A 144,179-nucleotide genomic window follows, 5' to 3' on the forward strand; every position below is an offset into this window, starting at 1 on the left:
TAATTAGCTATCATTCCATCTTCCCCTGAGCCTCATTTCTCCTAAACCTATTCTTTATCCTCAAGAGAACCTCTAGCCTCTCTACCCCTCCCTGTTCTCCCAGGCTCCATTCTGGCTTTGCTTTCCTCCTTTCCAAATATTGATTCTACAGATAACCAATTCAAATCCCTATTGTCCCTTCCTGTCAATTCCCTGCCCTCTTATCTATTGCACTCATACCTAAGCAAACTATAACCTCAGATTACCCTTACCATCCACGTCCACTCCTACTCAAGGACCATTGAAGGATATTGGTGGAAGTCAAGAAACCACATTGTTTGAATTTGTTACAACTTTACATAATTTAATCTCAACTGGGATTTCACTATATCAATATTATTCCTTTACACATCCTTAATAGCTTCTCCCACCCACCTCAGTGGTTGTTTCAGATTTTCTCTTCTCACCTCAAAGCTCCCACAACACTCTTTCCCCTTTCCTCTTAGCATAGTACTTTCCCTTATATTTTATTGAGAAAATATCTTAATAAAAGCTTATTGAATTGAAGTAAGAGGAGTGCATTGCGGAGGTTCACCAAAGATGATAAGGAACCATTATACTCATCAGAAGACATGAAAACTGTTTTATTTTTGCTCTGATTAGTCACATGTCTTTCTCCCACTATGGCTGAAAATTCTTTGCTTCTGTTCTACCATTTCATCTTTGGGATTTAAGATTTATGTATATATTTAGTGGCTTGGGATTTAAGACGTATGTATTAATTTTAGGATTGAAGGATACTAAACATTCTCTTGTGGGCATTATTTACTTCTAGCTAGTATTAATATATTAGTGTATGTAAAATGTAGATACACAAAATAGATCAGTTCTGTAATCAGTTGCTTCATCCAAGAATTTCTTGCAATTAAATCCATTGAGTGCCTGCATAGACCTTGGCCTAAAGGGCCCAAGGTCTCCCACTGCATCCTGGGTCATCTCTAGTCATTCTGATGAATATCTGGTCACTGGATTTGGGTGGTTCTGGAGGAGAAGTGAGGATGGTGCCCTGCACAGCCCTTCCTCACTCAAAACAAAATCAAGTGCAAGTCATGTCATCATTTCTCTGATGGCATGGTCTTCTTTGGCAACGAAGGACAAACACAACAATCGAGAAAACAGAAGCCATTCACTCAAAACTCACTCTTCTCCCCTACTTTCCATCTCCAAATGCTTTGACATTATCCTGTTTTTCTTATTTTATTCTAGACTCTAATGAATAGGGGACCTTTCCCCTCACCAAAGCCAACCCCTCAACCCTGGATTTCACCCTTTCTAGGCTTTTCTTTCTGAAAAAATCACTTCCACAATCAATCCACTTCTCTCTAAATTCAAATACCTTCCAATCTACCAGCTTCTTCCGTTACTTATAGATCTGCTCAGTTCTAATCCTTCCTTAAAAATACATGAGTTGACCTTACCATCCCTTCAAACCAACATCCTGTATCTCCCATCTCCCATACAAACTTCTAGAAAAAAATGTCTGTTTTTATTGTCTCCATTTCCTTTCATACACTCCTCAGACCCTTGCAATTTGACCTGATTTCTTTGCTCAGCTGAAACTGTGCTCTCCAAAGATCTTATATTTACAAAATCCAGTGATCTTTTCTCAGTCCTAATCATCTCTTCAACATTTAACATTATTGATGACTCCTTCTTCCTGGGAATCATTTTCTGGGTTTTCATAAGAAAACCTCATTCTTTTCCTCCTTTCTCTTGATCTCCATTGCTATATTTCCATCCATGTCCTGACTCCCTAACTGTGGGTGGGCTTCAACCTATATTCCCAGACTTATTACACATTATTCATATTCAAATTCCAGTCAAGATGGTCAACTTGCAATGCTTCACAGATGACATTTCATTTTTCATCCCTATACCTCTTTATAGATAGTCCAGCATTCCTGTAATTTATTCCCTTCCCACCTTCCCTTCATACACCTCCTACATCAGACTTCCTCTGATCATCCAAGATTATCTCAGGGTGCCATGCAACCATACAATTATCTGTCTTTCTTGCTTATGTAACTTTCTGGATCTAAAATTTTGGATTTGAAGATTATAGATCCAGAGCCAAAAAGGATTCCAGAAGCCATATCATCTAAATCTTTCACATTTTAAATGTGGAAACCGAGGCTCAGAAAGCTTAAATGATTTGCTTCAGAGTTAACAAAAGTTATAAGAAGTTATATAATATGTTATAACATAAGTTATGTTATACATATAATAGAAGTATATAACAGAGCTAAATCTTGGTCCTCTGACTCCAGAGACAATGTTCTTTCTACTTACTCTCTGTGTGATCTTGGGAAAAATTCCTTAATTTCTCTGAGCCTTAGTTCCCTCATCTATAAAATGAGGGGGTTGGACTAGATGGTTTCTGAGGTTCCTTCCAGCTCTCGAGCTATGATCCTATGATTCATTTTGTGATATTACATCATAGTAATGGATTGGATTTGTTCTGGGGGAAGGGTCCCTAGCCCCCTGGCCCCTCAGCCTCCACCCAAATCATTCCATATTTTCTTTGTACATATCCCATATCCTTTCTCCCAGTAGAGTGTTTGCTCCTTGAGGTCAAGAGCTCTTTCACTTTGTCACTGACTATTTAATGTTGACCACAATGCCTATATATAACACACTACAATCAGCCAGTATTCATTAAAAGCAATGTTATATAATATATATTATAATTATAATATATCATATATATCAGTACTATGTATTTAATGTATATAATGTAAATTATTTCATTTAGGCATTGAAACAACTTTGTGTGCCATACACTACAAGTATTCCTTTCCTCATTTTACAGAAGAGGAGCTAGAGGGTCAGAGAGCCATTTGGCTGTTTTTTCATCCACACAGATCATAAGTAACTGAGGTAGAATCCAGTTTTTTCTCAATTCTAAGTCAAATATTCCATCAGCCTCTCCACACTGGCCCATCTTTACATGCATTATCTCGCTCATTTCTCACAGTAACATTGATATGGATGGTTCAAGTATTCCACAAAGAAACAGACTCCAAGAAGTCTTGTCAAGGTTACATGACTAATAAGTACAGGTCTTCTGTCTCCAAACCAGCACACTTTCTCCTCTCCCATAGGACTTCACTTAAATGATGTGTGCTTTTGATTTAAAGGGGAAATTCCAAACACTTAATCATTCTGTGATTTCCTTCATTCTTTTTTTTAAAAAAAAATTAAACATTTTTACTTAAAGTTTTAAATTCCAAATTCTATCCCTCTCTCTCTCCTTCCACCCCCCAGATAGTGAACAATCAGATGTAAGTTATGCATGTGCAGTTATGTAAAACATTTCCATATTAGCCATTTTGTGTGTGTCCTTGGTTGCTGAAGAAGACCACACCATCAGAGAAATGATGACATGACTTGCACTTGACTTTGTTTTGAGTGAGGGAGGGCTGTACAGGTCAGAAGCCTCACTTCTCCTCCAGAGCCATCTGAATCCAGTGACCAGATATTCATCAGGATGACTGGAGATGACCCAGGATGAGGCAATTGGGGTTAAGTGACTTGCCCAAGGTCACATAGCTAGTGAGTGTCAAGTGTCTGAGGTGAGATTTGACTCCTGCACTGGTGCTCTATCCACTGCACCACCTAGCTGCTCCTCAAGCCATTTTGTACAAGAAGACTAGAATAAAAAGAAGGAAAGAAAGTGAAAAAATAGCATGCTTCATTCTGTATTCAATCCACATCAGTTCTCTCTCGGTGAATAGTATGCTTCTCCATTAGTCCTTTGGGATTGTCTTGGATCACTGTATTGCTGAGAGTAGTTAAGTCATTCACTGTTCTTTATTGGACAATATTTCTGTCACTGCATACAATGTATTTCTGGTTCTGTTCATTTCACTACGCATCAGTTCATGTAACCCTTTCTAAGTTTTCCTGAAATTATCCTGCTCGTTATTTCTAACAGCACAATAATATTCTGTTACAATCACATAGCACAGTTTGTTTGGCCATTCCCCAATTGATGAGCATCCCTTTGGTTTCCTTTTCTTAACCACCACCGAACGTTGCTGTAAATATTTTTGGGTGGATGGGTCATTTACCCTTTCCTGGATATCTTTGATTTCCTTCATTCTTAGGAGGATCTAGTCTAAAAACTGTCTGAGCCTCACCATCATTGTGGTTGCTGTTGGTAATAACAGGATTGTTTTATGTTATTATTCTAGGACCATAAAGATTAGTGTACCTGATCCTACTCAAAGGAGAGGAATAGAAAAATTGGGCAAGAAAATAAGGACACAAACTACATGCTGTCCAAAATCTTCTCATTGGTCAGATACATATCTAGAAAGGAAGATGGTATTTGCTTTTTTACATGTTTTATATTTACACTTTTCATTACTACTATTGTAGAAGCCACCTTTAAGAAACTGTGACTTTCCAGAGATTAAATTAACTCCTTGACTTTGGGTCCAAGGAGTCCATGCTTAGATTTCAGAGAGTCTATGAACTTTTTTTTCATATTTTGATAACTGTATTTCAATTTAATTGGGTTTCTTTTTAAACCTGTGTGTTTTCTTTTATGTATTCAAAAAACATTATCCTGAGAAAGGGTCCATAAGTTTCACCAGATTGACCCAGGGAACCACGACAGAAAAAAGGGTTAAGAACTACTGCCATACACATTTGTCTTTTTTGAATTTAGGGACCTCACAGACTGTGGTCATTCTCATTAAAGCTGGGCTGTGATTAATCATTTGTTTCTAGACCTAGTGATTCAATCCTCGCTCACAAAGAAGGTATTATCCAAAGAATCTGTCTCATTTTTGGTGTCTTGGTATGTTGCTGAGGAACAGCTTGTTCTAAGATGGGTAAACATAATTTATATTCTACTTCATTCTGTCTACAAAGGGCATTAAAAACATGATTAAAAAGTGAGTGTGTAAGAGGTAGAAAGAGACAGAGTCAAGAGACAGAAAAAGACTATGGAGAGGGGGGAGAAGATCCTACACTCTCTTGGCTAAAAGACTGGCTCATATGGAATATGATTTCTCTTTTAAAAAAGACAAAAATGTAAACTGTGGACTCCTTACTGCTTACATCGGAGGTATACGTGTGTGTGTTCTATCTAAACTAACCATTCATTTGCTAATGTTTGTAAGAGTTTTGTGAACTTTGGGATATATACTCAAGCAATGGTGCCCTTGGAGGTATGATCAAAAAGGGAAGGAATTTAGGGTAAGAGATAATAATTTAGAATCACGTCCATGAAATGTGAGGAAATTATCAAGATTTAAACTGAGTCACATTCTTTTTGATATAGATGATTATGTATGCACAAAGTTCAGAAAGTTCATCTATACCATATAATTTGGATCCAAACATTTTCCCCAGTCTCCATATATTCTACAGCACTTGTCTGTACATCAGAGAAGGAAACAAAATCGAGAATATTTTCAACAAAAGTATTGTTATTCTTAGGGAAAGAATTCTAGGTGATCAGAAGGGCATCTCCTGAAAAAAACAGCTTCCAAGTTTCCTATGTTGTTATTGTTTAGTAGTTTTTCCAGTCATGTTCCTATTTGGGGTTTTCTTGGCAAAGATGCTGGAATGATTTCCCATTTCCTTTTCTAGTTTGTATTACAGATGAAGAAACTGAGACAGAGTTAAGTGACTTGCTCAGGGTCACACAGCTAGTAAGTGTCTGAGGCCAGATTTGAATTCAGGAAGATGTCTTCCCGCCTCCAAGCCTGGTACTTTATCCACTGCACCACCTAACTACCTCAGATTTCTTATAGATCCTCTCAAAGGCACTCCTTCATGCTACTGGAATGAAGGACCCTGGAAAGGGACTCTTCCCTTAGACCATATCCCATCCATTATTACAATGTAATATCACAGAATGGATCATTGGATAACAGCTCTGAAGCTGGAAGGAACTTCAGAGACCATCTAGTTAAACCTCTTCCTTTTACAAATGAGAAAATTGAGGCTCAGAGAAGTTAAGGGAGTTTTCCCAAGTTCATAAAGATGATAAACAGAAAGAACACTGGCTCTGAAGTCAGAGGACCAAGGTTCAACTCCTGATTTTTACATTAACTATACTACAACTTGGAGCAAGTCATTTAACCTCCATGGCCTCAGTTTCCTCATTGGTTTGGACTATATGGCTGCTTGGGTCATTTGACTCTGGATCTATAATATTCAGATCCAGAAAGTGACAGAAACAAGAAAGACAGATTGTATAATAACATGGCACCCCTGATAATCTTTTCTAATTTTGTTTTTTTAACTCACCTAATTTTCTCCAAACTTACCTTTCTCTCAGATATCCTATTGGCTAATAAATGTAAACAAGCACCCAGAAGCACTTCTCACTTGCCACAGCTAGCTGGTGTTGTGAAGAGAGCACTAAGCCTAGTCAGGAAGACCTGAGTTCAAATATGGCCTGAGACAGCTAATTAGTTGTATGATCCTAAGTCACTTAACCCTTCTTTGAGTTGGTTTCCTCATCTGTAAAAGGAGATAATAACACCTAACTCCCAAGTTGTTGTGAGGATCAAACTAGATAATATTTGTAAAGATCTTGGCACGATACCTGGCGCATATTAGGTGATGCTATATAACTGCTCGCTATTATTATTCTCATTAATTATGTGCATATAGACTAGATCTTTTGCCTACTCCCTGAAGACTCCTCTACCAAAACTGCCCATCAGATTTTTCCAGGGTCTTGTCGTTAGTGTCTAAAATACTGATATTGCTCTGTTGAAAGGCATTGGAACCCAGAGCTACCACAAATCCAGTGCTTGAAACATGAGTAAAATATATAATCTTCCATCACCCCTAATATTTACTCTTCCCATTCTCCCACAAATCCAGGCACAGCACCCCTACCATATTACCTCAGAGACTGCCAGGTTCCAACACCAATCACTACTGTCAAGAGAACATCTGTTAAACTCGGAGACAGGAGTGTCAATGAATGGTTGCAGACAGCTGCACTGTCTTCTTTGCACAGCTGTCTGCATTGCCTATCATTTTCAACCCTAACCAGTCACCAGATAGGTGTTTGTGGGTTAATTAGTATTAAGGAGTATTTTAGCAAATATAACCATCACAGAATTAGGCTCTAAGTTCCCCCTGATACAGACTAAATTCTGGCAGGTGGGGGGAATACTTTGGAGTGACGAGACATTTTAATCAAAGCTTAATTTTTTAATAATATTCAAGTAGTTTTAAATAGAGACATTCTGCTATTTTCACCAAACCATTATGTAAAGAAAGAGATATATATGTCTTCTTCATATGTACAAGTTATGGACAGGTACTTTGATGTGCAGCACCTCTTAAACTTCTTAAATTTAAATATGGGGTCATGAAAAAATTGACAACATTAAAAGTTTTCTGAATGCACAAAGACCAAAAATTAATTAAAAATCAGACATGAATCTGAGGTGCTTCTGTCGGTGCTTGCCTGTCTTGCATTGGGTAACTTTACCGTAGCCTCAGGCCACTCAATGCCAAGGAGTACTGCCTAAATGCGAAAAGGGGTCCAGTAGAGAAAGCTTAAGAAGCCCTGTTATAGAGAACAAATATTACAATTTGCATGGATGAAGGTAATTTCCACACAGGAAATCATGAACTCATGATACATTGTTTTATATATGTGTGTGTGTGTGTGTGTGTGTGTGTGTGTAATGTTTCTAATACATTTTTACTAAAATGTTATGTGTTCTTTTCCTAAGTTTTTCTTCTTTATAGCTCTCAGATGTGACTAGAAGGTACAATAGCTTAAGAACCAGATTTTGGGATCAGGAAGACCTGAGTGCAAATCCTGCCTCAGTCACAGTTTACTAAACCTTAAGTCAATTGACCCTTCTTAGACTCAGTTCCCTCACATGTAAAATAGACATAATAAGACACTTTTATGAAGTTTAAAGCATCGTATAAATATTGACGGTTATTTCCATCTTTGAGTATTTTATAGGTCCTTGTCTTGAATTTTGTTAGATTAACATTTTAACTACAGAAAGCTTTTTATTGTATCAGTTGTATTAAAAAACCAAAGAAAATTTTATCTACTCATGGAATCCTAAAATTTTAGGGTATCATCTAGATGTATTTTCACAAGATTTTTCAAGGAAAAGTACTGAGAAGCAGACTGGAAAGAAACACAAAGACTTTAATCCCAGATTTGCCTCAAGCATTTACTGAGTATATGCTAATAAATATGGAATTAAGGTCATGTCAACACTATTTCAACACAACCAATCAAAATCATGAAGATCTTACCAGTTACTCATAGGGGTTGTTTAAGGGCATCAGGAAGTAGACTGGAGATGGCATGTTTGGAGACTGGCTTGTGAGTGACAGAGGAAGAAACACAGATGGAGAACTAACATTGGTGTGAAGGACTTTATTGACCAAGAAAGGGGTTCATTAACCTATATGAAAAGGAAAAGATGAACTATAATATGGGCTTATATGGAATCAAAGACTGATTCTAGGAGACTCAGTCTGTTTGCAGGAGCTTGGGGAAAGTGAACGATGAGGGAGATTCAGAGTATTTCTACCAGAAAAACAAATAAAGGGAAGAAGTTAAGAAAAGTCGATAAGACAAGTGGAAGTTGTACAGTCCTGAAGTGAGTACATGAGGAGCCTGGGTCCTCACGTAGGTGCGTATGTATGCATGTGTATATATGTATATATATATATATGCATATATATGTACACACATATTTTGGGATGTGCTGTAAATAATAATATGATAATACTATTTATAATTCTACAATAATATTTATTAATAGCCAACATTTATATACCATCTAGCATATGCCAAACACTTTACTATTATTATCTCATCTGATCTTCCCTAAAACCCTGGAAGGTAGGTGTTATTAGCATCCTTACTTTACAAATTGGGAAACTGAGGCAAACCGAGATGAAATAACTTACCCAGAGTCACATAGCTAATAGGTGTCTGAGGCCAAATTTGAACTCAAGTCTCCCTGACTTTAGATCTGGTACTCTATCCCCTGTTCCACTAGCTGCCCCTATGTTAGCATAGAGATCAACGATAAGAGAGTGTTAATCAGATTTATCTCAGATCTCTTATCTAAATAGACTACTTCCTGAACTTTCCTAGTCGGTTTCAGAAAGATGTTGTCCACATAGTATTGGAGGACCTTGAGCATAAGATATCTATATCTATAAGTAGCAAGTTTATGACATGTCACCAAAGGTCAACTCATCATCTCCCCTCTAAAAGTCCCCCTTTCCCTGACTTCCCCATTTCCACTGATGGCTTCCTCATCCCCCTGACTTGAAAGCTTAGAATCATCTTTGACTCTTCTTCCTCCCCTTACTCAATCAATCATTTATTAAGTGTTCATTATATGCCAAACACCGTGCTAAAAGCTGGAGCTACAGGTACAAAGAATAAAACAATCCCTTCTCACAATAGGCTTATATTTTAATGGAGGAGATAATAAGCATGCCCTAAAATATAAACATTAAGTTCAACACAAATAGATACAAATATAAATGAATACAAATATATACAAAATTGTTAAATATAAAGTAGCTTGGAAGAGAAAACACTGGTTGTGGGGAGGGGGGGCGAGTAGAGAAACGATTTATTCAGAAGATAATACCTGGTCTGTATTTTAAAGGAAGGCACTCTGTGAGATGGAGGCCAGAAGGGAGTGCATCTCAAGCATGGGAGACCACTAGAACAATGACAGCAAAGGGGAGATGAAATATCATATGTGAAGAACAGAAAGAAGACCAGTTGGGCATGAATAAAGAGTGGAGGGAGGTGGGGAGTAATGGCCAATAAGGTTAGAAAAATAGGCTACCAAACAGCTGTCAACTCTAGGACACACCTATGCAATTTAGATGTTTTTCTCCACTCATACAATTACCACCCCTCACCCACCTCCTTTCTTAGACTATTGTAATATATAATCTTTTAACTGGTTTCCCTGCCTCCAATCTCTCCCCTCCAACCCAGCCAAACAAAGCTGCCAAAATAATTTTCCTTATGTATAATATCTGAACATACCACTCTCCTGCTCAAGAAATTGAAGTGGCTCCCTATTACCTGTTAAAAAAATTTTCTCCATCCATCAATTATTTGCTGTGAGAACTAGAGCAAGAGCTAAAACCTGAGATTGAGCCTAAGAGAAATGAAAATGGAGCACTCTGAAGAAGAAAAAAGAATGGAGGGAGGGAGTAAAAATAAATTAATTTTGTTTTCAATTAAGTTTTATGAATACTTTTAAAAATATCATATGATCATAGATTTAGAACTTGGAAGGAACTTCAGAAGCCATCTACTGCAAACCCCTCAATTTAGAGATGAGGAAAATGAAGCCTGGAGAGCCTAAAGAACTTGCCCAAGGCCACATTGTCATTTCTGGGTATGCCCCCTACACACACACACGCATGCACGCACATGCACACGCACACACACACACACACACACACACACACGAATTGAACCTTCCTTTGTAATAAAAACAAGAAAAACAGTTAAGCAAAGACAACTGAGTGACCACATTTTACAATATAGAGGACATTCTTCCCTTGTAGTTCCCTAGAACTATGCCTAGAACTGTCATTATCTGTTCCCCGGAATCATGATCATCCTCTCCATCCAATCCTTTTTCCAAGGGACAAATCAGTTTTGAATATTATTCTGTCAATAACAGAAAGCTGCCTGCTTAATCCAACGTGACTTTTTGGGACTCACTATGGTTCTGGCCAGAGCTAAGGTGCGAATAAGGAGAATTCTTCTCTCCACCCTTCTTCCCATTCCAAAGAGCTAGAAGGAATGTCACTTGTAATTATGATATGGCCAAGATGGCTAAGCAGGTCAACTGGATAAAATAACAAGCTCTTTAATTTAGCATATAAGGAACTTTACAATCTGGCTCCAACCTGCCTTTCCAATCTTATTTCATATCATTTCCCTTCATACTTAAGTTCCCTGATTTTATTCAGCTGTTTCCTACCCCATGCATTCACACTGGCCATCCCCTAGGCCTACAAAACATTCCTTCCTCTTCCTAAAGAAATGTTTCTCTTCCTTCCAAGGACCAGCTCACTTTCTGCCTTCTCCATGAAGTCTACTTTCATACCTTGAGCTGAAATGAGCCCTTTGTCTGTGCCTCTATCACACTCTACCACTCTAATGCTTATTTGTCTTCATGTTTATTATGTATATCCTTAGTAGACTATAAGATTTTTGGGAATATGGATTGTTTAGTTTATCATTGATGTATTCCCAGTGCCTAATAAAATGCTTTTGAGCATAGAAGTTGTTTAGTATTTGAAATACATCAAAGCAAGGGCAGGATTATAAAGTAAGGACACTAATTTGGACAGTGAAAGATATATGTAAAGTCTTTGCCAAATGATTGCCATTTTAAATTTCTGTTCTTTCTATTTTATCAAGCCACCCGTAGCCTCAACTGGATAATATGCCAATGTGAGAAATGAATATTCCTCTCATATTTAGTAACTATTTTATTAGATACAAGGTGTCCCTCTTTCCTACTTCCTTATCCAGAAATCAACCGATGTGGGAAATCTCTCATAGAGATTTATCCAAGCTGAGATCTAACCAAACAGTAAAAGAAATTCTAAGTTTGGGCTAATGGGTGTATTCCTGTTTATTGTGTTGGCTCAGACAGGCCTGGGAAAAATGCTGATTCTCCCCATCATAAAGAGATATAATATGGAAATTAATGTCTCTCTGACCAACATTTGAGTGACCTAAGTCATGTACTGCAAGATAGCCCACCTCCAATTGTGTTAACCAATCAGAGTTGATTGCCATCCCTTGGAAACATCTACTTTTCAAAGGGCATATAAAATGTGACTCCACTGCTAGTAGGGGTCTTTGGTCTAAGAGAGGTGACTAAATGAACATCCTTTTATTAATAATCTACTGGCTTCATTAATAAAATGATTAAATTATTCAGAAACTATGTCTCAAACCTTTTTAATCATCACACTAGGATGTAAATAAAAGTTATGGTTGTTAATGGGGGCTCCAATCATTGTCACTAATTTTCTTTTTTTTTAAATTTTTTTAATTGATGAAATAAAGCATTTCCATCACATAGTATGGTTTTTAAAAGATGATTGTACAGGAAATTGCAAATCAATTATGTACAACTTGCTATTCTTTTAAAATATATAATAAAGTTATAATGTTTCTTTCTTTTCTTCTCCCCACCCTAGAGATGACTACCACTAAACACAAATATGTGTATGTGTGTGTGCACATGCATAAAATAATTCTATACATACTTCTATTAATCATTTCTTTCTCTGGATGCAGATAGCATCTTCCTTCATACATCCTTTGCTGTCAATTTGGGTGTTTATAACAGTCAAAATGACTTAGCCACTCAAAGTTGTTGTTAAAACACTATTGCTGTTACTGTATATGTTTTCTTGCTTTTACTTATTTGATCCTTCATTATTTCATGCAAGTCTATCCATGTATTTCTAAGATCATTGGTCTCATCATTCCTGATAGCACAGTAGTATTTTATCAAAATCATATACCACAACTTGTTCGACTGTCATTATTTTTCAAAATATCTCATTGCAAGCTTTATTTCCCTACATCTGTCACAACCTGGTTTCTGCTCCTTAAAAGGAAGCTACTTGTTTGTGACCAAGATATAAGTTGGAACACAAAGCTTTGGCCATGTTATGAAATTAGGCTTCTAAAGGGGCTCTGTTAGAGGCAGCTAGGTCAAGTTCTGCCAACCCTGGAATGAGGAAGACTCATCTTCATGAGTTCAAATCCAGCCTCAGATACTTACTAGCAATGTGACCCTGGGCAAGTCACTTCACCCTGTTTTCCTCAGTTTCCTCATCTGTCAAATGAGCTGGAAAAGGAAATGGCAAACCACTCTACTATCTTTCCCAAAAAAATCCCAAATGGGATCACAAAGAATCTGAAATGAATGAAAATGACTGAAAAATAAAAAGGGGCTTTTTCATTGGGTAATTGAAAAATACTAGACTGAAAGAATACGAATCCTGAGTCTGCTATTTGGATAACTCTAGGACCTTGAGTAAATCATTCCTCCTAGCCTAGATGATCTCAAAGATTCCTACCAGGTCCAGCTCAAGAAATGATGATTTTAAAGTGTCATTTCAAACATTCTATTTCGCTTCTGAAGTAGCATTGTAATAAAACACTGAACTCAAAAACCTGGATTCAAAATTGCCTCATATACTTACTAGCTACACAACCCTGAGCAAGTCATTTAAACTCCCTATGTCTCATTGGACTTGATGGTCTCTAATATCCCTTTCAGCACTGAACCTATGATCCTATGGCCCTATTAAAGAGTTTCATAATAAAATATTTCCTGCTAAATCATACAACTATATTTAAGTGTTTAAGGTGATCATCAAATGATCATAGAAGTTTAGAACTGGGAGGAAATGTAAGATCATCTGATCCAAATCCCTTATTTTGAAGAGGAGGAAACTAAAACTTAGATGGTTTAAGTGTGTTGTCCAAAAATGTACAATTGCTGGGTGATAGCATTAAAGACAGATCCCAGGTCTCCTTATTCCTATTTTATGGGTACAGTTTGTTTTTCCTTTCCTTCTACCATGAAATAATGATCTTCTGTGGAAATAGTTTTTTCTGGGAACTCCTGACTGTATAATTAAGTTCTTTCCATGAAATTAAACATGGACCAATATTCCTAAAGTCTAAAAGAAATTATATGTGTATGGATGCACACTTGCACTGACTGGGAAGAAATGTGATAACCAGCACTCAAGGAGAGGGTATCTCTTGGATGTCTTGGCCACAGACACCTTCATTAGGTGGAGGTGATGATCTCCAAAAGAAACATCAAGGTTCTCTAATGAAAATATGGTAATAGGTTCAATGAGGAAGTTATAAGATACGTCTAGTTCTATATTCCCTCTTTGTCTGACTTTCTGAGAAACCTCCATGTAATTGTTGAAGGGCGTTGCTTGAATTCTCTTAGCCTAATACTAAAAATAATTCCTTATATTTGTTCAACACATTAAGTTTCTGGAGGAATTTCACATACCTGAACATTACCTTCATAAAGAAAAGTTGAGATGGCCAAGAGAAGAAGGGATAACAAGGGAATGTGTAGGGTTTGAAGCCCTAATGCCTTTTGAAAACACTTTTTGGAGAAGACAAAGTCACTCTCTAGGAACATAAGAGTACTATGACTTTTGCATGCATATATGTACATGTACACACACAGACATTTGTTTAAGAATGAAAATTAGTGGATCAACTTAATCTATCATGAAGGAACACTGTGTAAAAGCAGTGTTATTTTGGTTGTTGTGGCTTCTGTGTGAGTGGTTCCCAACCACAGGAGTATCTGGTAGCCATCTGAGAGAAGTTGGATTGGTTAAGAAGATGGGACTGGTTGTGGCAAATGCAGGTAGAGCTAGTACATATTGTTCAGACCTGGAAAAAAAATTTTCCAACCTAATAATTTTCAAAAAGTATTTATTGGCAGAACAAGGTTAGCCTACTGTTAAAAATATGCATAGAGATGCTGAACCCGAGTTTTTATCCCACCCTTTTCCTCTCTCCCACCCTTTTTGCCTGTCCTTGCTTCTCATGTTACACCTCCACATTCCACCCCTACTAACTTTGCCTTGTACATCAATGTTTATATACAGACCTTCCCAAACACATATAAATGTGTAAATACACACAGACACAAACATATATTTCCATCATAAACTGATATTGGTGGAACATTGTTACTGTAGTGTTTTGAGACTTTTAAGATGAGAGGTTTGTTTTCCAATGAAAATGGTGCTTTCATATGATTTTGGAAACATTATTATTGTTGATAGCACCACCATCCTTCCAGTCACCCAGAAGCATGGTCATGGCTGAGGGAAATCACCATGCCATATGCTCCGATTTCCTTTCAGAGTCCATCACTATGGTAAGCTCTGGGCATTTAATATATATTTCTTCCTAATATATTTCCTTCAAAAATTATATAATTTCCATTTATGGGAAATCAGAAAGACATGATCAGATAGACAATTCTTTTATCTTTAAATTGCCAAGTGTCTTTTTTTGTTTCATCCTGTCAAAATCACATATTTTGACTAGTTTTAAACTGAGCATATAGCAGACCAGCTTCTCCTTGATCTTTTCCTTTCAGATAAAATCTTGAATTGTCATTAGACTCTTTCTGCAATGCTTTTTCTCCCCAAGCACAACATGCCAGGATTTAGTTTCTCCTTTCCCTAGGCTGTATCAACATCATAAAAGATTTGAAGTTTCACCTTTCAGGTGAATCTTTTCATCTCTTTCTCTTCTTCCAAGCATCACAAAGGAGATAAAGCAATTGTCCTCGAGTTGAAAATCTGTTATTAAAAATAATGATGGAAAAAATGTAAGTTCATTTAGTGGGAAGACTTTGTACCTTTATTCCTCTCTGGGCTCTACTCCTGACTTTTTGAACTTGTTTCTGTACCCTTCCCTAGCATTCTTCTCACCCTGGAAGATTCCTTCACCACTGTGGCCACTTCCTTTGATGGATCATTTTCTCCTGGAACCTCCATCTTCAGGATATTTCCCAAGCCAACCATATTCACTCTTTCATTCCTCAGTCAGCTCTCCACTTTTGACTCTCCAAACTTCTTACTCTACTATGCACCACCCCCACACATTTCATGGATACCTTTCCCTTCCTATCATCTTTCAGCTTTCTTTTATGTATTATCTTTTCCCCCATTAGAATATAAGCTCCTTGAGGGCAAGAACTATCTTTCTATTTGCTAATATGTGTATTCCTAACACTTAGCACCAAGTTTGGCAGATGATCAGCATTTAATAAATGCTTACTGGCTTGACTTTGTAAGTTGCTTTAGTTTAATTGGGGACAGTGTGCTATAGGCATCTACCTTGAATGAGGATGAAAGTAATCAGGCTTCCTAAGGGGAAAATATCAGTTATACTTTAAAACTGTCACAAAATGTATCTCCTTCACCCCCTACCAAAAAATACTTGCCGTATGATTCAAGTGAAAAAGATCAAACTGTAAAGGAAAGCACCAATCATATTTCAGGTTGGAGAGTAACAAATCTATGATTCTGTGCCAAGTGGAGCCAAGCACAGTAACCAATAAGGTATTAGTTTCTAACAGTGTTGTCAATTGAACATTATCTGTTTGTAAAAATAGAAAAAACTTGGCACCAGAATTTCCATACCTCCTTCCTGTTGTCTGCAATTCTCACCTTCCCACTCTCCACCTCCCTACCACCACACCATAAAAAAGTTGCAATATGGTTTGAGTTGGGAATCTTCTGGAAGCATCTTTGGTGCATATAATCCTCAAAACAATGAAAGAATAAATTGGGAGAAGATTGTGTCAGGTAATGTTTATGATTTGCAAAATGTCAGAAGCATTTCTCCAGTTTATTTGTGGCTCTCTCACAGGTCTCCAGTGAATTTAGATACATCACCACTCAGTTCCTTGGCCATTTTATTGAGAATGACTCCCTCTGCTATGTAAAAACCTCTTCAAAGATCTTCTGAGATTATGTGATTGACTATTTGTGAAGTCATTTTAGTTTCCTGGGTGATCTGTGTTATCTAAGTATGATTATATGGCTATTCATGTCAGAGAATCCAAACTGGTCTCATCTAAGTAAAAAACTCCCCAGTGTTATCTCAACACATTTAAAGAGGATTCTAAAATATTAATGTCCCATTGAAAAGCCAGAGACATTCTTAAAGACGAAAAAAAAACCCCAAAGTGCAAAAAGTTGCTCTCCTAAACTTGAGGAAAAAGCCCAGTAATGATGGCTTGTCTTTGCATTTTCTTTTCTCTGAGCCATAACTAAATGGGGCAGCTGGGGTTTGTCTCAGGGTCCTAAAATCTAGAGCAGAAGTTCTTAACATTTTTGTGTCATGGATCCCTTTGGCAGTCTGGTGAAATCTATGGACAGAAAAAATATTTGTTGCCTACCTTTATAATTAAAGGAAATGAGAAATTTCAGTTAGAGGTTAGTGAAAAACAAAGATGTAATTTTTTTTCCCACCTAAGTTAATAAACCTCCTGAAATCCATGGACTTCATGTTAAGAACCCCTGATCTAGGAGATTCTATCAGCACTGTCAAAGGCTGTGCTTTTTCTTTTCATTTTCCATGGCTATACACCCCAGGTGAGCTCTCCCTAATCACCTGATCTGCCCACTTTGCTCAATGTGCAGAATTCCTAGTTATGGCTCTGCTCCTTTCTCAGAGGAGTGCAAAGTACTTCATAGATATCTAGTGACAAATGGTAGCATTCACCTCATTTTACAACTGGGGCAGAAATCAGTTAGGGAGATACCTATAGCTATTTAGTAAATAAATGTAGAAAGTGACTGAATGATGAGTTCCCTTGATTTGACCAAACGTGTTGTTCCCTGAGTCAAACAAATGTGCAGTGAAATCATCCCACTTGCCAAGTCAATATCTGTCTTTTTTTTGATGCTCCTCAGTTTCTAGATTTGTTTTAGCTCCTCTGCCAGAGCTGCAAACCTTATTTATTTATTTTTTCTGTGTAAATGTTTGTGGTTTTTGCTAAATGGACCAGTTATATCAACACGTCCTACCACATTATTAGTTTTATCAAATAACAGAATGTACAGCCTGCCAGCCAGAATGTGTTTGGTGTATGTCTATCCAGTACATCTTGTAACAACCCTTTTCTAATATAGTTTAGATTTTTTCCTGTAAGTTAACACATTTATCAGCCCATATTTCAAGGCAAATTTTCTAGTGCATAATTTCTGCAGGAGAATTTTCCCTGTTAATGGGATCCATAGACACTAAAATGCTTCATTCCCTATTTCTGTGTGCATGGAAATTGCCGACTGTTGAAAAACAAAATGTTGACTGGATGGAAGAAAGGAAGGAAAAAAAAGGGAGGGAGGGAGGGATGAAGAGTAGGAGGGATAGAGAAAGGAAGCCGGGGGGTGGGGAGAAGGAAGGAAATAAGTTTTGTTTTTCTGGGTTTTTTATTAAGCACTTATTATGTGCCAGGCACTGGGCTAAACATTTTATAAATATTATCCCATTTGAGCCTTGTAACAACCCAAGTAGGTGCTACAATAATCTCTATTTTACAAATGAGAAAACTAGAGGCAGACAGAGGTTAAGTGATTTGCCCAGGGTCATACTTGTAATACACGTCTGAGGTCGGATTTGAATTCAGGTCTTCCTGACAACCAGGCCCAGTAGTGCTTCCTCCTAGTTATTGTATGCCTTGTGCCTCTACATTTATCAGCCTAGTTTTTCTCCATTAATTCCTTGTGATCCTTTCTGGTGGCCATCACTCTGTCTGGGGGCTGTGGAGTTCTCAAACATTTGGGTTTGGCTGGAAGAGCAAATATGCTGCATCCAACACATTTTCTTTTAATTGCTAAGCCCATGTGTATTTTAGGAGGAAATTTGATCCATATGTTTCTGATTCATCTACATTTAAGTCACCAAAATGTTTTGTAAGAGAGACTGAAAGGCCAAAAGGCTTGATGAGTCTTTTCTTTCCCTTAGAGACAGGAAGTCGAGGTTGTGAGGAGGAAGTTACCCCCAAACCCATCCTGACCTAGGGTTCATTGGTTAAAAAAAAGAAAAAGCCAAACTTTATGAGATTTGCATGGGACTTCGCTGGTTCCAAAGCATTTTCCTAGCCCATTCCCATTATAACCCAAGTTACCAAGGTCCAAGCTATCTTTTGTGTCTATGGAGCACATGAGAGCAAATCTCTTATTTTCAGATTGAAGATTCTCTGTAGGAAATGACTGGATTTTGCCTCATGGTTTGTGTAGGGGTAGAGAAAGGTATGTACTGACCACTTTGCCATGGAACAACTCTGGTATCCTGGTATTTCCCTTATAATTGGTGACTCTCCGATGTCATTAGTCCACAGAGAATACAACACGAGAGAACGGTCTTCTAGGGATTGAGACTCTTGCCAAAGAATGTTTTGTGGGCTTTCTTGACAAGCTTCCTCCACCCACTGTCATTTGCCAATTAGGCCTAGGATTTGAAGCAACTTTAAAGTCAACCAGTGTGTTTATCCATGTGGATCTCAAGGTCCAACAGTTTCATTAGCAGAGAAAAACAATTGGTGAGAGAGAGAATGTCTGTGAGCCTAGAGAAATAATGATGTTTGGGTGCTTTGATTTCTTCAGAGACTTCCCCACCACATTGAATCACTCCCCTTTATCTTTCTAAACCATCTCACCACCCTTCCCTTGTGACCCACCTCTGCATGCTAATGTCCTAAACCAAAAGCAAACTCATCATTCGCTGGCCAGACAAGGTTTTCCAAGGTCTCTCTGCTCTAATTACTGAGCTGTTGCCGCCACAGCCTTGAAAACAGTTTAAGATGTGTAATGCTTCCTTCCCGTGTGCAAAACACATGGCTACCAGATATTCTGGTGGTCAGGAGTACAGAGTCACTCAAAAGCCACTGATATAACCATGATGATGGTGCTGCCTTATGCACTCGTGGTCCTCGTGGTGAGAAATTGGGATGCTGCCCTAGCATGTCGATTCATCCCTTGAACAAACAGGGAGACATGTGTAGAGTTGGCTTCAGGGTGATTATCCCAAGACTCAGAATTCAGAGAATGCTCTCCTGCTAGCTATTGGGTAGTTCCCTGTGAGGGGAAAGGAATGTGGTTCTGATAGCTTGTTCTAAAAGAGACCTGACATTTTCTGGAACATTGAACACATATGAATACACCCAAAGAGTGAGTTAACCCTGTCTAGCAAAAAGGTTTTAGTACTCAAAGCTCATAGAAATTCTGCACAGCCTATGGAATTCAGAATCAGTTTTCCTTAAACTATTTCTCTCACTTCTTTAGGCATGCAAAGGTTCTTGGAGGTTGTTTGAGTTTTCACCCCATGTGGAATCCTCTGTACAAAACTTCTGACAAGTAGCTGAATATCCAGTCTATGCTGAACACTTCTGGTGGCAGCAAACTTACTGCCTCATGTACTTTATGTTGATTTCTATTTATTCTCTTTCTATTTATTCTGTAGATGACTACATAGGGACCTCTTGCCTCCCCTTTCCATGAGGGAGATCCATGAGGATAGGGATTGATTTACTATTTGCATTTGTATCATCACTGCTGATTTAGTATGTTATCTCTTGAAAGACTTTTCAGGAGGTTAGCATTTAAAAGAACAGAAAAAGTTCTTTTACATAAAGAACAAAATGAGTTCAATCAATTGTTAAATGATATAAGATATTGCTGCATTTTGATAGCTAAAAGGAAAAGAACTCTGGTTTAATAAAAACTGCTAAAATATATGCATGATGAAGCACAGCTTTCAAATGGGATTTGAGCAGCCTGGGACATAAAATGAAAGTAGGATAAACAAAGACGCAAAAAGCCTTTGTAAAAAGATGTATGATGATGAGTCATCCCAAAATTGCCTTGTATTTATTTTATATACTTTAATGTATACACCCCAAAAGAAAGTAACTTCCCAGAGGACATGGGCTGATTCATTGTGTTCCCCAAGCCTAGCACAGTGCCTGGCACAAAATAGTCTTTAATAAATGCTTGTTGACTGAGTATTTTTGATTTCTTGCTTATCTAGTCTGTTCCATTGATCTACTTTTCCATTTTGTTGTTCAGCCATTTCAGAGTCTTTGCAACCCTATCTGGGGTTTTCTTGGGAAAGATACTGGAGTGGTTTGTCATTTCCTTCTCCAGCTCATTTTACAGATGAGGAAACTGAGGCAAAGAGGATTAAGGGATTTGCCCAGGGTTACACAGCCAGTACTTGTCAGGTCAGATTTGAACTCATGAAGATGAGCTTTCCTGACTCCGGTCCTAGAATTCTATCCACTGAGTCACCTAGATGCTCTCTGTACCACCTACCTGCCTCTAATAAAAAAATTACATTTTTTAACCAGCTCCAAATGATTTTGGTAATTATAGTTTTATACAATAGTTTGCGATCATGAAGTGCTATTCCCCCACCTTCCCCCCCTTTATTTCCCTTTAGGTCCCAGACATTTTGTTCTTCCAAATTTTAACCTGATTTTGTCTCATTCTATAGAGTGACCCCTTGGTAATTTGATTGAAATAGCATTATGTCTGTAAATTCCTGTAGATAATATCTCTTTAAATTATATTGTCATGGTCTAATTATAAGCAATACATAGCCTTATAGTTACTTAAGATTTTATTTCTAAAAAGAGTATTTTGCAACTTATTCATATAAGTCTTGAGTGAGGTAGACTGACCACCAGATACTACATACATTTTGTAGTTATTTTGTATATGGTTTCTTTTTCTATCTTTTATCTATCATTTTTTAAATTTTTTATAGGGATGCTGATAAATTTTGTGTATCTATTTTGCATCTCATGGTTTAATTTTTAAAAAACTACTGTTTGCTGATTCTATAAAGTTTTCAAAGGAAACCTTCATGCCATCTGCAAAAATGATAATTTTGTTTCTTCTTTACCAATTATTGAGGTTTTAGTATTATTCTCTTGTGATATTTCTATTGCTGCCATTTTTAGAACTACAGCAAATAACAATGGAAAAGAGTGGCATTGAAATATTTCTTTTAAATACACAAAAGGGAACAGAGGGAGTCATAGATTAGTGCGACATCTTTGAAAATGACATGTTGAATTTATTATATACTTAAAAAGAAAAGCAAATTGTACATAAAAGAGATTTTCAGTGTTGTATACAAAATCTAGCACAGTGCCTGGCATAAAATGGCTGTATAATAAATGCTTGTTGACTGATTGTTTATGATTCTTCTGTTTTCTGTTCTAATATGGATATAGAAGTATTTATTTTATTTAGCGTTTCCTAAATAGAGAATAAAATAAAATTCAAAGGAAGGAGAAGAAATATCAAGTCTCTCCAATCCATCCCACACAAGGCTGTCTGACCATATCATGCTCTTGCTCAATTGGCTCTCTCTACTAGTTCCCTATCAACTTTAGGGTCAAATACAAACTCCTCTTTTTGATATTTCAAGTCTTTCATGATCCAACCTAATTTTCTTATATTATTACGTTACTTTCCTGCACATACTCTTCAGTCTAGTCAAATTGGCCTTGTTGTTGTACCTATGTGATTTTAAATACTCCAACGTCATGTCTTTGAACAAGCTCTCCCCATGCCTGCAAAGTCCTCTTCCTGACTTCTACCTCTTAGAATTCCTAGTTTACTTCAGCACTCAACTCAAATGTCACTTTTGTAAGGTATCATGTTGCATTTTTATTTCAATGATGTAAAATGATTTTTATGAAGCTTGACCTTGATTTTTCAGGATTTCTATTTTTGTACTTAATTGGGGATTTTAAATTTGTTCTTTTTCTAGTTTTTCTTTTTACTGCATGCCCAATTCACTGATCTGTTCTCTCTCTCTCTCTCTCTCTCTCTCTCTCTCTCTCTCTCTCTCTCTCTCTCTCTCTCTCTCTCTCTCTTGATTTAAGCATTTAAAGATATAAATTTTCTCCTAAGTATTGCTTTAGTGGCATCTCACACATTTTGGTATGTTGACTCATTGTTGTCATTACATGTAATAAAATTATTGATTGTTTCTATGATTTGCTTTTTTACCCACTCATTCTTTAGTTTGTTTTAGATTGCTTAGTTCCCAACTAATTTTTAATATTTGCTTCCAAGACCCTTTATTGGATGTAATTTTGATTGCATTATGGTCTGCAAATGGATGCATTTAATATTCTTTTCTGCCTTTGATTCTGAGGTTTTTATGCCCAAATACATGGTTCATTTTTTGTGAAGATGCCATGTACAGCTGACAAAAAATATTCTCCTTTGTATTCTATTTATTTTTCTCCAGAGGTGTATCATATCTAACTTTTCTATTCATCTTTTAACTTCTTTCTTATTTATTTTATGGTTGGATTTACCTAGTTCTGAGAGGGTACAATTGAGGTCCCCCCAATATAGTTTTGCTATCTATTTTCTCCTGTAACTCATTTAACTTTTCCTTTAAGAATTTGGATGCTCTGACATTTGGTGCATATAAATTTAGTATTTCGATCCGTTGTCTATGGTACCTTTTAGTAAAATATAGTTTCCCTGGTTATCTCTTTTAATTGGGTCTATTTTTAATTTTGCTTTTTCTGAGATGATAATTGCTACCTCTGCCTTTTTTTTTAACTTCGGCTAAAGAATGACAGAATCTGGTCCAGCCCCTTATTTTAACCCTATGAGTGTCTTTCTGTTTCAAGTATGTAACTTGTAAACAGCATATTGTTGGATCCTGGTTTCTAATCCATTCTACTATACTCTTTTATGGGTGAGTTTATCCTATTCACCTTCAGAATTCTGATTAATAGCTGCACATTTCCATCTGTCCTATTTTTTTCTGTTTATTCTTTTCTCTCTCTCTCTTATTACCTCTTTTCACCCTTTATACCCTTCTCAAAAGTAGATTTTGCTTCTGACCACTACCTCCTTTCATCTATTCTCCCTTTTATTATCTTCCCTTTTCTCTTATCCCCTTTCCCTCCTATTTTCCTGACAAATAGGATACATTTCTATATTCAGTTAAGAATGTTTATATATTCTTCCCTCTTTGAACTAATTCTGAGAATAAGGTTCAAGTGTTGCCCACTCTCCTCACTTTCCCTTCCACTGTAAAAATTTTCAAGTGTGCCTCTTTTATGTGAGCTAATTTTCCCCATTCTACCTCTCCCTTTCCCCTTCTCCCAAATGCATCCCTCTTTTTCATCCCTTCATTATTCTGAGATCATCTCAGTATAATTGATTCATGTTCATGTCATCTGTTTTTGCAGTCTCCTAATTGCCATAATAATAAAGTTCTTAGAAGTTACATGTGTCATCTTCCCATACTGGAATGTAAACAGTTTAACCTTATTAAGTCCCTTTCATCTCTTTCATGTTTACTTTTTTATGCTTCCTTAAGTCTTGTGTTAGATATCAAATTTTCTACTCAGCTTTAGTTTTTTCTTTGGAAATGCTTGAAAGTCATCTATTTCATTAAATGACCATTTTCTTCCTAAATGATTGTACTCAGTTTCACTGGGAAGGGGATTCTTGGTTGCAGTCCTAGATCAGGGGTAGGGAACCTGCAGCCTCAAGGCCACATGTGGCCCTCTAGGTCCTCAAATGTGGCCCTTTGACTGAATCTAAACTTCACAGAACAAGTACTCTTAATAAAAGGATTTGTTCTGTAAAACTTGGACTCAATCAAAAAAGGCCACACCCAAGGACCTAGAAGGTCACATGTGGCCTCAAGGCTACAGATTCCCCATCCCTGTTCTAGATCCTTTGACTTCCAGAATATCATATTCCAAGCTCTCCAGTTCTTTAACTTGAAAGCAGATAAATCTTGTGTGATCCTGACTGTGGCTCTTCAATGACCACTTGTAATATTGTCTCCTTGATCTGGGAGCTCTAGAATCTGTCTGCAATATTTCTGGGAATTTTCATTGTGGGACCTCTTCCAAAAGGTAATTGGTGGATCTTTTTATTTTATTTTACCCCTGATTCTAAAATATTGAGGCAGTTTTCCTTTATAATTTCTTGAAATTTGATGTCTAGCTCTTTTTTTTTTAATCATGGCTTTCATGTAGTCCAATAATTCTTAAACTATCTCTCCTCACTCTATTTTCTAGGTCAGTTGATTTCCCAATGAGATAATTTCCCCCATTCTCCCTCTCCCTTATTTCTCTCCTTTGGGTTATTATGTATCAAGAATGTGCTGGTAATAGAAATGTTGTTTGTGCTTTATTTTCAAACACCAATGAATTCATTGGGCAATGTTTTGACTAATACGTGAACTGGATTTAAGTGAGGCACAGTTGCACAAAGTAATCAGGCTCATTCTTTCAGAGTCATTGAAGTCACAACTACTGGTAATGGCTCTGGATGCAGTGAATGACCTTAGTTTCTTCATTGTCTGACCAACCTCTCAGCAAGTCATAGTGCCTGCTTCAACCACTTTCATAGCCATTGGAATGAATTGTTCTCATCTACCCGTTCCACTAGGGAAATCCTTCACATGCTTGGGGCGGCCACTTCCCTAACTCAACGATGGATTTGAGGTCCATGGGTTACCCTCAACCTGGTTTAACCCATCTGCAGAGGTATTATCCTGGGGTGTAGCCACTGCACGTTGTATAGCTTCTTGCAGTCACAGATAAGAGTTAAGTACCAGGTAGACACCAAAGATGGATGAACAGCCCTGAAAAGTGCTTGGCAAGCCCTCACACCACAGTGCTAGTCCTCCTTGAATATCTCATATGCTCCAGGAGAACATAATTCCAATAAGAGAAGATAAACATAAAAGGAAGCTGAAGGGAAGATGGGAAGAGATAAAGATATCAAATATCTGGAGATCAGATCTGGAATTCATTCTGGAGATTAATGAGTTATTGCTGTACCCGCTGCCTTTTTAAAATGGAACTTTTGGGAGAAGCAATCTGAACATAGGGAGAGATCACAGGGACAGAGAGGCTCTTTGTGTTAATTTCAGACTGAGTCTCCCAGATGAAAATCTAGAGTATGGGAGAGGAGGTTTAGAGTGTAGCTTCTCCTCTTATCTTCTGTTGCTCCCTATTTACTGGCTTGTTCTCTGACACTTTCAAATATTTATATATCTCTTCTGTCCCCAAAAACTCCTTGGGTTATGATTCTATATTTTTCTTGATTTTCACAGCCAAACTCTAAGGAAAAAGCCATCTATACTTAAGGCCTCCACTGACTTTTAAAGCCTTTACAATATGGCATCCAACCCCACCATACTATTGAAATACCACCAAATCCAACAACCCCTTTTCACTCCTCCTTGATTTCTCTTTATCTTTTGACACTGACCATGACTACCTCGTTGTGAGTACTCTCTTCTCCTTTCATTTTCATGATACTTTTCCTGGTTTTTCTCCTCTTTTTGTGACTTCTGCTCTTGGTCTTTTTTTGCTGTATTGTCAAACAACTCTTGCCCTTATCTGTGAATGTTGCCCAAAAATACATCCCTGGTCCTCCTCTACCTCAATAATCCTATCAGCTTCCTTGAGTTTAATTATCATGTCTATATGACTCCTCAATGTTTTTATTCAACTTTAATCTCTCTCCTTCAGTCCAGTTCCACATTTACCAACTGCCTATTAGGCATTTCCATCAGACTATCACATTGGAATCTCAACCTTAACATATCCAAAACAAAATTCATTCTCCTTCCTCCTAAACTCACCCTGCTTCCAAACTTCTTGATTTTTTGTTGAGAGAATCACTATTGTCCAGTAAATCCAAATTTGTAACCTCCCAGCCAACATTAATTTTTCCCTTTCCTTCCTCCCAAATAACCAATCCATTGTGAAATCTTGTTCATTTCACATGATATAGTATCTTGATTTCATTCCCTCTTTTTTATTTGTATGACTACTGCCTTATTTCAGGCCCACATCAACTCTCATAGTGCTTAAAACACAATACAAATTTAATAAATGTTTGCTTACTTGATCCACTCCCACCTGAGCTATTGTAATAGTGTGCCTTTTCAGTTTATCCCTACCTAAACCATTTTTCTCCCAGCTGATAAAATAATCTTGCTAGAGTATAGATCAGACCATGTTTCTTGAACTGAAATTAATTGAAATGTGGACCCATTGGTGACATTAAGAGAGGAATTATTCAGTAAGAGTCATGAGAAGAGACCAGTAGTGATGGTTGGCAACACTGCTAAGCAGTTCCAAGGCATTTATTTATCAACCTGACATTAACAATGGGGAGGTCTGCTGACTTCCCGGAGAATGTATCTAAACTATGACAGAGAGCCTCCCAAGATTTGTTAAACCTGACATATCCAAACACTTCTGGTAATTCATGTGTGGGATCGAACTGTGTTGCTGGAATAAACGTAGACAGCATTGCTGGGGATTACAAAGTCCAGGAGAGGTCTCTGGGGGGGGGGGGGGGGGGGGAATGTTTGCCTCTCTACTGCCATTTGGAGGCGAGGCTAATATGAAAAAGGCCAATTTGGAAAATGATTAATAAGATGACACCTGTGAACAGAATTTAGATTTCTGGACCACAAATTAAAACATGAATGACGGACATATGGCCAGGGATGAAGTGCAGATGTTGATGACTGACAAAATTATATTTTCCTAGAGTCTTACAAGTCTGATAAAAAATGATTTAAATTTAAAAAGAGAATAAAAGGAAGAAAAATGTCTAAGTCTATCAAGTTAGAGACTGCAAAGTAATAATTATAACACAGGAAAAAATAGTCATTAATTTAAGGAGCAAAATTTTTTAAAAAGAGTCAACAGTATAATCCCTACTTTCAGCTTTCTGTGTGCTGATATACAGAGTATTAGTACTAAATAAAATCAAGTAGAAATTTAAATTTGCAAGGAAGTAAATTTAATCTTATATGTCTCTGTAGTTTGGTGAGATACAACTCATGACTAGATTATGACTCTGGAAAAGTGTTTTTTTCCAAGAAGAATAAGGAAATACAACATAGTAGCTTTGTATATTAAGACATACTCATGATCTAGGTATAAAGATTGATAATATAAACAAATTAGGGGAGCAAGAAATAGTGTATTTCTCAGATTTGTGGAGAATGGAGAAATTTTTGACCAAACAAGAGATAAAGAACATTATGAAGTGCAAAATGCATAATTTTGATTACATTAAATTGAAAAATTTTTGAACAAACAGACCCATTGCAACCAAGATTAGGAGGGAAGCAGAAAACTGGGAAAGAATTTTTGCAACGATGGCTATTAGCAGTGTTGTGGCTCAGCTCTTGTGCAGTGGCTGTGGCAGTGACAGCTTCGGAGCTCGATACAGTATTACAAGGCATGACTTGTTGAGTCATCAACGGAGAGGGTGATTTACATTTGGAGATGAAGTCTCATACCATTTTGTTGGTACAACCTACCAAGAGGCCAAAAGGCCAAACTTATGCTGATTATGAATCAGTGAATGAATGCATGGAAGGAGTTTGTAAGATGTATGAAGAATATCTAAAGAGAATGAATCCCAACAGTCCTTCTGTCGCATATGACATCAGTCAGTTGTTTGATTTCATTGATGATCTGGCAGATCTTAGCTGCCTTGTGTACTGAGCAGACGCTCAGATGTACCAGCCCTACAACAAAGATTGGATCAAAGAGAAGATCTATGTGCTTCTCCATCAGCAGACCCAACAAGCTGGCAAATAATCCAAGTGGCAGCCTTGGAGGGATGTGGGGAGGGCTTGGAAAACAGGTGTGTACAGAATGCTGTAGTGGGAGAGTTGTTATTATAGAAGTCTTGTTTCCATTTTGTTACAATCTAGTCAAGGTCAAATGCATTAGGAGTATTAGAAGATTTTTGTCTTGTTCAATCTGAAGCCCCTGTCCCTCCCCATTTTCTTTTTCTTTTTTAAGAAGTAGCTGAAAATTTCTCTTTGGTCAGTTGGCACTTGATTACAGTTCTTCAAGCTGTTATGTCTACTTATAACATTCACTGTATTTATCCTTCTGTGTAAGGGTTTTCCAGAATTTAGTTATGTCCTCAAAACTCTAAGGCTTAGTAGAGAATACAATAAATGCTCTTTAGTTAATAAAAATAAGAATTTTTGCAACTAGTGTCTGTGATAAAGGCCACATTTCTAAAATATATAGAGAATTAAGTCAAATGTACAAGAATACAAGTCATTCCCCAATTGATAAGTGGTCAAAGGATATGAACAGGCAGTTTTCAAGGAAGAAATTAAAGCTATCTATAGCCCTATGAAAAAATGCTCTAAATCACTATTGATTAGAGAAATGCAAATCAAAACAACTCTGAGGTACCACATCATACCTATCAGATTGGCTAACATGACAAAACGGGAAGATGACAAATGTTGGAGAAGATGTGGGAGAGTTGGAACACTAATTCATTGCTGGTGGAGCTGTGAGCTGATCCAAAAATTCTGGAGAGCAATTTGGAACTATACCCAAAGGGATACAAAAATGTGCATACCCTTTGACCCAGCAACAATGCTTCTAGGACTATATCCCCAAGAGACCATAAAAATAGGAAAGGGTCCCACATGTACAAAAATATTTATAGCAGCACTCTTTGTGGTGGCCAAAAACTGGAAATCAAGGGGGTGCCCATCAATTGGGGAATGGCTGAACAAGTTGTGGTATATGAATGTAATGGAATACTATTGTGCTATAAGAAATGATGAACAGGAAGACTTCAGAGAGGCCTGGAAGGACTTATATGAACTGATGCTGAGTGAAAGGAGCAGAACCAGGAGAACTTTGTACATAGCAGCAACCACAGTATGCGAGGAATTTTTCTGGTAGACTTAGTCCTTCACAGCAATGAAAGGACCTAAAAAATTCCCAATGGACTCTTGAGACAAAACGCCTTCAACATCTAGAGAAAGAAGTATGGAATTGGATCGCAGAATGAAGCAAACCATTTTCTCTTGTATTATGTTATGTTTTGGTTTGGTTTGGTTTGTTTTGGTTTTTCTTGTGATTTCTCCCACTCATTTTAATTCTTTTATGCAACATGACTAAGGTGAAAATGCATTGAATAAGAATGTATGTCTAGAATCTATATAAGACTGCACACTTTCTCAGAGAGAAAGAGGGAGGGAAGGAGAGGGGAAGGAGGAAAAAAAAAATCTATGATATATAGAAGTGATTGTAGAACCCTGAAAACAAATAAAATAATTTTTTAAAAAAAGACATACGTGAGGAAATTCAGGAAAAGAAAGGAAAAGCAGAGTGGAGAACTTTTGAGTAAAGATAAATGGAGGCAAAAATAAAAATTAGATTGTCATATTAGTAGAGCTTACTTGGACAGAGAAGGAAATTAATTAGAAATTTGAGGAAATGATCTGCAGCCAGGCATGAAGACATGTTTTAGTACTGATAGAAAATTTTGGTCAAGATCAAATGAAATAAGATGTGTAAAATATTTCGTAAACCTTAAAGTACTTTATAAATGGTAACCATTATGCATATTCTATCTGGTCATCTGCTGGAATTCTGCCAAAATAGAGTAGGAATAATTTGTATGATAACAACTATATTATAGAGAAAAAAACACAATAAAATACTTTAGAATCTGATCATTGCAATGTTATGAGAGGATCAAAGATAAAACATGCCACCCACATCCTACCAGCAAGATGATGAGCAGGCATAAAATGTAGAATGAGACATACATATTTGATTAATGAAAAGTATTAAAAAAGGTTGTTGGAGCTTTTATTAAAGTTATTGAAAGAAAAGCGGAGGATCAGTAGCAAACACAAGTAGGACAGCTTTGAAAATAATGTGTTGAGTTTTTTGCATAATTGGAGAAAGAAACAAGCTACTCATGGTGCATATTCATGGTTCCATGGGTAAACATCATTTTCTGTTCCGCTTTAGATATGGAAATGCTCATTTTATTTATTGTTTGTTAAGTTCAAAAGAAGAAAATTAATTCATGTACAAGAAGCAAAAAAGGGAACTGTATCCCAGACTTGATTCTGAACAGGGAGAAACTGGTTTTTGACTATAAAAATGATGATAACCTTGAGTAAGATTTTTGTCTTTTGTTTAATATACCCTGACTAGTGTATAGCAGGAGTTTAATAAATGCTCGTTGACTGCCCTTATGGAATGTTTTGCATTGTTCCTATCCTTGATTCTCCTCTCTGTACGCATTCTAGTTTTCCAGGGGCTTTTCTGAAGTGGAATAAAAAAAGTCACAACTGAAGTCAGCACTACATATGTTGTCTGATCAGGGCTGAGTTGAGCAAAATTGTTTCCTTGATCATTTGAAGGTGAGATGAGGTGCCATAGATATTAACATTTTCTCAATAATGTTAATATAATTTATCTTGTCATTAAAACTTCATTGAAGCATTAATGAAGTCTTACTGTGCTCTAAACCCTTTATGTTGACTCTAGTTCTTCAAAATCATAAACTAAAATGAAAATATAATAAGGGAAAGGATAACTTGGTGGCTAAAATGCTCAACTAATGTAAAAAAGACCTGCCATTACGTAGAAAAGGTACATCCAGCATAATTTTAATGTTATAAAATCTCATTGGCAGGAATGTCAGAGGTTACCTGCTTCAATTCTGAACTAGAATCACACACACACACACACACACACACACACACACACACACACAAACAAACACCATTCTCACAAAGTGGTTATCCAGACTCTGTTTAAAAGTACAATGATAAACTCATGATGAAGCATGCTATCCACTTCAGAGAAAGAACTCAGACTGTCTGACAACAGACTGAAGGATGCTATTTTTCACTTTCTTTCATTCTTTTTAAAAATTTTAATCTGCTTATACAAAATGACTAATATGGAAATGTTTTACATGATTGCACATGTATAAACCATATGGTATTGCTCCCCGTCTCATGGAAGGGGAAGGCAAGGGAGGAAGGGAAGGACAGAATTTGGAACTCAAAACTTTAAAAAATGTTAAAAAACTGTTTTAACATGTAATTATGGGAAATAAAAGATGGCATTGGACATGGAAAGAACCACAAAAACAAACAAACAAACATAGTGATAGAGAACCCAATACTTTTTGAGGCAACTGGGCCACTTTTGGATAATTTTCACTCTTACGGAGTTCTTTCTTATGTTAAGAAGATGTGTCTTATGTCAAAAGTTTCAAGACAGGATAGTCAACGATGTTGAATGTTGCATGGAGGTCAATGAGAATGAAGTCTAAGAAAAAGCTGTTGGCTTTAGTTATTAGGTCACTGGTGACCTTTTCAGAAAATGTGGGATAGAGAGCAGTGTACTATTATCTAGATGTATTCAGTTGACTTCCTAACGAAGCGGATTCAGAATTGAGAATCTCAGAATCTGAGAAATTAATGGATCAATGTCAACTGGAACAGAAGAATCTAATGCAAGTCCCCAGGGATCTGTCCTTGGTCCTGAGTTGTTCAACTGTTTCTTCAGTGACTTGTATGAAGACAGAGTTGGAATGCTTATGAAATTTTCAGGTGATATGAATCTGGGAAGGATAAGTAATATGTTGGAGGACAATAAAAATTTTAAATTATCTCAATGGTTTAGAATAGTGGGCTAAATCCAGTGAAATTAAAAATTGTGAGGTCTTCATTTAGGTTTTTAAAAAATCAACTGTATATATACAGAATGAGGAAATGTAGCTGCAAAACAGTACAGGTTTTTTTTTAAAAAAAAAAAGGATCTGGAAGGCTGGGCTGGGCTCTGTGGGCTGTGCTTTGTTCGGTGCCTTGTGTGATAGCCCTTTCCTGTCAGCCTTCTAGGCTGCTTTGAACTGGAAATCTCTTTCATTCTGTCGTTTTGTGGCTTCCGCTGCTCTAGAATTTGTTTAGAGTCACTTTTTACAGATATTTTATGAGTTTTGGGGGGAGATTTTTTTACAGGTCCATCCCTCTATTCCACCATCTTGGTTCCACCCCTCAACAAGTATTTGTTAAGCACTTATAAATGCCATTCTTACCTCATGGCACCGGGAACTGAACAAAATACTCCAGATACAATTTGATGGGGTCTTTGCAGAGAAGGACTACTGCCTCCCTCATTTTCATAATGTTTGTATCAATATATCCTAGGAGTGTATTAGTCTTTGGGGCTGCTTTTTCAGCCTGTTAACTCACACTAAACTCCTTGTGCACTTAAAAACAAATAACTAGATCTATTTTACATGAATTATCCAACCATGGCTTTCCTGTCCTCTACCAGTGAAGAGTGTAGTATCATATGATCATAGAATTTAATGCTGAAGGGAACCTTAAAAGTAATTGTCTAATCCCTCATTTGATGAAACAGATGCAGACAGTTTATTTGCCCCAGTTTATAAAAATATTAGTTGACAAAAATGGAATTGGAACTCAGGTGTTCTCATACCAATATTTTTAGTCCAAGTATAGGATTTTTTATTGATCCCTCTTCGACTTAAATATATTAGATTTGTACTTTTCATTGAGACCTTTTGGGACTCTATTTGGATCCAATTGATACTTTTGTATTCCATCATCGCAGATATTAGCTGAATCCAATAAGCATGCCGCATATGCCTTCATCCAAGTCTCATAAAAATGGTGACCTACACAGGATCAAGTGTAGGTCACTAGACCTACAGCGTTCTACTAGAAACTTCCCTCCAAGTTAACATTGACCCATTAATTCCCATTTTTTCCAGTCTTATCATTTACCCACTTTCAAATCTACCTGAGTATAAAGCCCATATCACTATCTATTCCCCCAAAAAAATCATGATAAATTACATCAAAAGCCTTAATTCCAAATATTTTTTGCCTATGACATTGGTTTCCTAGCATATTAATCATGTCAAAAAATGGAATACGGTGAATCTGACATCACTTGCTCTTGATAAACCAATATTGGTTCTTGGTGATCACTTCTCTTTCTTTTCTATGTTCTCATAAATATTCCTTTTCTAGTGTGTGCAATAATTTTCCTGGAAATCAAACCCAAGAATTTCATTATTGAAAAAATTATCTCTCTCTTGCATATACTTCCACTGGAGAATTTTAAATCATTTAAATCATTCACTCTGTGTATCCTTTTTTTCTGAACTCTTTGTATTCAGCTCTCATAAAATAGAGTATAACTCATACTGCATTGCATTTTCTCTTATCTTTTCTACCATGAACTTTCAAGCTGAAGGGTTTTACTTTATCATCAGTCTTCCTATTTGGTCAAAATTGATGAGAAGGCCAACTCCCATTTTATAGATGATGAATCAGGGAACAGGTCTACCTTGAATGAAATACATGCAGAAGTGTTGCCATAAGTTCACCAAGTTACTTTCATCTCTAATGTGTTTGTGCAAATCAGTTTGTAAACTTCTGATGTTTAAACTGAAGGCAAGTTGCACATCTCTTCAGCCATCTGGGCAAGGGGAAACCTTGCAGCTTGGCATATGAAGTCAATGAATAGCCAAGATAGAGATCAAGTGAGTCTACTTACCAAGTGTATTTTTAAAGATCCTTATAAACATGGTCATCTCTAGACCTACTTATAAAGACAGAGCCAAGTGGAAAGCATCAGCTACTCATCATGAGTAAAATAATATTTATTGGGGTATAACAATGCCCAAGGGCTTGGTGAACTAAACAATCAAAATCACAGTAATAGGTATCAAACTAGAGCCCCAAATACCATTGAAACTACAATGAAAGAGTAAATTTTATGGTCTTGCTTTTTATGACTGAAGACGTATACACTAGCTATCAAAATCACTTTAATTTTCAAGCTCACTCCAGGCCTGAAACAAAATAACCCAAAAGCTCCTATTACCGTAATTTAACAGAAAGCAGAGCCATCTTTTCTTTATCTATGACAACACGATGTCATAAATACAGCTGCTTTTCATCCATAATTACATAAACAATAAACATGCTGCCATTCACTAGGGTTTTAATAGTCAATACACGTAAGCAATATTGTGATCTAATGGGCTGCATCTGTTTTCTTTAACCTTCTTCACTTTACTCATCATCCTTGTCCTCATCAGAAAAATGAGGCACAGACTTCTTTGCCACCACGTTGTCCAGTCTCTGCCCTTGCAGATAAGGGTTCACATTCTGAAAAATACATAGTTTAGTGATGTAAAAAAGGATCAGTTATGCATAACACAGGAAAACACATGGAAGCAATGTATTATAATATGCCCTATAAACTGGACCACTTTGTGATGGGCATTACTGAAGGGTTCTATTGAGTGAAATATTATTTCAGGGTGCTAACTAGAATTTATGCTTCTAACTTAAACTTGTAGGATAGCTAACAACCAACCTCCCTCCCTCCCTCGCCATAATCTGGCATGTTTTAATCTGTGCAAATATGAGTGCTTGGGTGAATAAGCTTTCCAATAACCTAGCTATTGATCCTTATATATAGGAAAATTCTCGTGCTATGTTCCTGTGGGTGGTTTTAATTTTTTTTTGGTTTATCAAATACTTTACTAGAAAAAAAATAGCTCTGTGAGGCTATTAAATGAATGTTCTTCTGAATCTAACTCCAGGTATGGATAGCAAGAAAAGTGGTCTGAGCCTCCAATCCATGATGCCAGTAAGCCTGTGAGATGCTGGTATGAACTGAAAAAGGTGATCTCACGGGAATGGTGGGAGAGCGGCTGTTCAGCCTGGGCTGAGGTAGAATTCTCCTGACTCAATTTCCCCACTGACACCTGGCTGACTTTAAGCCTGACTGAATGCAAATTGACAATCCACTCCTACCTGGAACTGACATGAAGTTGGGGAGACATTGGTTCCCTGAAATGTTCCTACTCTTAGTGGCAATTTCCTAGAGTCAAAAGGTTTGTGAGTTTAATACCAGATCTATTAAATTATAGATTGTTGATAGGAAAACATCCGAGGTTAAGTCTAAAATTAAGCTATTAGGCTTAGGACTTTAGACCAACAACAATAAGTTAGGGTCCTTTAATTCTTAGTAATACTGTGGAGACAATTAGGTCAAGAGCTTATGAAGTTAGCAACTTAAATATTATTTGTGTCTCGGTTAATGTTTTAAAAAAATTCTTTTGTGATCTATATTGTAAATGCTTTAAAAAGAAGCATCACCTCACCAAAAGTTGGAATTGTTTTATGTGATATGAACTGTTAAAAATGAAAAATAAAATAAAATTTAAAAAATAGCTCTGAAGATTTATAAGCACACCAGAAGTGAAACTGAAATTCAAAAGCTATTGAAAAGACTTTTTTCATTGCATAAGTGATTTTTTTTCTATTCAAGTACTAAACAGTAGTGAAGTAGAGAGGCATTGTGGGAGTCTCTAGTACTCACACATATCCAGTTGGTCAAATTAAAAAGCTATACACTTTGGGAAAAACCTGTATATCCAGTGCTGGCCTCTACAGTGTGTAACACTCTTCCCTCTGGTGGCATGTTGAATGAGTCAAAAGTTTGTCCATTGCTGCTCCAACTCACATCTATTTTGTAGCATTTGGAGTTGGAGCAAGCAATTGGAGCCTTGCAGTATAGTCTTTAGCAGGAAGTAAAATTGTTGCAAAAGCTTTTGAAGATATTTGTTTATTGAAGAGTCTTTCCAATGACCCAACAAAAATAAGAAAGGGACTTCGGGATTTTATGATTCCAGAATGATTAGTAATTCAGTTACATGTGAAACAGACTCACTGAGGCAACATTTTGCAGGGGCTTTGTGTCCAGATGGGGCTCCTTGTGGGTCAAAAAACCACATTTCCATTCTCAAAGCTTCATCTGGAGGTGCGATGCTCCCTTAGAGCACTTAACTAAGCATACTCCCCTGAATACTAGATTGGGGGATCAGTTTTTGCATCTGACAGCTAAATGACTCAATCATGGGAAGGTTTTCAAGCTCTCCTGCTAACACTGTATCCTTTCTTATTGGGGCTCTACTTCAAAGCAAGTTAAGAAACAGGCTAAGAAGTGAAACCAACCAACCTGGTTGAAATTTGTGGAAATTCCTGTGTGAAGGGTGATACGGGTTTTTTTTTTTTTTAAGTCATTTTCTGGGAAATCTTCTTCCTAGGTGAATTTAAATACTTTTTAGACTAAATAAAGGGGAGTTCTCCAATATTAATTGAATATGTGTAAAGACTGAACAGTGAGTAAGACATTTAAGGGTTGACTGAAAAGTGTTTTACAAGTGAAAAATCTGAATGTTTGGTTGGCTTTGGATGATCACATAAAGTCTCATCTAAACCATATGCAGCACTTTGGACTAAGATGGAAGTTTAGGGAGATTACCACTGGCAATGGGTTTTTATGTGACATTTTAATGTTTCACCATCTACCCAGACCCAGGAAGTGCCATATTGAGGGGTAAGGGAGGGAAAGGTGGTGAAGGCTGGAAACAGGAAAAATAACAGGAAGGGAAAGAAAAAGAAAAGGGAATTTATTTGAATGTTTTTTAAACCACCCAAATAGTTCCACTGCAATTCAGTGCCTCCATTTGTGAGAATTTTTCAGTTCCCTATTAAAACTAGCTTTTATGACCCAGCAAATAGACTAGCAGACATAGGCTGGGAAAGCAGTATCACACTGTAAGAGACAGCATACCACAACGGGTAGTAGCACACAGTGGATTCGAAATAGGGAAGAGCAGGATTCACCAGCTATGTGACCACAAGCAAGTGACTTAATCTCTCACTTTCCTCATCTATATAATGGGGATAATAATAACATCTCCTTCACAGGTCTGCTATGAGGCTCACATAAGATAATGTAGGGAAAGCACTTGGTAAAACCTAGGAGTGCTCTATAAATGTCAACTTTTTTATTATTTTTATGATGTGTGAGCACTGCCACTCTCTCAGATATGCCTCTGTAATAGCTGCTCAATCTCCCTGGGATTCAACTTTTTTACCTGTAAAATGAGAATAATAGCTTGTTTCCCTCCAAGACTCACAGGGTTAGCATGAAAGAAGAGATGTGAAAAAAAAATACTAAAAGTAACTAGCATTTATGTAGCACTTTGAGGTTGCAAAGTGCTGTATATCTTATCTCATTTCAATCTCACAAGAACCCTGTGAGGTAGGAACTATTTGCTATCCCTATTTTACAAGCAAGTAAACTGAGGTGAGGCAACATGCATTTATCAAGCACCTATTATGTGCCGAGAACTTTGGCTGACACTGATTAAGTGACTTTCCCAGGGTCCCATAGCTACTAAGTACCTGAGGCAGGGTTTAAATTTGCCTCACTCTTACTCTCTGGAAACCGTAATTTGTCACTATAATTCTTTGAAAACACAAAAGCACTGAAATTCAAAAATATAAATTTTAAATTTGGGGATAGACAGGCAATTGATGGATAATCCTTAATATTCTGTTCTAACTCGGAAGAACAATCAGTCCATAATTCTGTTTATTATCTAGCACCTTTCTTCTAAAGAAATAAAGGCACTTTCATATCATATTGTCACTGAGCCAAGAACTAAGGTGGGACAAGAATTTAACCCAATTCACAATTAAAAGGATTGAGACACAGGGAAGTTTGATTCAGCCTAGATCATGCGGTTTATATAGTTAATGGAGCCAGATCTAGCACTCAGGTCTTCATTTTCTTTTCTTTTTCTTTCTTTTGTCTGGAACAAAAATAAGAATTGGATCTCTGCTCTTGATTTTTTTTTTTTGTCTGGAAAGCCACAACCTATGCTAAGCTTCTTTGGGAGAAGTGTTGCTTTTAAACTAGTCCAGAATTTCTTCTTTCTGAATCATGAACTTAATGAGATGGTTAAGGTCTCTCAATCAAACTGTGAAGTCCATCTGAATACTGATTATAGGGAAGGCAACTTCTGTTACTCAAGAGGATTGAGACCCAATACTTCTGGCTTGAGGACATGATCTTTGTATGCTCCAGGAGAACAGACAGTACTTGATACCACTGGGTCACATTGACATTCCTGGACATAAATTCTAGGCCTTTTCCATGTGAAGGAAGTTGAGGCTAAAATATAAACCCTGGCCAAAGTTCCAAAATTTTGGTATCTAGGTTCCCTAAGGATAACACCTAAGCAGTTACCCACTGACATTCCCTAAGGAAGGACAGAGGGATGGTGGAATAGGGAGTGGACAAAAACTAAGGCTCTTTGCTGAATTTACTGCAGATGTTATTTATGCACCTTGAAGAATAGAGGAAATGGAAATCATGGGCTACTTCTTGGTCAATCTCCATATAATGGCCATTTACTAGCATACTTATAAGGATGTAGGGACCTAGAACTCTGCATGTTCCTCCACGGTCACTACTCCCTCAGGCCCTTTTCCTCCTCCAACTATAAGATTGCAAATGGCAATTCTCAAGTGGCAAAGACTCCTAAACCAGGTAATTTAACTCTGCCAAATAAGGTATTTTTCTATCCTTTCGATACCTTATGAGTCTCTCTTATAAATCCTGCTTTGGGTATATCTGTTCTTTCTCAGACTGAGGCAGAAGCTTGGAGCTTTGTGACATGGAGCTATAGGGATAAATGATGTTTCTGGACAGCCTATATAACTCTAAGGCCAGAAAAAGGAAAACTCATCAGCAGTAAGGAAATAGATTGGAGAATATTATTCAGAACAATTTGCAACTATTATCGTCTAATTCCCTAATCTCTGATAGGGCCAAACTATTTGTTTTTGTTTTTTCTCTGTTAACAGTCTTCATGTGAAAAGCTTGTGCTGTTGTCCTTGGTTTGTTTTTTTTAAAATTCAACACAAAATAGGTGTTGACTTGGTAACAGCCATATTTTCATCAGAGTGGAAGGAGTAAGAGATAAAACTGTAAACTCTAAGGGTGGAGTGTTGGTGGGATAGCAAGGCTTCATATGTTCAACTTGTGAGCGTCAGTGCTTAAAAACAATTCATTAAAAGCTCAAGTCCATTCAGTTCCCTTCAAGAAAATGTCATAATAGTCAAAGAACACCGTAAACAGTTGAGTCCGTGTTGGATGACTAGGGTGAGGAAATAGTGTTGAAATCTTCAAACAGATACATGTGACATGTGGCAAACGAACATAGCTAAATTAGAAAATTTGGCATAATCTGGCCAGGAAAAGGACAAGAATATGTCTAGGCAAACTGTATGAGGAAATGGCTGAATTTAGCTTCTCTAACAAAATGCTTGTATAAATTATTGTTTGAACCATGGAATTTAGCCCTTGACTTTATTGTATCACTTAGTAAGTGTTTCATATATGTAAGCTGTCTCCTCAACCAGGCTTCATGCAAGCTTAGTACATGGAGACATACAGAAAAACAAATAGTTGGGCCCTATCAAAGGTTTGTGGGCAGAGCTCATTTCAGTGGCTTCTCTGGGATCTCCCACAGTACCTAGCACAAAATTAGGAACAGAGTAAGCACTTAATGAGTTTTCAAAGAATTGAAACTATAGTAGCTATGAGTTTTTAATACTGTAGTCCAAAGTCTCAGCAGCCAATCAGAGAGCTGGGGATGTAGTTTCAAAGCAAGGTCCCTCTTTATGCTGGACTACTCTCCTAATTTTTCATAAATGCTTATGATGAGACTCTAAAGTTGCTTCAGAACAACCTGAGGTCTCAGCATTTGTCAACAACCCTCTTCAGATAACATAACATAGAAAAATAGTCAAGACTGTAAGTTACCCTCCTTCTCCGTCTCTGTCCACCTTTCATCTTTTCGAAAAGAAGCTTCTTGTTCTAGAGAGGGGGAAGGGAGGAGAGAAGAAACAAATGTAGAAGTATGGATCAAATTTGGTGAATGTCTATTTTAAAAGCAATACTCTGTGTTTCCTGTGGACATTTGCATACACATATTTTGGAAACAGAACTAGATGAAAAGAATGTCGTGTCAGAAAGATAAACCACAAGAAAAAAGTTAGTGGTTTTTCAGCTTTTAATAAAGTCCTTTGGAGTGCCCAGGGGCCCACTAGTGTCATCAACAATCATATAAAGAGGAAAATACATTTTAAAATACAAGCACTAGAAACCAATCTAGCACAGATCTAGTACCACCCCATGAAATGGCTATGGTAGAAACCAGCCATCGAGGGGGCAAGGAGGGGGAGAGGAGGAGAATGGTATCTCACTCCCTTTTAACAAACTGCATAAACTAAATGCTCCAGGGGTGTAGTGTTTGATTATTTGTAACAATTCTCCAAGTAAATAAATTCAACATCATGGCTTCTACAACCAATCCATCTGTAGTTTTAAGTTAGTGCCCCCAGTAAAGATGCTAAGAAAACCATTTGGTCCATAACATTTTTAATAGAGTGAACCTTTTAAAAACTGCCAAAAAAAAACTTCTTGGCAGAAAGGAAAGTTATGTTGAGGGGAAAAAAGCTCTGTTACCACAGTTTGTATAAGTGTTTCCACATACTGCTATATTTCAAACACACAGTGGAGTCAACTAAGCTCAAGAATATAGGACACATGCTCAACAGATTTTTCTCTCGATTATGATTATAGAAGACAGAAAACTTAACCTGTGAGTGGGACAGGAGAAGGAGAATGGGGGTGTTTGTGCTGGTTGTTGTTTGGGTTAGTTTGGTTTTTTAATGAAGGGAAAATCAAGTATAAATGAGGTGATTGATCTTACTCTAAATAAGCTTCCTTAACTGTGATAAAGGAAGTGCAGCATAAAGTTTTGATGAAGTACCAACTTATTCCTTTTGAGTTGTTTGAGTACAACAATTTTTTTTTAGAAAATCATAGATGTGGAGACAAAAATGACAAGTGCCAAGAATGAGCTTTGTATTTTTCATGTTCATTAAAATCTCCCTGATTCACAATCCATATCTCTTGCCCAACCTCAACTATGCATGAAGGCTGTGCCAGGGAAGGAAAGGCAAAGAGCCCCTCCATCTGCCAAAGAGGGACGTTTCTGGCTGCAATCACACTTGTCGGCTTTCTTGGGGAACAGCTCAATTTAATACTTGAAGAGAGAAAAGGCAGACATGTAGGTTGTTCCATCTAGGAAAAAGTCTATCACACTCTGGGTCTTTACTTTTGCTGCCTGAAGGTTATCTTTTCCATGGATGTATGTTATTCCCAATTCCCAGAGTGGCACTAGTGTTAACACCACCAGGCAGAATGCCACCTCAACATGAGCATTTTTATTCCTCATTACTCAAAGCAGAGTGGGACTTGTTTGGTCTGTGGCACAATATTAAATTCATTGATCATGAGTGGGTGTGGAACCAACTTGATAGCTGATACGGCAAGATGGGGTACCAATCAAATTTGCTGAATAAATGGAATGGGATGGAAGGAATGGAATGAAATGAAATGAAGCAGGAAAAGATTTATTAGAACAGAAAGGGATTGGATGGAGTGGAATAGGGCTTAACTAAACTCTAATATCATAGAATATGATAAAGTAAAACATTTTTTGGTTTTTCTCTTCAGCAGCATTTCCTGAAACTACCTTGTTCCATGAAATTGTTATTACCAAAAACAACAATCCCTGCTCTGACACTTGTGACCTTGGGCAAGTCATTTAACCTTGGTTTTCTTATCTGTAAGGTAAGGGAGTAGGATCAGATAACCTCTGATGTCTCTCCAAACTCAACAGCTATGGTCCTACCATTCTGATCTTCTATAATGCACTTTGCCTGTTAGTTCTTTCCCAAATATCACTCTCTCATTCATCCCAGGTCATAAGGATATGTTCAGGTTCTGCTTCCATTCTAAGCTTCAAGAGAAACTAAGGTGGACCTAGGCAACGCTTACTTTGACTGTTTTATAGGCAATGTAACGGTCAGAGATAGATTGAACAGACAGACAAGAGAAAATGAAAGCTAATAAACAATCCACCTCTCCAGGAGCCAAAGTCCCTCAGGTTAAGCCAGGCTGCTTTCAATGGAGGTGGCAGGTTCCAGACTCTAACAGAGGCTTCCTATCCATCACTGAAGAGCTTAGACATCTAGTGTGCTTCAGCAGAGGTGAATGTGCACAGATGACAAAGAACCCACTTTAGGGGATACTTAACTAGAGCAGGGGTTCTAAACCAAGTTCTTAATTTGTTTATGTCATGGATTCCTTTCTCATTCTGGTGAAACTTTCTCAGAAGAATGTCTTAAATGCAAGAGACACATAGCGTTAAAAAAGGAAAGTGATTATACTGAAACACAGTTATCCAAACTATTTTTAAAATTCAGGGATTCTCAGATTTAAAACCCCTCTATGAGAGGGAATCTCCATCAGCCATGTAATTATGGGATGCTGGAACAGGCAAAAGGCAGTAAGTTTATTTCCACTGAGAGCAAATACCACAGGACATCATGATGTCTTGCAGTCACTCTCTTAGCTGCCTTATAATGTATTTTTCAGTAAGTGAGCCTTCTAGTTCTGGAAGATTTTTCTTAGGAACACCTTCCTCTAACAGTTCAGAGCACTGCTGTCAAAAGGCATTTAGTTAAATTCTAAACTGAAATATTAAACCTTCAACATCATCACAAATGATCATTTGGTCTTGACTTGATCAAACATGATCAGCTGAGGGGTGAGTGTTCAATCTCAAGCTTGGTACCACCTTGCAAAGAGCTACTTTCCCAGGATTAATGATCTGCTAGATTTATCAAATGGAATTGTATACAGTGTGGAGAAACCAAGTGCAGACAGGGTCATGGCAAGGGTATGTCCATTACCAAGAGTTAGGTACAATGGCATGAAAGCCTTAGGTTGGGAGCAACTAAATCCTGGTAGTTTTAAATACTGACTGTATGAATTGAAAGACTAGGGGTTGAGAGACTAGGTTTGGGGGGAAGTCACCCAGCCATTCCATGAACTCAGAAATAACTAAACATAGCTGTAGGTAAGGGAGTAATGGCCATTTGGAGAAGTTAAACCAAAGACAGTGCAGTGACTTTATTGGTAACTTATGTTTGCAGCACCACACAAAGGAGACTGTCCCCATCCAACTCATCTATTGTGTTCACCCGGTTGTGTTTGCTTTGTTTACTGAAAATGTTCTAGAGTCATCCAAGGTGCTGATCAAGAATACTGATGCGTGCTTAGAAAGGGGAAACACTTGTTTTCCTAGGTCAGAAACTTTTTTCCTGAGAGAGTAACATTGAAGTTCAAGGATAAAGAGGGGAATAAGAGTGAAATTTGCAGGGACCAGTCATTGAGTTCAGGTGTAAGTTACTTAGCATCAGAGTGTATTGGGTGTTCATTTCTTGCAGAACAACTCTTCCCTCTTGTAGGCATGACCACCTCCCAGGAGATATTAGTGAAGCACAAGTAATGAAAAGACATAGGAATGCATTCAGGTTTTAAAGTTCTTTGGTCAATATTTATTGGATGCCTACTATATATTGAACACTGTGGAAAACTACAAAGGAGAATGAATAGTCTGTGCCTTTAATCTAATGGAAGGGACAAGACAGGCATTCATGTTTAACTTAGAGATTCAGTGGAGAGTAGTGGACTTAAAAGCAAGCAAGGACCTAAGTTACAGTCCTGATTTTACACTTACTGATTGGGCATTGACTATTGGCAAAGCACTTAATTTCTCTGAAATTTGGTCTCCTAATCTGTTTTAATGCCTGCCATACTTTCAGAGGGTTGTCATGTGACTCAAATGACATAATATATGCAGTGTTTTGCACATTCTAAACAACTATATAAATAATAATCTTTAACAAAGAACTAAAAATAGTAAGTTATTATAGAAATAATCACAATGTACATATTGGACTTATGATTTCAGTTGGTATGAAGAAGTATCAGTGTGGAAACTCCTTCCACTGATTTAACTCATCTCTAACACAGCTGTCTGAGAGAGTTGCCGAGGTCACTGATTGATTGATATGTTAATGGTGTGTGTGTGTGTGTGTGTGTGTGTGTGTGTGTGTGTGTGTGTGTGTGTGTAAAAAGAGAGAGAGAAAGAGACAGAGAGAGAGAGATAATGAGAATATGTAGATATGTAGGTTTCAATCATACCTCTGAGACATAAGCAAGTCAATTAACGTATGTGTAGTGTGTGTTGTGTATATATATATGTGTGTGTGTGTGTATGTGTGTATGTATATGTAATATACATTTATATCATTGTCCTTAGTAGGACTGCACAAGAAACAAGAAATTATGCTTTCTTGAGAACTCTAAATCTATGAAAAGACTGACTGGAGATGGTGGGACCCTACTAAAAAAAACATCACACATACTCGTGAATTTCAAGCAAATTAACTCTTAGTACCTACCACTTACTAATAAGGCAATAAACTAAGGAAAGCTAAGTTTAAACAAATGATCACAGTTGATAAGAAACTTCTAAACATGACCTAAAGTAGTGGATTTACTAATAGTTCTTCCCTCTTATAGGGAATCCAAGTTCTAGTCTTTGGCTCTGATACATACATATAAAACAAGTGACAGAAACAGATATACTACACATATGTGCTAATTATTCAAGGATGTGAACTACAGGCTGGGTGGTTATTAGAATGACTGAAGATAATCTAGAAAGGCTTTCTGAAAAAGATGAGCCAAATCTAGAAAGAAGGAAAGATGATGTCTTCCATCTCTCCTACTTCCCTACACCCACTAAACTTATTCTCTGCCTTTATTTACTTAGTACTTCCTGTTCCCACCGAGATCATTGATTCCCTTCTAACTGTTCCAGATTCCCTCTCAACTTCCCAAGGTCAACTACTTCAGTATTGACCTCTAAAGCACTTGGACTCCTTCCTCCAAACTCAATGGGCCATTGCCTAATCTTTTCCATCCCCAGCCTCTGTTCTTTTCTACTCCTATTCCTGGACCACACAGAAAATGTAAAAGTAAGTGAAACCAAACCTTTAAAGAGTAAAGAAATGACTTCCACTTTGATCCAGCCCTTGGTTCTGCTAAGTAATCTTTTTTTATCCCTCTCATATCTCCCTTATATACTCCCCAGTGCCAAGTGAAGACCTATTTTTTTCTTAAGCTACCAATTCTTCTTCCCCATCCTCCATCTCCTTTATTCAATTTTCTTTTCCATTTTCTGTCTTGTTAATTCCTTTGTCAGTGTCTTGCCTTTCCTCCCCTTATCTCTATTTCCATTGCCATCACCTTAGACCCTGCTCATTGTATACCTATGATGCTATAGGGCTTTTCTGAAGCTATCCTGGAAGAAAGGGAAGGATTAAAGATGGCATAGGACCACCACCACTATAGCAGATTGGGGAGAAGATCATTTAACCTTTGAGCTTCAATATTCAGATCTGTAAAATAGGTTCTGCCTCACAGTGACAGTGGAGCTTCCCATTAGATTGTGAGCTCTTTGAGCATATGTGCAGATAGGAGAAATTATACTAAAATATCGTAAAAAAAATGTTTAATTACAAAAAAATTCTTGTATCAATTGACACATCAAGAAAGACATAATTACTGTCTTCAAGAACTTGAAGGACTATCATACAAAAAAGGAAATAAACTTTTTCTGCTTGAACTTAGGTAGCAAAGTTTAGAATTATCGAGACATGGATTTTGACTGCATATAAAAGAATACTTCTTAATAATCAGAGCTGTCCACAAATAGAAGAAATGTTCTTGGAAGATTGTATGTTCTTGGTCAAGAGACATCTTCAAGTGAAACTTTGAAATTCACATATTGGGAGTGCTATAGAGTAGGTTCTTGGACGCAAGACTAAATGTGTCATAGTCAATGACTTATGAGGTCTCTTCCAACTGAGATTCTGTGGTTTGTCTATGATTTTAAAATTGCCTCCTAGCTGACATTAGCTGCCAGACTGATCTTAATAAAGAGCACTTGTATTATATCAGTCTCTTCTTCAAGAGCCTACAATGTTTGTTTTTCTTTCACATCAAGTCTAAATTCCTAGAATACTGGATTTGGAGTCAGAACCCCTGGTTTCAAATTCCACCTCTGTCATTTGTTAAGTGGGTAACCTTAGGCAAGTCACTTCACATCTCTGGGCTGCAGTTTCCTCATCTGAAAAATTAGGGGATCCAGACTAGATGACTTTAAGATGTATTACAGTTCCAAATAGATATTTCTATGATGCTTTTTAAAGATCTTCCATAATTTAATCCCGACCTACCAATCCAAATTTCCCACCTCTCCCAAATATAAATGCTCCATTTTAATTAAGCTAATTACCCTGATTATACTCTTTCCTTTCTGAATTCTCTCCTACCACTTTTTTCCAAATCCTACCTATACTCAAGACACAGCTCACATCCAAGCTAAAGAAGCATTGTAGTACAGTAGAAAGAGCTCTGGACTTGGGAATCACAAGACATTGGACCATAAAATCCATGGATTAAGAGCTAGAAGAGAATTTAAGAGGCCATTTAGTCCAACTCCCTCCTTTTACAGATGAGGAAATTGAAGTTCAAAGTTAAATGACTCACCCAAAGTCACACAGGTAGTAAGTAGCAGAGTTCAGTTTTGAACACAAGTCCTCATGGAATGCTGACTGAGGGGAACAGTAGGAGAATTAAGGAAGGAGAGAAGGAAAAATGCATTTATTAAACACCTAATATGTGCCAGGCACTGTGCTAGGTACTTTATAAACAGCTCATTTGAGCTTACAAGAATCCTGGGAGGTAGGTGCTATTGTTAAATCCATTTTACAGCTGAGGAAACTGAGGCTGGCAGAGGTTAAGTGGCTTGTCCAGAGTCACATAGCTAATAAATGTGCAAGATCACATTTGAATTCAGGTCTTCCATACTCCAGGTCTAGCACTTTATCCACTGCACCATCTAGCTGCCTAAGTTGTAACAAAAGTAGGTGATATGAAATAATTCAGGAAAGGTAGGTTGACTCAAGATTTTAAAGGGCTTTAAATGCTAGGATGAGGAGTTTATAATTCATCTTATAGTCAATGCAGCGTCACCAAGGATTTTGGAGCAGAATTGGCGTTGAGGGAAAGGTGTACCTGTGTCTGCAGAAAATTGTTTTTCCCGCTGTGTGAAGAATGAATTGAAGAGAGATGAGGATGAAATCAATGTTAGGACCAGTTAGGATGCTAATATAATAGTCCAGCTAAGAGATGCTAAGGGTCTGAACTAAGGTAGTGGCTATTTGAGTAAAGAGAAGGAGAAGGATATGAGAGATGATGTAGAGGGAATATTGACAAGTTTGGTGACTGATAAGATTGGTGAAAGACAAGAATAAGTCTAAGATGACACCTGGGTGACTTGGGGAATGACAATGTCCTCAACAGAAACAGAGAAGTTTGGAAACAGGTCAAGAACAAGGATCAAAATGTTCAATTCTGTTTTGGAAATCCCGAGTTTGAGATGCCATTAGGAAAGCTAGGTGACATCAAACAGGCAGCTATCAGGGTCAGAGTGGAATTTAGGCATTAGGGTTAGATACATAAATTTCATTAAGAAACCATCAGCATAAGGCTGATAATTGAAGCAACCAAGAGGAGTAGATGCAATCACTCTCCAGAGTCCTACAATGATGGCAGATAGGGTCCACCTAGTCTCTAATAGAGAGAATGGCAAATATAATAACATTAAATATAATATAGATAAATATAAAGCCTTGCAATTGGGTTCATAAAATCAACTTCTAAAATGTAAGATAGAGGAGAGTGTCATCTGCAAATGATCTAGGTAGTTTAATGGACCAAAAGTTCAATGAGTCAAAAATGAGATATAGCAGGCAAGAAAGCTAAGGCAATCCTAGCCTGCATTAAGAGAAGAATAATGACAAGGATGAGGGAAATAATATTACTATATTCCACTCTGTCTGGCCACATCTGGAGTATTGTGTTCCCTTCTGGGAGTCATATTTTAGGAAGCACTTTGATATGTGGGAAAATATCCACAGGAAGATAACCAGGATGGTGAAGAGTCTTGAGTTCATGTCACATGAAGATTGGTTGGAAGAACTAGGGATGTTTAACCTGGGGAAGAGAAAATGGAAGATAAATATGATCACTGACTTCAAGTATCCAAAGAGTTGTCATGTGGAAGAAGGATTAGAACACTAAGTGCCACAGTGGAGAGAACACTGGACTTGGAATTGGGAAGGATGAATTCCAATCCTTCATTCCTCAGATGTTCATTACCCTTAACGTGCTATGGAAGTGTTAGCTATTTATTATAATTGCTTGTTTTGCTAAACCTCTCCCCGTCCTGAAGGGGGATAGAACTAAAAGCAATGAGTACAAATTGCAAGGAGACAAATTTGGCCTTCATGTATGGGGGGAAGAAGCTTGTTAATTAGCACCATCAAAAAGTGGAATAGACTGCCTAAGGAAGTAATGAGTTTTCCATTATTAGTGGTTTTCAGGCAAAAGCTGTGAGACCACTTCTTGGGTATGTTGTACCAGGAATTTACCTTCAGCTGTGGCTTGTACTAGATGATTTCCAAGATCCCTTCCAACTCTGAGATTCTATGATGATACCACGGAGGAGGAGGTAAAGGTAGAAGGGAGATAGATAGATAGATAGATAGATAGATAGATAGATAGATAGATAGATAGATAGATAGATAGATAGACAGACAGATAGATTTATATATCTCGCATAATGCCTGTTGATCCTCCTGAGTACTGAGATAGGGAGGAGCAGATGCTGAACCAACAATTCTGGTATCAGGAGCAGTCTTCCCACCTCCTAGTAATGGAGGGCTAAGACACTGTCAGTTTTTTTCCCAATGGTTCAAGTGTCATAGGGCAGAGTAAGCTGTGTCTCCACACATGACAACAAGCTTCTGGATGGGAATACATCCAGACTAGAGTCTGAGAGCTGGATCCCTGCCCTCCAGACCCAGTGATGTGGGAACAAACTCCAGGAAAAAATCCTCTAACACCTGCAGTGACAAGAAACTCACTCCCTCAAAAGGAAGCCATCCATATTAGATAAAAGTTATATAACAAAATGTCTGTCTCAAAAACACATTATGCCCACATGTACAAAAATATTTATAGCAGCTCTTTTTGTGGTGGCCAAGAACTGGAAATCGAGGGAATGCCCATCAATTGGGGAATGGCTGGACAAATTGTAGTATATGAATGCAATGGAATACTACTGTGCTATAAGAAATGATGAACAGGGGGACCTCAGAAAAACTTGGAAAGATTTATATGAACTGATGCTGAGTGAAGTGAGCAGAACCAGGAGAACGTTATACACAGTAACAGCCACAGTGTGCAAGGACTGTTTCTGATAGACTTAGCCCTTCTCAGCAACACAACGACCTAAAACGTCTCCAAAGGACTCTTGATGGAAAATTCCATCCACATCCAGAGAAGGAACGATGGAGCTGGACTTCAGGGTGAAGCAAACCCTTTTCTCTTTTGCTTTGTTTTTTTCTCATAGTTTCTTCTATTCACTATAATTTTTCTGTGCAAAAAAAAGTTTAAAAAAACACAGTATGGACTTAATACTTATTGATTTAACTTAATTTTAAGAATATATCCATACTTAAAAAACCTTATTTCCTATTTTCCGTGTATTACACCATGGTAAATGACACAAATAACCCAGAACCAGATTCCAGAGAGTAACATGTTTATCCATGCTTAGTCAACAAAATATTCATCTACATTACTTTAAACCCTTACCTACTAATTCTATACAATTGCCAAGAAGCTGCCAGGAAGGATGACATCATCGAGGAATTGTTCAAGGCCCTTCCCTGTCCTAGGCTTTTAATAAATCTGTTCCTAAACAGTCTTCCCCTCCCAAATTTCCTCTCTAATTTAGCTCTACTTTAGCACCTTCAATAAATGAGTCTGGAAAATATAGACCCAGGATAGGACAGTAAAGAGAGTGCTGGACTTGGAGTCTGGAAGACCTGCTTTCAAATCTTACCTCTGATATCTACTAGCAGTACAACCATAGGCAATCATTTCACCTCTCTGAACCTTAGTTTCCTCAACTGTCAAATGGGAATAATATTAACTGTAGTACCTACTCCATAGGTTTGCTCTGAGGCTCAGCTGAGATGATGTACAGAAAGTACTCTGCAAATTTTAAAACATTATATAAGTAGTAACTATGATTGGTAGTAATTAAAGTTGAACTCACCCATTTGCCCAAGCCAGGATAGTCGTGTTCAGGATCAAAAAGGTGTTGATGCAGCTGGAACTCTCGGCTGAACTCTGCAGTGTCAGGGGAGTTTTCCAGACATCCATCATCTACTGCAAACAGCCAGAAGTCTTTGAGAAAAGCCAAGCAACTTATGCATGCCCCCATGGGTAAAGGTAAATAGGAACAAGGCAGGCCACTGAAGGTCAGAATCACATTCCCATCTGCATCCCAGGTATCTATTCCTGCTTCCTTTTGACTCACTTTGTGACCTCAGGCAAATCACTTTCCCTCTCTGGGCCTGTTCTCCATCTGGAAACTGAAAATGATGGTGGCTACTTCCCTCTAGTTACTTCAGAGGGATACGGTGAAGTTTGTGCCTAGATTTTTGGAAATACCTTGTGCTCCTTAGAGAAAGGTTCAATATTATCATATTATTTTATATGTAACATAAAATAGAATAATTGTATTTTAAACACAATGTTAATTTGTTTAATAATGTATATATTTATAATATAATATTCTATATAGTATTTTAAAATAAATGCAGTTTTGCTCCTTAGAGAAAAGTGCGACATCAATTTATTTTACATATAAAATATATTTTATGTAAATACACTAAATTATTTGATAAATAATGTTATATAATAAATATCTTATAGTAAGTACTTAATAAACCTTAATTAATTCCTATATATTGGGCACAATTGTATTCAGCATGAGGCCAAATGAGACTCCGTCCCAGGACACTGATAGGAGATAAAGTGTGATTCCTCCCTCCCCTGCTGATGACCCTCAGTAGCTTGATTTACCTCCTAGATCTCTGGAGGCCCAGGACATAACCACATCCACAATCCTCTCCTGACCTCACTTCACTCACCCACCCACAAACCGATTTGTCTCAGGCAAAGTTTGGGCTAATTATAGTTCTAATATGAGATACGCATTCCTTCGGAGGAGGGGGAGGAGGAAATGCTGTGTATTTTGTATAATCAGTACAGTTCGCATATTTTTAATGTGCTCCTGCATTAATAAACAACATGGACACATACATACACACACACACACACCATAGTCACTGAACAGAGGGGTGTGTGTATGTGTGAGTGTGTGTGTGTGTGTGTGTGTGTGTGTGAGTGTGTTGGGCTAATGGCTGTTCCAGCATGACTGGTGCTATAGGCCCTGATTTTCTTGTTGTTTGAATTTTCGGTTCAGATCTGTGGTTTCATCTTGGTAGGGCAGTGCCTAACCTGGACATTCCTTCCAAGGATGTAGAATGACATCCTCTGTGGGAGCTGCCTGAGGCACTCAGTGGTTAAGCAACAGACTTGGGCAGACATTAGTCTAACACACACCCATTCTATATTCAGTGGGTATGGTATATCTGTTTACTAATCTGGGGTCTAAGGCAAGACTTGAACTCAGGTCTTACTAAATCAAAGGTCAACTCTCTAACTAGACCACACTATCATTCAGAAACAGTGTCTTCAAAATCGTTTTTCCTTTTTGTAAATGTTTTATTGATGCCTTTTTAAAACATCACTATCACCCCTCAAGGACTTCCCTCCATGGAACTCTCCCTTGTAACAAATACGTCCAGTCAAATAAATTAACATATTTTCCATGTTATATATTCCTCATTTCACATCTATACTCCATCCCCTCCTTGCTAAGAGGAGGACAAAGTTTCCTTAGTCTCAGCACTCTCCAAAGCCCCTCTGGATCTTACGATTCTCTGGAGATGATTCATTCTGCCTATCTTTTATGTGCCTTAGACAACCAAAAAAGAACATAGGGAGTCTGGGTTGTACGGGAAGCTGAGGGGAGGAGTGAAGACCAGTTTTCAAAAGACTGATGAGACATCAAATAAGTGCTGAAAATGCGCGCCTATTTACAATCAGCCAGGTATGTCCTGTGTCTCGTTTCTTGGAGTATTTCCAAGTCTTTCCAGAAGGCAGTCTGAAACGCACACAAGGCCTCTCCACAGTATGAACCTAATGTGGAAGTCATTAGCATACCAAAAGATCTCTAATGCAGCTCTACTGTGTCTGCTCAGTGTTCAGATCTCCTGACTGGGAACGTTATCTAACCCCTACATCTGCAACCATCAGTATGTCACTCGGGTAGGAATGGAGAAGATTATAGTAAAAATAGGTTCTCGGACACATTTTTTGGATGATAACTTTGTGGAGTGGATTCTAATTCTTTACTGGAAGTGATTTCCTGGGTGATGCTGAAGGGTGGGAGCCCACTGGGGTCATGAGAACGTAGGAGTAGGAGTCAGATAATTGAGATACCAACCACAGAATTTAATATATTATCTCTGTGGCCAGGAAACAACATAGATGAGGATTTCCCTACATTTCCACAATGACGCAGAAAGCAAATTGAGAGAATTAAAGGATACATTTTCCTTAAATTAAAGACTAAATTTCCAGAATAGTATATTGGATGCATGGAGGTCTAAAAGCTGAGACTTGGGGCTTATACCATAGCCCATACTGACCTCTTCCTTCTCGGACATCCATATTTATGGTCTATACCACACAGTCTAGCACCTAATGATATCAAACAATGAATAAATGTTTATTATGTACCAACTTTAGACCAGGCAATGTACTGGGTGCTACATATGCAAAGACTAACAGGGAACATAAAGCTTACATTCTGTTGATAACACTTTGTATTGTTTTCCTAATTTTTTTTGAGAATGTCCATCAGAACTGTTTCTTGAGAACCGGAGTTGTGTCTTAGTCATTTTTTTTTCCACATGACCGGAACATAAATACTTGCTGACTTGACTTATTTGAATTACTATGACTTCAGTACTTGTGTTCCCCTCTTCCGTTCACAGATCAAAAGTGAATGTGTCACATAACCCTCTTCTAGCAAGGCCTTACACATAGTAACCTTTCAATGATACATGTAGAATTCAACTCATTTATCACGAAAAAATAACATAAAGAAGTATATGATTAAGTCTGAAATGAGAATACAAGGAATAAGAAACTGAGAAATTCAGAAAAAGAGATCTATGTACTATAAATTTAGTTCAAGAAACATTTGTTAAATGCCTTCTATGTGCAGACCACTCTACTAGGTATTAGGGATGCCAAGAAAAAAACTAAACATTTCCTTTATTCAAGGAACTTATATTCCATTGGGGGAAGGACAGAAGGAGGACAAGGAAAAGGAAAGGAAATACAAAGCAATTTCAAGATGCAGAGAGTTCTAACAACTGCAGTGACGGTCAAGAAAGTCCTCACGTAAAAAGTGGCCCTTAAGTTGTGCTTTGTAGCAAGCTAGGGATCCTACAAAGCAGAGGAAGGGAGGGAGAACATTCCAGACATGGCAGACCACCAGAGCAGAGGTACAGAGGTGAAAGCCAGAATGTCATACACCAGGCCAATTTGCCCAGAAAGGAGAGTATTTGAGGGGGAATATTATGAAATAAGCCTAGAAAGGTAGTTGAGAGCCAGACTAAAGTGAGTCTAAATGCCAGACTGAGGATTTGATACTTTGTGAAGCATGTAAAACTTGAGCCGAGCCTTGAAAGATGGGTAGAATTTGGAGACATGGAAGGGATGGGGAGGATTCAAACCCAAAATGTTTCACTCTGAACTCACTCCTTCTAAATACCTGAATAAGGCCCTCTGCTGTGTCTAATCAATCCAGCCAGCTGCCCCTGGGGAATGTTGCTCCTTAAACTTGGTACAGGTCTTTCCTCTCCCTGAATCTAAAATTATACAAGCAAATAATATGTGGCTGAAATGATCTGAGCCATGCAGTGATTCAGGTTTTCCTGCAATCCTATTTTCAAATCTAATTTTTCACTGCGCCGGCAGACCCACATTGCTTTGCCACACGCAATCATTTAGATTCTCGTTAGTTACAGTGACCATGTTTTTTAACAACAACAACAACAAAAACCCAAGACACATGGTCTGATAGAAGATATTCCTTTTGTAAAGTCTTGTTAAAAGTACACTTTCTTTCCTTCCTAGATTTTCCAGGACATATGATTGCTGCACCATCTCAGTACCTTCTCTAGTAGCTCTAGCCCAGAAGGGATTTTCATGAGGCAGCAAAGTCCAAAGTCTACTCCTCAACATCCCCTATGGAATCCCTGAGACTTTTTCCTGATCTCTCTGTCATGCTTGAAATAACACCAAACATCAGTGAAATCAATTATTTCAATAATGAGGAATTTGCACCACCAAGAAACAAGGTTAGCTGTATTCAGGCATGTTGATACCCTATTAGAACCTAAAGCTCAGCCTCCCTGCCCAACTCTGGATTCCTTTTCACACAATCCATGAGTTATTGAAAGTACAGATTTGTCCCTGAAAGTGATGAACCCTAGCAGGTAACCAGATTAAACTGGGTTCCAACTCAGTCTATATGTAGACAAAACATTTTATCCTAAATTGAGTTAGAAATAGCAGGTGGTAGCTCTTTGCATGTTACGTTAAAAAGCAGAGAAAAGGAAATGGGGAATTCTATCCTTAGTCACTGAGTGATAGCTTAAAAACAAAGGTCTCCCTTTAAACAGAGCCTGAAAGTAGGGGCAGAGGGGTCCTCAGGCCAGGGCTACCAATCCTATCATTGGTCTATCAGGATGCAAGCCTATTCTGGTAATTAAGAAATTACCATGTCTTAAGAAGAATGACAGTTATGAGGAACATGGTCCAGGACAACTTTAATAGGAAATACTAGTATGCTAGGCCTCTCACTATTATCCATAGAAACAGTATATGAAGACCTGAGGGGAGAAAGCAGAGAGGGAAAGGAAGGAGTTAAACTGAAATATTTCAAAATATTTTACCAGGCTTCCATTTCTGATTTTTTTACCAGAACTGTTAAAATGTATTCGAACTGACAGTTGGATTTTTTGCTTAATTTTTATTGGGCAAATAAAATCACAGATCTATAAACTGGAGGGGCATCAGAAGCCATCTCATCCAACCCCCTCATTTTATAGAGGAGAAAACCACAGTCCACAGAATTGAAGTGGCTTTACCCAAGGATGTATAAGGCTGAATTTGAACCTAGGTCCTCTGACTCCAAAGCTATGTCTCTTTCCACTATACCACACTAAATTCAGAGAAGTGCTGTGGTGTAACAGAAAAAATCTTGTTTGTCCTTTGTTCTCAAAGAGGACCAGTAGGAAGAATACCAGAGTCTACAGTCCTACTCTTCTATTTACTATATGATCTTAGATGAGCCTCGTCTCCTATCTATTACATTAGGATAGCAATAATAATAAATATTCAGTGAGATGATGGAATTGAAACCATTTTGTATCTCTGTGGTGTCACATGTACGAATTTGAGCAAGTCACTTTCACTGTTTCAATGTCCTCATCTAGAAAATGAAGTCAATTACATGGGCCCTGAGGTCCCTTCCAGCTCTACATAGATCAATCAATCAATAAACATGTATTAAGCACTTACCATGTGTCAGGCATTGTGCCAAGGGCTGGGGGTACAAAAAGAGGCAAAAGACAATTCCTGTCCCCAAAAATTTACAGTCTAATAGATCTTAAATTGTTGGCATTTTGCTCCTCCCACCGCCCCCACCTCCTGCAAAGGGAGGGGCTAACTGGATGCTAAGGCTGGTAGTTGCAGGGGGAAAATAGGAGAAATGAATGGGTGTGGATAATCCTGAGAGTAGATAATCTTGAGTTGTCTGTGTCTTATGTGGGAAAAGGGAAAGATATTTTGGAAGAATTTGGAGGGAGGGGGTGATGAAGATTTCTTTTTAAGTTAAGGAGAATGGGGAGATAATTGAGGGCAACTAAAAGAGGGACGGCTAGATAGCTCAGTGGACAGAGCACTGGTCCTGGAGTCAGGAAGACCACTTCAAATCTAACTTTAGATACTTCTTAACTGTGTGACCCTGGGCAAGTCACTTAACCTCTGCTTTAATCCATTGGAGAACAAAATGGTAAATCACGTAAGTATGTTTGCCAAGAAAACCTCATGAACAGTCAAGAAGAGTCTGACATGACTGAACAATGGGAGAGGGAGAGGGAGAGAAAATATTGGCAAAATAATTTTATATATCTGGGCCTCATGACTGATATACGTATGCCAAATTAAATTCACTTGGCCTCTTCACTTTCTAACACAGGGCTACCCAGGAGAATTGAACTGTTAGTAATTCTCAATGCTTACCATTAGCACTTTTAAGTTTCAATTGCTTACAATCTCAAATCTATTTCTCCCTGGGAACATATCAGTATGCTTGCCCATTACCTGTTTTTCCAATGGGGCAGGGATTTGGAGGATCTGGATAGCCCTGGTCCTCACTGAAGTCCTTGGGGATGTTGTCACCAGTCAGTTCAGCCACAATGTTAGGGATGTTACCATAAGGACCCAAATGCTGCAGACCTTCATGGGCACCACCTGTAAGGAATACAAAACATCCTCAGATGGATGTAGATAAGGAGCCCAGAAAAATAGACACTTACTTCTCAACAAGACTCTTCAAGGATGTGCTGGAGCCAGTTTAAATAGGCTTTTGAGAGATGAATGTTAAATTATCAGTGTGAATATGTATACTTTGCAAATTGGCAAATATTATTCACAGCTTGATTTATTGTTCTGTAGATAATTTAGACTAAAGTGTTAGAAAATGCTAATAATGTAGATTAAATTGACAAAGATGACAAAAATGACAATAATCAATGCTGGAGAGGCTGTGTAATGACAGGTATACTAACACATTGTTGGTGGAGCTGTGAAATAATACAGCCATTTTGGAAAGCAATTTGGAATAATGCAAGTAAAGTGACTACAGTGTCCATGCTCTTTGAACCAAAGACTCCATTATTGGATTTATATGCTAAGGAAGCCATTAATAAGAAGAAAACTCCCAAAAAACACCAAAATATTTACAGCAGCACTTTTTGTGATAGCAAAGAATTGGAAACAAAGTAGATGACCATTCATTGGAGAATTGTAGTAACGAACTATTATTATGCTGTAAGAAATGATGTGTGATAAATACATTGAAGCCTGGGAAGATCAACAGGAACTGATACAGAATCAAGAAAACAACATACACAGTAACCACAACAACGTAAATGGAAAAATTGAGTGAATGTAACAAAATTACAAAGATCAAAGAGGACTTGAATAAAAGAGAAGGATACCTGAGATAACTAGGATGATGTACAAAACAGAAGACATCAATAAAAACTTCTTTTTTAAAAAATACAGATTAAATTTAGTGTATTGTTTGTATGGTTTTTTTTCTGGAGAGCCAATTATTAATTAAACTTTTAGCAGCACACTCCTCTCCTGATGCCTTTTGAAAACCAAAACAAGTCCTATTCTCTCAGAAAACTTTTTCTGGACCAGCCCCAACTGATTCTATACCACATCTTCCACAAACTTAGAGATTTTGTGTTGTATTAATAAAATCACTGATTGAGAGGCAAAGGGATCTTTTCTCTGCCTTCTTAAGCAAGAGAAGACAATACAATTTAATCTTGGTCTTGATGACTCAGGTTCATCCTTACAAACCTTACATTGTAAATAGAAAAGGCCTCTAAGAAGCCATACCACCTCTTCCCTTGCTTCCCAATGAGCACACACTTAAAATACCAAAGGCAAATGAAAGTTGATCTAACCTGAAAGACATGAAGAGAAAAAGATCCCAAGAGCCTCCTTCACCCACCTTTTGGATCATTGTTCTCTAGGTAGATAAAATCCTTGGTGCTCCAACTAAATCCCCTTTCTCTTTGGCCTACCTTCGTAAAAACCATAAATCATCGTTTGTTATTTTCTTCCTCAGGATAAACAATATTATTTAATTTAGTCTTTCCTCATGGGTCTTCGTTTCCACAGTCAATTAGTTTAATAGAAAGAGCGCTAGTTTTTGTGTCAAAGACATGAATTCAAAATCTAGCTGGGCTACTCATTACCTGTGTGACCACAGGGAAATCACTTCATTTACCTCAGTTTTCTCTTCTGTAAAATAGGATTGGAATTGTTATTAAGCCCCTTTCAGATGTAATAATCAGGCAGCTAGGTAGATGGAGCATTGGGTCTGGAGTCAGGAAGACCTGAGTTCAAATTTGGCCTCAGATATTAATTGTGTATCCCTAGACAAGTCATTTGACCTCTATCTTCCTCCATTTCCTGAGTTTTAAAATGGGAATAATAATAGCACCTACTTTGCACTGTTGTTGTGAGGATCAAATGAGATAACATTTGTAAAGCCCTTATAATTTCTGAAACATAGTAGGCACCTAAGAAATGCTCCCTCCCCCCTCCCCCCTTTGATCCAAATTAGTGTTGGGATTCATTCCTAGGAGAGATCCAGACAGAGATTCAAGAAGGGAAAAAATCACTTGAGACTTCATGGAAAGGATAATGTCAGAACTGGATTTGAAGGAACTAAAAGCAGGCAGAATGATGTAGTGAAAAGAGTAGGGCATTTGGAATCAGAAGACCTGAGTTTAAATGTCTCTTAAGTTACCTAGTACTTTTGTTTCTTTGGGCAAGTTACTTACTATCTGTAGGGGCAGGTAGGTGATGCAGTGGATAGAGCACCAGTGCAGGAGTCAGGAGGACCTGAGTTCAGATCTCACCTCAGACACTTGACACTCACTAGCTGTGTGACCTTGGGCAAGTCACTTAATCCCAACTGCCTCATTCTGGGTCATCTCCAGTCATCCTGATGAATATCTAGTTACTGGATTCAGATGGCTCTGGAGGAGAAGTGAGGCTGGTGACCTGCACAGCCCTCTCTCACTCAAAACAAAGTCAAGTGCAAGTCATGTCATCGTTTCTCTGATGGCATGGTCTTCTTCGGGAACAAAGGACAAACACATTGTATAGCAATAAATGTTTTTTCATTGTTTTATTCACATCCTTAAAATAACTATGAGATAAGCAGAATAGTATCAATCATTATCCTATATCAACATTTTAAGGAATCAAGATTTTATTTAGTGTAAATACACCCCCCACTGATAATGATCATCTCTCCAACCACTGGCAAACAGTTTCATAAATTGCTATGGCTAAAAAAAAAAAAAAAGTCATTAGTTGGTGGTCAAATTTTTGTACAACTTTCAATGCAATAAGAGATTGGGTCATGAGTGTTAACCACCTGGATCATTGAGAGGGCTAAGCCATTTGCCTCTATACTAAATGGACCCATCCTGTGATGCTCAGTGGATAAAATTCTGCACCTGGAGTCAGGAAGATCTGAGTTCAAATCCAGCCTTAGATAGACATTTACTAGATATATGACCCTGGGCAAGTCACAGTTTCTCATCTGTAAAATGGTAGCAATAACAGTAATAACACCGGCCTCTCAGAGTTACTGTAAGGAAAAGTAAGATAATATTTGCAAAATGCTAGGAAATTTTAAGATGCTTGATAAATACTAACTATTTTTGCTATTGGATCTCTGTTAGGTGGGAAGTTACAACTTCTGTTAATGTGACCGCCTACCCCTTTCTAATTTAGAGCTTCTAACAGGAACATACAGTATAGAAAGGACACTATTCACAAGTCCATTCATTTTCTAGGGATATGTGAAGCCCTGAGGACTGTGTTTTATGAAAGCCCAAGTAATCTCTATAAGGACACTATAGCCCCCTACCAGCCTATAAAGGAGGAAGTGAAAAAAGGTAGTAATGCTGAGCTCTACTCTCTTTTTATTTTGCAATTCTTCTAGTTATACAGTGTTTCCAGTTTTTGCAAAATGTTTCCACATTTTTGATTTTGACTTACTTCATTAAAAAACAACACATACATTATCAATTTCTTAATCTGTCCAAGGTAGTTTGTCATTGCTGTTCATTCAGTCCTGTCAAGCTCTTCATGTGAACCATACTGTCCATGGGGTTTTCTTGGCAAAAATACTGGAGCGGTTTGCCATTTCCTTCGCCAGTGGATTATGACAAACAGAGATTAAGTGACTTGCCCAGGATCAAACAGCTAGAAAGTGTCTGAGGCCAGATTTGAATTCAGATCTTCTGACTCCAGACCCAATGCTCTATTATCCACTGAGTCATCTAGTTTCCTCCCAAAGTAGTGCAAAAGAAAAATGTCCTGCCTTCATGAAGCTTTCTCACTAGTAAAGATAAGGAAATACACAAGTAACCATAGCACAGGATATCTAGAGAATCACGATGGAGGACAATGCCTTCAACTTGGTATTAAGAGCAACTTGGGTTTGAGTCTTATCTTGTATGACCCCAGGTGAGTCAAAACATCTCTGACCCTTCTCTTCCTCATCTGTAAAATGGGGATATTACTAGAACCTTCCTCATAGGGCTGTTGTAAAGATCAAATGAAATCATGAGATGATCCCATTAGACAATGAGCTCCTACAGGGTTTGTTTTTGTTCAGCCCTATCCAACTCTTCATGACCCCATGTGGGGTTTTGTTGGCAAAGATACTGGAGTGGTTTGCCTTTCCCTTTACCAGCTCATTTTACAGATGAAGAAACTGAAGCAAACAGAGGTTAAGTGATTTGCCCAGGGCCACACAGCTTGTAAATATCTCAGTTCAGATTTGAACTCTAGAAGATGAGTCTTCCTGACTCCAGTGCTCTATCAGATTATCACAACTAGCTGCCAATCCATGAGGGAGGCACTATCTTTTGCCTCTTTTTATACTCCCAGTGCTTAGCACAGTGCCTGGCAGATAGAAAGTGCTTAAGAAATGTGACTGACTTACTAACTAATGTTCATAGTGTACTTTGTAAAACCATGCTAGTCATTTTATTCATTCAACAAGCACTTATTAAAAGTCTGTGTGGTATCAGTTATGGACATTATTTGTCTATATAACTCAGTGCCTAACACAGCACTGTGCACATAGTAGGTGCTTAGCAAGTTATTGTTTAATAAATATCATTATTAGAATACAAGAGTGCAACTAAAGATAGAGTACTTTGGGAGTTCAGAAGTGAGAGTGATGACTTCTGACTGGACATCAGGGAAGGCTTCATGGAGTAGATGACATCTGAACTGCGGTTTGAAGTATGGATAGAACTGGATCAAGAGAGTTTGGGGCAGAAGGAGTGGGGTTGGTAGAGAGTCAAGGCAAAAGGAACAACATGAGCACACTAGCAAGAAAACCTGCACCATTCCAAAGAAGTATGTAGGGCTAGTATCCCTGATTTACAGATGAGAAAACTAAGGCCCACAGAGGTTAGATAATTTGCCTGTGATCAGGTAGTGATGCCCAGCACAAGCATATTAGGGCCCTACAAGCATCTTCTTACTTTGTTTTCCACTTCCAAAGAATGGTTAGAGCCCCAGAGTGTCAATTGGTAAAATGAGATCTTCCAAAATGAGAGTGGGCTCAAGAGATCCAGGGGGCTTAGTCTCCTAAAACAATTCTCCTTACAACAACTCACCATGAAGATTCAGAGCGACTGAAGCCAAGTCCTCATTCTCAGGAGGCACTGGCAGAATCCTTCTAGGATGGGACCCTGGCCATTATTCTTGCTACTGTGGTTCATTAATGTCTGAATGCCAGCTCCATGCCAGCAGGTTTACAGCATCCAGACCCAGCCCCTAGCCTGCAGACTTTCACTCACAATGTGGTAACGCCCTGACAAGCTCACAGCCAGCCCGCCAGTCAAGTCTCATCAATAAACCCTCTCTGCTATAACCCAATGACGCCAAGGCTGCCAGTTGGGCTGGATGACTGGACATCAGTGCTGGACAATAATGAAGAATTGTAGTGGGACAGGCAGGTGCCAAGTAACCAGTCACCCACACCATAAAAAGGGAGTTCCATGAGGGCAGCCTGGCAGAGAGTGGGTGCAAGCTCCTGAATACCAGCCATTCAGCTAAAGGGGAAAAGATCCAACAGTTTTCAGTTATGTTACCCACAAACAGCAGGCACTAAAAATACAGCCCCTTCCTTCATTCTTCCAACCATCCTGGGTATACCATTTCTATTATGGTCTAAAAAGCTCAAGAAATCATATGGGTTATTAAAGCCAGCTCCTTGAGCCTGCACCCACCCATGGCACTTCCCAAATATCCTTGCTAGTGGGCAGAGGGTGCCAGCCTGAGATACCCAAGGGACAGAAAAAAAGGATCTGAATTAAGAGGAAGGAGAAGTCTTATGCCCAAGGAATCCGAGGCAACTTTCATCTTTCAAAAACCCAAAAAGCAATAAATAATCAAAGGAGATATGAGATGGATGACAGCAATTCCATTCAATTCAATAAACATTTATTAAGGATGTAGCAACATTGTATCTTTACAAAGCCCTCTCATGCTTGCCTTCTTTGCTCTCTTAATAGGGCTCCTTTCCCTAGGATTTGGATTCTGCCTCCTCATAAAAATCCTTATCTTCTTTCCATCAGCTGATCAACAAGCATATATTGAATGCAAAGCACTGTGCCTAAAATGTAAATTCATAGACATTATATTTTAATTATATTTAATTATATTTTACTTGTGTGTATGTGTGTATGTGAAGGGGCAGAGTATCACAAGCACAGAGATAAGTCAATACAAACTATAGAGAAGGTCATCTCAAGAGGGAGAGAACATAGACACCTGGGATGATTTTTTAAAGGGCCAAGTATAGGAGGTGACACCTGAATTGTGCTGAACATGACCCATTGCTATATATTACTCCCTCTCTACATACTTTGCATTCTATCAGTCTGGCTGTCTCTTGTTGCTCCTTACTTTCAATATCCTTTCTTGTCTGTATCCATGCCTAAGCGCTGGCTGGGATACATTCCCTCCTCATTGTTGTTGTGTTTGTCCTTTTTTGAAGGAGACCATGACATCAGGGATTGATGACATGACTTGCAGTTGACCTGGATTTGAGTGAGGGAGAGATGTGCAAGGTCACCAACCTCACTTTCTTCTCCTGAGCCATCTGGGTCCAGTGACCAGATATTCATCAAGATGACTGGAGATGGCCCAGAATGCAATGGGAGACCCTGGGGACCCTGGCCCTTTTAGGCTGAGGCCTTTTCAGGTTCACACTTTGAGTGAGGTAATAAGAGCCCTCTTTAAGAAGTGAATCAATGGATGACATCTGTCCTCATAACCCCTGCTTCAAATCCCTGGTTGCTTTTAAGACTCAGTTCAGGCACCACCTTCTGCAAGAGGACTTTCCTAGTGCCCAACTCCATCCCCTTCCACCCCACCTGCTCATGCCTTCCTTTCCTTGCATGTGTTTTCTATGGGTTTTGCAGATGCCTGTCTATATACATGCAGTATCCTCTATTAGAATGTAAACTCCTTAAATGTAGGGACTGTTTTACTGTCTTTACACCCATGGCATGAGTCACAATGCCTGGCACAGAGGAGTCATCAATCAGTTATTTTGTATTTATTAAGCTCCTATTATATTCTAGGCAATATGCTAAGCACTAAGGATTGGTGTGTGTTTGTCCTTCATTGCCGAAGAAGACCATGCCATCAGAGAAATGATGATATGACTTGCACTTGACTTTGTTTTGAGTGAGGGAGGGCTGTGCAGGTCTCACTTCTCCTCCAGAGCCATATGGATCCAATGACCAGATATTCATAAGGATGATTGGAGATGACCCAAGATGAGGTAATTGGGGTTAAGTGACTTGCCCAAGGTCACACAGCTAGTGAGTGTCAAGTGCCTGAGGTGAGATTTGAACTCAGGCCCTCCTGACTCTTGCACCACCTCTAGACACTGCACCACCTAGCTGCCCCAAGCACTAGGGATACAAAGAAAGGCAAAAGACAGTCCCTGTTCTCAAGAGCTTACAATCCAATGGACCACAACATGGAAACAAACACTCAAAACTAAGATAGATATAGGAGAAACTGCAGGCTGAAAATTTCATAAATAATTATTGATCTTGACCCTCCCCCCCCCCAAGAAAAGACATCTCTTCCCATTCTTTTGTGCTGGGGAGGATAGAATGTCAAAATGTCAAATTGAAATAGAAGTAGAACTAAACTGTATGTCAGGATCTCTGCAGGCTGAATATTCACTTAGAAAACCATACAGTAACATTATCTATGTTTCACTCTATTTTTATTTGTTTTGTTAAACATTTCTGAATTACATTTTAATCTGGTTCAGGCTGCACTCCAGCTGCATGAGGCCCACAGGTTCATGTTTGACACCTCTGGCATGGAACATGCTTATAATGTCAGATTTTTCTAAATGCAAAATTAGTTTTGCTGAACTTTTTTCCTCTTCCTCCTCTTTTTCTTTTTAAAAAATTTCTTTGTTAGAAGAGATGACTCTGGGTAGGAGAGGGAGAAGAAGCCCAGGCAAGGTAAAATAAAAAAATATCAATAACCATCTATTTCAAAAAAATAAATGTTGTTGAATGGTCAATTGAAGGAAGATAAAGATTGTAGGAGGTAGTAGTAAGGAAACAGAACCTATGATCCAGGGAAGAGCCAAAGGGGAAAAAAAGTAAGCATGAGAGGGCCTCCTTAGGACATAATATTCTGAGAAACTTCAAACTTGACCTTGAAGTTTATATGGCAGTATCTGATTTGAATACATCCACCCACTCTTTCAAAAAGTACAACCACTTCCCAAAGATTCAAATGCTGATAAGACACTTTTCGGATTTTCTGGTCCCTTATGTCTCCTCATTCCTTCTTTAGGATTCTCATTACACATTAGAACCCCAACTGAAGAGAGTGGGGGAAGGAAGAAGAAAAAAGGAAAGAGGGACAGAGAGAGAAGGGGAGGGAGGGAAAGAGAAAGAGGAGAGAGAGAGGGGAGGGAAAGAGAGAGAGAGGAGAGGGAAAGAGAAAGGAAGAAGGGGAAGGAAAGAAGGGAGAGGAAAGAGAGAGAGAAATGGGAAGGAAGGAAGGAAAGGGGAGAGGAGAAAGAGAGAGGGGGAAGGATGGAGAGGAGGGAGAGAGAAGGAGGAGAAGGAAGAGGAGAAAAAACATAAATTAGTCCTCCTTTATTATGTAGCTTTTGTTAAAAGGTTGAAAAGACTGGTTAGCATGAAGTTTATGATTGTCTATGGAGTTCAAATATGTGCAAATGCTTTCCAAAATTAGCACAAATACCTTATATATCTGTGTAGAAACTAAGCTAATGGGAAGAAAAAATTAGGAAACTCATTTATTGTGTTTTTCTCTATACCCTTATCCTTTTATTATTTTGTTAGTTCGATTTAAAGCTTTCTGACTTGATCTCCAGTAAACACATATTCATATGTCAAAGAAATAATTTTCATTTTTAAGGACTATATTCAATCTGTACAATCAGAGTGTTGGATTAGGGAATCTCTAAGGGCCTTTATAACTCCAAATCTATGATGCTATGATCCTAAGGCATATCCTTTTACAAATAATTACCATATCCCTCCTCATAAGCAGAGCCCTGGTATTGGGTGTTTCCAAGAATTCCTGCATTGTGGCAGCCAAGAGGGGCCTAATATTGTAATGGCACCGAGGTCATCATTTCCATTTCAATTAAAGTTCTCATCTATGATTAGTCCAATTGACTTTGGGGGTCTGATCTAATTTCTTTCTAATTTTAACTGGTTAGGTAAGTGCTGGATAAGTGGTACAAACATTAAGTGCTATTGGGGAAAATAACAAAAGAATTATCTTTAGCATGGAAACCTAACTATATAACTCAGTAGCTAAGTCATAGAGAGCAACCCGAGGTACAAAGATGGATAAGTGATTTGCCCAGAGTCAGTATGAGTGTCAGAATTTGAACGTAGGTCTTCCAGACTCTACACCCAGTTTTCTGTCCATTATGCCATCATACTTCTATAGAATAAGAAACACAAGTGATAATCACAAGAGACAATGAGAATGTAACGCTTCACCTTTAAAGAAACTATCATTGCCCATGCTACACTGGTGGCCAAACAGTGCCTGATTGTTTAGTGATGATGGCTGGCATCGGATCATCCACATTCTCTTACCCATGACACCATGGCACAAATCAAGTTGATTAGGAGAAAACAGACTACAGATCTACTCTGGGTAGTCTGTATATTCACCATCCCTTAAGGCCAGGAAGCCGAACAAGAGGGCAAATTGCAACATAGCTCTATCAATGACTGACCATTCACAAGGATGCCACCACATATTTTCAACTTTGGTATATATCACTGATCTACTGAGATTCACTGGGGCCATATGGCACTTTAAAGGAGAAATATGAATTGAGGTAAAATGATGGGAAATTGAAAAGGAGAATTTGCTTCTCAGCTGTGGCTTATTAACAAGTATTGCTCTTCATTTCATTCTCTTTTTTTCTGCAATGTTGCCTAAGAAGCCCCAGAAGGAAGAGAGTTCATTCTTATTGGGGGGTCACTGAAGACTTCAGTGAACTCAACTTAATATAAGCATTCTCTGTGGCATGCAAACAATGCAGGCAGTGAGAAAAGAGCATAAATGGATTGTTCTTGCAGCTTTCACATCTCCATATGGTCCCAATTTATGATCATAAGCAGAATTGTTTATTTTTTTAAAAGCTTTTTAGTTCACTTTTAAGGTATTTTGCTGAGGCACAGCCTGCTCTTAAAAGAGAGAAAATGTGTGTTTTTTCCGAAGTGCTGTTTATTTTGGCTGTTTACTCATTTGCAAAAGTTCAAATGTTATTCTGTGGATTTTACTAATTTTCCTGCAGCAGCCACAAGACCAAGAGGGGGAAAATTTTTTTGCAAGGAGATACTTTCAGGGCTGCCATGAATTTGGTAAGCTTTGCAAAAGCAATTTTGAATAGGTAATTTGTTAAAGTCCCCTCAGTCACTTAATTTAACTTAACTTTATTTGCCGTCTGCAATGAGGTGTCAATTTGGCAGTTTGTATGGTGCCCAAAGATGTTTGTACACGGCGGCTAAGGTCTCTCTTTTCGGTGCTTGAACTTTCACAATTCACCTCATTTGATATTTGCTGAAAGACAGATTATCAGGAGGTTAGAGAAGACCTCAGATTCAGTTAGAGTCAACAGTTGCTCAAAAATATTGGGATCTATCAAATTATGACTTGCCCTAAACTGAACAATGTATTTTTCACTCCTCAGGCCCATGTCCTCCCTGAGAATAAATGCTCTTGCATGGCTATTCTGGGATTCCATGGTCAAATGCTCCTTGTAAGTTATTCGTCATGTCTCAGTACTGCAACAACAATAAAATTACCTACCTACTGACTATAGGAAGCAATCCATGTTGATTAACTAGAGAAAAGCAAGCCAAGTGGCAATATTCATTTCACTGACTCCCAGGCAGATTGTTCTCTTTCTGCACTGGGAAACAGGGATCAGAAACTTAGATTAGGGAACTAGGCAACCTGGGTAACATGGGTCAGAGATGTGGATGAGCACATAGAAGGCAGGTCAGACTTGACCCAAGGTCAAGTCACCCAGAAGAACACAAGTCAGAGGATAAACAAATAAATGAGAATCAGGTGGACTTTTTTTTCGGGATCTGTTGAGTGAATATTCAGTAGACCAAGTAAATGGTTAAGATCCAAAAGAACCACATAAGTTGAAAGGGAAGACAATAGTAGACTGGGTCAGATGCTTGGCAAGAGACTGATAACTCAGTCAGCTCTGGACCTCCAGCTCTAATAATATAGCTGGTTTGGAGAAACTTCTCCTCTTTACCCATCTCTCCTACCATATGTAGCAATAGCCCTAAGGCTAGTAACAATTTCAGATGATTTGAATGATGCTGTCCAACTGACTGAAGAGAAACTCGGGGTGGGGCAGGGAAGACAGAATCAAAGAATGAGGGATTTAAAAGAAGATTTTAAAAATCAGATCTATTATTTCATTGGTAGAGTGAATTTCCAATAAGGAAAAATTTCCCTGCCACTTATGCTGTGTCTTTGAGAGGTGTATGGGGCACTGAAAAGTTAAGTGTTTCATACAAGGTTCCACAGTCAGGAGATGTCAGAGGCAGCATGGGAACCCAGGTCTTCCTGATTCTGGGTCCAGTTTACTTCCAATATGTCCTACTGCCCTTTTTTAAAAGAGAGCATTCAGGAGAAATTTAAGTTGCTTTGCCAACTCCTGGACCAAATAAGGAATGTTCCACTGGATGGGAAACTTCCCTTCAGGTATCTAAAGGAGAAAATACATAGAAATCTGTAGTCATCATACCTGAACCTCTTCTTAGATGACATGACTTCTCTTGGAGACAAGGGAGTGGCATGGTCCTGCTCTCTGGGAAACTTTTGTGAGAACAGGGTGAGTAGCCACAAGGAAGGGAAGTCCATAATTTGGTCCTGTTACCATTCAGCAGGGATGCAAAGAAAAGCTGCACTTCCTACCAGGCAGGGAGACCCTACAGGCATTCCCCTTTGCAGACATCTGAGGATAGGAAAAAAAATTTGCTCTAGGAAAAATCTTGGCATTGCCATTGAGTGCTGCCTGATACCACTTGCTGGGAGTTGCCTACATCTGACTACAAGAAAAGCTATTTTAGAGATCAATGTCTAAAATTTTACAATGCCCTTGGGAATGACTGGAGGTTCTTGTTGGGAGCCCATGGCCTAAGAGTCACATGCCACAGGTGTTTTGGACAGCTGGTTTGTTCATTCGAGGGGGGCTTCATCTTCCAAGAACTCTATTGGGAATTCTACTTTTTTTTCTTCCACCTTTCAATAAAACTTTCCTTTTTTAACTTTGTGAACTATATGCTTGCCAAGGGAGTTGGTGTTAGCACACTGGGCAGCATCAGTAATTTTCCAGATTGGTGTGTGTGTGTGTGTGTGTGTGTGTGTGTGTGTGTGTGTGTGTGTGTGTGTGTGTGTGAGTGTGTGTGCGTGTGTGAGACACAGAGAAAAAAAGAGAGAGAGATTACCCAAAGTGACCCTGCGTTCTTTTTTTGCTGTGAGAGCCCTCTGATACAAGAGTTATAATGTGATTCCTATCTATCCAGGAATGAGTCCCAACGTAGCTCTGCTGAACCTGATGTGGGGAAGTACTTAATTGGCAGTACCTAACTAAAGTAAAGTATTGTGTGCGTTCATCTTTCATTGTCGAAGAAGACCTCGCCATCAGAGAAACGATGACATGACTTGCACTTGACTTTGTTTTGAGTGAGGGAGGGCTGTGCAGGTCACCAGCCTCACTTCTCCAAAGCCATCTGGATCCAGTGACCAGATATTCATCAGGATGACTGGAGATGACCAGAATGAGGCAGTTGGGGTTAAGTGACTTGCACAAGGTCACACAGCTAAGTGAGTGTCAAGTGTCTGAGGTAAGATTTGAACTCAGGTCCTCCTGACTCCTGCACTGGTGCTCTAGACACTGCACCATCTAGTTCCCTCAAAGTAAAGTATTATGATCTGGAAGAATGAGTAAGGTCTGATAAGCAGATCATAACTGCTGTGGGACATTAGAAGAACAAAGACACCAGGAATGGTAACTCAGATTAGAAGAACTATGGAGAGACTTGTCCATTCTGTTTGATGGTTGAGGACCCTGATCCTACCTCCTGAGGCTTTAGAGTCAGAAGACTTGGATTCAAATCCTACTCCTGATATTTGCTACCTGTATGACTTAGGGCAAATCACAACCTCCCTTGGCCTTAGGTTCCTTGAGTATAAAGAAGGAACTGGTCTAGAATGCCTCTGATGATCTCTCCTAGATCTATGACCTTGGGATTCCTGTGGATGCCCTGGGATGGGGAACATTCTCTCCAAAGGAAAAAAAAAGAGGCACAAAGTTGGCACTTCTCTTATTTAACAAGAGAATATGTCAGGAAGTAACAGAAAGGTAAATGAACCCAGGTAATCAACAAATTGAGAATCACATGTGGTCCAAACTACACATAAACAAAGAATCTCCTCTCTAACATTCCCACAACTAATCACCCAAAGTCTGCTTTTAAAATCTCTAGAAAAGAAGAACCCATTTTTTTATCCACTTCTGAATAACCCTGATTGTATAAGAAAGTTATTCCTTATGTTGAGCCAAAATTTGCCTCTCTTACACTGGTTAATTATTGCTACCAGTTCTGCCTATGAAAGCCAAAGGGAACATTCTAATCCCCTTTCCATTTGATTTCCCTTCAAATACTTCAAGACTGACTGCTCTCCTCCAGGCTAAACAAGCTAAATTCCTTCCACTAATGCTTGCTCGGCATCATCTCTATACTATAGAGCTGCAATGACCCTCCATCATACCATCTGCTCCCCTGGATCTACTGAATGATAAATGAGAGCTGGCAATGCTTCAGGTAACTGTTTAGATAGACTGCCTGAGACTAATCACAACTCAGAATGGCTAAATAAACTTATTGAGTTTTCTATGCAACATTCACTTTGGGCAGGCTAACAGGTAGTACAGCTTTTTAAGACTGGTAAGTGTTTCACATTTTGTAACTTTTTTTTACAGGATCCTACATGATCCAATCATTATATATTGTTAAGTACAGAAGAAAGTGATATTTTAAAGCTTCAGATAAATAGATATCTATATGTAGATGTATATCTAGATGTACATATATTTTGGGTGTATGTGTTGGGAGGGAAGGGAAGGAGGAAGGGATTAAGAGGGGAGAGGAAACGGAGGAGAAGGAGAGAGGGAGAGAGACAGACAAGGATGACAGGATTTTTTAAAAAGGGGATTAGTGTTAGCACAGCAAAAAAAATAGTGCAACTGAGCTAGAGGGGAGAAAAGTCAGCAACTGCAATTCAATATCCTTGAAGGATACACTAAGCCCTTATCAAAACTAGAGTTTCTTGAAACCAGTACACAGGAGCAAGAAGCAGCAAAATTTGCATTGTTGGTGTTTGAAAGATGACTATCACCGTACAGTATATCCCATGCCAAACATTGCAGTGCTTTTAGGAAGAAGAAAGGAGTAGGTGGGGGTATTAGGAGTATGGGATTGGATATCCCTGAGTGTTTTGTCTTTTGTGTCTTTGGGAATATTTCTTCCGTATGTTCCCCTGGAGGGGTCTTCTTATGTGCTGAACTATGAAGACAAGCTATCTCAGGGTTTGTGCACAGGGAACACCAAAAGGGCTTGCTACAATGGATCTGTGTCACAAAATCAGGAAAGATTGTCTCAGTGCCTTCTGAACTCCCTCCTCTTTAGGGAGTTTTGAGATCCTGACAATGAGGACAATGAGGAAACAATGATGATTAGCATGCAATTAGTACTTACTTTTATGGAGAATTTAAACAATATATTTAATGGGTCATACAAGATATCAAGAGGGAAACATGAAAATTTTAATTAAAACCATGCTCTAAATATCCTGTTGCTCTTCTACATATTTGTTTATTTCTCCCTAGGATTGATTTGTTAAGAGCTTTGGAATTACCAGGGGGAAAGCTTTGGGGGATGTTTGAAACCCATGATTCAAAACAGGGAGAGACACTTGGGTGATGGAACTGGCTATGACATCAGAGGTAACTCAGTCACTCTTCATGCCATTAGCTTAAAGTCATTGGCTCTGCCCTTTATGGAGATGCTGAGAAACTTTCTGAGGTTTTTAATTCCCCCTTATCCTTTAAGCTTTTTACAAGACTCGTTCTGAGTGAGGGTAAAACTGATACTAAAAATAAATTTATTTTCTGATGGTAGTAAGGATCCCCAACCTCTTTCCTGCCAAATGGAAGGGAGATTTTGATGATAGACAAGCCAAAATGGTTCTACTAAGAGACTGACAAGTTCATAGTTCTCAGGTTATTTCTCTTCCACAAGAGTTCAATAAAATTAAATATACCTATAAAGACAAAATGAAAAAAAAGGAATGAATCTAATTCTTTAACACAAAATGTTCAGTCTAGCATTTTAGAGGCTTCCAGAGACTCCCAACTACCTTTCTAGTTTTATTTTATATTGCTTTCTTTCATGAATTCTCCATTACAGTCAAACTGGCCTTCTACCTGGTCCTGGTATATAACATTCCATCTCCTGCCTCCTTCTCTTTGCACAGATGGCCCCTGTTAAGGGGTCTCTGAACTTGTCTTTTTGAGTTGCCATATTTTCCAGAAATACTGAACCCAGAACATGCAGGAGGCTCTGAATGTGTCAAGCCTGAAGCTTCCCCTGAGCTTACATAATTTGTTGTTGCACCCCAAACTGGACTCCTTGTGTCCTTGAGAGTCAAGACAGGCGCCAGCCAGTCTGTGCCAGGCTGGGATAATGCTTGTGCAGCTGGGGTCCTTTACAGATAAACAGATCCTCCTATCTTCATAGTCTAGCAGTTCCCAAGGGAAAAGACTGAGGTTTTTTGCCCACCTTGCTCCTCCTCATGGGGAGTGGTTTTGTCTTTTTCCACCTTTGCTGTTCTCCCTTTCATGTCATTCTCTTTCCTGGTGTCCCCTCCTCCCTTTGTCCTGTTTTTGTAAAAATGTAAACTTCTGTAAAGACTGGGAACCCTATGGGTTACACATGCATGTTCATTTTGTTTTCACGTTGTCTTGTGACAGCGATTGCCTGCTGACACCTTCCATGTTTGGAATGTACTCTCTCCTCGCCTGTGCCTCTTGGAATTCCTAACTTCCTTCAAAATATCACAGAAATAATATCTCCCATTTAAGGCCTTTCCTCAACCATCCAGTTGTTAACTAGATGTGATGGCACAATGTACAAAATGCTGAACTGAACTTTGAAACAGGAAGACCTGAGTTCCAATCCTGCCCTAGATACTCGACACCTATGTAGCTCTGATTCAGCTTTCCCCTCTCTTCCACTTCCTCAGTTTTCTCATTTGTAAAATTGCACCTAGTGATTGCACCCACCACACAAAGCTGTTATAAAGATCAAATGAGGAAATACATATTTAAAGAGCTATGCAAACCTGAAAGTAAAAAAAAAAACAAACCAACCCCAAGCTCTGTTAGAGCTCCTTCCTTCCTGAAATTAGTTTGCACAAGCTTTTAAATACTTAGTATCTGTGTGTGTATGTCATATTCTTCCAAAAAATAATGAAGGCTCTCAGGATCAGGACTACATTTGTATCCTCAGTACCTATTAGGCACTTAATAGACATCTGCTGAATTGAACTGGAGTGGCATTGAATAAGGTCACATTTATAAATACTGTTACATAAGAAAGCTGATAATGATCCACCAAAATAAAAATTACTGTATACAGATTTGTTGTTGTTGTAGATAGCTAGATATAATAAATAAAATACAAAAGCATACACACAAACGTGTGTGTGTGATATATCTATCCAAAACATTTCAGTAGAACTAGGGCATGTATTTGGAGAGAAAGTGATTGTTTGAATTGAAGGCAAGTAATTCATTGGTGGCCCAATATACCAGTACTTTCTTTCAATTCAGGGGTTTGAGATTGAGAGACCATTCATACAATAACTTTCTTTATATTTGCAGTTTTCAGATGGTTTGACATACACTGTCTCAATGAATCATCATGATAACCCCGGGAGGTAAGCAAGGTAGGTATCGTAATCCCTATTTTACAGCTAAGGGTACTGAGGCTCAGGGAAGTTAAATAACTTGCCAAAGGGTTAAGCAGACAGTAAATGGCAGATCCAGACTAGAAGGTAGGGCAGTTGCCTCCGAATCCAGTGCTCTTATCATTACACTAGGATGCTGCATGACAATATTCAATCTGAGGTCCTTCCCAGCTCTAGTTCTAGGGTCCTATGACCTGGACCTTTCAATTGGGACACTTTTAATTATCATCTCATTTATTCCCACTGTAACCTAGTGGATAATGGAAACATTCACCTCCCACTGAGGACCCATAATAGGAAAAGACCAATCTAAAGTATAAGCAGAGGCCCTAAGCAGAGGCCAAGCTGTCTTTAACAGGGCTGGCTAGCTGGGAAAAACTCTAAAACCAGCTATTCCTCCCTTGAGTACCCTTGTAAGAACCCTGCTCCCTCTGGCATCAGATCTTCAAGGATGCTGTATCAATCCCACTGAGTCACATCATCAGCCAGAGGGTATCCTATGTTTTCAGTGTCTTTCTTTCCATCCAAACTTAGCAACAACATAACTCTCAGAAACCTGCTCTCTGTTGTGACATTATGCAGTAGCATATTTTTAACTAAAAAGGCACATTTCTTCTGATGTGTTGACTAATAGATGTGATAGCTCCTCCTACTTAACTCAAAGCTTTAACCAGGCTAAAATTCACTTCTTTAAAGAGCCTACAAGGAATAATAAAAATTTCCGACACAGAATAAGGGAGAAGTTTTCAGTGAGATGAGTGGTTCAACATCCCTCAATGGCACCATGTAGACAGCAGCCTAGGGTGCCTATACCTGAAGCCAATCTGGCCTTTTGCATGCTTAGACCCTACCATAGAGCTGCTTTAGCAAAGTCCAACTTGGGAGGCAGGAGGGAAAACCAAACCATTTCCTGACTTCTGTTAAACATTTCATCCTTGTCACTACCATCACACCAAGAATACTAATAAAGCAGTGGCCTAGGCATAGGGTAATGCCAGGTATTTTAGGAAGCTAGTTAAAAGGACACAACTTTGTCCTTTTAAAGGACAAAAAGGACATAATGTCATTACAAGGAAATGCCCTGATGAGTCATTAAGAGACAAATGTTTCAGAGGCAAGAAACCAGCAGGGAAAACTCTGCTCTCCCAGGGCTTTGCTCTCTTTTCTCCATATTTTAATTTGATATAAAAGAAAAATTTCTGACATTCAGAACCATCCAAAAGTAGTCCTGCTTCAAAATGCAGGAGAATTTTTTTTAATTAAATTATTTTGTTACATTTTAAAGTTCAGGACTGTCTCCTGCCCTCCCTCCCTACCACACACTAAAGAAAGTCACCCTTTTATCTATCTACCTATCTACATATATGCATATGTATGTATGTACATATACACGTACAAATAAATTCATATATATGTACACACACACGCATATATAGATATATAGATATGTAAAATCTAACTATGCAGAATCATTTATGAGTTCTTTCTCTGGAGGTGGTTAGTATCTTTCTTCATAGAGGTCTTTTGTAGTTGATTTGAGTATCTGTAATACTCAGAATAACTTCGTCATTCACAGTTATTCTTCGAACAATTATTGCTGTTTCTGCGTACAACATTCTCTTGCTTCTGTTCACTGAAATCTTTCTATGTTTTTCTAAAAATCAACCTCTCATCGTTTCTTACAGTACAGTAGTATTCCGTCACAATCATAAACCACAACTTGTTTAGCCATTCCCCAACTGCTGGGCATCCCCTCAATTTCCAGTTCTTTGCCACTACAAAGAGAGCTGCTATAAATATTTGGAAACATAGGTTCTTTTCCTTTTTCCCTGATCACCTTGGGAAACAAAGTAAATAATGGTATTGCTGAGACAAAAGGTATACACAGTTCCATATCTCTTTTGGCATAAAGGAAATTCCTTTTCATAGAGGTCTTCAAATTGAGGCTATATTACTACCTGTCAGAGAAATTGTGGATAGGATTGAGATGGCCTGTATGTCCGTTTCAATTCTGGGATTCAACATATGAATTAGGATGGGAATGAGAAAGCCAATTGTTACATGACCCTCAGTTTCCTTATATGTAAAATGAGGATAGATTTAAACTACATACCTCAAGGTCTAATGAGATCCTTTTGCATACCTTAAGCACCATACAAATATAAGTTGCTAATTTTCCTGTCAACTAGCCTAACTGGGCTAGATGAACTTGTAACATTCTTTCTAGCTTTTAGAATTAAAAAAAAAAAAAAAAACACAATGGCATGATGGAAAAAGAATCTGGATGGAAATTAGGAGATCTAATGATAATGACAACACTTTTTGATAGAATCAGTCAACCAGAGCTAGGTGTGAATAAGGACTGGACACCTCCTTAAATCAAAGACATTTCAACTAGATGCTACGAGAAGATGGTTCTATTTGAATGAGGGACTTGGCAACACCTTGTGGGACCTACATACTACCAGAGAGTTACTTTAGAACCTGAATACTTGAATATATGACAAGGAAGAAGAGGAAGAGATAAAAAGGAATCACTTGGACTTGGAGGGAGAAGAACAATTCATCTGTGGCCTAGGTCTCCTCCCACCCCAGCTGAAGGAGTACCCTTCAAGCTGCAAAAGACCCGAAGATTTTAGATTTTCCACCTTACCACTTACCATCAACATCCTAGAAGTGCCCCAGGATTGGCTGGTGATAACGTCTGTGTTGAAAGTCAAGGGCAAGACTGAACATGATGAGGAAATAGATTCAAAGGTCTACAAAGATTCCAGCAGAAAAACTATACTTCACCTAAAGGAATCACCTTCAGAATTACAGAATTTTCAGGAACTATGAGTTACTCCTTTGCCATGTGTTCTAGAGTCTGAATCTGCTTTTTATCCTGGACTCTGTATGTAGTGATGGAAAAGTGTATCGCAGACTTTGGGGGAAGGCTGTTTTCTACCAATTGTTCTTACTATCTACTACCTTTGTAAAAGAAAACCCTTTTTCTAAAAGGGTTAGTTAATAACAACTGATCATCCTGGTAAGAAACATAACAGTGGTGCTCATAAGCCATAGCATTAGAAAACAGCCCCAACACCTTAGGGCTACCCCTAGACTCTGAAAAGCAACCTACAGGCACCTTCTGGACCTTTAAGTCAGGGTTGAGAGGGAGCCCCAAGTTTATATGTGCTATGTTATTAAGTCATTTTTCAGTCTTTTTTCAGTCTGACTCTCTGTGACTCCGTTTGAGATTTTCTTGGCAAAGATACTGGAGTGATTTGCCATTTCCTTCTCCAGCTCATTTTATAGATGAGGAAACTAAGGCAAACAGGGTGGTGACTTGCTCAGGGTCACACAGCAAAAAAGTTTCTAAGAACGGATTTGAACTCACAAAAATACCTTCCTGGTTCAGAACCCAGTGCTCTTTCCAGTATTCCATTTAGCTGCCTTATGTGCTTCATGGTGCAAAAGAACAGAAAATATACTGGATGTGGAGTAAGACAAGCTGCTACTAAATAACTATTACCCTGGGCAAGTGCTGAGCCTCAGTTTCCCAATTGTTGAAACCAGGTGGGGTTGGTCCCATCAGCTCTCACATTCTGCATTCTAGTCCTCAACCTGCCACCAACTATTCATGTGACATTAGTCAAATCACTTAACTTTCCTAAGCCTCAATTTGTCCATCAGTAAAATAAGGTAGATGGAGTACTCTAGGATAATTTTTATCCCTAACATTCACTTATCATTTTATTCTAATTCATTGGCTTTTGTATAGTAATGTGTACTTTTTAGAGCAGGGTGGCACAGTAGGTAAGAGTGTTGGTTTGGAGTCAGGAAGATTGTTCTTCCTAAGATCAAATCTGACCTCAGACACTTTTCTAGCTGTGTGACTCTGGGCAAGTCACTTTACTCTGTTTGCCTCAGTTTCTTTATTGGTCAAATATGTTGGAGAAGGAAATGGCAAACCACTCCAGTATGTTTGCAAGAAAACCCTAAATGACATCATGAAGAATTGGACAACAACTGAAAAACGACTGGATAGTAGCATGCTTTTCAGAGCACTGTCATATACATTCTCATTGCATCTTCACTACAATTCAATAGGAGTTGGTAGGACTGTATTATTTCCATCTTACCGATGAGAAAACAGATGCAGAGAAAGCTAAACCACTTGCCTAAGGCCCACCTCCAGCCCATGGCAAAGCCAGGATTATAATTCCAATTCTTTGACTTCGGTTCCAATGCTATTTCTCCTACTACACATACAGATATGGCACCTATGTGATAAACACTTGCCACCTATACATTAAAGAAGACCAAGTCATTGATTTTGCTACCCACTGATAAATGTTGCTGTCCTTCTGATTCAAAGGTGACACACTGCCAATGAGCGGAGCCCAAGTATGCAAATGTGATAGAAACAACCAAAACATAATCCTTCCTTCTCACACAAGAGCTTTCATATGGTTCAAAGCTAAAAAAAGTTTTGTATAGAACATGTCAGCAACTGTGGTTCCTTAGGCAAGAGTTCTTCTCCAAACCCATATTCAGAGAAAGCATTCCTCTTTCCATCACTCTTTAACTATACCTTAGGCCAATCACTTTTCATTTATTTTCCAGCCACTCCTGGCAGTGCTGGACCCTTGAAGATCATCTATTTGACTTATCTTCCTGAGAGGAGCAGTATTTCCCAGTAATATAACTCTAATCAGTAAGTAACACTAAGTAACGACCCACAATTAGCAAAAGTCTATACTACCCAAAGGCAGCTGGGTGGTGCAGTAGATAAAGTGCCAGGCCTGGAGTCAGGAAGACTCATCTTCCTGAGTTCAAATCTGGCATCAGGCACTTACTAGTTGTGTGATCCTGGGCAAGTCACTTAACCCTGTTTGCCTCAGTTTCCTCATCTTCAAAATGAACTGGAGAAGGAAATGGTAAACCACTCCAGTATCTTTGGCAAGGGAACCCCAAATGAAGCTATGAAAATTGGACACAACTAAAATGCTGCACAATAATAACATGCTAGCCACTGGGAATGGCTGGCATTTACAGTCTGAGCCCCTGCCCAAGTTGAGAAGACATACATCTGCCTTAGGAATATCATGGGCATATACAAATGCTATATGTCTTCTCATCATCCATGATAAGCTTTATTCTACCCTTTCTCCTCCAGTAGACTCCCATACTCCCTACATCCATACAACCTATCAAGTTGTCAGGGGCCAACAGTGCCATTTGATGACCCAATCAAAGTAGTCTCTTCCACATTACTGCCTTTTTTACCCCTGACAAGTGGTCATCTGGCTCTTACCCTGTTTTATGGTGTAATATATTAAACACTTATTGTATGCTAGCAATTGAAAGAGATACAAACTTTAGAAAATCCTTCCTGGAAGCATGTTGACACAACCATCATGCCAGAAAGATGGCAGGATGACTCCTGGGGCTTAGCAGGTACTAAAAACTGACTGTGGATGATGCCAAGGGAAATTTCAGCTTGGAATGAGAGGGAATCTTCTAAAGAACTGTAGAGGATTAAACACAAAGATGATTATGATACAGAAATATTACTTGAAAATGGCATTAGAGAATGGAAGAACAAAGCACTGTGTGAAGCCTCAGAAGAAAAGCTATGCAAATATTACTAATAATAACAGCAAGTATTTGTATGACATTTTCCTGTTTTCCTTTGTGTTTGCCAGTCATTTTTACTGGCAACTTCTCAAGGAGATCAGGTTGCATGGCACTATTCCCATTCACCAAATAGGGTCACTGAGTCCCAGAGAGTTTGCCTGGCTTGTCCCAGGCTACAGGCCAGGTTTGAGGGAAGTCAGGAGGACTGGTCTAGATAAGCTGCATTTGGGACATTGCCATAGATCCTATTGTAATCATGGACCTTGAGATGGATAACTTGACCACTCTCTTAAATGCAGGGAGTCTCTGCTTGTCCCTAGACCAGACCCCTCGGCACCAAAGCTTGTCCCATAAAAAAAACGAAGGCACTTAAAAGACTCCTGTGTGCTATATATAAATCTAGTTAAATGGAAGCTAACTGCCAAACATTCTGCTGAACGCATACACACAGAAATCCTTCTAATATGATTATAAAGTATCATTTACTGTCAGGACAACTGCTTGGCCTTATTCTTCCCTTATTTTAAGACAATAGCACCTTTAGCACTGCCACATTTTTGCACACTTCAGTGACCAGCTACTATTCAGAGTTTGAATGGCCCTCAGCAAACGGTCCTTCTCATGATTCACTGTGGATTGAAATTAAAAAGAGGCAGGGGAGAAGATAGAGAAACTCCACAGTTAGGTTCCAGGGGCAGATATCTTATGCTCATTTTCAGCAAAAGATTTGCCCCAATTCTCCTGTCTATTGCTGATATTTGGGAAGTTAATGTTGGTTGCTCTCCTTAAGAGACAATATGACTTGTTGATAAACAATCAAAAATCTTCAAAAATCACCAGAAAACTGGTAGATTGCCTTTCACAGGCTTCAACAGGTCTAGCATCTGGTAGCTATATCAGTCACAATCTCTGTGAAAAGGCCCAGGAGAAGGATGATGTTAACAGAGTACCAAAGGAGAACCACTACTGGAATGATAAAACTTAATTATGATTAGAACCAGAAAGTCCTAATACTCTAAGGTCATTTTAACCTTACAGTAAGCATCATTCCTTTACCTAGGCTGAGCCAAATCTGTTCATATGATTGGCTTTGTTCTTTTTCAGGTTCATCTAGCAAATAACTTCCCTACTTACCTGACCTCCCCAACTGCTAATGTCTCCCCCCTCAATGATTAATTCCATATGTTCTGTATCCTGTAGGTACCCATTTGTGTACATGTTTATCTCCCCCATAAAAATGTGAACTTTTTTATGTTAGGGACTGCTTTTTAATTTTTTCTTTGTATTCCTCAGAACAGTAGTATGTACTTAGTAAATGCCTGCTGGCTGACTGATGGAATGACATTCTCAATTTCCTTGAGCACCTGCCACTCAGTAAGGCACCCTATCAAGCAACAAGATCAGAAGACAAAAATTAGGAACTCAGGGATTCAGAAGAGCCTCCCTCTGGCTTCTGGCTCTCAGACCAGTGTGGTCAACACAGAATCATGGAAGCTGCACGTGAGAGTTGGGTAAGAGGTGGATACCAGAGGTGGATAAGCAGCCCTGAAAAGGGTTTGACAATCCCTCACCTCAGAGGTGTCTGTCCTCCCTGAACATCCTGTACACCCTGTGACAAGAGTATGATGTAGGTACATAAGAACTGTTGCTACTTTATACAGGAGCAAAAAGATACAGAGATATTAAATAATTGGACTAGTATGACCCACCTAGTTAATGGCTAAATGAGCACTTGAACTGAGGTCTCTTGACTTGCAGGCTCTCTACACTACTATACAATTAATTTTAGTGCCTTGGTTAATACACTGGCATCTCCCCTGTGCACTCCCTCCTTCTCACACTAGAGTCCCAAGGAACACTACAACTTAGGGGCAAGGATTAATTTTATAACGCTGGGGCCAAGCTTGTGATCTTTCAAATCTCTTCAGCCTACTCCAATAACTTTCTTCCTGAGCTATGGAACTCAAGGCATTTGTACCAATTTGATCTAAGAAGTAAGTTTGTCTGTGCATTTCCTAATGAACAAATCTCCCCCTAAAAGATCATGTAAACAAACCTGCATGTGGTTTTCCACCAATCCTAGGGTTACTACTGTTACCTCCCAAACAGAGAAGGATTATACCAACCCAAGTAGATGGAAGGGAGCTGGGGTTCCAGAGCAGTCAGCTCTCCAATACCCACATTACCTTGCTCTTATCTTGCACACAAATGCAGACAGTTTTGGCATATGCTGCCTTCTCATTTCCACCTATTTAAATTCTTTCCTCCTCCTTTCTCTTATAGAATCAGTACAGGTATCAACTTTCTTGATCCTCCCACTTGAAAGTGATCTTGTCAAAATACTTCAAATAGTTACCTCCTTTGCACGTTTACTCTGCATTGTATTTATTCACCTCCAGGTTATCCCCTCCCGCTTAGGCTATAAATTCATTGAGCAAAGAGAGTATGTCATTTTTTAAATGAATACTCAACACCTAGCAGATAGTTTTACATGTAATATGAGCTTGATCGATGCCTGTCAAAATAATGAACACTGAATGAATATGCACTAAGTGAGGGATTTATGCAGATATGAAATAGTGTTCATTCCAAGCTGACTTGCTCTAACTAATAATAATAGCAGCTAACATTTATATAGCATTTTAAGGTCTGCCATGCACTTTATATATGCTATGTCATGGGATCCTCATTTCAAGCCAATGTAATAGAAACCATTATTATCCTCATTTAACAAGTCAGAAAACTGAGGCTGAGAGTAGTTTAGTGAGTTGCCCAGGGTCACATAGCTAGTAAGTATCTGAGGTAGGATTTGAATTCAGGTCTTCCTTACTCTAGTCCAGAGTATCACCCAGTATATCGAACAGCTACCTATCACAATTCTAACTAGCTCCCTCTCAATGTCAAATTGAATAGATTCGGGGATACAAACTACACTATTACCCTTCTTTAATATTTCAAGATTTGTGACTTGCACAGGTGTTAATTCTAAGCAGGATCATTTCACAAAACAGTGAAGAACAATGAATAGGAATATGTAGAAAGTTTGAAACTGGAAGAAGAAAAAGAAACAGACAAAAAAAATGGAACAGATCTGTCAACATTTCTATGGCCAATCATTTTCATCATTGCTGATCATGAAAACACAGAATTCAGCCCTTGCCATGCTCTATAAGAAAATAAAATTGACACTACAGAGATGAAAACAATACAAGTTTCACCAAAACAAAGTATGCACAAAAGAGGCTTATGTTGTTGGTAACACAATTTTGCAAGAACCTAGGGATCATTTTTGAAAATATCAGAAAGCACTGAAAATACCAAATGACCTAGGGAAGAGAGGAGGTATCACAAATGGTATTATTTTTATAGAGCAATTAAGACATCAGTAACTACTGACCCAAATGCTTGTTTTCTCATCTTTATAAAATCTTTGTGAGAATGATCTACATACTATGAAAAGTACGCTTGATGAAAATACGAGATGGGAACGGGCACATTTTTTCGAAACACTCAATCTAGACTGACTATAGGAAACATAAGGAACCAAAATTTGTCTAAGGAACATAAGATCTCATTGATTGCCATTTGTTGATTATGAAAAAAACATGTGAAACTCTAGATCAAAATGCAACATCAAAGGCACTCTTCTAATAAGGTCCCATGAATTAAGATCGTAAAAGAGTCCTTGGTAGATGCAAAGAGATAAATTTGTCCAGGGATCCTTTGAATTGCAACACCTATCAGAGGATGAAACAAGGATTTGTATGACCACCATAGGTATCTACCATGGTCATCTTCATTGTTTTAAATGAAGATACTTCTGTTTTAGTGAAGACAGAGGTCTTCCTACTGCTGATGCTGATTTTTGCTGATATTTAGGAAAAAAACACATTTATCTTTGTACTTTCTCAACTCTATCCCCCCTTCCTCTCCCACATCCCAACCCTCCATACTGATTTTATGGAAAAATCCATTCTGAGTTCCAAACCACTTAGAAATGGATTTTGGGAACACAACCCATTGGTAAGCTGGAGTCCTCCTATATCCGTCTGCATTCATTGTTGGAGATTATCTGGGAAAACATGGGCTTCCTGCCTCAGCCCTATTACCCAACTAGCCCTGAGCTGGGAGTGAAATCAGACTTGGGCACAGAGGATTTGAGCCTGAGTGAATTTGTGTCTGCATTCCAAAATGAACTAGGGAGTATCTATTGTTTTATATTATTCACATTAAACTTTCTCCTTGATTTGGATAATTGGGGTATATCCCCTTAGAAAGGAGTTCGTTGGCAACCAAGCAACTAAAATCATTTTTACTACTCTATTAGAATATTATGAATAATAATTTATTTATACAAAATGTTCCCATTTTGCCAGTTGTTTCTGCAGGACAGGGGTTTCCACACTTAATTATATCACAGATTTTCAGCTTGAAATATATGGACAGAACCAAGAAATGCTGGACAAGGGTCATGGTAAATGTATACAATACAAAACTCCAAAGATAAAGTGTTGGAAATTTTAAAGCAAAAAAAAGAAAGAAAGAAAGAAAAAACTTAAACCCTTTTCACATTTTAAAAATGGCACATGTAAAAGTTTTAAGTACATGCAATACTTTATAGCAAATTTTTTGGGGGGAGGGGGGGCTGGAAATATTGCTGACATTGGAAATTTTCTCTCTGAACTCCTTTCTGAATCATTTGGAATACCAGGATTCTGGGAAATATGGTCTGGGAAACAATGTTCCAATACAAAAAGTTGTACATGATTATTCCAGTTTCCCCAAGGGATCACTGAGACCCAGAAAGATTGCCTCACTTAGCACAAGCCAAGGAGTAGTTAGGTTATAGGGCCTTCTATATCTACTTTCCTTAAATTATTCAAACCAAAACCCTTTTCCCAGAAGTATTTTTCATATATGCTAATGCTACTACAGAGGAATAAACATAATCCACTGATTTATTTGGGAATTACTGCTACTTGCCAATGAATTACTCCAAAAGGCAGAGCCAAGTAAGTGTCTTCAAGAGTCTAGATATGAGAGAATTACCAAAGTAGACCGGCTCTGCTCACTTCACAATTTTGCCAGGATCAATCTTGTTCACATTGGTGTGTAACCAATAAGTATGGGCACTTAGTGATATGGCAAAAAGTGAAGGTTATCACTTCCATGTTAAAATCAATCATTCTTCTTAAAACACACAGGTCCCTGACTTTCTCATTCAAACAGTCACTTTATCTGGAAATTCAGAAGTACAATGGTGTTTAGACTTCAAGTATAAAATGAGCAACTCACATGAGCCTTTCCATGGTCTGACCAGAATCATGAGACTTTAGATGTCATCTTATCCAGTTTATCCAAAATTTTAATAATAACGCAAACAGAAAAAAAGGACATTTTCTAGGCTTTAGAAGCAGGATTTCATTATCTTATACAGTATAAAGCTGAAAAGTTACACAGACGAAAAATGTAAAAGTCACCACTGTTACGTACTTAAAATAATGCTAGGGAAACAGCTCCAGCTCATACATGCAAGCTGATACGCAACATAGAGGAAGAAAGGATGAAGGCATTTCGTTCTTGTATTCCTAGTGTAGCTCTAATGAAGCAGTTTGCTTCGGTCCAGAGTGGCCCTGGCACATCCTCTGAGCTCAGTGGCAGAGGAAAGGATGGAGAGCTAACTGGAGGGGCACATAGAGAATGGTGGGTCCAGGATGACCTAAAGGACCAAACAAATATCAGTTTCCATTTCAACTGTAAAACCTGTGATCCAGTCCTATTAGATCTTAGGGTTCACCACACCACAGATGACCTGGAAATAGGGTGATTTTTCTGGTCCTCTGAAAACAAAAATCAGCTGAGGCTTCCCAGGGACCCACAGGGCCTCCAAATGTACAGTGCCTGACCGGTTCACTTTGTGTGGCTTTCCTCTTACCTACAAATAAGATGCAGCTGCTGTCCTCTTGTGGTTAAATCGAGAATTGCAGCTCCCTCTTTGTGAGCTCCAAATGACTGTGTCATTTTCTCAATGATTTCTCATAATGTAAGGGAAACCAACTGGATTCACTATAAATTTGTGTTATCTAGCTTCAGCTGGACCCTCACTGGCAGCTAGTGGTACAGAGAATAGGGAGTTAAACATGGAATTCGGAAGACCTGAGTTCAAATCTTGTCTCAGACACTTACCTGTATGATCCTGGGCAAGTCACTTAACCTGTGTCTCAGTTTCCTCACCTTTAAAATTGGGATAATAATAGCACCTACCTACTGGTGTGTATTTGAATATGTATGTGTGCATACACATATATACACACCTACATACACATATATGCACACATATGTGTGTATATATATGGTATATATAATTGTGGCATAGTTATTATCATTATTAGGAGGTAACTAGACAGAAGAGTGTTGTTGTGTTGTTGTTAAGTCATTTTTCAGTCAGATCTGACTCTGCGTGATCCCCATTTGGGGTTTTGTTGGCAAAGATAATAGAGTGGTTTGCCATTTCCTTCTCCAGATCACTTATAGATGAGGAAACCAAGGCAAACAGGATCAAATGACTTACCCAGGGTCACACAGCCAGATTTGAACTCAGGAAAATGAGTCTTCCTGATTAGCTCGGAGACTTTGGGTAAGTCACTTAATTTGTCTGCCTCTGCTTTGTCTTTAGCAAAATGCAAACAATTGCCTCCCAGGGTTTTTGTGAGGATAAAATGAATGAAATATTTACCATTCTTTGTACATCTTAAAGTGTTATATAAATGCTGACTACTGTTATGATTTAATTCCTTCCTAACTGAATTCCCAACTCACAATTCCAGAGAAGCTATTCCAAACCTTTTCTTCTCTCAAGCCTCCCATACTTTGCCTGGAAAATTGAGGCCACTTTATTCCTCACAATGATCTCCTTCTCTTTCATGGTTATCCTTCATGCCTGGAATATAATACCTACTTATCTCTACATTACAAAATTCCTCTCTTCCTTCAAGACATTGCCGAAGACCTTTTACATGGTCTTTCCAGATTCTAGCACCACCACCCCTCCCTCTCTACTTTATATTAAACTACTTTGTTTTCATTCTCTTTATTATTTTCAGTATGTATGTATATATGTGTCTATATGTGTGTGTGTATTTGTTGTCTCTCTCATTAGAGCATAAACTTTTTGAGAAAAGGGATTATTTCATTCATCGTGTTTGTATTCCCAGAGCTTAACGTAGTAGGTTGATTGTCTTTCATTCTTAAAGACAACCATGACATCATGACTTGCAAGTGAATTGTTAAGTGGGGCAGGGCTGTACAAAATAACCAGCCTCTCTCTCCCCTCCAGAGACATCTGGGTGCAAGTGGCAAGATATAGATCAGGAAGACTAGGGATGGCCCCAATGCAATAGGAGATCTTGGCCTTTTTTAAGCTAAGGTCTTTCCCAGGTCTCTGACTCAAGCAACATCCATTCAGTGATTAAAGCTAGGTGAGAAATGAGGCAAAGAAAGGCCACTTTTACCTACCCAAAGCAAAAAAAATCAATTTGGGAGGGGAAGACTGTCAGGGTTTCTGGCCAAAACAGAGACCATTGCAATTTATACTCACTCAGAGCCATCAGAGCCCAAAGACCAAATGAGACTTGAGCTGGAACCTATGGTGGGACAGTTAATGAGAGCCAGAGTGATTTGGGTTTAAGGTATGGTCCTTAAAAAAGAAATCTAGCAGATATGACTACACATCTGTCATTTGAAGGCCAGGACCAAGTCTGGAGAGGTTCATAGGCTCAGAGAGCCCAGAAGTCATCTAATCCAAATCCTTAGTGTAACAGAAATGTTTTTTGATCTTGGCCATAGAGGTACATAAGAACTGTATGTTGCACATTTTCAGACTTTTTCAAGGTATTGATCTGTTATGTTGATTTTTTTTTTGGTTATTTTCTTTATTATATTCAAAAACCCCAGCATTTTTCCTTCCTTTGTTCCTCTGGAAGGGAGAGGGGAAAGGATACTAGGGGAAACCGTGGTGATATGGTAGAAAAAGACCTCAATAAAAACTTTTTTTTAAGAAATAGTAAATTTAATGGACCATAAAGAAAGCATTTTTCATAACCTGGCCCTTTCCTGTCTTTCTAGTCTCCTTCTCTCCATCTGTCCTACAGTTCAAGGACAATGACCATCTTGCTGAGGTTTTTTGGGTTTTTTTTAACAAAACACTCCACCTCCCAGCTCCATGCACCTTCCCTGGCTGTCCCCCATGACTCCTTCCCTTTCTCTGCCTCCCAGCATCCCCCACTTCCTTCAAGTCTCAACTTTCTGCAAGAAGCCTTTGCCCAACTCCCTTGTTACCAGCGCCTTCCTTCTGAGGTTACCTACAATTTATCATATTTATTTACTTGTAGACAGTTGTTTGTACATTGTTTCCTCCACTAGGTTATGTACTACTCAATAGCAGAGACTACTTTTTGCCTTTCTTTGTATCCCCAGCAGATAATAAGCACTTAATAAATCCTTATTGATTTTTTTTGTTTGACTTAATTTACCTCCCTTTGGTATATATGCCCTACAGTGAAACTAGGTGATGCAGTGGGTAGTGTTGGTCCTGGAGTCACGAAGACTCATCTCCTTGAGTTCAAATCTGGCCTCAGACACTAGCAGTGTGATCCTGGGCAAGTTACTTAATCCTGTTTCCTCATCTGTAAAATGAGCTGGAGAAGAAAATGGCAAACTCCTCCAATATCTTTCTCACAAAAATCCCAAATGGGATCCCGAAGAGTCAAACACAACTGAACATCAACAAGAAATGAGGAATATGAAGAATTCAGGGGGGGGAAAACAATCCCATCCAACTGGATAAGAACAATATACTTTTAAATGCATTAACTTGGGAAATAATATGGCGTGACATTGATCTCCCACCTGCTTGACATGGACATTGTGAGAATCAATGAATTAATAGCTACAAATGCCTTTGGATTTCATGGGAGAAAACCTCTAAAGAAATATAAGGTATAGTATAGAAGGAAAGAGGGTTGGCCTGAAAAAAAGAAAATGGTGGTGGGTATTGAGGGAAAACCATTTGGAGATCAAAAACTGTCTGGAAGTGATTGACAAGGTATTAGAACATATGACTGAATGTTTCCTTTTACTCATTACTCCATGTGTCTTATGTTAAAGCAGTGCTTAGTGCCTGGCACACAGTAGGTACTTAATAAATGTTAGCTGACTGTGGCTGTACCAACAAAATGTAATTTTGAAGGTTGGCTTACAGCCAACTTTGACAGAGGTTCCTTACAAGACATTCAAGGAACAGAAATTCCTTAGTCTTTGACTGATGTGGAAATAGAGCTCTCCAGAGCTTGTGAATTGTGTGAGACAATTCACAAGGAAAAGGACCAATATGGTTTCTTCCAGACACCTGTACTCTGGAGGACTCCTTGCTGAGTGAATGGGAAAGCCGCCATATCTTCTCGTAGCTCCACTAGGTAAAGGCAACTAGCATACCTTGTTACTATGGTGATGACAGTCATAAAATGGCCAAGATCAAAGGGCATTTCTATGACACTAAGCTCATAATAAGACATTTTCTAAATTCTCTGTGAAATAGACTGACAGTTTTGTTTTTTAAACTGAGCAGAAAAATGACTTCTTCCTATCTTGAACTGCATGATTTTCTTTTTTGAGAGTAGTAGATTAAAATATTTTTTTGGTCCAGAACATTGCTTTCATGAATAGAGGAAGTTCCTAGTAAGGAAACTCCTTCTACCGGTACACACTGGCATATGTTCTCCAATTTGTAGTCTTATATACTGAGAGGAGACTGAGAGGTTGTTATTTACACAGTCACAGACCAGTGTATGTGTGACAAAATCAGGATTTAAACCTAGAACTTCCTGACTCTAAGACTAGCTTCTCACGATGCCATGGTTTGCCTCTCACCAAACACTGCTCAGAAGACCATAGAATTTGGGCTGGAAGGCACCAGAGGAGCCATGCAGTCCACTCCCTTCATTCCACTTTTCCTACCCCCAGTCAACTGTGAAAAATAGAATGAACTCAACTGTAACAATGTCTAATTAAATCAATTGTGTTTTTTGAGGAAGATGGGAGCAATGGAAGGAACCTTGGTATAGAGGAGTCAGAAAGAACTGGGTTTGTATGCTGCCTTTGACATGACCACACAAAGTCATTTAAGCTTCCCTAACAGGACCATGGAAGGAACCTTGGGCATTTTCTCTCCCAATCCCCTCATTTTACATTTGAAGAAATGGAGGTACAGAAGTTTAAATAATTTGTCAAAGGTTACACAAGACATTCTGCAAAAGCTTTCAAGCTCAGGTTCTATAACTTTCCATTGCCACATGTTGCTTCTCCCAAATTTCTTCCTGTTCATGAGAACTGTTGAGTTTCCACAAGATCACATAACTTTGATAAAGTGACCTAATAATGAAGGTGACTTTACTCTTCCTTTCAGAGTGGAAAGAAAAATGTTGTCAGAAGAAAGAAAATTAAGTGGGGAAGAGAATTTTGAAGAATAAGTAACAAAAATGACAACATTCCAGCTGGGCATATTAACTGACCCTGGCATATGGCACAGCACTGAAGCTATGTGTTTCAGGGATATTTTTAGATGAGTTTTGTAGGGATGCCAGGGTCAGTTCATTTGGATACTGTTATTCAAATGGTTCCAATTTCACTTTCCCCTGTAATTTGCATATTCTCATCTGACAATGCCATGATGAACATCATTAAACGTTTATCATAAAGCAATTATATATTATTTAAACCCTAAGCATAAGTGTATGAAAAATGGATTGACTGTGATGTGACAAGATCGCATTGTGTAGTATAAGAAGTAGGGAAAGGCTGGATGCTCGAAGAGCTTAGAAAACTCGGCAGAGGAATTCAGCTTTGATATGGTACACTGTAGGTTGTTGATAATCTTGACATTATAATAATCCCACACATTTATGTAGGTCTTGGTGGTTACAAATGCTTTGAGTATCACTTCATTTGATCCTGTCACCAATTCTGTGAGGAGTAATTTGCTTCAAAGTGTTTTAGAGGATTAATCTGGCAACGGTACGAAAAATGGATTGGGGGCAGGGAGGAAGGAAGAAGCCAGGGGAAAAGACTGGAGGCAGGAAAGCCAATTAGGAGGCCATTACAGTAATAGGAATCGAAATAATGAGGCAGCCAGGTGATAGAGGATAGAGTCAGGAAGACCTGAGTTCAAATGTGACCTCAGACATTTACCAGATGCGTAACCCTGGCCAAATCACTTAACCTCTGTCTGCCTCAGTTTCCTCAACTGTGAAATGGGAATAATAATAGACCTATTTCTCCAGGATTGTTAGTAGGATCAAATGAAATAATATTTGCAAAGCACACAGTGCCTGGCACACAGTAAGGGCTTAATAAAAAAGTTGTTTTCTTCCTTCCTTCCTTCCTTCCTTGGACATGGGTGTTGGTATTGGGAATGAAGAGGAAGGGACAAATCTATTCTCAAAGGAAAAAATGGACAAAACATAGTGAATGATTGGATGTGAGAAATGAAAGAGAAAAAGCTCCCAAAATTACTCAAAAGTTTCAAGCTTCAAAGACTGCAAGAACAGTGATGCTTTGGATAAGGAGAAAAGGGAACCGATTTAATGCAGTGAGGGAAGATGATGAATTTAGGTTTAGACAAGTTGAGCAGACAATGACAGGCAACAGAAAGAACGCTAGAATCAACCACAGAAGAGGTAGGTTCTAGTCCCGACTCAGTTATTTATTAGGTGTGTAACCTTAGACAAGTCTCTGCGTCTCAATTTCCTCAACTGTACAATATGGGCATGAGGTCACTGGCCTCAAACTTAAATTACATGTTTAGGTTTAAAACGCTCATCTTTTTACTTTAGTACTATTTAAATGCTTATTTCTTTTCCCCCAAATTTAAAAGAGTAGAATACTTTTTATGCATAGGACTACCTAAATATTATTTATATAAATATAAATATATAATATTTATCAGATCTGTGCAATCTGAACTGTGACTTGTTTCCGAGACTATAGGATTCTGAAGGTCTCCCCCCAACTCTGACATTCACCTGGAAGAGTTGCACGATTCTCATTCATGGGGGTACCCTCTCCAATGGTACAAATTACAATGAATACACACCTCGTCATGCTGTGATTACTGCCCATGTCCTCCCAGCATATCTCCTCCACAGGGGTCTGCCCAACATTATCGGAGACCTTCCCTTGCCAGGACAATGAGGTAATAAGGTAGTATATAATAAATTCATAATTATGAAGGTTCAGACAAAAGTAGAATCAATACTTAATGGATCCAGGGCTGAGAAAAAGAGATGCACGAAATTGTGTCATTGACATAATAGGAAACCAAGCTCTATAAGTTGTTGTTCTATAGGACTGTATAGGCATACAGCAGGTCAGCTTAGTACAAGGCCAGCCAACCTGTCCTGAGGTAGACCTGATGGTGCAGGTCTTAATGGATGGCCACCACAAAATGGGTGTTTTCAGCCACAGGAGTTCATGACAAGTGTCTATTAGGACATGGAGAAATTGCAATTTACATTAGTGGAGTGAAGAAATCGTGAGCCTTTTGAAATAAGTAATATCCCTCAGCAAAGGAGGGTCAATCAATCAACTAGCATTTATCAAGTGCTTCCCAGGGTATTAAAGCTGATAATGCAAAGGACAAAAGAGTCATTGCCCTCAAAGAACTTAGATTTTAATGAAGAGAACAGAGTTCTGAGTTCTGTGTATGTGAAATACAGGCTGTATAACTACATTAGTTGGGAAGCTAATTGGCACAGTGAACAGAGGACTCATCTTCTGAGTTCAAATCCGGCCTCAGACACTTACTACCAGTGTGAACCTGGATAAGTCACTTAACTCTGTTTGCCTTGGTTTCCTCTTCTTTAAAATGAGCTGGAGAAGGAAAATGGCAAACCACACTCCAGCATCTGTGCCAAGAAAACCCCAGATGGTTTCATGGACACCACCTTTACCTAACTACAAGTTTTTACTCAATTCAGAATGGAATATTTTTCCATGGGAACATTTTTTTCATTTGATAGCACTAGACAGTGGTATGATGAAGTGAACTGAGAGTTGCATTTGGAGTCAGGAAGTAAACAAGCAGTTATTAAGTTCCTGACCTATGCCAGGTACTATGTTAACAGTGAATGATACAAAGGAAAGTGAAAACAAAACAAAAAGACAATCTAGGTGTAAGTCTTGCCTCTGAAACCTAATTGTTGCGTGACTCTGGGTAAAGTCACTAACTTCTCAGACAACTCTCTAAGACTATAAGTAGTGACAAACAGATGCCAATCTGCATTGGTAGCCCCCAACACCACTGAAATTACAAGTCAGCCCCCAAAAAATGGTAGTTCATGAAAAAAGAAGATTAACATCTAAAGAAATTCCCTTTACAGCTTTGTGTTGGGAACATAATCATGAGATTCTTGGTTCTTTAATCAATTACAATTAAAATAGGTTCACATTTTTATAGTGCTGTATGATTGACAAAGGGCTTTACCAAGCAACAGAAGCTTGGCCTGGCAACTAATATTGGCCACACTGTAAGCCACATGAAAGCAGAGACTACAGTATTTCCAGTCATCTTGACTTTTATTTTGCCTCTGGACTGGAGGAGAGAGTGAAGCTGATGGCTTTGCCAAGCTCTGCCTCACTTAAATCCAATTTACATGCAAGTCAAGACACCACACTTGTCATGTCATTCATTGGTCCTTTTCGAGAAAGAAGGATGAACGATACCTTTACAAAAACTAACTCATGGGATTTTAACAATAATCTTTTCAAGTAACTTGTACAAATATGACCAATCTCATTTTACAGATCAAGAAACTGAGACTCAGAGAATTTATGTAACATTGTTGGCAACTGGAAGAGTCAAGATTCAAACCCAGAATTTCTGACACTGAAGTGAGTACAATATTGATTGACAGAATAAGGACAGAGTTAGGAATCAGACCTATGGTCTCACTGGTGTAGAGCAGGGGCCAGGTTAGCAAACTGCAGCTCAAGGGCCAAATCTCGTGAGCTAAGAATTGTTTTGCATTAAAAAAAAAAAAAAAACTATTTTAAAAATGTAAATACCAAGGGCCAGGTGGGTAAACTACAGCCCATGGATCAAATTCCATGAGCTAAGAAGTATTTTATAGTTTTTACAGCAAAACTTTATTTAAAAAATGTAAACACCCCTTGACCCAAAACAGATGACAAAAGGATTTGGCCCAAGGTCATAGTTTGCTGTCCCATGGTATAGAGAACTCTCCAGTGAAGAAACTCCCTCCACTTACACAAGTCAGCACCTTCTCTGTAACTTATAGTCTTATGGAGTTGCCTAAAGTAGAGATGTCAAACAAATAGTCCACAACTCTCAAGGGCAGCCAGAACCAGATTAAAATGTAATTGGGAAATACTTAACAAAATGGATAAAAATACAGTGATATATATGCAATACTCTAAGTCAACATGCAGGCTGCAGAGATACTCACATATGGTTTAGTGGCCCCCACTTCTATTCAAGTTTGGCCTCTGGTCTAGAACACTGATAGAGTAAATGATTTGCTTAGGGTCACACAGCCAAGATGTACTATTTACAAGTATTGTCTGATTCTTCAAAATCCCATTTAGGGTTTTCTTGGCAAAGATACTGGGGGGGGGTGTTTACCATTTTCTTCTCCAGTAGATTAAGGGAAACAAAGGTTAAGTGACTTGCCCAGGATCACACAACTATTGAGTATCTGAGAATGGATTCAAATTCAGGTCTTTCATTGGTCCTCTTCAAGAAAGAAGGATGAAAGATACCTTTATAAAAACTAACTCATGGGATTTTTACAATAATCTTGTCAAGTAACTTATACAAATATGACTAACCTCATTTTACAGATCAAGAAACTAAGACTCAGAGAATTTATGTAACATTGTTGGCAAGAGTCAAGATTCAAACCTAGCATTCCTATCACTGAAGTCAGTACAATATCGATTGACAGAATAAGGACAGAGTTAGGAAATAGCATGCTCTTTACTATGTCCAAAAGTCAAGATATCACTCTGTCTTGGTCAAACAACAACAATTATTACAAGACATAAAACTGGAGAAAGGGTAGGAGAAGAGTAAACTGGTGAAAAATGTCAGATTGTTAGTTTATTTTCCTGTTTAGAAAAGCTGGCTAAAAAGAAAATTGAATAAACTCTCATTTTTAATTTCCAGGTGAGCTACTAACTCTCCATCAGTACACATATAATTAGGATCCAAGATATTAATGGAAACTCTGAAAGTCACATGAACCTTTTCTCCATGACAACGGCGGGGGTGACTAACCAGGCATTTCCTGCTTTTACAAAGATACAGATATTTACTGAAGTATAATGCAGTCAAAGGAGCCTAATGGAAATGGGTAAGTATACCTAAATCAACACCAGTACCAAGTTACTGATATAAGTGCATGCATTTGGTCAATCCCAAACATAGCCTTCTGGATTACTGGGTGAGAAGTACTGAAAGGAAACATTTATTAAGCATTTCCTTTGTTCCAGCAACTGTGCTAAGCACTTTACAAATATTCTCTCTTTTAATCTACACAACAAGCCAGTGCAGCAAGTGCCGTTATTATCCCCATTTTACAGTTAAGACATTATGATAGGGAGCAAATCCCTCCTTTATATGTGGGTATACAAAGCCTAGAAAAGGGAAATAGTGGGAAAGGACCAAAGAGGATGTAATAGGGTTTTTTTTAAGTCAATTAATAAAAGACAAAGCAAAACCAAGAAGGGATAAAACATAGTACCTTCAATGCTCTGTGGACCCACAAGATTCATAGCCTGATGAGCCGGATATTCTACACGGGGCCTAGCAATGCCCAGCTGTTCCATCACTCCATGGAGCAACCTCTGAATATCTGCTTCTGAAACTCGGTCTGGAGTCCGAGGACTATGAGCAGATGATAGAGTCCATCCCAATGCTAGCCAAAACACCATGTTGTACAAGACAGCGCGCAGCATCATGGAGTCTATTGTCCCCTGCAAAAAAAAGAGAAACCAACTATCAATCAGTCACAAGGAGAAAGGGGGCTGTGTGGTTTTCAAAAAAAGGGAATGGTAGGCAATTGAAACTTTAGGTTACTAAGCTTGACAGCAAATTCTGATAAAATTCAAGGTTTGTGAGTGTTTAGAAAGGGAAGAGGTGATCACTGTGATCCTGCATGGGTGTAATAAGAACAAGGGAAGTCAAATGAACCTTATTTCTTTTTGTTGTCAAGGATTTGAACATAGTATATCTTGATTAACAAAGCCTTTTATAATACTCTTTTGGGCAAGATGTGGACTGGCTAACGGCATAGTTAGGTGAATTCAGAACTGGCTGACTAACCAGACCCAAAGTGTGCTGATGAATGGATTGATTGATGTCAGACTGAAGGGAAAAGGGCTATGATGGAATGAAGCTAGATCCTAATCTAGCTCTAATCTATTCAAAATTTTTCCAATGATTTAGTGGAAGAAAGATATAGGTGGCATGCATTTAAATTTTCAGATGATACATAGCTAGGAGCAGCAGCTAATACACTAAATAACAGACCAGTGATCCAAATGAGTATGGATCAACTGAAGCTAACAAGGTGAAATATAATCATGAGAGGGATATGGTACAGGTCTGTGCTTTCATTGGGATAGGGAGCTCCTAGATAAGGAAGTCCTCTAACGATGCAAGTCAATACTCTCCAATATATAGTTTCAGAGTTGCCCAGAACATTGATTTAAATGACTTTCCAGGGGTCACTCATCCAATATGGGCCAGAGGCTGGACCTGAGCTCAGGTTCTTCCGGTGTTAAAGTCACATTTTCATTGTAGTGCCTCTCTATAATATAATCATAGATTAATTAAAAAAAAAACCATTGTATATGTGGAACACAGCTATTAAGTATAGGGCAGGAGACATGTGGATATATAGCAATTAAAGTGAAAAAAATCTGGAGGATTTGATGGATCAAAAACTCCATACAAGTCAAAAAGTATGATGTGGCAATGCAACAGCAAAATCAAATGCAATTTTGGTCTTTATTAATATTCAAAGGCAAGGCGGTGGTAGGTGGCCCTGCCCTTCTCTGGCTGATTCAGACAACATATGGAGCATTGCATCCAGTTCTAAGAAGTGAGCCCCTAAGAAGGGGTTGATCAAGGAAGTGAGGAGACTTGAAACCATGCCTTCTAAAGATTAAAGGAACTGGAATGTAAAGCCTAGAGAAGATTGAGGAGACAAAGGATGGTTGCCTTAAACTTCTGAAAGTTTCCAAAGGGCCACAATTTGGAGCCTTCATTTTACAGATGAGGAAACTGAGGCCCAGAGAAGCAAAATTACTTGCCCCAAGAGATGCATAGCATAGGTGGGAATTTGAACTCAGGTCCTCTGACTCTCCATCCAGGACTCTTTCTACTGCACCACACTGAGTTGGTCCTGGACAACAGAACATGGAACCATGAACAAAAATTACAAGGAAGCAGATTTCACTTTAATAGAAAGAAGAACTTCCTAACAATTGACTTGTTCTGACAGCGGGGCCCTGGGGCGGGGGCTGGGTGACGCAGCAGGGCCCTGGGCAGAGCATCGGGTACCTCGTGAGCAGTGCCCACAGCTTTGTGTCCAGGTCCCATAATGCCACAGAGCAATGAAAGGCCAGCAAAGATCTCTGCTCAGCAAAAGCAGCCACTTGCCAGCCTTCTCAGAGAAGTGGAGGGCCGGGTTTGAGGGCCTTAAAAAGTTCTGCCTTTCACGCGCCAGGCAGGAGACCCGGAGCACCTGGCACAGGCTGTACCAATCTCTCCAGCGTGGGAGGAAGGCTCTTCGGCTCCAGAGGAAGCGGGCCCAGAAAACGGGCCTGGCTGCAAAGGCCCATGCCGCCCTGGCTGCTCCCCATAGCTACCCAATCCCTGGCACTGTGAGCCCCCACATCCGGGGGCACCTCACTGAAAGCCTGGCAGCATCTGTTGAGAATGCCACCCAGGAATGCCAGCCAGAGGAAGAGCCCCGGATGGCAGCAGCTGGCTTGCCAGTGGGCAGTGTGTTAGGTCAGGCCAATGGCTGCAGGCAGAGGACTGACCACCAGGATCCTGGCAGGCTCAGGACAGCCAGCAGGGAGGGCCAGGTGGAGAGCAGCCCCACCTTAGTCACCTTGAGGAACCATAAGGGAAATGGTTGTTACTGCAGCTGCTACCAAGGGCTGGGCCCAAACATGATGGAGCCGGAGCAGCCATCCCTAACTCCGGGAAGGCCCCATCTTAGCCAGCATAGGGGGGGGAAGGATATCACTGCTTAGGGCATATAAGGAACTGTCCATGATTCAGTTTTGGTACCGGATCCTGAGATCCCCCCAGTTTAAATCGAGGAGAACGTGTAAGCTTCAGACAGGCCAGCAGCGGAGCTGGGTGCAGAAGGTCGCCAGGGGCCATCGGGAGAAGCGCCAGGAAGGCTGCCAGGGGGTACTTGTAGCTCATTCCCTCACTCAGGTCCCAATAGCCCCTCTCCCCTCCTTCAGGCTCCTTTCCCAGATATGGACTGCAGTGCCTTAGGGCCCACAGCAAAGGGAAAGAACTCGAGAACACCCAGGAGCCCGGGGCCCAGAGCCATGTGTCGGAGAGGCCCTCCCTAGTCAGCAGAATGGCAATGTCACCCATGGTTGGGATCCATCCCACTTCACCGGACTGAGCAGTGAGATCCTCTCACCCGAGCAACACTCCAGAGACTTTTTCATATCCGAAACTTAACCAGAAACCATAACTGTGGAGCAGGATTATCAGGTAAGGGATGTTGGAGATGGCACACTCAAGCTGGCCCTGCCTGCGCAGGCGACCAGTGGTAAAGAGGCCCTAGGGGAGGAGCCTGTGTCCACAAAGACTGTACAGGACGTGGGGAGCCCGTGCCACATGGAGGCTAAGGCTCCACGTCCCCGCAGCATCTTTAGTGCCAAGTTACTGGACCATCCGTACTGTAAAAACCTCCTGGAGGCCACCTCACAACCAATCAGATTCAAAGGGGGCCGGCAAGTGGGAGGTGGAAAGAGTGGTCAGAAAGCCCTGATTTGGAATGTTATTGTAATGTTAACTAATTTCAAAGCGTAAATGCTTACGCTGCAAATTTAACAACTGTCTCTCTCAGATTATAGCTAGCTCTAGCACATCCCTGTGACTGTCTCCCAGGCTAGTAATTCTACCACACTATTCCTTCCTCCTTGTAAGAATAATTAGCTCAGCATCTGGGATGCTTTTGTCTCAATAAACTTCAGAGTTTCCACTTTATTGAGCCAAAGAAAGGGATATGACAGTGAGCAGAAAAAGTGGTCTCTAGCATCATCACTTCTCAGGATTGTGAACAAATCAAAACTTTAATCTCCATTTCTCCCATCCTTAACATCTTATAACAAAGAAACAAACAAAAATGATTGGTCTCTGTCTATGATTTCATTGTTTAGGTACGTAATTTTTAGTGATAAAATTCCTTCTGCCAATTAAGTTTCATCCAGGGTGTTACATACCCAGCATGTTTCAGAGTAGATTTAAACTCAGATCTTCCTGGCACAGACCAGCTTTTTATCCGTTACAGCATGCTCTCACAAATTGCATTGTATTTTTTAACCTTTCAAAGCATTTCCACCTATCTCTGCTCCTTTAATGGAGGGGAAAGAGGCAGAGAACATCACAATAGATTAAGAGCTGTAAAGGTCTTTTAGAAATGATCTAGTCCAATCTCTTTATTTTATGAGAGAAAATAGAAGACCATAGAAGCTGAGACTTTCCTCAGGTCCCAAAGGTAGTGAATATCAGAGTCCGGAATTGAACCCAGATTCCATTTCTCCCAGTTCAGCAACTGCTTCCACTGTGTTGTGCGGCAAGTTTTACACTTTCCAAAATTCCAGGGAATGAGGGGAGATGGGATTAGGTTCTTAATGATTAGGAACAGATGATACTGTTAAGGGGGAAAAATAAGCTCTTCCAGGCAGTCTGTATTAAATCTTGGCTTCTCTTTCTACTCCACCACTCTATTTCTCTATCCAAATAATTATTCTTGCTAGAATTATTCTCCACTTCCAATCAGTCGGGATCTCAGCTCCCTCTCAGTGCTCCCTTCCCCCGATTTTTCTCCTTCTACTTACAGAATAGCCTAACTTCTGGACAAAATTGGGGAACAAAGCTAGTTTTGCTTCTTCCTCATCCACTCCTCCCTCCCCCACCAAATGCTTTCATCTAAAGTGGTCTGGTTTGGTTTTGTTCATGGAAGATACAAAACACGACTTTACTATTTTAAATTCACCGTAAGAAAGCAGTGAAAAGGACCAGGGTAGAATCTGCAATTCCTGCCAAAAAGGCAGGTGGCAGCCAAGTCCGTCTCCATCTATCTCCATCACTCCCTGGGATGGCGAAGGCGGGGTGTGTATCTCTCATCACCACACAATACAATTCTGTCCGGATCCTATCTCTGTCTCTCCCCCCCCCCCCCCCCCCCCCCCAGCTCCCAACTCCTCTATCCCTTTCCTCCACCTCTACCTCTTTCCCCGGGCTGATTTCCCCCAATTTACCTCCCACAAAATTAAACTCTCACCCAGTCCTCCTGCATCCCAAACCAAAGATCCAGGCCTCAGTTCCAGTCCTCCTGCATCCCCATCTCTGAGGAAAGCGCTCCCCTATGCAAGGGTGTACGCAAAGTAGAACCTCAGGGGGCGAGGGGCGAAGGAGGTGGGGGAACATGCCTCACTCCCTCAGGGTTACTCACCCGTACGGCTAAGAGGGAAACTCCTGCGAGGGGCCGCCAGCTCTCAAGGCCAGGCTTAAAGAATCACTGGTGCGTCACCCCCTTCCCTCCGCGGCTCCGCCCTCCGCCCCTCCCCTGGGCAGGTGGCTCCGCAGCAGCCTAGCTCCCGCAGCCTCTCCCTTCCAAGCCTCCCACCTCCGCACCTGGTCCAAGGTACCCACAGAGAGAGACTGTGAGCCTGCCTCTTTCCCTTCCCCGTTCTCCAGCTTCCCGCAAGGACAAGAACACTACTTAAAACTCTGCTCCCATGGTTCTTTGCAATCTTTTAAGGGTGTATATACTAGTAATGTGCAGCTTGTGTTATTTTTTATTTTTAGCCCCCAACTAGATTATTAGCACTCATATAGCGCTTTAAGGGTTGCGGAGCTCCTTACATTTGTCTCATTTTACCCTCATGACAGCCTATTTTACAAGCTAGGAAACTGAGGCTGGGAGACATTAATCGACTTGTCTAAGATCACTCCTAGGTCAGTAAGTACTTATTAAGCACCTACTATGTGCCAGGCGCTGAGGTTATAGAGGCAAAAAGTCCCTGCTCTCAGGAGCTCACACGAATGGGGGAGATAGAAAAACAACTATGCACATGTTTATATATACACACAGAATAAATCAGAGATAATAGAGGAAAGGCATCATTTCTTTTTTAGTTATTACAATATGAACCTTATATTAAACTGGTACTTTGGGTCACACAACTAGTGTGAGGCAGAATTCAAACTTAAGCCTTACTGATTTCAAGTGAAACACTGCATCGCTCCACCACCTAGCTACCCTAAGCTAAGTGTGAGCTTCTTCTGCAGCAGGGACTATATCTGTGTATCTCCTTCTGGGTTTAGCATGGCGTACTCAACATAGGTTTATTAAAAACATTTGTTGAACCAAAAAAAGAAAAGTACAAATCTCTTCCATGCTAGAATAAAGGATATCCCAGTGTGTATCTCTCCCTCCTGCCATCCTAGAAAGTTTAACTACAAATTTCATTTTTTTTTTTTTAAATTGAGGGAGGGTGGCAGGACATACAGATATAGCTGCATATACAGGAAAGAGAGAACAGGTTGAAATAGTGCCAGGAAATCTGAGGAGACTTTGGTGGTAGCAAGAGAAAATGAAACAACTTCAGAAAAAAGGAATTCAAACTCATTTCTGGTGGTGGTGGGAGTGCAGTGGGCAGATGTAGAAGAGTCAGTCTTTTTAATTTCTCAGTGTCCCAGGCAATTCTAAAACAAATCTAATTGCAGAATACTTGTCAATTTACGTTGATAGAAGGAGCTCCCTTCACAGATTAAGACCAAAATTAAAAAGTTCAAAAGGAATGCAAGACTGGTGGACTTGAATTAGTAAACCTGTGTTCAGAACTGCAGTCCAGCACATAAACGTTAAGTCCAGCTACTGCAAAATATAGTGAATAGAGAACTAGCCTTGAAATTGGGATGATTTTTAAATTCAAGTCTCACCTCCGGCACATACTAGCTCTATGTTCCAGTGTCTAAGTCACAACTTCTCAGTGCTACAGATCTGAAACTATAAATTGTAAAGAAGGTTCTGACTCTGTTGACAGAGAAAACTTTCTCATGTGGAACATTAAGTCTCTATCCCTGAAGTATGTTTAACCATGTTACTCCTCTAACTCAAAAACATCTTCAGCAACTTTCTATTACCACTAGGAAAAAACTTTAAACAACTGTTTGACAATTAAAAACACCTTTCACAGTCTGGTTCCAACCTATCATTCAGATTTAATTCTCAGTATTCCCCCATGATCACTCTACCAAACTAGTCTTCTTGCTTTTCCCTCTACATTTTACATTCGATTTCTGACACATCTGTTAAATAGTTTCAGACAAGCAATTTTTCAGGACATTTTTATTTTAAAATCTATACTAAATAAATAACATTTAAACACAATCATTACAAGCTTTCATCTTAAGTTGAATGTACATCAATGCCTCAATTATATCAAAATCCAAATTATTTGCATACAAAAATCACCAAAGATCAAAGTTGCTTCAAGTTTTACTTTCTCCTTAAATATTTCTAATTACAAATAGGACAAGACACAAACATGTTTGTGCAAATTAACTTTAAACATACAGTATGGCTTAAAAGTCATCAACTGTTTCTGCATCATAGTCACAGTACATTGATTGGCCTGTTAGACGCTACAATATGACTCAGAATGATTCAAACATATTCTAAGTCCATGTAAATAGCAGAACACACTTCTTCGAAGTGCATGTGATATTGAAACATTTTTTAAGAACAAAAGGGAAGCTAAACTGTTACATCAATAGTAAAGTTATCAAATGAAACTTTCTACAAAGATTCTGAACATTAACAATTAAATAAGACAAAAAGTTAATTTATTTCCTTGACATTCAAACACATTATAAAAGTCTATGTAATTAGCAGAACACACTTCTAAGTATTGTGATACTGAAACATTTTTAAAGAACAAAAGGGAAGCTAAAATGTTACATCAATAGTAAAGTTATCAAATGAAACTTTCTACAAAGATTCTGAACATTAACAATATAATTAAAGAAATAAAACAAAAATAGTTACTTTATTTCCTTGACATTCAAACACATTATAAAAGTCTATGTAATTAGCAGAACATACTTCTTCTAAGTATGTGGTACTGAAACATTTTTAAAGAACAAAAGGGAAGCTAAAATGTTTTATCAACAATAAAGGTATCAAATGAAATTTTCCACAAAGATTCTGAACATTAACAATATAACTAAACTTCTTCTAAGTATATGTGGTATTGAAACATTTTTAAAGAACAAAAGGGAAGCTAAAATGTTTTATCAACAATAAAGGTATCAAACGAAATTTTCCACAAAGATTCTGAACATTAACAATATAATTAAAGAAATAAGACAAAAATAAAGTTAATTTGTTTCCTTGACATATCTAGCCTTTTTCTTTGCTGAACTTTTATCTAAATTACAAATTCAGAGGCAACAGCCTACTCTTCCTTTCATTTTCAAAGCCATTTATTTAAAAAAAAAAAAAAAAGGTCTTAAAAATAAGTTCCCAACTCATAAATCCAGTCAGAAAAAAATTTATAAAAGTTAAATCAGGGCAGTGATATATGTACAAGCATAAAAACCCAAAACATTTATCACTGCAATTTTAAAACATCCAAGAAAAACTGATAAAAAATCAGCATGAGCTACAAACTGGCATGGATATATGCTACAGTTCAAGTACCAGAACCTTAATCCTATATACATTACTAAATCAAGGGAAAATTCTACAATTATAGTTCCAGAGGTCTGGCTGTTGGCATTAGCTGAACCTTTGCTATTGGATTCTTTGGAGAACCTTTGTACCAAACCCTCTCTCTTCCGGATGGTTTTCTACCAATACTCTTCTCTTGTGTACCAACAGAAGAAGTTGTACTTGTTTTTACAACAGATTTTAATGGTTCGTGATTAGTAAGGTCATCCAAAACTGATTTGATTTGGCTACCAAGTATCACCTCCTGTTTGCAAACTTTTGTAGGTATCAGAGAAGTATTCGATGAGTCTGAGTGTCTCTTCACCTTTGAGCAAAGTTTAGAAGATGACTCTAGGCTTGATTTGGAAGTTAGCTCTGTGCTTGACTGGGCGAAGGCCACAGACTTTTGTTTTTGCTTATGCTCTGAATAAAGAAGAGCAGAAGAGGAATTGTTGGATGTACTTTCTATATGAGAAGAAAGTTCATGTTCATAGCTCATGGCTTTAACCAATGGGGAAGACACCTCTCTCAAACTGGCAAACCTCCCCAATTGTCTATTTGTTTCCATTAAGGAATTTATCCTTCTGACAGACTGACGAACAGGAGTACGCTGAAATTTCAAAGGTGACTTAACTTTGATTTCAGCTCTTGAATCATTTAACGAAAGTTTATTAAACCATTGGATGTGGTCTGAAACCTTTCCATGATCCGTCACTTGAAAATCTCCTGGAAGAGTTTTATTACAAGTTGGCACCAATGACTGCCACTGAATAATTCTTTCGTTCCTCCGTAACTCTGACATATGACATGTAACCTGCCCAGGAGATTCAGTGACAACTTCCTCAGGATTAGAGCAACTCAGTTTATTGTCTTCGAAACTAATTTCAGTCTCTTCTGCTATAATTATTTCTTTGCCTCTAGCAGGTTCTTCTTTATTTGTTTGGTCATTCATGTGAAATTCTTGCATATTTAAATGAAGATTCTCATCTGACTTGGCTCCTTCCTGAACTGTATGAAATTCCACAGCGGAACCTTTCACCAAATTCTGAAGTTGATTTACTAACAAGTTTTGCTCTGAAACAACGGAATCCTCTTTACTGCAATGATCCTCATCATGCTTTTCTAAAGACAGCACTGTCACATCATGATAGTCTTTAGCCTCAGATAGAGTCTTCTCTGGACTAAATTCTACATTAGGTACTGCACTTAATTTTTCTTTCCTTGAATCAGATTCTGATGGAGGATTGTCACTTATCAAAACATTAAGATTACTGCCAGATTCAGAAAATGCTTTCTGAATTTTCACTAAAGTTTCTGTGGTTAAATTATTTTCATCTCCACTAAGAGAGCTCCCAGTTAGGCTGTCTTCATGTTTATCATTTACATTAATATCTGTGAGTTCACAAGGAAATTCAGGTGGTATTTCAACCGTAAGGACACAGTCAGAAGGATTACTTTCCTTGTCAAAAGTTTCCACAAAAAGTAATGTCCCACTTGTACTAATTTCTTGAAAATTAGTTTTATTAGGTCCAGTCCAAGACATTCGGTAATTCACGTCATCTGTTTGCTCTGGAGTTAGCAAATTTTCCTCAGATTTGCTGATGTGCTTTAACCCTGAAAATGAAATGGTTCAGAAATGAAATACAATCAACTTAACCAATTTGTGAGACACCAATTGTCAGCTCACTTTATTTCCTAAGCTCCTACATTAAAATAAATTGAATCCAATAACAGAAACATTTTTAAAATGAGAAATTTGATTGCTATTTTAACAACTTGTCAACTATTCATAAAAAGTAATCACCAGCATACTTTGCACAAGTATTAAATTTAATGCCAAGATAAACACAAATTGTCTTTTCTTTTGCTAATCTTTAACATATTTTCTAAGTCTTTTTTAGTAAATTATAAAGATATTATTACACATACACACCTTTCTTTGTTAATCTTTCATCAACATCTGGGCTAAACAGCAGTCCAGTTTTTACAGATTCAATCCTATTTTTAAAATCTTGCTGATTCGCAAGCCTTCGTCCAACATGTTCATATCTATTCAGACCAGAACATCTGCTCTTTTGGAACAAGAGAAAACCAACAAATTTTAAAAGCCTGGATTATGAAATTTACATTAAATTTACTCGTTTACAAATTATTTAAATTATTAATTTATTTAAATTATTTTGATTTTAAAAAAGACTGATGTAAGAGAAACTAATAATAATTAACATTCCAGGGGAAGTCCTATTCAAAATGACTACAAAACACAAAAATTACATAGGAGTCAATCTACCAAAACACACTCAAGGTTTAGATAGATAGAATTACCACATGCTCCTTATAGCAATAAAAAAAATGACGAATAAATGGAAGGATAAGCACACCAATATAATATAAATGATATGATCAAATAACTGTTTTAAAGAATACAAAATAAGGGGGGGAAATTCATTTAGAGGAACAAAAGATCTAGAATCTCAAGGGATATCATGAGAAAAAGTAGGAATGAAATGGGAATAGTATTTCTAGACCCCAAATTATTATACTATAAAGCAATAATTAACAAATTTGTTTGATAGTGGTTAAAAAAATAGAAAAATAGATCAATGGAAAACAGTCATCAAAGTATAATCTACAGACTTCTGGGAGGAGTCCTTGGAACCTTTCCAGGGGGGTCCAAGACGTCAAACTATTTTCATAATAAATATTAAGATATCATTTGTCTACTAAAATACTCCACCCTTTTTGTACTGCCTATCTGCGAGGTAGTATTTTCTTCACTTCAACAAAAACAATGTACCAAACAGGTTCCGTGCATAAACAGAAGAGCTTGTTTTCTATTAAGTCAGACATTAAAGAATTTTGCAAAAACATATTAAACAATGTCATTCTTCTCCTTAAATGTTTTTGGTTTTAGAAAATATAATTATTTTTCATAAAGCAAATTAAATAACCTGGTAATCAAAAAACCCAAGGACATAAATTATTGGGAAAAAAATCCCTACATATCAATTCCACTAATAAGTACTTGCTAAGGTGGCTTTACTACGTGTCAGTAACTATGGTAGGAGCTGAGGATACAAATACAATAAATCTTGGCAAGGACTTCTCAGAAAACATGAAAGAAGTTCGAGAAAAATTACGTCGAACATTTTATATAATATACCATAAGCTTCAAATGGATGCATGATCTGAAGATTAAAGTCATAGCATTAAAAAAAAGAACAGAGGAAAATCCGATCAGGTACCTTTAAAAGCAACAGCTAAAGGCAGAATTCTTACCAAACAAGATTAGAGAATAAAACTGATAATTCTGATTACATGAAACTGAAGAACTCTTATACAAATTTAATGGAACTAGAATAAGGGAAGCAGTTGACAAGGGGAAAAAGCTATCACGCAGGTCTGACGCGTGCCTGATTTCCCAGATTTCGAGGGAACCAGCATGGACATATACAATTAAAAGTCATTCCCCAGTGGGTGAAGGCAAAAAAGATATAAACAAATAGTTCTTAAAATGACTATGAACGATTATATGAAGGATTGCTTCAACTCACTAATAATTAGGGAAAAATAAATTAAACCAATTCTAAAGCTTCATTTCATGCCTAGAAAATCGGCAGATAACAAAAAATGGGAAGTCAAAATTGGAGAAGTTGTGGAAAGATAAGCATATCAAAGACAGCAGGAAAGTACACAAAATATTTCTAAGCACTTTTTTTTAGTAGCAAGTAAGTGGAACAAGGAATAGCTAAAAAAAATTATGGTGTCTGAATAGCAGAGAGGTGCAGAAGGAGCCACGTGCTTTCACACATGGCCAAATGTTGATTCCTTTAGTTCCATTACGCAAGGCAGGGCCAGGGCTTCTATTTTTTTTTTTTTATTTTGTAATGTTTAACAGTCACTGCCATACAATTGTGATTTTATCCCCCCCACCTACCCCCCCACTCCCCCCCTCCCTCCCCACGACTGCATACAATTCTGTATAGATTCTACATATACTTTCCTATTGAGTATATTTTCACTATAGTCATGCTATGTAGTCAGACTAAGATAAATGAAAGAAATCGTATAACAAATCAGAACATGATACACAAACACATACACATACACATACACAAACATGATCTGCTACAATATGTGAGTGACTTCCATATTTCTCTCTCTGAGTGTGGCAGGCATTTTGCCTTGAGATCCTCCATTGGGATTTTTTTTTTTTTTTGGTAATAAGTTCTTGTGTTATTACACAAATCTAAGTCTACCAAAAAAAACTCTCACACGCTGTGGTTGTTGCTGTGCATAAAGTTCTCCTGGTTCTGCTCCTTTCACTCAGCATCAGGTCATATAAGTCCTTCCAGGCCTCTCTGAAGTCTTCTTGTTCATCATTTCTTATGGCACAATAGTACTCCATTACATTCATATACCATAATTTATTCAGCCATTCCCCAATTGATGGACATCCCCTTGACTTCCAGTTTTTGGCAACTACATAGAGTGCTGCTATAAATATTTTTGTACATGTGGGACCCTTTCCCATTTTTACGATCTCTTGGGGATATAGTCCTAGTAGCGATATTGCTGGGTCAAAGGGTATGCACATTTTTGTAGCCAGGGCTTCTATTTTTGAAAAAAAGATTTTTGGAGATGGATGGGGCTAATACAGACACACAGACACACACTCACACATCAAAGAAAGGGTGAACGAAACACTTAAAAATACACAAAAGATCAAAATCAGAAGGAAGTTCAGAAAGGAACAAAGCAATTCTGTTAAGTTTAACATTTTCTTAAAAAAGCCCTCAAACGACTTGCAATAGAAATTTTGTTCTTTGTATGTTTAAATATTCATGTTTAAGTTCATAATAAAAAAAGAACATTTGAAATTTAAAAAACAGGCACACCGCTATACTGCTCCTGAAGCTCAGTTAGTCCAATCATTTTGGAAACAAGATCTCACTGACAGATGTATACACCAAGCAGGTCAGAGACAAAAAAGGTCCCATCTATAGCAACGTATTGATAACAGCACTTTCGGTAACAGCAAAGAACTGGAAGCTAAGTAGATAGATACCCCATCCGTGGGAAGTAGAGAAGCAAACAGTGATACATGAATATAACGGAATATTGCTATACCATAAGAATTGACTAATTGAAGAGAGAGAGAAATACGTGGTCTTCTGTGAAATGATGCAAAATGAAGCAGTCAGAACAAAGAATACAGTGCACATAAAGACAAAAAATGTAAATGTATAAAAACAAAAAAACAAGGCAAGGAAAACAGAATGCAGGGAAATGATAATGTTCAAGGAAGAGACATGAGGATGCACCTCCCTCCCTCATTTTCAGATACGGAGGACGATACACATGGGACAACGTCAGACCGGACTGAGGAGCAGGTTTGTTTTGCCGAATTATTTTCTTTCTTTTTCTGTTATTCGGGACAATTCCCAAGAAAGAAGGTTCGAGGTATATTGGAAAATGAAAAACAAAAAATACAAATCAAAGTGTAAGTTCTTTATAGTTATCAGAGTTTGGTACATATAAAATATGACAGTTAGAAATAAACTACTCAGAGCAAATATTACTTGTGGATTACTAAAAATATGGACTTTTTAGCAGCACTTAGTAGAACTTGTGGCTGATTTGGTATTTTTTGATAAATTATTAAAATTACAAGTCTGAAATGATGAATGAAAAAACAACGAAGGAATGAGAGATACTTACTACATCTCTGCTACTTTTCTTCAGACTAAACTTGAGACGAAGGGATCTTCGGACCTTTTCTTTACGACTTATCTTAGGCGAGAAGCAACCTGCCTTCCCTGACTCCACCCTAGTAATTTTTTCATAAGAGGGAAGAAAAAAAATGCAATTTTTGGTAACAACAATTTAAGCTGTATATGTTGCCAACAATATTTTTTCTGCAAGGCAAAACTTAAAATAAAAATCCACAATAGGTTTTAGTGCTCATCTCCTAAAAGAATAAAAATATCAGACACTCTTGATGGAGGAGTCCTAACTAGCTATGTGGGACCTTTGGCAAATCACAACTCGATGACAGTTTCCTCAACATTTATAACATGAGGATTTAGATCAGATGATTTCTAAGTCTATTCTAGATCTAAGATTTTATAAGTAGTGGGAATATGAAAACTTTATTTGTGTACCTAATTGTCATGCTTCTGACAAGAACTATTATAGTCCTTTGAACTTGGATCAAATAGATTTTCAAATCACAAGTAAAACATTAAGATGATATACTGTAGGGCAAAAGAGACAAGATTTTAATCAAGCAGAAGTGGTTTTTAGATTGAGAATCTTTCTTTGATAGAGGGAAAAAAGGAAAATGTTCTTGACTAATAAGAGTATACTGACAGGGAAATTTTCGAAAATGTTTTATTATTAAAATTGTATCAGTTTGCAGAAACAATAAATAACAAAGCAAACTATCCAAATCATTTAAACTAAGTTTCATTAGTTATCAGTGACTGAAGCAACTCACCTGCACACTTTTTTGCTTGCAATCCTTGTACTTCGCCTCTGAACACCTGTACTGAACCGACAACTTCCACTGATGGCTATGGGGGAGACTGAACTCTGGGAAGATGCACCAGGACTTGCTTCAAACTGAACTACAAAAGTAGCATAACATATATTAACTGATTTGTTTTAAAGCACAAAACATCAATAATATTGTTTTTTAAGAGACTTTTGAATTCCAAAATTTTTTTTTTAATTTTAGCTTAATAACCTTCCTTCATTTTCCTTTTACATAAAACACTATTTTTATTAATGTTATACTTTAGGAGGATCAAGAAAATGTTTAATTCGATTTTAACTTCTGTTAATAACATACAAAACAGTTCCTATATATAAACTCTGACTTAATATCCCCAGGGGAGAATATCACATTCCTTCTGTTTCCCCAATTCATGATAATTACCCTCAGCTAATTAAACATTATGCTAATAACCACTTGGATCTTCCAGTGTTTTTCTATTCCTTTGATTTCAATTCACTCTCCAGGTTCTCTTCTTACCTGTCTCAGTATCATTTTCAGTTTCCTTTGCTGAATCATCACCCCTGTCCCACTCCTAACCACATATATTCTCCAAGTCTCTGGGCCCTTCTCCTCTCTACTCACATACATACCACCCTAGTTCAGACCTTCCTCACTCTTGCTTGAACTATAATAACAGCCTAATTAAACTCCTAGCTTAAGTTTCCCCCCTCCAATTCATCCTCCACAGAGCCTCCAAAATATTCTTCCTGTAACAATATGTTTATCAGGTCACCTCCTTAAGAAGCCGTGGTACCTTTAGATAAAAAAACATAAAATTTCTCAGCTTGGTTTTTAAAGCTTTTCACAGTCTAGATACAGACTACTTTTATAGATAGTTCCTAATATTCTCTTTCATGTAGTCTATTCCACACTGTCCCACCTGCTGTCCTCTGAATTTGGTAACCCACTTCCTGCCTCCATGCCTTTGACTGCAATGTACTCCCTTCTTTATCTCTGTCCTTAAAAATCTCTATTCCTCCTGGTAGTGTTTTCTCTCCCTCACCAAGTTATCTCATATTTATTTGTTTACTTGCTTATCTTCCTAGGTAAATTTTAAGTGCCCTGAAGGTAGAGACTTTCAAATTTCTGTCTTTGGGAAGATAGTGTCATTGAACTGAAGAATACACGGTGGGATATAAGGTGTAAGAAGACTGGAAAGAGGCAAAAAATTGGTAAGGGAGACTGACAATTGGTCATAAGGTAATTACAGGGGCCCCTTTGATGGCAATGGATATAAACCCAGATAGGTAAAAAAACCTCTTTTTTTGTTGAATTTAAAATCAATAGTTAATTTAAAGAACAGTTGACCTAAAATCAACAACTGACTTACTAAAATTAGTTTACTCAATTTTAGGATAAATTACTATGGCCAGGGTTCTTTTCCTTGCTATACAGTGGTTGTGTAATGGTGGACTACTACAGAATGGCTATGTGACCCTGAGCAAGTCTTCTACTTCTCAGTGCTCTGGGCAGTTCTCTGTAACCATACATTGGTAGAGGGAGTTTGCTCACCTGAGAGTCCCCAATACCATTAAAATCACAGGTGCAGTCACTGAAATCACAGCTCCACCTTCTATCCCTTGTACGTTCTAAGATGATGTAGTCACAATTAGTTTTCTCAGTTTTTTTGGTCACTTCAATACTACTCACCAGTTTTTCCTTGTGAGGGTTAGGGGCTATAACTGTGATTTCATTTGTATAGGGAACTCTCTGGTGAGGTAATTATCCCTATTAATACAAGCCAGCACGTTCTCTGCAACTTAAAGAGTGGCTTAGAGCACAGATATCAAATGTGTGGCCCCCTGTAGCCAGAACTAGATAAAAATGTAATTGGGAAATATTTAATAAAGTAAATAAAAATATAATAAAAATAGAAAGCATTACATTTTAAAATTACGTCAACATGCAACACAGGAATCCTTAGAATAGATTAGTAACCCCCTATTCCTATGTGAGTTTGCTATTACTGACTTCCAACTGTGACAGATTAAATGACATGCCCATGGTCACATAGCCAGTATATGTCAGAGATGGGACATAAACCCAATTTCCAAGATTAGCTCTCTATTCATTATACTATATTTCTATTGGCAAGAATTAAATCCTAACCTCCAGTTTCCCTGCCAGTTCACTCTACCATCTGAAAGATGAAAATGTCAGCAAGGCAATAATTTATCAGATGTGTCTATTTTAAGCAGAATGAGACTTCTAGAAGATATTATGATGCTTAACACCCACCATCATTAGTATGTCTCTGTGTGAGTAAAACTGTAGATCTTTATAGCAAGTAGGCATCTCTAGAGCTCGTGGTTCAGCCTCCTTATTTCATAAGTGCAGAAACTGACATCCAGAGAAGCTGAATCACTCACCCAGGATCATGCGCACTACTGTAAGTAGCTGAGCTGGAACTACAATCCAGAAGTCTTGACATTCAGTGTGTTTCTCTACTCTACCATATGGTTTCCAGGAAAATTTGGGGTCCAGGAATATTGTAAACTCTTGCTCTTATTGTCCATTTGAAAAAAGGTCTTAAAAACAAGTTCCCAACTCATAAATCCAGTCAGAAAAAAATTTATAAAGGTTAATCAGGGCACATTCTCCATGAGCAGGAGTTTGAGATCTCCTGACATCTGGGTTGGAAACTACAGAGCTTGAGAGAAGCGCAAAGTTGAACATAACACTAGGGACCCAATCACAAAGCATTTACTCCTAATGCCTTCAACTTCACTCCTAGCTTCCAGTACTCAAAGAAAGAAAAAGTAAAGCATCATCACAGAATACTAAAAAGTGAGTTTCAATAAAATTTTACTTTTCCTAGAGTCCCAGTTGGAAAAGGCCTCAGGAGCCATCTAATCATCTCATCTTATCTGTATCTGAACAAGAAATGTCCTCTATAACATCCTTGAAAGGTGGTAACCCAGACATTAAAGCCCTCTAGTTGCGGGGGAAGGGAAGGGAAGAAATTCACTACTTCCTGAAACAATCCATTCTATTTTTGGAGAGCACTAATTGTTAGGAAAATTCAATTCAATTTAATAAATATGAAGTGACTACCATATAGAAGCTAGATGGCACAGTGGATATTGCACTGAGCTTGAGATCAGGAAGACTCAACTTCACGAGATCAAATCTAGACTTAGACACAACTTATTCAGTGACTTAACTTTGTTGACCTCAGTTCCTCATCTGTAAAAGGAGCTGGAGAAGGAAATGGCAAACCACTCCAGTATCTCTGCCAAGAAAACTCCAAATGGAGTCAGAGAAAAGTCAGACACAACTGAAATGATTAGTCCCTTGTCCTCAAGAACTCACATTCTACTGTGGGAAAATAATATATACACACAAATAAATACTGGATTGACAGTGGAGTGGGATCAGGAAAATTATTTAACAAAAATGTTTTATACTTTAACAGAGAATCTAAAAATCCTATTATTTAAAGCTCGCTGGAAAAAAAAATATATTCACCATTTAAGCAGATAAAGACTAAAGGTCAAAGAAACATTACAAAGTAAATTAAGGCTATGCAGTAGTTTAGAGGAAAGTAAGGAAAGTTACAAATAATTGCAGAGCAATACCCGAGATGTGCTTCAAAGTAAGCTAGGGATTCTAAAGAGAAGAGCTGAGGAGGGAATGCATTCCATACATGAGACAGATTATTCAAAGGCATGGAGTTAGAAGATGGAATATTGTATATGTACTAGGAACAATTAGGCCAGTTTGAATGTAACAGGGAAAATGTGAAGTGAAAAAGGAAATAAAACTGGAAAGGTATATTCACACCAGACTGCAAAAGGCTTCAAATACAGTCTAAGAATTACGAGAAGCATGTGCCTACCCTTCCTCTTGGCTAAGGACACTCCAGAGAACAGGAGAAAAGAAGCTATGAGTACTAGAGATGGTGGCAAGAAAGGCATTGTCTCCTGAGGAGAATCAGATTTCTGCTATTGTAAGATTTTAAAAAAAAATTGAGAGATACAGGAATTTAAAAGAATAATTTGGAGTCTTTAGAAGACACAAAGGAATACCTAAGCAAAAGAGGACTATAAGAGAATAAGGCTGAGAGTATGAGAAGAGACAGGAAGAAAAGATTTTTGCCCCTTTTTGATGGAATCACAGGAGAATTACCAAAAACAGAAAAAAGTGACTAGTTGATTCATACCCCTACCCCTCTAGCATCCTTCAGTGACTGAGTACCAAGTCAGTACAGGTTCTCACTGCTTCTGCCTCGTAGGCACAGAATCTTATAGTTCTGATATTCTGGAAACTGAGAAAAAATAATCTGGCTGCTAGGCTGAACTCATGTTTTAAACTCATCCTGAATTCTCAACCCCAAATCCCTACCGTCATCCAATGTGTTAGCTATTCCTCCCAGCTTTCTGCCATCTGTGCTCTGATAAGTAGATCTGCATTCATTTAGCCAACAAACATTATTATGACCTACTATGTTTTAGGCACAGTCACCCATTCAAGATAGCGATATAAAAATAAGTATCATAGTTCTTGTGCTCAAGGTTTACAATTTTATACAGAATAAATATTCAATTATTTGTTGAACGACTGAAACACAATTCACTGCTAGATAAATGAGGCATCACTGTATACATGTCTAACTTTAGTAGTGCCAATTCTATTTCCTACCTGATGCAGGTGTTGAAACGCTACTGAAGAAACTACTTGGTAACAACTCAAAGTTTAAACTGGCCTTGATGGACTTCCTTTTTTTGCTTGAAAAGCCATGTGAGGAATCCATTGGTAGTTTTCGTTTTGTTTCAGGTGTAAAAACCACTGGTGTCACTGATGATAGAGGTGTAATTGAAAAAAGTTATGTCTTTTTTTCTTCAAGAAAGCTACATTTTAACAAAAATGTTTTATACTTTAACAGAGAATCTAAAAATCCTGTTATTTAAAGCTTGCTAGAAAAAAATATATTCACCTTTTAAGCAGATAAAGACTAAAGGTCAAAGAAACATTACAAAGTAAATTAAGGCTATGCAGTAGTTTAGATGAAAGTAAGGAAAGTTACAAATAATTGCAAGAATCTTAGTGCTAGCAAACAATAACCTAAAAACCAACCAACTAGTGGAGTAAGGCAGTCATAAGAGAGCTTGCACTCAGAGATTTGAACCAAAAATTCATTGAAAAATTATTTTCAACTTGAACTTATAACAAAATATGGACAAACTATTATAATGAACAATTTCACACAAAATTACACAAGAATTGAAATATAAACTGACTCAACTCCCTGGTATAGAATAACCTATTAATAAAAAAAAGTTAATAACCCACTTGAGTTTTGTTACATGTTTAGCAGTACTTAGTTGTAAAGAGACAGAAAATCATTTCAGCAGATTAGCCTATGAACAAAATGCTTAATTTTCTAATCTCAGAATTTCTAGTACAATATGACCAATATCACTAGGGAACCCCCTATATGAGGGGCTCAACCTGGAATCCATGCTCACAAGAAATTCTTGGATACGTTTCAGGGGTTCATGAACTTAGATGGGAAAAAAATTACATCTTTATTTCAATATTGCTGGTTTCCTCTGTAATACCATCTATTTAATTTTACATACTTAAAAAATATTTCAAGGAGTACAATATATCTATATATGTAGATATAGATAGATTTCATCAGATGGCCAACAGGGTCCATGAAACAAAAAAGGTTAAAAAACTCCACTATGCAGCATCCCCACTCAAAAGTTCTAATTTATTTGCATTATGTTGACATTTTTTCCTTACTGTTAAAAAGCCAAATTTTGACTAAACACAAATAAATCTTGTCAGAGAACAAAGTTAAAGACAGACTGCAAAAGCTTCCATCTAGTACAGTCACGTATGATACTTACCAGCTTTGTCTTGCTGAGGTGTAGTGGAGGGTGTTCTGTTAGATTTAAGCTTATTCAGTGCTCCACTAACAAAATCTGAAATGCAAGACACAGAAGCAATCATGTCTTGCTCTATTAATACACATTTAATATTTATGATGTGCTAAAAAAAATTGTACTAGCATATACATTTTAATTAGGTCATTATAAGAAAAATAGTCACAGGTGGAATTGATGCCCAGTAATAATGAAATACAAAGAAATTTTGCACCTTTCAAAAGATAATTTTAATTAAGTAGTTCACATCTCTCGAGAGGATATTTCAATTCAAATACAGTCAACACTATACTTCTTCTAAATGTTTCTCAGCAGAAAAAAAATTGGAAGGTATTCTTACCTCTGGGAAAATGCTAATTAAAAAGCAAAAGGTTTTAATGAGTAAATGAAATTGGTGACTAAGTTGTGAATTTTCTGAAAAGTAATTTTGGAGTTTGAAAGTGAAACAATGTATTATACGGCCTTATGTCGAATATCACTAATGCACATTTATGTAGCATTTTAAAGTTTTCAAATGTTTACCTCTCAACCCGATGTGAGTTAAGTAACATATTTTAAAATTTGTTTAAAATAATTAGTACATATTGATGATGAAAAGTAATTGTAAATTTTTCTGAATTCATTTCCAAATAATTCACCCCTTAAACAACTGTACAATGCTAAAGAAACAGCCATTCTGATGATGCGGGACAAATTCCACTCTAACAAGCACGAGTAAAAAGAATCCTCATTCTGCTTAAACCAGAGTAGAGACAAGCTGATGTAACAGGCACCCATAAAGCCTTTAGGACTACAAAATGGAATCATTCCAGAGTATTGCAGCATTTCTTACCGATAAGCTAGCCTAACGACATGAAACATCTTATTGCTAAAAGATTGCAGAACATGGTAAAAAAAACAAAAGTCAACTCCAAGTAAGATGTAGAACAATATTTTTATCAAATACAACTTCTCTAAAACGAAACAGACAAGACTGTAGTAACCAAACACAAGGCTCTCCTCCCAACCATTTCTACCATTAAGTAATTTTCTGCTACCATCATGCAAGAAATATGAGGGGAAGAGGGTGTTTATTATTCATAACCCCTATTTGAGTTCAGTCTTAATACTTTACTTCAGTGGCTTTACAGAGCACAGTTTCACAATCTGGGCTTTGGGGGGAAACCTGGTAGCTTCAAGAAACTGTTTAGTATAATGTACTTCTTCAATATACACATATACAAACTGATGGTTTAAAGCACAAAGACTATTTTAACAGTGTATAGACAGCTCAAATATAAATTGCATACAAGCAGGTGGCAATGTAAAATAAAGCTATTTACATTGAGAAGACCCAGATTCAAGTCTGAGAATGCTACTTTTGCTATCTTTGTGACCTTGGGTCTCAGTTTCCTTGCATATTAAAAAGGGGGGCAAACCAAATTATCTCTATATTTCTCCAAGATATCTTCCAGCTCTAAAAGTCCTGTATTCACAGTGTCAAATTGAATACAATAATCAAACCTATACTCTAGGTCAAATTGAACACAATAATCAAACCTACACACTAAAGCCATTTTCATACTTCTAAAACCTCCATCCCTAGGTTAAGCAGTTTCACCATTTCTTCTTGACAAGCATTATCTGCCAGGCACACAGTTCCAGGCACTGCTGTCTTTCCAGTACCAATACTGACATGCTAATAATAGATAACCAAGGCAGCATTTATATCTTATTATCAATACTATCTAGAGAGAAACAATACAATCCACTTAACCACCGAAAGAGCAAGATTTGTGTCATACTTTTTGCCAAGATTAACTCGCTGATTCAGGGTTTTATTTAAAATATGAATATTATGTAGCTAATAAGTAGAGCAGGGACACATACTAGATAACCTAAACGTTAGATAACCTAAATGTTACTACAGAGATTCGGTTCTGGGATGTTTGAAGTTAACCAGTTAGGTAGGAATAGGAGGAAGAATGTCAGTCTCTTGAAAACAATATTTCAAAGCTTCTGATCTAATTAACAAGATAACTAAAAATACTCAACTGGAACAAAATATAAAAGGGCAGCCTCTGCTGAAACAACGTCTCAGAGAGGTGGCACTATTAGGCTAGGTGAACTATATGAAGGGAAAACTTGGTCTTGATGACAGTTGATACAAACTACCCTGCCCTTCAAAGGGCCTTCACCCCAAGATAATACGTGTGAACAGACCTGGCATGAAACTTAGAATGTAGAGGATTTAAGCTTCTTCCTCAAACCTTTAGGAGGAAACTGAAGGGAAGACCTATGAAAGTGACTGTTAAAGCTAGAATGATGAACATTCAGGATGTACTGGGATAGAAACTAACAGGAAAGAAAGTTTGAACTGGCACGATGACTGCGTGTAAATATGTAAGTATTTGACATAGAGCACAGATGGGGCACAAAAAACTAAAAAGACCTGGCACTCTTCCTCTTTCCTCCCAGTAACCCAAGCAGGATGTATCTGTCACTCCGCCTTTTCTCAGCCCCAGGAGCAACTCTGAAGAAAAAAAAAAACCCAGACACAAAAGATAATTTAAAAAACTACGCAATAGGACCACAGACCACTGCAGTGAAGCTGATGACAGGAGAAAATAAATTTACATAGAAACATATAATTCATACGTAAAAGCAATCTTAGAGTCTGGTCCTGAAAACAATGGAGAGTTCCTCTTGTTCTACCTAGCGAAAGGTATAAGGGAATCCCATGGAAAGGAGGCAGACACAAAATGATCCAGTCTACTTGATGACACTACTTTCCTTTCTGTGTACCCCAGGGCTTATATCTGTAGCTTATCTGCTCTTTCTGTACAGCGGTCAAAAAACATTTATTAAGTGTCAGGCACCAATCACGTAAATTATCTAGCTTTTAGGCTTGACCTCTAGCTCTGGCCTTTTGATGTACATCATCCTTCTGCTATCTTTAAAAATAAAAAGAAGCTGCTTTGGAATGACATGCATCTGTGTGGCTAGAATTTCTCTGGAGGTCTACATCTGCTTTATTTTGGTCTTGTCTGAGTTTAATCTACAAAAATATAATCTACCGAATGCAAAAAAACAAAAGATTTTGTCAACATCCCCCTAAATCCTAAAAAACTGTTTGCCTCTAAAGGAAATTGAACTACATGATTTTTAGGGTCCCTTCTAACTTTAAATTATGTGAGTCCTAAAATATATTTGACTTTATTAAAAATTGTATTACAACGGCCTGCAGTCCTATTGACTCTTTACACCTTTTTCATCTATTCCTTCCTTTTTACAATGCTATCAATTTGGGCCAGGCCTTTACTATTCACACCTGGATTATTGCAAAAACCTTCCTCAATTCCCTTCCAGTCTTTCTGGCCTAAAAATAATGCTGTGTACTGTTAAAGAATCATCCAAAATATCATTTCCAGGACATCAATACTCTGACCAAATCTTCCACTTGATGCCCACTGCTTACATGATAAAACTTAATCGCCTGAGTTAGCGTTCAAAGATTCTCCGTGATCGTCCTCAGTCTTCTTTTCTGATTTCTTCCCTTTCTCCATTTAAGTCTTCATTTAAACAAAGTTAGTCTACTTACTGTCTCCCACATGTACCACGCCCTTCCACGCCTGAATTTCCTCATCCAGGCCAAATATCATGCATTTTTGATTATCCAAATAAAATTCCAATTAGCCCTCCCTAACAACTCATTCTTCTTCAAGCCGAGGGCATTTTAACAATCTTACATTTCCTAATATTGCTATTTTTAACTCTTTGCAATAGGAACTCTATAGACCTACATTCTGACTCTCTGTCATTAGCAAACACTACAACTTGGGGAGGTCACTTAACCTACATGAAGCATAGTCTCCCCATTAGTAAAATAAAGAGTCTGGAAGAGGCTCCCCCTTTTACCTAAAACATTCTGTAATTCTAGGAGTCTATGCTTTATCTCTTCAACTAGACTGTATACACCAAGAGAGGTAATAATATGTTATGCATCTTTATATCTCCCACAGCCCTTAACATAAAGAAGGTAGTAAAAAAAATTTCTGTTGAGTAGTTACCTTAAATAATAAAAGCTTATAAACCTCCATGCTTAGGTCAAATAGTAATAATACTCACCACCTACACTCTGTCTTCTCTTTCTCTTATGTTCAACAGAAGACTCATATTCACCTTCTTCATAGTCGTCTACTGATGGAGTAGAACAGGGGCCATCAATACCCAACATGACTGGTATCTTTTCCATGATAAACTCTGGCACACGCCCTAAAGGATAACATTGACAATGTTGTTTTTATTGTGTTGTTTTAAAAATAAAGGTATTCTACACTAAACTTCTGTCAGAGAACAGGTTCCTAAATCATATACTTGAGCTTGAAGGAACCTTCAGAAGTCATTTGGTTCACCCCCTTCATTTTACGGATGATAAAACTGAAATCCTGAGGGTTAAATGACTGTCAAGATCACATATGGAGCAAGCAAAAGAGCTGGAGGTCTCTGTGAGCCCAAGGCCTCTAACTTAGTCCAGCACTCTTTCACTATTTCTGCCTCAGAGTTTTAATGGTTAGTTGGGAGAAGCTGGCAAGCCGTAAACATTCTGCCCTGAAGACATTTCACCTTTTCTTACCAATATCAGCTGCATGATCAATCAGGGTCTTTACCACCGCAATCTCCAGTCGAATTTCTTTCCTTGCATTATCTGACACTTTCTCATGCCATGAATGTAAAAGGTTTGGAGCAAGCATTGCTGCAAGATTATTGCTATCCATCTTATTCTCACTGACTCTTTAAAAAAAAAAAAGTAGGTACTATTAAACGTAGTCAAAATTTGAACTAAGAAACAATTTCAATAAGCTAACAGGCATATTTGTAGGGACTCTTACTTAATATTGGCTATGTATAAGGCAAATACTAAACCTTATCAGGAATTTAACCAAGAAATAGGAAATAAAAAAGCTTCTAACAGTCAAATTAATTTATAAAATCCATGCATCCAAAACTAATATTTTATTCACAGCCAAGCTTCTCAAAATCCTCAATCAGTACTAACTTATTTAAAACATAATAGTAAGACAGTTGGTTATTGCATTTGGTTTCAAAGTTCATAACTGATTAGAAGTAGCCAAACAGAAAGGGTGAGAGGAGTGGTTACAGGCAGGCACAAAAACTGTAGTGAGAAATGACAGGTGATAGCAAGGGAAGAAATAGAAAAATTATAAAAAAACAGAAATATGAAATCAAATGGCACCACAGGTTAGACCTTTTAGGGTAAACTGCCTTGCATAAACAGGCCCCTGGAGATCACTGTATTACGGTATACAAATAATGACATTCAAAATGATAAAGAAAGAATGAAATTGTATTCAATATATTCCATTTGAGAAGATAAGGAAATATGTAAATAAATTTTAAGAAATATTTCCATCCCAAATAGCTGAAAACAAAATAAATGTACTGTTGCTTAAAATTATAACTGGCTAGCCAAAAGTTCCCCATAGCTAAAATTTTTCTGTACTTGATCTTTACTTACCTGAGAGAAACATTCCGGAGAAAGTTAAAGAAGTACCGTAATACATATACTATATTGTCAGTCATAAGACAAGAGAGCAACATTGTAGCAGTATCCCTCTCCTCTGTTTCCAACTGTTGAGCTTTGATAAAAGCTTCATGCAAATCAACTGGAAAGATGGGTTCTGGCAACTCCCTAAAAAATTGCTTAATAAGAATTGCGATATCCCGTGGATGTGCAGAAGACAGACAGCTTTCACCATGATTCAGTTTCCTCTGAAATAAATTTCAAGTCATCAGTATTCTTTGATTTAAGATCTCCATTTTGATCAAAATCTCTGCTTACATCTCAAGATAAAGAGTTTTTCTTAGTAAACTTAAATTCTTTTATTTATTTGCTTCTGGTGTCATATATTACAAAACACACAAGAAGCTCTAGCAAACAATCAAAAATACTTAATTTCTTTAACTACTGGATTCATGTAAGCTATAAATGCTTTCCACAAAGGGAATAATAGCTGGTCAGCTGTAACTCTGCCATTCATTAATACCGAAAAGATGAGAGGACATAATGCTGAGCTTGGGAGTCATTAGACCTGGGTTCAAACCCTCCCCCCAATAACTACCTATGTGCAAGGTGCTCACAGACATCTCCACAGTAATTATTTAAAGTCATATGGGATGTGATGTTAGAGGGAGTCCACATGCTAGAAAATCATAGACCCTTTGCACATTCATGTCATATCTGAGAACTGTAACAACAAAAACCTAATTAGACAACTGTGGAAAGAAAAAATAGTCAAGGAATATGCCTACCTTCAGTGCTTTTAGACGGGTAACTGATCCAGAAAGCCTAAAAAGACCCTCAACATGAAGATGTTGTTCCAAAGATGTGCAAGCATCAACGAGAAAACTGAAAAAGGCAGGTCTCATTAATGTATTTAATCTTACAAAAACCATACTAAGTGAATATACTTGTCAAGGTACATCAATAGGCTGTGAAGATCCTTGACATGACTTCTGAATTATAAATCATTTCCCATTTCTATAATCTACTCATTGTTCTTGTGCTAATTTTAGTATGACCTTTCCTCTCATTCCAGCACTTTCACAGCCTACTATATACCCAAGAGCCATACTATATAAGTGTGTATATACACACACACATATATATATAAACTCTATACACACAGACATGTATACCCCAACAAATTTTTCTGTAATTACCATCCCATAAAATGCAACAAGCTTTTTTAATTCAATTTAATTCAACATTCATTAAGTTTCCATATATGCAAGGCATCCTTAATACTACAGATAAAAAGAAAAAAAAAATTCCTCCATTTCAACATATACAGCATATACACAGATGAGTATATATAAAGTAGTGTTAAGAGACAGGGTAGAGGAAAAATAGGTCAGGAAAAGTCTTATATAATAGTGAAGAAGCTAGGGCTTATAAGAGGCAAAGGTAAAGAAGGAATGCATTATACACCTGAGAGATAGTTAATGCAAAAGAATGGAGGCAGGAGACTGAGTGTATGTATCGTCAAAAGGAGTAATAGCCAACAGACTGGAAAGGTAGATGGGAGGCAGATCATGAAAGGTTTTAAATGCAAAGCTCAGGATTTTGTATTTTATCCCAGAGGCCATAGGAAGCTCCTGAAGCTTCTTAAGTCAGACCCCTGTTTTAGGAACATCAATTGGCAGCAGATTAGATTATAGATATAAAACAGCGAGACTTGAATCAACAAGACCTGGCAACTAACTGGACTAAAGGGATGTGGGAGGAGGGAATTTCAAAGTGAAGATAGTGGAGAATTGACTCTGAGGTTCTAAAACTAGAAAATGAGAAGAATGGTTGTGCATTCAATCAAAACAGGAAACTGTGAAATGGGATAGATGTGAGGAAATACAAGTTCCATTTTTGAAAAATCAGTTTATTTTTATTTATAGGTTCTATTCATATCTCATTTAATTTACTTCTTTATTTGCTTGTCTGTGGGACCTTTATTTCTCTGCCAACATCATTTGTCCAACTCTTCGGAAGACAGAGATGATTCTTTTAAAAAATAATTCAATATGTAGAACAAAATAATGCAGACAGAATGATGCTCAATAGAAATCCATAGGTAATACATGTAGTATCAGTGTTAAAGGGGACAGCTAGGTGGCCCAGTGGATAGAGTGAGTGCTGGGCCTCAGGAAGACTCATCTTCCTGAGTTCAAATCTGGCCTCAGACATTTCCTAGCTGTGTAACCCTGAGCAAGTCACTTAACTCTGCTTGCTTCAGTTTCCGTATCTGTAAAATAAGGTGGTGAATGAAATGGCAAAACACTCCAGTGTCTTTGCCAAGAAAACCCCAAAAGAGGTTATAAAGAATGAAAACAACTAAATGCCAAATAAACGTTATCTCTACAGATTACACAGCTCTCCTAGGTAAAGGACTCGGAGGATCTAAGCAGGTTCATTAACATGAGTTTTGTCGTCATTTCCCCAATACGTTGAGCGTTTAGAAATCCTTTTACTAGAATGTGAAATGTGCTCATAACAAATCTGAATAACATTGTGTGATCACTATTTACAAAAGCTTGGGCATCTCAATAACATATAATTACTCTTCTCCCACAATTCTTCCCAAATATACTCATTCATTCATCCAATAAACGTTTACTGAAAGTCTGTTATTTGTCAGGCACTGTGCTAAGGGTATCATTACCTTACAGGAATTTTCATTCAAATAAAGATTTCAGAGTGGAATCATAAAGTCCATGAATTAAAGACCCAAGTGTGAAATATCTACTAATTTCTGAACCTTGCAATTCACCACTTAATTCTAGGCTTAATTTCACACCTTTCTTACCTTGGAATGTTTCCATATTCTGGTACAAATGTCTGGGGTAGTACAGAAAAATGTACTCCAAAAATTTTCCCCTAAAATGTAAAAGTCATTTATTATAAGCATCAAGATAAAAATTTACAGGTATAAGCACAGAATGTGAAGACAAATTGTGATTTCAGGGAAAGAGCAAAAAAACAATTAAACTAGTTACTAATATTCTGAGATATAATTAGTCATAGTAGCTAAAAGGCAACAGACTTTGGTAACAGTGAGTCTTAAGAACAGAACTAGTCTCAAATACTAAAATAAATACCTTATGCCAATAATATCTATTAATTATGCTAATGAAAGAGTTACAGAACATTTGGATCAAATACTAACACACATTAAAGTATCATTATTGTATTATTTTTTAAAGAGGACTTCAAATAGGTTTAATGCTTCTCAATTTGCATCTATTAAAATGGATATTTTTTTCTGAAATCACCTTCCACAGCTCTGCAAATACTAACTCTGCATCAAATTATCTGTGTACTTCCTTGACCAATAATAGGGTAAGATGGATTAATTTTTTTGGCTGATGAATGTTACAAATTTTCTAACAAAATGTTCCAAGAGACTAGGACTAAGAAATACTGAAAGTAAACATTAAAACATTAAAAAATCCAATTCAACCTCTTCTTGTACAGTTGCTATTTCTATAATAAAATTATCTTCTTTCTTACTATTTTTCTTAACTATTTCTTAACTATTCTTAACTATTCTTAACTATTAAATATTTCTTAACTAATTCTTAACAATTTTTCCGAAGACTATTTATCACAAGAATAACTTGTGAAAGGCACCAAGATTCAGTAGTCCTGGGTATCAAGTCATGTCTCTATTCATTAGTTATGTGGCCTCTAATAAGCCATTTCAGCCCTTTCGTTACCTCACCTGTAAAATGAGGATAATTCCACATAACTCAGAGGGAGTTTTATAAACTACATGTTGTAACAATGAGCTATTATTAATAATCTGAAATCAAATTCTGAGATCTTGGAAAAAATAACAGTGCCGATATATATACTGAAAGAATTAAGCATAAAAATTTTCTGTAAGCTTGTACGACATTTAGGAAAATGACTAACGCAGAAGACATCCCATTACTAGGACTGGAGATAAGCCATTTATAGTATCTTTAAAAAAAATCAATCCATAAGCATTTATTAAGCTGTAAATATATACCAGGCACTAGGGATAAAAATACAAATAAAATAACCCCTACTCTCAAGGAACTTATGTGCTAATGAGGGAGAGAAGTACGTACAGAATATAAATAAATACAAAATAGCTAAATAAGCATTTTTGGGGGGAAGGATGGAAAATCAGGAAAGGTTGAGTGATATTTTAGCTAAATCTTGAAGGAAAAGAGAGATGAAGCAGAGGTGAGGATGGAGTGAATTACAGGCATGTGGAGATGGCAACTGCAAAGGAAGATTCAGGAGATACCTGAGTACATAGGGGATACAGAAAAGGCTAGTCGGTATGGGCTGGGGGTCGGGTTGTTTAATGAGTAACATACAATGAGGATGGAAAGACAGGTTGTGAAAGGCTTTAAAAGCTAAGTAGAGGAGTTTATTTTATCCTAGAGAGTTAACAGGGAACCAATGAAGTTTATTTTGTAGGTCACATTTGGGCTAATGGAAAATCACTTTGGAAGCAATATGTAAGATAAGACAGGAATAGGAAATGGTTTGAGGCAGGAAGTACAATTAGGAGACAAATTCAGTAATCTAAATGTGATGAAGGCTTGAACTAAGGAGGGTCAGAAAGAAACAAGACAACTGCCAACTGATGAGATATACAGGGTGAGGGAAAATGAAGAGGATAATGGAAAGTTACTAGACTTGGGATATGAGAAGACTGGTGGTGCCTTGGGGGCAAAAATAGGGAAGTTTGGAGAGCAATATAATGAGATGTTTTGGACCTGTTAAGTTTGAGATATCTCTGAGACAGGTTTGTAATATCAAGAAACTGAGATAAATCTTGGATATAAAGTTTGAAATATCCCATAGGCAAACAGTGATGCAGGCCAGAAGCTCAGAGGAGAAACTGGGACTGGCTATATAGACCTACAAGTCATCTACATAGGCTTAGGATTAGGGATATGACTGGTGACTTCACTAGTATAGATAACTCCCAAATGAGGGCACTTATTCTACCAATAGAGACTGGCAACTTTTCTGCAAATAGTAGTGTTTAAATGCCTAGAGCACTGAATAGTTAAATGACTTGCCAGGAAATCACACAAAAAGTCAGAGGCAACATTTTAATCCCAGGCTTCAAGGACAGCTTTCTAACAATGGCTCTTAATCATCTTGAATGAAAGATAATAAAACCCTAGGAAGTGATGAGGTCACTGAGAGAAATTCTTTCATGCAACAAACATCTATTAAACACTTTCTATGTTCTAGGCTCCAGAGAAAGATACAGTAACAAAGATGAAACAGTCCCTGCTCAGAGAAATTACATTTCATGGAGGTGAGGAGAAGTAGAGGGAAAAGACATAGATACACATAAGTAAATATATACAATACAATTGAGAAGAAGCACTAACTGGAGGATGGGAAACTAGAAAAGGGTAGGTTACACTTCAGCTAAACTTTGAAACAAACTAAGGGTTTCAAGAGGCAGAGGTGTGGGAAAAAGTATTTTAGGTATGAAGGATAGCTTCTGTAAAGGTATGGAAGCAAAGAAATGTCAAATAGGCTTACTTTAACTGCACAGTGCAAAAAAGAGAGTAATATGTAATAAACCTGGAAAGGTTGGCTGTTACTTTTTGAAGGACTTCAAATGCCCAACAAGGCAGTTGTAGTATTTGACTCAAAACAAGATAGCAATCTTTTTGAAAAAAGGAACCACACAGTCATACCCATGCTTTAACAATCATTTGTTTTAAGTGGATGATGGATAAAACCTGGAGGGTAAAACCATGACCTACACAACAATTAGGAAGCTACTATAATAGTCCAGGTGAGAAGTTAACAGGTCAACTTGAACTAGGGTTATAGACTGAAGGATTAGAAAGATGTTTTGTAGGGGGAATCAACAAGTGACTGGGTATAGGGGTTGAGGGGAAATGAAGCGTTACAGCCGATTTCAAGTTCACAAACCAGAACGGTTAGGACAGAACTGCTCTCAAAAGAAACTTCAGAGAGGGGTGGGTGAGTACTATTTTGGAGATGTTGAACTTAAGATGCCTATGGGACACCCACCTGGAAATGTCTGAAAGGCAGATTATGATTCAGGGCTAGAATTGAAGAGAAAGATTAGGGCTAAGGTACAGATACGGGAGGTGCATAGCAATGATAGTTGAATGTGGCAAGGAGCCTAGTGCTCTTTACACTAAACAGATTAAATCAATGCCTTCAATAGAATATTTTAAAAAATGAGGGGAAGACGGAAAAATCAGTATACTGACAAATAAGTTGATGATTTTTAGAACACAAATATTAGTTTTTATATATTAGTCTATGTATTTGTATAAACTGCAATTCACAAGTTTTTGTATTAGAAACTCTTAAGTGTGAACCAGTATAAAATGTTATTGCAAATAGAAGTAAAACTTTAATATTGTTCTTAGCTATCTCACCTCACATTACATTCTGAAACAATTCCAGCGGCTACTTACTCTGATTTACACTTATCTCTTAAAGACATTCATACTTAATTTATATAATATAATATGACTGTTCATTCTCATATTTGAGTAATATTCTGCATGGCTGTTTGTCCAATACAATGTGTCCACTAGTCAGTTTCTACTCTACCGACAAGATCTTAAGTATTGTTCAGCGCCTAAAACATAGTATATAGATGCTTGATATATGATTTTTTTAAATTATGAAATGAATTCCTTGATTTTATGAGTGGAAAAAAAATCAAGGGCTATGTCTTGCAAAGACCTTCTCCATCTGTCAATCATTTTAGTCTTCTTTATGGATTTTTAGAACATAATGCTATCTCAAAAATATTACATGGCTCACATCACATTTCTAAATCTTTTCCTTCAATTTCTTGAAATCTTTGAAATTACTATCTCATAGGTATAAAATCTTGGGTAGAGACTGAAACAACTGAAGAGACTATCATATTGGTAAATAATCAGTAGAAACAAAAAAGTGTCAATTTAACTACCTAGTTAAAAAATGTTTTATGACATAAAGCTGACAATAGCAAAAATTAGGTTTGGGCATAATCAGATTCAATTAACTATTATGCACTCAAAAATCAGCTCTAACAAATATACACAACAGGACCACATAAAAGAAGCTGTATTAATTAATCTAAGTACACACATATACACACACACACTAGTATTTAACCAGAACTCCTCTTCAGCATTTAACCATTTCCACTGAACCCTTCAGAAAACATCATTCTTTTTAAATGAACCACCCTTCCTGACAGCCCACAAAAGCCTCAGAAAATACTCACATATACTCACTTAACCTCTATGAGCTTCAGACTGAAAAACAGGAATAATAATATGTAGTGTGTGTGTATACACACACGCACACATGTATATATACAGACAAAGATATACACACACTTCAAGGGGTTGTTGTAAGGTTCAGATAAAATCAAGTACATGGAGTAATCTGAAACCTTAAGGTACTATATAAACATTAGTTATAACCAACAGTAAATCCTGACATCTTCACCATATGGCTTATCATGTGTAAGATCGAGAAGCGGCATGGACTAGCAAACAGTCAGAAAAACCTAGGTTCAGAATCTATTTTGTAGAATAGTTGCGTGATTCTGAGCAAATTACTGAAGCTCTCTCTGGGCCTGTTTCCTCCTCTGTAAAACCGTGAGTTAGAGGAGATAGTTTCTAAGTTTCTTTCTAGTTTTAAACATGCAGCTAAATGGGTGTGTGAACAAAGAGCGAGGTCTGGAGTCAGAAGATCTGTGTGATCCCAGACAAGTCACTTGACCGCTTAACCACTTAACCTCTCAGTTTCTTTCCCCTGGCACATAGGTAGCTCTAGAGATACGTTAGCTATCATCCTGTCCTCTTTTCTGGACAAAGTTAATGCTCCACTTTCACCAGTTTGGTTCACAGTGACTCTTACTAGCCTTCGGATGTCCTCCCTCAGCCCTCTTCCCCCTGGTCTTACCCTAAAAGTTACCGCCCGAGACTCCTGCCGGCCGCGAGCGCTCTGGATCTTTAAGCCATAGGCGGCCCCGAGATGCTGCAGCAGGGCCAGCCTCACCAGCCTCCGGTGCCTCATTTCTGCGGGTGTCTCGCACCTCTCCGCCACTCGCCTCCTCCTCGTCCTCGTCCGTTTCCACTCCTTGACCTTGCCTAGCCACCACCTCTTCCACTTGCTACAAACCCTCAGCGTCACCACCTTCACTTCAACGCCCTTTCGTCCACTTCCACGAGCCCCGCGGGGGCTCGGGCCTGCTCCTGCCACTTCCGTGTCTCCTACCCTCAATTCCAAGCCCTCAGGTCTGTTTGTCCACACCCCGCTCCTTCCCCCACCACTGACCCTTCTCTAAGTCACTCCCCACGGACCCTTCCACGCTCCTCTCCGGTCACTCCCCACCGACTCGTCCACGCTCCTCTCCAGTCACTCCCCACGGACTCGTCCACGCTCCTCTCCAGTCACTCCCCACAGACTCGTCCACGCTCCTTCCCGGTCACTCGTCCACGCTCCTCCCCAGTCACTCCCCACCGACTTGTCCACGCTCCTCTCCAGTCACTCCCCACCGACTTGTCCACGCTCCTCCCCAGTCACTCCCCACCGACTTGTCCACGCTCCTCTCCAGTCACTCCCCACCGACTTGTCCACGCTCCTCTCCAGTCACTCCCCACCGACTTGTCCACGCTCCTCCCCAGTCACTCCCCACCGACTTGTCCACGCTCCTCCCCAGTCACTCCCCACCGACTTGTCCACGCTCCTCTCCAGTCACTCCCCACCGACTCGTCCACGCTCCTCTCCAGTCACTTCCCACAGACTCGTCCACGCTCTTTCCCGGTCACTCGTCCACGCTCCTCCCCAGTCACTCCCCCCGACTCGTCCACGCTCCTCTCTGGTCACTCCCCACCGACTCGTCCACGCTCCTTCCCGGTCACTCGTCCACGCTCCTCCCCAGTCACTCCCCACCAACTTGTCCACGCTCCTCTCCGGTCACTCCCCACCGACTCGTCCACGCTCCTTCCCGGTCACTCGTCCACGCTCCTCCCCAGTCACTCCCCACCAACTTGTCCACGCTCCTCTCCAGTCACTCCCCACCGACTCGTCCACGCTCCTTCCCGGTCACTCCCCACCGACTTGTCCACGCTCCTCTCCAGTCACTCCCCACAGACTCGTCCACGCTCCTCCCTGTCACTGCCCACCAACCAGTCCCAGGCCTTCACCCCAGAAGACCTTTCCCCTAGACTCCCAGTCTCTATTTCCGGTCCCTCGGGTCTGCGGGCTCTTGCGGCCCCCCGCTCGTCGCCGGTCAGGCCCTAGGCTAACGTCGCCCCAGACGCCGGAGGCCCGGCGGGCCCTGGGCCCTGGCTCCGCCGCGGACTCCTCGAGCTCCCCTCCGGACCGGTCTCGCACGCTCAGGCAGCGCCCTCCGTCAGCCGGGCTGTTACCCCATCCCGGGCTGCCCACTCCGGCAGACCGGTCGCCCCCACAATCCAAATCCCAAAGCCGCGGTCTCCCGCCTCCCACTCCGCCTCCGCCGCCTAGCCAAGCACTCAGCTCCCGCTCCGCCTCCGCACCCCAGCCGAGAACTCAGCTTCGGGCCGAACGCAGCGGCTCAAACGGCAGCGCCAACGTTCGACGCGCTCTCTGATTGGTCCGCGCCATTCAAAATCAGGACCCCTCCGCGGGGGCCTAACAATAGCCTGATTCGGCGGTAACGCCGTCAGCAGAACCGAAAAAAAACAAATAAACCAGGAATATTTTCAAAGGACTAACTCTTTCTCACCGATATTTTCTGGTGCACAAAGAGTATTGCAGGGAGTGTGTCGGAAAACACCAAACCTCCCCGCCCCGTGATACATCTTAGGGAAAATACTCAGGCAATTGTCAGAGACACCTCATGAGGGGGAGGGGTGGGGGGAGAAAGGTAGAGCCCGGTCCTACGGCTAGTCCGACAGGTACTGCGCGTGCGCTCCCAGTAAGGGCGGAGATCCCTAGTGGAGGCCGTGGTCCGTGTGCAGAAGCCAAGCAGGAGGGGAGCCAATGGTCAGGGCCGTGCAACTCAGACCATTAATTAAGGGCTAGGCGCAGGGCGGGGACTCCACCCACGTGCTCCCGTCCCGGGCAGGATGCCGAGGTTTGGACCGGGCTCCTGCAGCCTTGAGCGCTACACCGCCCTTAAGGCCCCTCCATGGTCGGGGCGGGGGGGGGGGGGCTGGAGGTGCCATGAGGGGGTGCCTGATCATGCGCGTGCCATGCAACCCCTTTGAGCCCCAGCTTCTCCCCTGTAAAGCGGGGTTCGGTGTGGTCTCCAAAGACAAGGGAAGGCTCCAAGCTTAGGCTTGTATTAGAAGGTGTGGGGAGACAGACTTGGGGGCCACTAGAGGCTTATCACAAATACCCAGAGGTGATCCGCAGGGATGCTGCTCCCCACAATCCTGCAGCCCCACGCAGCGTGCTGGTCCAAAGTCCCGCCTTGCAGCGCTCTCAGGACAGGTTGTCAGGCGTGTCCAACCCTTCATGACCCCTCTCTGGGGGTTTTGGCAAAGATACTGGAGGGATTTGCCATTTCCTTCTTACTCATTTGACAGAGGTGGAAACTGAGGTCCATGAGGTTAAGTGACTTGCCCAGAGCTAGTAAGCAATCTAAAAGCCTCTAAAGCCCTTTTCAAAGGAGAGATTTTAATATCCCAAACGAAGCCTGGAAGGAAACATAAAGGCAGTGCCCATTAGCCTTTTCTCCAGGGATCAGTCTTGTGCAAAGCACTTTGGGGAAGGAAAGGAGCTGGAAGAAATTGGGGATTTAAAAATTTGTGACCAGAGAGATACGACTTATCTTATCTCTGAGAGAGGTCTGCTCGAGTGGAGGCACCCAAAGAAACTGGGGATTATGTACTCAAACCTCTTAAACTAGCCTGAGAGCTACTTATCTTTTTGTAGCTCTACGGGAAGATATGCTGGCAGTATGGGAGGTCTCTGCTAAACACACCATTTCTCTAAGCACCACTAGGCAGAATTTACTTAGGCTCCTGTTAGCTTATGGAGGTAGCCCAACTCTAACTCTGCCTGCCCCAAGAGTTGGCGGTGTTGATTAATATCTGGTCTAATATTGTAGGAAAACCACCTGATTTGAAGTCTATGTGGGAGTTCAAAGTGCATCTCTATTACTACTTGTATGGCCACGGACAAACACTTAACCTCTTTGGGCCTCAGATTCCATCTTTAAAATGAAACAGTAGAACCAGTTGATTCTATGAGCTTTTTAAGGTCTCTTCTAGCATTAATAGAGTTCGAATTCAGCTTGCCCACCTATACTCTGTAAAGGAGATATCATCAGTCTCCTAAGAGGAGGTAGGATGGAAGCCAAATGAGGTTGGGTGGTCCCTGGGGGAGATCAACTGGAGTTCTTAAAAGCAACAAAGGGTGGGAAGCAGCACTTTATTAATCATTATTATTACTCATTGTTGTGATTTCTAAAACCACAGGTAAATTAAGGCATTTTCTCTGGCTGTCTCCCATCCTTGGAATGCTACCCTTCCTCCGCTTCACCTACTGACTTCTCGGACTTCTCAACTAAAATTCCATCTTTTTTTTCCTATTTTTAAAATATATTTATTTTTAGTTTACAACATTCAGTCCCACAAGCTTTTGAGTTTTAAATTTTCTCCCCCTCCATACGCTCCCCAAGATGGCATGCAATCTGATATAGGCTGTCCATATACATTCATATTAGACATATTTTCATTTTAGTTATATTGTAAAGAAGAATTATAACCAATGGAATGAACCATGAGAAAGAAGAAACAAAACAAAAGAGAGACAGCAAATAGTCTGCTTCCATCTGCATTCAAATGCCACAATTCTTTCTCTGGATGTGGATAATATTTTCCATCATGAGCCTCATGGAGTTGTCCTAGAACCTTGCCTTGCAAGAGCCAAGTCTATCAAAATTAGCCTTCACACAATGTAGCTATAACTGTATACAGTGTTATCCTCTTTCCACTCCCCTCATTCAGCTAATATTCCATCTTTTATAAGGAGGTTTTCTCAACCTCAATTCTAGTACCTTCTTTCTGGTAATTATTTCTTATTTGTCCCATATATAGCTTGTTTGTATATATTTGTTTACATGTCTCCTTATAAGATTCTTGAGGGTAGAAGCTGTCGTTTGCCTTTTTGCATCCCCAATGCTTAGCATAGTGCCTGACATATTATAGGTGCTTAGTAAATCTTGATTGATTGTAAATTGGGAAGTGAGGAAAAAGAGTTCTCTAAAGTAGGCATTCTTAAGCTGGAGTCTGAAGTTTTGTCTGTTTTTACTATTTTGAAATTTGTATTTCAAAATAATGGGTTTTATTTGCAATCCCTATGTATTTTATTTTATGCATTTAAAAACATTATTCTGAGAAGGGGTCCATAGGCTTCACTAGATTGCCACACACAAAAAGTTAAGAACCTCTGCTTTATAAACAAAAAAACTTATGAGGAAGCATCCTGTCCCAGTTTCCTGATTATCTCAGTTTTAAAATCCCTGTTCATGACTTTTTTGAGGGGACCATTTTTCTAAATTGCAAAGGGAGAGAAAACAGTTTAGAATCAGTAAAAGTGCTTTGCAATTTCCCAAATAGAATCCAGTTTGATTTCTTCCTCCTATCCAATTCTGGGTTTAGGAAATTGTTTATGTCCAGTGTCTATCACAAAAAAAAAAAAAAAAAAAAAAAAAAAAAGATGGATTAATTCCATGTGCCATCTCTCCAGTTAAGTATCATGATCTTGATCTGTGTAATATACATGCTTCATCCATGTCTGTGTGGACTGCTAAGACAATCTTTTAAGAAGCTATTGAGTATCTTGGTTCATTCATTCAACAAAGAATTTATCAAATACCTATGAACTGCCCCCACTACATTATATGAGTCCCTTCCCTCAGGCAACTTACAGGCTATTAGAGAGAAACATGGGTCTTTTCTCAGGCTTCATGCTTCTTGACCTCTCTGTAAACTTTGAGCCTGTGTTTACCTTCTTCTCCTTTTTTGGGATACTTTCTTCTGGTTCTCCTCCTTCCTAATTGACCACCCCTTTTGCTCTTCTTTGCTGGAGCTTCATCCAAATCATACCCACTTACCACAGATGTGCCATAGCTATCTGTCCTGGGCCCTCTTCCTCTTCTTTTACTTGGTGATTTTGTTAGTTTCCATGGATACAGTGATTATTTCTATGCTGGTGATTAAGAAAAATCTACTTTATCCCACATTAACCTCTCTTCTGACCTCTAGTCTTACATCTCCAGCTGCCTATTGGACATCTCAAACTGGACATCCCATAGATATCATAAACTCAGCATGTCCAAAACCGAACTCATTATCTTTACCTCCAAATTGAATCCTCTTCCTAACTTTCCTTGTGCTTTGTAGAGTGTCACTAGTCTTCCAGTCACTTAGGAAGAAGGATTGGTCCAAGTCTGAGAGGAATTTGCCTGTATTACAACCCTGAGGGGAGCAGTTGTACCATCTGGCAGTTTCCTTTTTAAAATAATTATTATTGTTATCCAGGTGCTAGGTTCAGCTGTTTACATGCTGTCAAAAGAGTACAAGTGATGTCGCTGTTTTTCAATTTCAGTGCCCTGGGCCAAACTTGATTTTGCACACCTTGGTTATAACACTGCCTTGTGCTGTTTCACTTTGTTTTTTATTAATGTCTGATAAAGTAACAAATGGCATATTTATCAAATTTTCAGATGACAAAGTTAGAAAGAATAACTAACATATTGGAGGACAGGTTTGAGAAAGATCTCTTTAGTATAGAACTGTTGTGGTTTCATGATAATGTTGTGGTAGAACTATCTCAAAGAATTCAGTCAGACCATCTCTAATCCAAGCATAGACATTTCTTGAGATTGATGCTTCTCAGGAAGCCCAAGACGGCCCAGCAACTTCAGAGAAAGCAAGATGGATTTTTATAGGGTAAAAGATGCGATTACGTAACAAATTATGAATATTAAAAAGACAGGAGGAGTTTGTTAAGGATTAGGTTATAGGGGAGGAGTCCCAGCCACGGTCAAATTGTGTGTGCAAATACCTACAATGCATGCAGAAAAATCCATGGCAGGGTATGAATGTATGATAATGACATAATGGGCCTCTCTATGTCATAAGTTCACCGAAAGGATAGATTTTGCTGTTACTGAGCAGGTGCTTACTTAGAGAAAGTTCCTTCTATTGTTTTGGGAGATTTTGCTGTTACTGAGCAGGTGCTTACTTAGAGAAAGTTCCTTCTATTGTTTTGGGGTCCACATCCTGCATGGGCATCCTGGTGGTGCTGCTTTCTGATTGGCCAAGGATGGTCCTGTCTGAGACTAGATGGATGTGGTTGTGGTTGAGTGCATGAATACACCTGCTGTTTCTGTGGGAAGTATGAGGAATGGGTCTGCGACCAGTGACTGGCTAGAGGCAGTGACTGGGATCTCATCTCAGGGACACTGCTGCTGTTCTGTGAGACATAGGAGTTCATGGACACACCTGTTCTAGTGAGCAGTGAGGCATATATAAAGAAGTTCGGATATTGAGTTAGGGATGGGGGAGTGGTGAAGTAGGGGTAATGGGACTGTAAGGAAGTTAGAATATTGGGGGTGGGGGCAGCTTTATTAGGATTCCATCCAAACTGACAACTTACTCCTCTACTCAGTTCTCTGGAAAAACAAATGCAACTTGTGAACCATCCTTCACTTAACAGCAATTTCTTTATGCCTTGTAGCTTCCTTTATGGCAAGAATGTAATCACCTCCCTGATGTCATGGTCCTCTTGGAGAATGAGGGACAAACAATGACAAATTTTGATCCCTGAAACTTTTTTTTTTCCCTTAAGCACCTGACAACGCCCAATCACTCTGGCCCTCATTGACTAGAGAATGATAGGTCCCAGGCCACTCCCTACTTGGTCATTGTTTGGATCCTGATTGTCTCAGAGTGAACGTAGACAGCAGTGAGGAGTCAGACAAGAACAACAAAGTTTTCAGATCAGCGTTACAAACATTAATCTGTTGGTTCTCTAAATGTGTGATCTTGTCTAATGAGTCAATATATTGAAACAACTGACTTGCATTTATATTGACACTATTACTTGCTATTGTTTCTCCTTGGTTCTTGAAGAGGATCATGACTCCAGGAAAATGATGCTACCACATGCAAGTGAATTGGATATAGGGAGGGAGGGCTGTGCCAAGTCACCAGCCTCACTTTCTTCTCCAGAGCCATCTATAGATCAGGATGACTAGAGATGGCCCTAGATGCAGTAGAGACTTTGGCCTTTCTAAGCTAAGGTCTTTAACAGGTCTCAGTTTGACTGAGGCAATGCCTGTTCACTGATAAAGAAATGAGGCAGAGAATGGGCTCTTTACCTCGTCAAAAAAAAAAAACCCAAACAAACCCCAGATCCTAGTCTGGAAGGGAAATGAACAAAATTGTTTGGTAATTCAAACATTCTTTCACATTGTCGTTTTTTAGGGCTAGGGTGAAAACTGATCTTTTCCAATCCTGTGGCTACTGTTGAGTTTTTCAAATTTGCCAACATACTGAATGGAACACTTTAACAGCATCATCTCTTAGAATTTTAAATAATTCAACTGAAATTCCATCACCTTTACTAGTATTCCTGTTAGCAATTCTTCTCCTTCTCCAAGATGTCTGGCTCTAGATCAGTAACCATACCATTATCACTGAGGTTAAAGATCTTTCTTGAATACTCCTTCTGTATATTCTTGCCACCTCTTTTTTTATCTCTTCTACTTCTCATAAGTCCCTACCATTTTTATTTTTTTACCATATCCATTTTTGCATGAAACATTCCCTTGATATATCTAATTTTCTTGAAGACATCTCTTGTCTTTTCCATTTTATTGTTTTCTTCTATTTCTTTGCATTGTTCATTTAAGAAAACCTTATCTGTCCTTGGTATTCTCTGGAATTCTGCATTCAGTTGGACATATCTTTCCTTTTCTCTTTTACCTTTCACTTTCCATCTTTCCTCAGCTATTTGTAAAGCCTTATTAGACAGATATTTTGCTTTCTTGCTTTTCTTTTTCTCTGGGATATTTTTGTCCCTGCCCCTGTACAATATTGTGAACCTCTGTCCATAGTTCTTTAGGCACTCTTTCTACCAGCTCTAATCCCTTAAATCTATTCATCACCTCTACTTCGTATTCTTAAAATATATTGCTTAGGTCATACCTATGGGGTCTGATGGTTTACCCTACTTTCTTCAATTTAAGTTTAAATTTTGCAACAAGAATCTCATGATCTAAGTCACAGTGAGCTCTAAGTCATGTTTTAATTGACTATAGAGTTTCTCCACCTTTAGCTGCAAAGTATATAATCAGTCGGATTTCAATATTGACCATCTGTGTTGTCCATGTGTAGAATCACCTTTTGGATTGTTGTAAAAAAGTGTTTGCTCTGACCAGTGAGTTATCTTGACAAAACTCTGTTAGTCTCCGTCCCACTTCATTTGTACTCCAAGACCAAACTTACCTGTTATTCCAGTTATCTTTTGATTTTGTGCTTAAGCATTCCAATCCCCTGTGATGTAGGTGACATCTTTTTTGGTTGTTTTTAGAAGATGTTGTAGGTCTTCAGAGAACTGAGCAGTTTTGGCCTCTTTGGAATCAGTGGCTGGAACATAGACTTGTAGATCTGAAAACTACGTGATGCTTAACCCACTTGATCCCTTTCTCAGGCTCCCATCACCATCATCACAGAAATGGAAGGGGGCCACATATTAGTCAGGACTATTTTGCATTTTTACCTCTTTGGTGCCTGGGTCACCATGGCCAAAGAATTCATCACTTTATGGCCAAACTTCTGGTAATATCTCCTAATACTTTGCTGTTCCTCATGGAGCAGACACAATCTGTTATCCAAATCATACTCAAAGTTTTTCCTGGTTGTTTGAATATGCCAATGCTTATGCTACCTGACATAGTCTTCAAGAACCCAGTGTTACCTCCATACCATGATGCAGCATCACACTATGATTTCTGTAGAGGAATGGGGAGACATAAAAAATAAGAAATATTATTTGCTTTAGATCTCACTATCTGTTAAGTCCAGTAGGTATTTAGGGAGACTATTTGAGATAGGTTGTGATCCCCAATCAGATACTGTACATGGTTCATGAGAGGACTGATATTGTCTGTGGGTAAATAGAACAGAAAGTATTGTGATGAGGTCTCTCTATGCTTTAAGCATTTTTTCTCTGGGGAGTACATAATAGGGAATCTGTGTGAAAAAATGTTGTTGCATATTTTCTTCCAGTTGAGGAGGGAAACGAGAGGAGGGGGGGAAAAGCATAATTCAAGGAGAGGAAAGAAAGTTAGAGATGGCTGGGTGAGGAGTTTAATTACCCTGGCCATCTAAGACCCTGTCATACTGTTGCCCCCTGAGACTTTACCTGGAGCCTAGACTGTAGAGGACTTGACCAGAAGTCTGATAAAGCAGAGGAAGGCAGTGGAGTCAGACTGAGGAAGCTGCCTGATCAAACTGCCAATCCAGAAACATATGGCTGAGATAAAATTGCCAGTAGAATCCTTGTGTATATGTGAGTGCCCATGTTTTTGTGAAGGAAAGAAAGGAAACTAGCAATGTTGTGCCTTTCTAGTTGAAAATAGGTAAGTCTTTAAGAATTACACATAAACAGCCCACTCTAATGCATTCTCTCTTCTCACTGAGGCTCAAGTCACTCTATTTTGTCCCAAATAATAAATATGTGCCTGAGGAAGATAGCATATAACTTCAGGTATGATTTAAAAAAAATTCCACTTTCAAAATAAATAAAATAGAAGGTATTTAAATTGCTAAAATATTTCTGAATCTATTAAATAACAGTTCTTATACAGGTTAACTGTGGATTATTTAGGCAAATAAGTTCAAAATCTACCTAGGGCAGGCATTCTTAACCTTTCTATTTCAAGGACTTGGGTAGTGATCTGGTAGAATCCTGGTCCCCTTTCTCAGTGTAATGTTTTTAAATGCACAAAATGAAATACATATGATTATGAAGGAAACAAACTATATTGAAATAAAGTTAACAAAATATTTAAAAGAAAAGAAAGCAACTTCATGGACCCCAGGTTAAGAACTCCTGACTGGGGTCATGAGCTTTTCTAATTGTTGAAGAGAATGGATTTTGCCTTTCTTCCAATTAACTGCCCACTTTTTCATTGAATTCCACACCTGTGAAATGGCCCAGTATACTTGGATAGAATTCCAAATCTATAGCCAATTGAATTTTCCAGTTAGACTATTGGAGAGCAAAGATAATTCAAAAAATTCTTGTTTGGCAGCAAGTCCCTCTCTGCGCATAATCGGTCTTGGGCTCCTCAAGATAGAAACTGCCCATTCTGTTTGGTGACCTGGAGTGATTTGTATCTCGACCTTTACTTATTAGCCAGATTCCAGAGACCTTTCTGTCTCTGTGGTCTAGGTCAGTTCCTGTGACTAATCTATCCTGTAAATTGCAGACTTGACCCCCATTGACGTTCTTGCTGGAGGACATCTGCCCCCCTTTCAAGGGCACTTTTGACAGAGGAAGGAAGAAAATGAGAGAATAGCTCTAGTAAAAGGGCAAGAAAAAGGATAGCAACAAGATGAGGAACACGGGTGCGAGGTCAAATAACAAGTGAGATTATTTCCATTTTTCACTGAAATGACCCTGAATGCAAGATGTGAAAACATTTCCCAATTTAATTTGATATATTTTTCTTCTCTCTCTAGACTTACACCAAGAAAAGAAAGTGTTTGTTTTAAATTTCTGACAATGTTATTCATTTAGAGCATTCAGATGCCATTAAGGCAACCAGTTCACTCAGTAAACATTTACTGAGTATTTGCTCTGTGGTATTACCATGCTAGGTACTATTTGGAATGCAGGGAAACACAACACACCCACTCCAACCCCCAGGGGCCACCATTTTAGAAAGCATCCCAGTCAAGCTTCAGCTAACTAAGCCTATTCTTTCTTCCTGCTTCCTTCTCTAAGCTCTGCCCAGACTTCCAGAGCTTTTCAGCTTCCTTTTATGTATTGTCTTCCCTAATTCAAATAGAAGCTCCTCGAGGACAGGAACTGTCTTGTTTCTTGTATTTACATCCCCAGCACTTAGTGCAATGTCTGATGTATAATAAGAGCTTAGTAAATACCTTAACTATCTAGCTAACTTGTTTATAATCATCTTGGGAATAAAAGACATATACCTAAAAGTTTTTCTTTAATTAAATATTTTACTGAGGATAGCTTTCCTTTCTTACATCAGTCATTTCTCAGTAACTCTCCCTCCCCTCATACACATTCATGAAAAAGTAAATAACAGATCAAGACAGAACATATGACAGAGATATAGAGATAAGATTATTAGATTTATAGAGTTTTAGAGATAGAAGGAATCTGAGGCATTACCTGTTTTACACATGAGGACTTTTTTCACCACTAAATTCTTGCTATGTACTGCTCTCTTATGTGAAAAGAATGGCATAGGCAGTTAAGTGTTATTATGAGTTAGTGGAGGAAAAAGCCTCTGTGGCTTGGAATATAACATGTGAAGGCCATATGGTGAAAATGAGTAGAACAGGCATAGTGGAGGGAAGGGGAAGAGGAGAATGTGGTTAGTAATTCTAGGTCAGGATAAGGCTAGAAAAAAGGCCTGAGAGACTAAATGGTAATAGCTCTGAAGAGAGGCCATTTAGTATAAAGGAAGATAGATGGTATAATTATTCTCCATTTTAAGGATGAGTAAACTGAGGCAAACAAAGGTTAAGTGACTTGTTCAGAGTCACACAGTTACTAAGTGTTTGAGGCCAGATGAGAACTCTGGTCTCTCTGACTACAGGGTACTCTATCTATTCAGTTGCCTACCTTGCCTGTTAGGAGGGCAAACCACAAATCCAGGAGTCCAGACTGAGTTTTGCATCCAGTTCAGCACTGATATCCCTAGTAGCAAAGCAGCCTCAAGGAATACCTTCTAAACCCAATAAAGTCATAAATGGGTGTGAACTTGATGGGGCCAGTGTAATTAATGCAGGAATTGAGCTAACTTGAGGCCACTCCCCCCAGTTACTGAGATTATGACTTCTTGCTATGACTTCAAACACGCCTTTGTCAAAAACAAAACTAATTGATGTTGAATGGAATTGGCACACTAGAAATTGATGTCTAACAGTTGGGGGTGGAACACAACCAGTTGGGCTCCAACAGATGGCATCAAGGAAGAGACAACCTATGAAACTCCTCAGGGTACACTACAGCCTAAAAGGGGAGATAGACAGGAGGCTGAATCCATGAGAGTGAGCAGGGACATGCTACTTACTTAAAGGCAAATGCTTAAAACAAGAAATGTAAACAAACTTTCCCTTTGCCCATAGGGAAAGGCTTTAATTTTCCAGGGCTGAGCCCAAGTGGGAAAAAAAAAAGGAGCTAATGATGGGAGAAATGAGTTATAATATTCCTGTCTTAGAGTCTACTCTGAGGAATTTTGGCAACATAGCTTCAGTCTTCATCTAACCTTTTAGACATCTTGTTAAAAAATGGCTGTTCAAGTTGGGCTTTTGCTTAGCTCCACTCAACTCAGCCTCGTAGGGGAAGTATAGTCTCCACCACCTCCAGCTTCAGGCTCCACTGCAAACTCTTTGCTGTATTACTACTATGGTCTTGTAGAAGAAGCAGTCACACTTACCCTGGTAGCAGCTTCTAAGATGGGAGATGGGAAGTAGGAAGGAAGGGTCACTCTACTTAACTAATACCTTTTAGGATTTAGGTTCTTTTTTACAACTTCTTCTGTTACATATCTGAGCTCTCCACTCTCCATCCCTCCCCTCAATAGAAAAACTTACCCTAAATTGTGGTAATTATCTGGAACATCTCTCAAATCTGCATCCCTGCAGGCTGGAACAAAACCAGGCAATGCCCATTTGCCCAGTAATCATCAAATAACTCTGGGACTCGGGATTCCCAACTTCATGAGTTCAATTCTGGCCTCAGATGCATATCAGCTCTGTGAATCTGAACAAGCCACATTTTTGCAGTTTCATGATGTGTTGTGGTAGAAGGGTCTCAAAGAATTCAGTCAGACCACCTCTAATCCAAGTAAAGGCATTTCTTCAGATTGACACCTCTCAGGAAGCTGGCTAAATTCCAAGAGAAACCAGCAACTTCAGAGAAAGCAAGATAGATTTTTATAGGGTAAAAATGTAATTACATAGCAAATTATGAATATTAAAAAGGTAGGAGGGCTTTGTTAAGGGATTAGGTAATAGAGGAGGGGACCCAGCCAGGTGGACCTATGCATGCTACTTCCCACAATGCATGCAGAAAAACCCATGGGGGGTATGTATGTATGATAATGATATTATAATAAGTCTCTCTATGTCATAAGTTCACCTAAAGGATAGATTTTGCTGTTACTGAGCAGGTGCTTACTTAGGGAAAGTTTCTTCTATTGTTTTGGGGGTCTACATCCTGCATGGAAATCCTGGTGGTACTGCTTTCTAATTGGCTGAGTATTGTGGTCCTGTCTGAGACTAGATGGATGTCGTTGTGGTTGAGTGCATGGATACACCTGCTATTTCTGTGAGAAAAATGAGGAATGGGTCTAGCTAGCTAGAGAGAGTATCTGGGATCCCATCACATGGACACGCCTGCTGTTCTGTGAGAAATATGAGTTCATGGACACACTTGTCCTAGTGAGCAGTGGGGTATATATATGAAGAAGGTAGGATATTGAGTGTGTGGGTGGGTGAGTGGCTAGGTAGGGGCAGTGGACCTGCTGTTCACTGGGGCCTGTAAGGAAGTTAGAATATTGGGGGTGGGGGCAGCTTTATTAGGATTTCATCAACTTTACCCTGTTTTTCTCAGTTTCCTCATCTAGAAGAAGAGCTAGAGAAGGAAGTGGCAAACCGCTCCAGTATCTTTGCCAAGAAAACCTCAAATGGGGTCAGGAAAAGTTGGACATACCTGAAAAACAACTCAACAACAACACGGTAAGTTCCCTTGCAGCTCTGTTTTTCTATAAACTGTCAGCATAGAGATTCAGACTCTGGCCCCCTAACCTCAAGCCAAAGCTTTGACTCAATGATACCATTAGGGCTTTGCCCTAAGGGAAAAATAGGGTGCCAACCTCTTCAGAAAAGGGCATGCATTTCATTGCACCCCCTTCCCTTTGCCCAACCATACCTTTAGCATCATCTTCCAAAGGGGCTTTCCTCCCCAGAAACTAAGAATGAGCATTTAGCAGTGCTGCAAGCTTTTTTCAGATCCTGCCCCCACACATACCCTCTAACCTACTTCCCACAATAAATGACCAGTCCTTTAGCAGTACAGAAACCTTAGGTATTTGGGAGTGTACTTCTACCCCCTACAGCCTCTCCAGTCTGCCCCCCCAACACAGACACGTTTCTGTGACTCTTCTTCAAACCCAGGACACCCCCCTCTACCCTCCACTGCCACTTAGTTAACTCCTACGTAAGGAAAGGGCAGATAGATGGCAAAGCAGATAGAGTACTGGGTTTGGAATCAGGAAGACTCATCCTGATGAGTTAAGATCCAGCCTCAGACACTTTCTTGCTG

General features: G+C 38.7%; 2 protein-coding genes, 1 long non-coding RNA gene and 2 pseudogenes across 16 annotated transcripts; 3 read left to right on the forward strand and 2 right to left on the reverse strand.

The window, feature by feature from the left end:
• Nucleotides 1-19,652: 19,652 nt before the first annotated feature.
• SCG5 (secretogranin V) lies at nucleotides 19,653-100,604 on the reverse strand. 12 transcript variants are annotated; one of them, XM_072622874.1, is made up of 7 exons: nucleotides 96,927-97,105; nucleotides 95,354-95,585; nucleotides 56,802-56,951; nucleotides 50,545-50,654; nucleotides 46,905-46,969; nucleotides 40,191-40,244; nucleotides 34,138-34,666 (listed from the first exon to the last, which is right to left on the reverse strand). In XM_072622874.1, the coding sequence occupies exons 1-6, from the start codon at nucleotides 97,032-97,034 to the stop codon at nucleotides 40,217-40,219; spliced, it is 693 nt and encodes a 230-aa protein (XP_072478975.1). In that variant the 5' UTR covers nucleotides 97,035-97,105; the 3' UTR covers nucleotides 34,138-34,666; nucleotides 40,191-40,216. The 12 variants fall into 12 exon arrangements, with proteins under 12 accessions (XP_072478980.1, XP_072478975.1, XP_072478973.1 ...); XM_072622872.1 differs by having other exon boundaries at nucleotides 50,545-50,657; XM_072622877.1 differs by lacking the exons at nucleotides 46,905-46,969; nucleotides 96,927-97,105 and adding an exon at nucleotides 100,510-100,604 and having other exon boundaries at nucleotides 50,545-50,657.
• Nucleotides 27,733-28,589, forward strand: LOC140513694 (enhancer of rudimentary homolog pseudogene; annotated as a pseudogene).
• Nucleotides 71,319-76,882, forward strand: LOC140513295 (uncharacterized). Its single transcript, XR_011970131.1, has 3 exons — nucleotides 71,319-71,892; nucleotides 73,831-73,895; nucleotides 76,246-76,882. It is a non-coding gene; the product is annotated as an uncharacterized lncRNA (long non-coding RNA).
• LOC140513293 (sentrin-specific protease 5-like) lies at nucleotides 97,230-98,791 on the forward strand (annotated as a pseudogene).
• Nucleotides 100,605-102,214: 1,610 nt separating the features above from the next.
• On the reverse strand, nucleotides 102,215-130,490 carry ARHGAP11A (Rho GTPase activating protein 11A). 3 transcript variants are annotated; one of them, XM_072622865.1, is made up of 12 exons: nucleotides 129,549-130,490; nucleotides 124,405-124,475; nucleotides 122,357-122,453; nucleotides 121,563-121,816; nucleotides 120,660-120,817; nucleotides 120,152-120,298; nucleotides 116,009-116,083; nucleotides 114,792-114,947; nucleotides 110,091-110,220; nucleotides 109,313-109,421; nucleotides 105,525-105,663; nucleotides 102,215-105,205 (listed from the first exon to the last, which is right to left on the reverse strand). In XM_072622865.1, the coding sequence occupies exons 1-12, from the start codon at nucleotides 129,660-129,662 to the stop codon at nucleotides 103,632-103,634; spliced, it is 3,024 nt and encodes a 1,007-aa protein (XP_072478966.1). In that variant the 5' UTR covers nucleotides 129,663-130,490; the 3' UTR covers nucleotides 102,215-103,631. The 3 variants fall into 3 exon arrangements, with proteins under 3 accessions (XP_072478966.1, XP_072478968.1, XP_072478967.1); XM_072622867.1 differs by lacking the exon at nucleotides 129,549-130,490 and adding an exon at nucleotides 127,641-129,493; XM_072622866.1 differs by lacking the exon at nucleotides 114,792-114,947.
• Nucleotides 130,491-144,179: the final 13,689 nt, after the last annotated feature.

Source organism: Notamacropus eugenii, chromosome 7 (assembly GCF_028372415.1).
Source record: "Notamacropus eugenii isolate mMacEug1 chromosome 7, mMacEug1.pri_v2, whole genome shotgun sequence".
NCBI classification, from domain to species: Eukaryota; Metazoa; Chordata; class Mammalia; order Diprotodontia; family Macropodidae; genus Notamacropus; species Notamacropus eugenii.

Coding starts and splice junctions, on each gene's coding strand:
- ARHGAP11A (XM_072622865.1), bottom strand. CDS start 129,662: ATGAGGCACCGGAGGCTGGTGAGGCTGGCCCTGCTGCAGCATCTCGGG. Junction 122,454..124,404: donor GAATATGGAAACATTCCAAG/GTAAGAAAGGTG, acceptor TGCCTTTTTCAG/TTTTCTCGTTGATGCTTGCA. Junction 116,084..120,151: donor GAGAAGACAGAGTGTAGGTG/GTGAGTATTATT, acceptor CTTGCATTTCAG/ATTTTGTTAGTGGAGCACTG.
- SCG5 (XM_072622868.1), bottom strand. CDS start 97,034: ATGTTCTGTTGTCCAGGACCAACTCAGTGTGGTGCAGTAGAAAGAGTC. Junction 50,658..56,801: donor CTGCCCCATTGGAAAAACAG/GTAATGGGCAAG, acceptor GGCTGTTTGCAG/TAGATGATGGATGTCTGGAA. Junction 40,245..50,544: donor ATCCTGGCTTGGGCAAATGG/GTGAGTTCAACT, acceptor CCCCCTCTCTAG/AACAAGAAGCTTCTTTTCGA.